Consider the following 144,179-nt stretch of genomic DNA (forward strand, 5'->3'; position numbering starts at 1 on the left):
TGAAGTACCCAGGTGCCTCACCCCTCATATATTTTAGAAGCATTTTAATCCCAAACAAAAGTTTCTACAAGCATTCCTATTGTGCTAACCAGTTCTCTTCCTTGGATCTAGTCCTCTACCCTCTCCTTGGCTGAGTGGGTAATTTAGGTACTGAGCTGGGCGGCCAGGAAGTAGGCACGTTGCGATTTTCGGTAATGACATGTAATGTGTTTACACAATCACTTCCTTCACGAGTAAAGGGTATAATTATGCAGCCATGGAGGGGCAGAGCCAATAAAGCAATCACTCTCATCTCTACCCAAGAACCCTGCCTAGGCTTGCGGGAACTAAATATTTTTGAGGGAGGGAATGGGCTGGTAAGAATTCAGCTCCTGTTCACAGAGAACAAATCTCAGCATCTCAGGGATGCTGGGACTTCTCTTTCCTCCCAGGGGCCACCTCTTTGCCAGAATCCCAATTTCAGTATAGTTTAACTGGACTTCCCTGTGGAAAACACTGACAGCCATGGGGCACTCTGCTGGCTTAGATGGTAGAGGGCTTGACTCTTGATCTCTGGGTCATGAGTCAGAACCCGTGTTGGGTGTAGAGATTACTTAAAAATAAAGCCTTAAAAAATAATAAACCAGTGACAGCCCTGAAGAATTTATGTTTTCTTACATTACAGCGTGGGATAGAAGTGGGCACATTAATCACATTTCCACATGTGATCGATCAGCTTAGGGAAACTCAAACTATGAAAACCAGACACTCAAGCGGGTAAGTCATTTGTCTTTCAGGATCAGGAGTTACCTACCAAACGTCCCTAAAGTTGAAGTTTTAAAAACATTTTTGTTGGGGCACCTGGGTGGCTCAGTCGGTTAAGCGTCTGCCTTTGGCTCAGGTCATGATCCCAGAGTCCTGAAGTTGAGTCCCGCATCAGGCTCCCTGCTCAGCGGGAGTCTGCTTCTTCCTCTCCCCATGCCTGCAGCTCCCCGTTTGTGCTCTCTCTTTCTGTCAAATGAATAATTTTTAAAAAGATTTTATTTATTTATTCATGAGAAACACAGAGAGAGAGAGGCAGAGACACAGGCCTCGGGAGAAGCAGGCTCCTCGCAGGGAGCCCGATGTGGGACTCCATCCTGGGGTCCTGGGATCACAGCCTGAACCGAAGGCAGACTCACCTGTTGAGCCACCCAGGTGTCCCAATAAATGAAATCTTAAAAAATAAAAGAAGGGGAAAAATCCCTTTAAAAATTTTTTAAAAATAGAAACATTTCTGTGCTTTTAAACCATATTTACAATAATTATCAGACTTTATAATTTAATTAATTTTCATGCTCACCATCAGGACTAATACCATGCACTTCTACTTCACAAGTCTTTATCTATATTAAACACTCAGTCATTTACAGGGTACATCTGTGAGTGAATTTTCTTAGGGTGGAGTCTTGTTTTTTATGATTTAAAAAAAATTGTTTTAAAAGATTTATTTATTTATTTGAGAGAGAAAGAGAGCAGGGGGGAGAGGCAGAGGGAGGGACAGAGAAACTCAAGTAGACTGCGCTGAGTTCGGAGCACTTCGTGGGACTCGATCTCATAACCCTGAGATCAGACCTGAGCCGAAACCAAGAGTCAGACACTTAACCAACTATGCCACCTAGGCCCTCACCCCGCAAAAAATATTTTTAAGTAATCTGTACACCCAATGTGGGGCTCAAGCTCACGACCCTGAGATCAAGAGTTGCACACTCTACCGACTGAGCCAGGTGGGCACACCAAGGGTGGAATCTTTAGAGGTCATATATAAATGAGAATGATTTTGATGGCTTTTGCACATGACTTGATACGGGATTAGTGTCTCACACACAGCCTTCCCCTTCAAAATATTATACATTCTGTCTTGTGTATCCTGCTGATACAGGCTAGTTGGGTCCAAGGACCCAGAGGGGGTCCCACAGGACCAGCCAAGAGGGTCCCTGGCCACGTGCAGGATAGAAATCAAACACGAGCCCAGAGGAAGTGCGAACAGAGTTTATTGGAGACGTAGAGAGAGTGCACGTACAGACCCAGTGGCTCAGAGACTCAGAAGGAAGGAGAGTGAGTCTCGTCTTTCCTCGAGAGTTTGGGGTTTTATTGAAGACGATGGTCTGGGGTGCGAGTCCTCTCAGGCATCCAGGAACTGGTCAAACAAGGACAAGGGCTCTAGTGTCCTCCCGTAAGTCACTTGGGCCCTGGAGCCAGGGGTCTTGGCATCAAGGTTCTGGAGTCAGTGGTCTTGGGAACTGTTCGTGACAACCCGCCCAGTCACCCCTCAGATGTTATCGATTGTGCTGGAAGACTCCAGAGAAATCGTTAACTCCTTGACCTTTACAAGGAGGACGTACGTTAAGGCACGTGTAAGGCCTGGGTGCGGGTCCTAGCCAGACCAGAAGCAGGAAAAGGAGCAAAAAGGCAGGGTTTTTGTTTTTTGTTTTTTTTCCCACAGGGTCCCTTCTGTTTTCCTGTCTCCCTGTTGCTCTGTGACACTCAGGAGAAGCCTGATTTCGTACTCTGTAGGCAACCTTTTTTTTTTTTACCAAAAATCTACGTCATTCTTTATCTTTGAAATTAAACCATTAGCTGCTCACCTTCAGATATCGAACAACTTTAGTCCATTTTGCTTTGACTATGATACAGTCTTGCCATCTGGAGATGAAACTTTTTCCTTCGACTTGAGAAAATTGTATTCTTTTCTCCAAATATCCTTTTTTAAAATTTTTTTTAATTTATTTATGATAGTCACAGAGAGAGAGAGAGAGGCAGAGACATAGGCAGAGGGAGAAGCAGGCTCCATGCACCAGGAGCCCGAAGTGGGATTCGATCCCAGGTCTCCAGGATCGCGCCCTGGGCCAAAGGCAGGCGCTAAACCGCTGTGCCACCCAGGGATCCCTCCAAATATCCTTTATCTTCCACTTGTTCTGGAATTTTCTTTCGGACACATCAATAATCCATGTATTGGATCTCTAGTCTCTGTGTCTCATATCTGATTTTCTTAGGCTGCTACTGCACGCGTCTTGGGATAAATGCGATCACCCTTTGAATTTTAAGCTTCCAAGCACAGTTCATCTCCTGGTCAAAGCTGGAGCAGTTAGTACTGAGGTCAGCAGCTCTCTTTCCCTCCTTTTGTGAAGGAGGAAAAATCATTTTCCCTCTCCTGCTGGGATCTTGGCTGAGACGCTCCTATAATAAAAAGACAAACTAACAAGAGAGAAAAAAAACCAGAAGTTCAATAATATGTATACGTTCTGCATACATCCGTGGGAGAGACTCTCAGAAAGGGCCCAGGTCCCCACCTTCCATGTCATCTTCAGCTGAAGACAAAACAAAGACATTGGGGGTAGGGTGCCAGGGATAGGAGGTTACCCGGCAAAGCGCAGAAAGCAAGGTTCAGGCTCCATGCAGATTGGTCGGTGCCTCCTCCATTAGTAGAAGTTACTAGAGATTTGCTCATCCCTTTCTTCCCTGTACAGTGAGGGACAGTCACCCTTACAAATGGAGATTTCCCTTATAGATGTAAATGTTCTTACAAAAGGATAACTTCTGTTCCATTTTCAGAGCTTCTGTGTCTGCTGTTCCTTAAAAACAACCAACTCAAGGCAACCCTTCCACCAAAGAGGCATATTTTGGGATGACAAGTTCTGCTCCCCTTCCCCTGTCAATGTGGGATCTCAAGAAAATGTGCAAGGCAGACGGGTGTGTGTGTGTGTGTGTGTGAGTTTTTGAGGCTGTATTTTATAGAATTGGGCGGGGGTGGGAGTGCCAACCAAACTCCTCTGGCTATGGAACATTTGTTGGCTTCTGATGCCTGCGACCACTAGCGGCCCACCTCCAACCACTTCTGGGCTGGCAGGTGCGTTCTTGCAGGTGCACAGTCCGAAGACTCAACCCACAGTGAGCCGGAAGTCTGGTCTCAGCAGTGGCCAGATGCTGTGCATGTGGTCAAGGTGTGTGCAAGGTGTGTGTCCTCCTCGGCAGGCGGCGGCCGAGGACCCAGTGAGAGGCCTCTGGAGAGGACCTGCCGGCTACAGCAGCCCTACTCGGGGACAGTTTGTAATAGGCGCCCCCCCCCCCAATCCCAGACCCCCAGCCAGGATCACACATTATATTTTACTGTCCTGTCTTTTTTGTCACCTTTAATCTGGAGGAGTTCTGGCCTCCTCTGGTCTTTAGTGGCATTGGCATTGTGGACGAATACAGGGCCGCTGTGCAGCAACGGAGCCGGGGCGCAGGCGTGTGACAGCACCTGGCCAAGGGTCCCACGCAGACCAGATTTGGCCACCGGCCACCGCTGACAAAATCCAAAGGCCGAGAGACGGTGGTGGTGAAATGAGAAAGGAATGTATTTCAATGAGACCAATAGCCGGGAAGAGAGTGGACTAGGGTCTCGGAGACCGTGTCCAGAGTGCCAGACGTACGTCCAGGTTTAGAGAAGGAGAATGTGGGGCACGGGCAGGTGGGTGCCTGCAGGTGGGACCGTGAAGGTCAAGTCCATCATGGTCCTGGGGTCAGTCACAGGCAGGGGCTCGCTGGCTCAGGGCGGCCCTGGTTGCTTGAGAGGGTAGTTTCGGTTCCCATCAGGGCCTGCTTTGCCTGCAATGTCTTCTGCTTGAGCCAAGAGACAAAGTGGGAAGAACCCAACTAGAAAGTCTGAGGTCGAAATGGAGGCAGCTGGGGCACCTGGGTGACTCAGTGGTTGAGCGTCTGTCTGCCTTTGGCTCAGGGCATGATCCTGGGGGTCCTGGGATCGAGTCCCGCATTGGGCTCCCCGCATGGAGCCTGCTTCTCCCTCTGCCTGTGTCTCTACCTCTCTGAGTGTGTCTCTCATGAATAAATAAATAAATAATCTTTAAAAAAATAAAAATTATTTTTTTTTTAAAAGGAGGCAGCTGAAGTTTCAGTAACATGTTGGAGGGTATTTGATGTTTTCTCAAGATTACAATCAGGTGATGAATTTCTGGCAAGAGAATTTCATAAGTGATGCCGTGTCTTTATCAACGTATTTTATCAGTAGACATCATTTTGGTGCTGACTAATCATTGAGTTAAGGCGGTGTCGTCTATGCTTCTCTACTGTAAAGGTCCCTTTTTCTCCTTTGCAATTAATATGAACTATTAAGGGGCACCTGGGTGGCTCAGTCGGTTAAACATCTGCCTTTGGCTCAGGTCGTGATCCCAGTGTCCTGGGATCGAGCCCCATGTCAGCTCCTCCCTCAGCAGAGAATCTGCTTCTCCCTCTTTCTGCCTCTCTCCTTTGCTCTCACTCAAATAAATACAATCTTTTTTTTAAATTTTTTATTTTTTTATAAGATTTCATTTATTTATTCATGAGAGACACACACACACACACACACACAGAGAGAGAGAGAGAGAGAGAGAGAGAGAGAGAGGCAGAGACACCAGCAGAGGGAGAAGCAGGCTTCATGCAGGGAGCCCGACATGGGGCTCGATCCCGGGTCTCCAGGATCACATCCTGGGCTGAAGGCAGGTGCTAAACCACTGAGTCACCCCGGGATCCCCTAAATAAAATCTTTAAAAAATATATATGAACTATTAAATTTTGAGACTGTAATATACAGTGTACGTTTTTAGTTCTTGTTCAACCTGGATACTCCACAGGAACTTGCACTAGCACATTGTCCAGAACCAACCTCTTTGGCTTCACTCTGTGTATGTGGCGTCTCTTTCCAAATTTCCTCTCTCTGCTGTCATGTCATCTTCCACCCAGAGTTTTCGGCTAGAAATCTCAGGCAGCTCTAACTTCTTTTTCTCCTTTGCACCTGAAGGGAAGGAAACATTCTTCTCTACTCTTCAAGGTCTTCCAACTGGACTAAGGATTAAACCGACACGAGACCGATCAACAGGAGAAAAAAAAAAATCCAAGTTTTCTTACATGTGTACAGAGGCCCCATCCCATCATGAAATTGAGACCCAAGAGATTGACAAGGCAGGCAGGTTTTATACTTTTCTAGACAAAGAGACAATTCCTCTGGGAGGAATTGACAGGGCAGAGAAAAGTGAATCTTGGGAGCTTCAATTAGTAAGGAATTCTAAACAATTCAGGCTGGGGTAGTAAATTACTAAAAAGTAACAAGGGTCGTGTAGAGGCCGCGTTTAGGCAACAGGCTTGAGCAATGGGACGTAGAGCAAGGCCAAAGGGCCCACAGGGACCACCCAGCTGGCTACGACGAGGCCTATCAGGCGAGCCACCTCAAAATCTCCGGAAGTCCTGGCTGACCAATGGGTTACTTGCAACTGAACACAGGTACCAAGAAAGGAAAATTCGAAACATTCCCCATCCCTGCTCACCTTCCCCCTTAAATACAGCCCACCCACCGCCTCCTGGCAGACAGCGTCTCTTCTCTTCTGTCCTGCCCGCTGCTCCGTGTAGTGTATTCAATAAACTTCTATTTTTCTTCTGCCCGATTTGGTTGCCCCACCTTTGGGACCCCATCTGATCAAGAGAGACACCACGGGTTGTTGATACAGACTTCCTGGCTCTAAATTTCCCATCTCTGGTGATAAGGATCTCTCTTTACTCCCTACCACAGGGCGGGTACCTTTCGCGTGGGAGACTTAGTTCCTGCTTTCAGGAGGACAGAGGCGGGTCTGCGAGTCCTACTTGTGCAGGCTGCCCCTGAAGTAACTTTTAGTTACAATAATCAAAATGCAAAGTGGCACATTTGGGGGCAGCTTACCCTGGGCCCCTTGTCACCCAAAAGGCCAACAAGTCCTCCTGATTCTGTCTCAGAAACATCTCCCAGATCAAGTGCCACCTCTACCCCAATACTTCAACAGCCTCCTAACTGGCTTCCGTGCTTCCAGAATACCATCTCTATTCTAGGCCATCCTCCGTGCTATTCCAGAATTATTTCCCTACTTGTTGACCTATTACTATCTACTTGTTGACCTCTCTTCATATACAGAAAGTAACTGTTCAGGATATGTACAATATCATCCAAGATTCCATAACTTGACCCCACGCTACCTCCCCAACCCCCTGTTCTGCACTCCCCACTTTTCCCCTGACCACAAGCCAAAATGAACGGCCTCATTCCCCACATGTTTCATGTCGTTCAAAACCTTATGTCTTGGTCCCTGGTATTCTCTCAACTTGGGATGCCTTTCCTTCATTTATCCTTAGACCCTTGCTCATCCTTTCCAGACTTGTATCCGAGAGAATCTTGTCTTTGAAGGTTTTCTCATCCTCTTCCTCACAGGAATTAGCTGCCCTCTGCCCAGACCCATAAGCTCCAGGATTACCAAGACTGCGGCTCACTCAGTGTTGTGCCTCCAAGCACCTAGACTGTTGCTGGGCAGTTTTTCATAAACATTTGCTGAGTGAGTGAAGGCACAGGGCAGCCAACAGCATACCGCAGGTTGACAGAGTGTGACAATGAATGTAAAGCTGGTTATATAACTGCACGAACATTTCATATATTTGTGTCCTAGAAACAATAACTTAATACATCCAGACTCATCGGCACTAGAGTTTCCGTTTCCGCATGTAACAACATATGTTGAGAGAATTTCTAGCAGAGCCCAAGTTGTATCTTAGTCGTAGTGGAAATGTCACTGAAATATTGCATCATGTCTTGGGGGCCTGAGAAAGGTGCAATTCACTTAATTCACTGTGAGTTAGTGTAGTTATTAGAATAAACTTTGTCATTTGTTGCCAAAACATTAACTAGAATAATGCATCTTGATTGAGGGGGTCTTTTTTGTTTGGTTGGTTTTTGTTTTTTTTTTTTTTTTTGGTTTTACCCTCCATGTGCTGGAAAAAGAAAGGACGTTATGACTGATGAACAGAGTTATTATCAGAGATTTCTTTCTAAAAGCACCTTTCAGGCTACATTACTGTGTCAGTGTGGAACGTTCTCCAATAGTAAACAATGAAAATAGATTATCCTTAGTAGGGGGAAGGAGAACACTTTATTTTTAAATGCACAGTATAAATCTTTACTACCTAAGGTCAAACTATGCTATAACATGTACATCCCCAATTTTAGTGGATTAGAGAAACTAGAAATCTATTTCTTTTTCATACAAGGTCCAAAAGTGGTGCTTCTGATGGGTCGGTGACATTCCTCCAAGTGACAATTCTGGTACCTCGTTTTCTTCTATCTTGTGGCTCTGCCATTTTCAACATATGGCCTCCAAGGTCACAGGTAATAGGAAAGAATTCAAAGGATGGTACCTGGAGGAGTGTAATGGGCGGGGCCTGGGATTCATCCCTTTACTACTGAATACATTTCATTGGTTAGGATGTGGTCACATGACCACCCTGCACTTCAAGGGCAGCTGGGAAATGTGGGTGCTCCAGAGGCAGAAGAGAGGGCTTTGTTCAACAGCTAGGCAGTCGATGCCATGAAGGCCCGATTTTCTGTGTCTCCTTTATCAACTACTAGAAGCCTAGTCCGTGAAGAGTTGTGATCACAATCATGAACCAATACTATAAGATTTAATTGTCAAAACAAACACCTTATTAAATTAATATATGGTGCTTACTAAAGCATGAAACTAAAGATGGAAAACAGAATGATTTTTTCTTAGTTCATCCTGAGTTGGATAAAAATAAAATACTTGTGAAACTACTTAACAGCATATAGTTGAACAAAAAAATCAAAATGGCTGCACGAATGCTTCAGTGAAGCTTGATTTTATTTTTTTAAAGATTTTATTTTAACTTAAATTCAATTTGCCAACATATAGCACCCAGTGCTCATCCCATCAAGCGCCCTCCTTAGTGCCTGTCACCCAGTGACCCCATCCCCCTACTCTCCTTCCCTTCTGCAACCCTTTGTTTCTTTCCCAGAGTTAGGAGTCTCTTATGGTTTGTCTTCCTCTAATTTTTCCCCACTCAGTTTCCCTCCTTTTTAAGATTTTATTTATTTATTCATGAGAGACATACAGAAAGAGTCAGAGACACAGGCAGAGGGAGAAGCAGGCTCCATGCAGGGAGCCTGATGTGGGACTCGATCCCGGGACCCCAGGATCACGACCTGAGCCAAAGGCAGATGCTCAACCATTGAGCCACCCAGGTGCCTGTAGTTTGATTTTAGAATAACCTTTTTCCTCACTTCCTCAAACCTCCCCTCCTCCTTTCTTAGCCTTCTGTTTCAGGAACCCAGTACCACCCTGAAAACAACTAAGGAGGCTGGCAACACATGCACAATCCCTGTCTAAACTGGCTAGATCCAAAAAAACAAAACAAAACTGGCTAGATCCTGTGTTCCCCTGTAAAGCAGCCCTCCTCCTCCTCCTGGAAGGCTTGCAGTCTTTGAAGGCCAGAGCCTGCCACAGCCTCCTTCGCCCAGCAAAGTGATAAAGCTATTGTCCCTCTTTATCCCAGACTCTGTCTTTGCATTATATTTTGGTTCTGAAGCACAGAGGTTGGTTTTCTACAACACTTGTTTATTGAGACTTGCAGTTAATTCGGATTTTGCTGTCATTACAACGTGGAAAGCTGTCACTTTAGTTCATGCTGGAAAAATTGGAAGAGTTGGTTTGTACCATGGCTACTAAAATGCTATGGCATAAATACATGTCACCTAGCGTTTGACAAAGGCAGCCTGCCCCAAGAAATTCAGTCAGGTGGAGGCAATTAATGTGATTGTGCCTGAATGACTCAGCTGGGGGTGTGGACTCACAGAACCCAGGAGAGAAGGGCCATGTGCGTGTAGGAGTGAAGCCGTGGGAGCCCTGTGATTAAACCTGAGGAGTAGCTGGCTAGTCCTGGAACAGTCAATCTGAAGACTTTTTGGGTACATGTAGAGCCAGCAGTTTTATGGGGAAAAAAAGGAGAGTAGAGAAGCAGGCATTACACAGTGATAGCCAAATGGAGTGAGCCAAGGGGGGGACAGAACTATTTCTTTTCTGTCTGTGTCATGGGTGGTGTAGAGGCCAAGGGCATGCTGCCCCAAGATGGGCCACTTTAGCATAAAGATTATTTTGAGTTCAAAGCAATCAAAACCCTGCGGTTTCAGGAAAAGCTCTTTACCTGCCTCTCGACTGCCTAAAAAGGGTTTAGATGGAGGACCTGCTCCAGGAAGGCAGCTGTCGCCATAAATACCCTATGATAGGAACTGGGCACGACAGGGATGAAGCTAGCAAACCCGTTTGATCAAAGTCCTTTCTGTCCCATTGTTTCTGAGTGGCCTGGCAAACATTTGCTTATCAAACATTTACTCTTCTCCATCTTCCTGTAAACTGCATTCCTTCTCTTTGAAGTCCCAAATGCCTACTTCCTTCTCCTTAATTCAGGATGACATACATACTTCATTATGTCTGTCTTGGAATTTCATGGCTGTGTGCATTCCCCATAAGCATAAAATTAAATTTGATTTTCTCCTGTTGATCTGTCTCATGTTAATTTGATTCTTAGTCTGGTTAGAAGGACCTAGAAGAGCAGAGGAAATTCTTCCTTCCCGACAGTAGCATATCCGGTGAGTTCCTAAAGCTGCAAACACCTCTTTGTTTATGATGAATGGTCAGGAAATCTCATGGACTGAACCTAAATGAAAGGAAGTGTTTGGCAAGCCATCTTATTTCCTCTTGTAGTGTCATCTCCAGATGCCTTTGTGTGAGGCGAGTTAATAAGGCAGCCTTTCCTAAAAGAGGAAGCACATAATAACAGCCGCCATCACTGAGCACACAGCGCAGAGTGGGTACCCTACTAGGCACGTACACATGTTATTCTGGTTGCAGATGGTGGTTGTTTTTGAAAGGAACTAACTTGCTAATTTTCTTTTTAATTTTTTTCTGATTGTGCTAAATGAGTGAGATATGTCAAACCACACCAAACAATAGCAATTGTGGAATAATAGCCCCCTTCCTTCTCTAAAAGTGAAAGGATGTAATTTGCAAAAGACAGATAGATTCGGAAATACAAAAATTAAACTTATTCAGAGGCGCCTAGGTGACTCAGCTGGTTAAGTGTCTGCCTTCAGCTCAGGTCATGATCCCGGGATCCTGGGATCAAGTCCCACATTGGGCTCCCCACTCAGCAGGGTGTCTGCTTGTCCCTCTTCCTCTCCCCCCCGCCTCTCAAATAAATAAATAAAATCTTTTTAAAAATTAAACTTGTTCATAAGAATATTAAAATAGTTCGATTTGGACTAAGCACTGGAGTTATTTTCTAAAGAATCCATTCATAACTGAAAAATATTTTAAGTTACTGATCAGACTCCATGTATTTATTCATTTTGGATTAGGCACTATGTTTGTAAGAGAGTAAGCACATGGTCATTGCTTATCTGGGGTCTTCAATTTGGGGAGGAAAAAAAAACAGTGGTCCTTAAACACTGAGATCACTTGGGGAGTTTAAAAAAAATACTGATGCCTGGGTCTCGCTTCCAGAGATTGTGAGGTCATGAGCTTAGAGTGTGCGGGCTACGTTGAGATCCTTTGCAGATAGACATGTAAGAAGTGTCTGGAGCATAGGGGAGAGGATTAGTTGGCCTGGGACCATAGGATGTGAAGGCTTTGAGCTTAAGTTTCGAAAGATGAATAGGAGTTTCCCAGGCACACAAATCTGGAAAGTCATCTTGGGAAATGGTACGTGTGAAGGTCCAAAAGAAGGAAGAAAGCATGGCATTTTGAGAGCGTTACCCTCAATGGGTACTGCTGGCATGTTACTTGTAATGGGACAGGTTGGGGGAGATGAGTCAAGAAGATATTAAGTCCAGGCTTTTCAAAGGTTAGGCTTCCCCTCATAGGCAGTGGAGGGGTGTTGAATTTTGAGCAAGATGAGATCTGGAAAAAATGGAAAATCACTTGTCTAAATAATCAAATCCCCAGCCTGCTTTTATACAGGTTTCACTCTCAAATGAAGGAGAGAAAGTCCTGTAAAAACTGTGTCTTGTACAGAAACAGAGGCCAGTAGAGTGGGTTTCTCTCTGTATTACTTAATTCTGCTGGTTTGAAAACGTGCCAGTTATATGGGCACAGATCTCATGAGAGCCCAGAGATTTGTGGGAAGCATGGAGTGTAGGCTACAATAGAGAGGGACGTTGACCCAGGGAGCCTTAAATACAACAGGGAGGGGAATGGTAGTGACATTTCTGATCTGCTCATTGACAAAACTGTTAAAATATCTACCCTCGAGTGATGAACTTCTCCAGGGGACTCTAACAGGTTTCCTAATCCTTGGTCCCAAGGGAAGACCATTTTATTTTTTCAATTAAAAAATTATTTATTTATTTATTTATTTGCGAGAGAGACAGAGAGAGCATGAGCAGGGCAGGGGCAGAGGGAGAAGCAGACTCCCCTCTGAGCGAGGAGCCTGAGGCAGGGGCTCAATCCCAGGACCCTGACATCATGACCTGAGCCCAAGTCAGATGCTCAACCGACTGAGCCACCCAGGCACCCGAGAGAAAAAAAAAAACAAAAACATTTTAAGGTATTTGACGGTCATCCTGTGCCCTTGCTGGCTGGTTAGCGTGAACATGCAGATTTAAAAGTTTTTAGGAGCTGACTGTGATGGTTACCCAAAAAGCTTGCGTGGCATGACCAGGCTCCTGCTTCGAGCCTGGAGGTGAAAGAATAAAGAGAACAAATTCAGGATGGTCCTGCCTCTAGGGAGGGGGCCATGTCCCATCACGGTCACTTTCGTAGAGGCAGACGAATGGAGAGCATATTTAAGGATGGCCTTGCTTCTAAATTGGAGTCCACCATTGTCATGGTCACTCTTGAGCTGAACAGAGAAGAGAATTACACCCACAGCATTTGTTAAATAGGGACAAAGAAAATTATCGTGCAGGGATCCCTGGGTGGCTCAGCGGTTTAGCCCCTGCCTTCTGCCCTGGGGCGGGCGTGATCCTGGAGACGCGGGATCGAGTCCCACGTCGGGCTCCCTGCATGGAGCCTGCTTCTCCCTCTGCCTATGTCTCTGCCTCTCTTTCTGTGTCTCTATGTCTCTCATCAATCAATAAAATCTTTAAAAAAAAGAAAATTATCGTGCAGTGCACCTACTCTCTCTGGCCCCTTTTGAACCCAGCAAATAGATTTGTTTTGTATCACGCAGGCAGTACCTTGAAGTTAGTAAATCAGAAAGCTAAGACTTTTTCTGTCACTTTAACAGCTTTGAAAACAGTGAATATATTACTCTTCTCATTTTTCTTCCTAAGCCTCGACTTTTAAAATTGCAATCAATACAAGAAAAAAAAATCACATTTAAATCAGGGTGGAAAGATTAGAACGGGAGAGGAGATTACACCATAGCCTGACATGAGCTCTGGTTGACCCTCTGCCGCGACCCTCAGTGACAGGACTTGGCCACGCGTGCAGGGCTCCAGCACACCCAATGCTATTCTGTGGAGGCTATTCTTTCTTTCTCCTCCTCCTCTTCTTCTTCTTCTTCTTCTTCTTCTTCTTCTTCTTCTTCTTATTTATTTGAGAGAGAGAGAGAGAGAGAGAGGAGGGAGAGGGAGAGAATGAGCAATGGGGAGGGGCAGAGAGAGAAGCAGGCCCTCTGCTGAGCAGGGAGCCTGGTGGGAGGCTCGATCCCAGCACCCTGGCATCATGACCCAAGCCAAAGGCAGACACTTAGCTGACTGAGCCACCCAGGTGCCCCAACACATATGCTTCTGAATTAAAGCATTACAAACAAGAGCTCCCTGAGTTCTTTTTTTTCAAGATTTTAATTTATTTATTTTTGAGAGAAAGAGGGAGCACACGTGAGCAGGGGGGAGGGGCAGTGGGGAAGAGAAAATCTCAAGCAGACTCTGAGCAGAGCTTGGAGCCTGATGCAGGGCTCCATCTCCAGACCCTGAGATCATGACCCGAGCCAAAACCGAGAGTCGGATGCCTAACCGACTGAGCCACCCGAGAGCTGCCCGAGTTCTACTAGCAATTGTACTTTCAAAGATTTTTTAAAAATTCATTTATTCACGAGAGACCCAGAGAGAGAGGCAGAGACACAGGCAGAGGGAGAAGCAGGTTCCCTGTGGGGAGCCCGATGCGGGACTCGATCCCAGGACCCCAGGATCTCCCCCTGGGCCGAAGGCAGGCGCTCAACCGCTGAGCCACCCAGGCGCCCCTGGGCTACTCTTTCAAAGGCAATACCTGTGGGCTGGAAAACAGTCTCTCTTACATAACAACGAATCCATATTCAACTACACTGCAAATTACTTCTAAATCGTACGGTTGCTATTTACCAAGGTTTTCAAGTATTTGGCAATATGACTTTGACAAAGAGCTCGTGCTGGGTATTTTTCTTTTTTCCCCCTTCCAGCCTCAAAGTAAACTCTTGTTCCTGATCACGAATTTGTTTCAAAGTGTTCAGAGCTGGGAATAATCCAGTTTGTGGTACGTATGTGTGTGTAGAAGAAAATGAACTGGGATCAAGGATAGAATCATCCACATTAATTTTTATTTTATTTTATTTATTTTTTTTTTTCACATTGAATTTTAAATCTCAAGAACGTTCCAGAGAGAATAGAGAAACTCACATGTGCTCTCATGGGTCCGGGGGGTACATAGTCCTTTTGTAGACCAACCACCTTTCTAATGGGTCGGAATTGTCATGAGGTACCTTCCAACTCTCATGTGAGGGACAGATGAAATAAAAAGCCAGGGTCGCTTGGGGGGCTCAGCGTTTGAGAGGCTCCCTTCGGCTCAGGTCCTGGGATCGAGTCCCATGTCGGGCTCCCTGCATGGAGCCTGCTTCTCCCTCTGCCTGTGTCTCTGCCTCTCTCTGTGGGTCTCTCATGGATAAATAAGCAAATCTTTTTTTTTTTTTAAGATTTTTTTTTTTTTTTTTTTTTTATGATAGGCACACAGTGAGGGAGAGAGAGGCAGAGACACAGGCAGAGGGAGAAGCAGGCTCCATGCATCGGGAGCCCGACGTGGGATTCGATCCCGGGTCTCCAGGATCGCGCCCTGGGCCAAAGGCAGGCGCCAAACCGCTGCGCCACCCAGGGATCCCCAAATCTTTAAAAAATAATAATAAATAAATAGCCAAACTGCTGTACCTGAAGGCCATGTCGCCCTATCTTTAGCAAGGAGAGCAGAAATGAAACTTTTCTTTCCACACCTAAGTGACGCCAGGTTTGATGTACCCGCTATCCTTAGCACACTCTGTTCCTTTTGCCGGCCTGCTCCTCTGTGCTTTTAGCTCTGAACCTCCTTCCTGAAAATGTCATTTTTATTTGTCTGCAGAAATAAAACCCTTGTTTTATTGTTTTTCCAGGTTTTAATATCGAACGTATTGGTTAGTTTTGTTACTCAATGAGGAAGCAGTAAGGAGGTCCTGGGGGCTGGGAAAGGTCACAGAGTCTGGAGACCAAGACCTAGTCCCTCGTGGTGGCACGGCAGCCCTGGTTGTGATGGAACAACGACTCTTCTATTGTACTTACGCCACACCTCTGAACACACACACACGCACACGTACACAATACCTTCAGATAAAAGCACACATAAAGTTGCATGCGTACAATAGCAGAAAACAAAAATTGTAGGGACACGTGGGGGGCTCAGCAGTTGAGCATCTGCCTTCAGCCCAGGGTATGGTCCCAGGGTCCTGGGATGAGTCCCACATCGGGCTCCCCACAGGGAACCTGCTTCTCCCTCTGCTTGTGTCTCTGCCTCTCTCTCTGGGTCTCTCGTGAATAAATGAATTTTTAAAAAATCTTTGAAAGTACAATTGCTAGTAGAACTCGGGCAGCTCTCGGGTGGCTCAGTCGGTTAGGCATCCGACTCTTGGTTTTGGCTCGGGTCATGATCTCAGGGTCTGGAGATGGAGCCCTGCATCAGGCTCCAAGCTCTGCTCAGAGTCTGCTTGAGATTTTCTCTTCCCCACTGCCCCTCCCCCCTGCTCACGTGTGCTCCCTCTTTCTCTCAAAAATAAATAAATTAAAATCTTGAAAAAAAAGAACTCAGGGAGCTCTTGTTTGTAATGCTTTAATTCAGAAGCATATGTGTTGGGGCACCTGGGTGGCTCAGTCAGTTAAGTGTCTGCCTTTGGCTCGGGTCATGATGCCAGGGTGCTGGGATCGAGCCTCCCACCAGGCTCCCTGCTCAGCAGAGGGCCTGCTTCTCTCTCTGCCCCTCCCCATTGCTCATTCTCTCCCTCTCCCTCCTCTCTCTCTCTCTCTCTAAAATAAATAAATAAAATAAATTTTTTTAAAAGAAGCATTTATTGGAATATATGCTAAGTGAAATCTATTGAAATATTTTGCTAACTGAATTTTAGTATAAGCAGTTTTCTTTGTAACTCCATGCATTTTGGCATTTTGCTTATGCATTGAAATGCTTACTCTGGACAAGGTCCTGTGGATTTTGTCAGACCACCGTTGGACGTCGTAGTACAGAAAAAAATTCAAACGCTGACTCCAGAGAGGTAAGAACGATAACTTCACATGGTACAGAACTTTCTGATGATCTCACTTGATACAAGTACAAGTACAGGCTTGGAAGATCTAGAAGGGAGATAAGATAGCATGTCTCTTAAATTGTAAACCTCTTTCTGCTAAAAAAAATAATAATAAAAATAAAATAAAATCCCATGATTTTGAGTATTTGCTAAAGTTACTAAGAGCAATCAGAGAGCAAGATTCACGGGGCCCAATACCTTGCTTTTTTTTTTTTTTTTTTCAAAGATGTTATTTATTTATTCATGAGAGACACACAGAGAGAGGCAGAGACACAGGCAGAGGGAGAAGCAGGCTCCCTGCGGGGAGCCCGAGGTGGGACTTGATTCCAGGACCCCAGGATCACAAAGGCAGATGTTCAACCACTGAGCCATCCAGGCGTCCCCCTACATCCTGCTTTTTAAATCGTATCCTATTCACTGAGAGAATAAAACTTGAACAATTTACTTTGTCTGTGTGAGTATGGCCTTTGCCATCTTGAAATAATTTCTTCTGAATTAAGGCATTAAAGGGCAATCAATCAGCTGAACAATGGGAGACTGGCCCCAGAGTGGGCCAGGTCCTGATGTTATTTGTTATATTTTAATATCATACATTGTATGTCATCTCGGGCCTCCTACTGTCCCTGTAATCCTCTCGAGTATCCCTCAGCTACGCTCTGGCGCCCAGTTGGAAGGCCGGAATGTACCATCGCTCCTGGTTACAGGCCCTCTTCCCACGGAACCGCCTCGGACTGCTCTACCCCAACATCTGCTGAAGACAGACTTCCAGTTCTTCACTCCCTTATCACTGAGCATTTTTCCAGCATCAGACATTATTTGTCTCTCAAAGTATTATAATCCTGGCTCTAACCTATTTGATATTTTTTGCAGGAAATATTTAAGTATCTTTTTATTAAAGCATAACATACATAGGGGGAAAGTGTACACTTTAGACGTGGAAACTTGAGTTTTTGCAAAGTGAACATACCTGTGTAAACAGTACCCAGATGGAGAAACTCAGCATCACCCATACCCCAGGAGCTCTCTCGTGACCCCTTCCCGGCCCTATGCCCACCCCCCTAACCCCACCAACAGCAACTACAAGGCTGACTTCTAACAGCCCAGATTAGGTTTTCTCCCCCCTGTTTTTTCATACTCTACAGAAATGAAACCATCAAGTATTGCATTTGTGTCTGGCTTCTTTCTCTCAACACTGTTTGTGAGATTCAGGTTACTGGAAAATTTTAAACTCGAAAGTTTAATTCTTGTTTATCCCTCTTGAAGGTTAGTGTACGGTGTGGGGAAAAGAACAAAAATATTTCTTTTAGAAAAGTTGACTCTCAGGGGACCTAAGAATCCAGCCCTCGTAGTTTGGATAGTACTGTTTTTCACTTGTTCTGTGCTTTCTTTTTCTTAGAAATTGAGCTTTGATTATCATTCTGTTTCCTGTCCAGAGTCAGCGTTGAGTACAATGAAGCTGTGGCCTCGGGTATATTGGACACCTCGCACAGAAATTGTACCTGAATTCTTGAAAGCAATTAGAAGGTAGAGCTTGCTGCCCCGCAAAGCCACCCAGAGCATCGTAGCTGCACATCTAAAGCGAGCCAGGCTCTACTGCGTTATTACGTATTTAAAATCCTTTCTTGACTCCTAACTCTGGGAAACGAACTAGGGGTGGTGGAAGGGGAGGTGGGCGGGGGGTGGGGGTGACTGGGTGGCGGGCACTGAGGGGGGCACTTGATGGGATGAGCACTGGGTGTCATTCTATATGTTGGCAAATTGAACACCAATAAAAAATAAATATAAAAAAATAAAAATAATAAAATCCTTTCTCATAGCTGCCTATCTGTGTTACATGCCTTACAACGTCGATGAGCAGAACCAACACGGGGCAGTGGGAAGAAAGCTGAGCAAAAGTGATAAAAGACTCCTATTCTGTTCCAAACGTGGGCTCATCCAGTTGGGTCACACTGAGTCTTTGAGCAACACTTGCCCTCATCTCTCAGGCTTGAAGGAAAGAATGAGACCACGTGTAAGAAAGGCTTCACAGACTGTACTGGGCCACACGGTTGCGAGCTGCCCCACATCACTGCACCCTCTCATTCCACGCTTGCTGTTCCTATTCACAGGAGATCTGATTCCTTCTTTCTGCTCAGCACTTCTTTTCCATGACCTTCTCCCTGCTCAGTGGCTCATTTTCCTTTCCTACCTGTTCTTCGATGCCTACCTCCAAGTCTGACATGTTCGTGAAGTTTCTCGTGAAGTTTCTGCCATATGTGCCCGTTGCTTTCTCTCTCTTCTTTGGACTCCTTTTATCCTCATGGATAATGTTCCTTCTTTGTTTTCTTTCCTCAAATAGAAAAAAATATATATATACACACACACACACGATATATATATATGCACATATATATACACACACAGATATATAATATTTTGGTGGGTCTGCGAGCTTAAAAAGGACATGGCAGGCATTTCACGCATAGTGTTCATTGCTTGTAAGTATTTAAAAAGAAGGGATAAATTCAAAGGTGCACTGGCAAAAGCCCTGGTTTGTAGCATTTGCTGATTTCCATGGTGTAAATACTTCCATCATGGCCGATGTCAAGCTACCAGCCTGTCATCAATCAACTCACACAACTCCTGAATTTTTAAGAATTAGATCTTATGGGCCAGTGTGAGCTGGCTCCAGCACCCCACTTGACAAAATGCTATAAATAAGAAGTCCCTTCTAAATAAACATCATAACCTTCTTCCTGAGTCATAAGAAAATCTGGTATTCAAGTTTGTCAAAGTCATTCTGGTGCTTCCTAGTCTCCCAAGAGAAGGTTGGAGATGAACATTTTTCAAGAATAGATTAACATGGACAGATGCTACAAGCCAATGCCTAATTTCTCAGAAGCATCTTGCTCTGTCTGTCGAGTGTGGCCAACGCCACAAAGTGATTCATCTGTATCATGTGTGTGACTCGGTGTCACCTTAATTAGAAATGCCACTCTTCTAACCATAGAACTGCGCTTCAATTTTAATTTGAAAAATGAAAATGTTCCCACTGCGGAAAATGTATTTCCAACATGTTGAAGCTTTGAGTAGAAGGCTCTCAATTGGTGAGGTGCAGGATTTTGGTCTTGAAGCTGTAGGAAACTCTTCAGAGCTCCAGGGCGGCAGGGGAAGGAGGCCAGGGCACCAGGGAGACTTCCTAAAGAGAAACATACCAGAAAGCAACCAAAGGCCCTATACATTCCTTGAGTGTTTTGAGAGATTTAGTACTAAAGTCTCAACAAAAAGCTTAAAATCATACAGTAATCGTCTGCTTGGCAGAAAAACACAGTTTCTTAAAAAACCATATGAAGTTCATTTTTAACAATCCATGTCTCTGTAGAGAAAGCAATCTGGTTTAGTGAGGTCAGATTCTTATAAGCATCAAATAAGATTCATCAAGATATGATAAATTTGGACTTTTTACCTAGCCTGAGCCAGATCTTTGGAAATTTACTATCTCTGGGTCACAAGGAAAGAGCGAGGTGAAATGCACACGAGCAGACGTACAAAGGCCATATGAAGGAATAATTGAACTACGCTATGCTAGCTGAGCCCTGATCCTTTGTTTTCTGAGACAGAACTAGGAACTGACCTACATACCAATCATTTATTTTTTTTCTCTTGAATTAAAAATGAGTTCACTGTACAAAAGTGGCTGGTTTCCACGGGGTGGGGGGTGGATCAAGGGAATGATACAAATGGTTTGCATTCAAAGGGCCTCTGTAAACAATGAAAAGCAATTCTCTGGAACTGTAGAACTTAAAATAAATAAAGCATGTGGGCATTTTGGGTGGAAATCATAGGGGTTTGAGATATTGAAGTCCCAGCTCACAGTAGTTCAAAATCTGACCTTATTTAGAAATAGGATCATTGTAGATGTAATTACTGAAGATGATGTCATACTCAAAAATCTTCAACAAAATACCAGCAAACCCAATTTAAGAGCACATCAAAAGGTTTATTCACCATGACCAAGTGGGATCTATTCTGGAATATAAGAGTGGTTCAGCATATGAGAATTAATCAGTATAACATGACACAGTGATAGAATGTGAGACAAAAACCACATGATCATTTCAATTAATGCAGGACAAGCATTTGACAAGATCCAACACCTTTTCATGATAAACAAACAAACACCCAACATACCAGGAGTAGAAGGAAACTACCCCCACATAATGAAAACCACATATGGGGGACTTGGGTGGCTCAGTGGTTGAGCATCTGCCTTCAGCCCAGGGCATGATTCTGGGGTCCTGGGATCAAGTCCCGCATTGGGCTCCCTGCAGGGAGCCTGCTTCTCCCTCTGCCTGTGTCTCTGCCTCTCTCTCTCTCTCTCTCTCTGTGTCTCTCATGAATAAATAAATAAAGTCTCTAAAATAAATAAATACATACATACATACATACAAACCACATATGAAAACCCCAATAGCAAACATCATACTCAGTAGTAAAAGATGAAAAATCTCCTCTAAGATCATGAGCACGATAAGAATGCTCTCTCTTGCCACTTTAGTTCAATGTAGTATTGAAGTCCCAGACAAACCGAATAGATAAGAAAAAAAAAAGAAAAGGGATTCAAATTCAGAAGAAGTAAAATTATCTTTGTTTGCAGGGGACATGAGCTTATATGGGAAAACTCGAAAGAACTCCACAGAAAAGTGTTAGAACTAATAAATGATTTAGCAAAGTTGCAGGAAACAAAGTGAATGTGCTAAAATCAATTGTGGCTCTACGCACTGGCAGTGAACAATCAGAAAAGAAAATTTAAAAAATATTTACAGCAGCATCAAAAAGAATAAAATACTTAGGAAAAAACCTAAGCGAGGAGGTGAAAGACTCACATATGGAAAACTATAAAACACAGTTGAAAGAAATTAAAGACATAAATAAATGGAAAGACATTTGTGTTCATGGATTGAAAAACTTAGTATTGTTGGGATGTCAGTACTATCCAAAGCGATCTACAAATTCATGCAAGCCCTGTCAAAATCCCAGCTGCACTTTTTGCAGCCAACCCCCTCCCAAAAAAGCCAGAAAAAAAAATTTAAAATTCATGTGAAATCTCTAGGGACCCCAAATAGTCAAAACAATGTTGAAAAAGAAGAGTGAAGTTAGAGGTCTCACACTTTGTGATTTCAAAACATATTTTTTAAAAAGATTTTTATCTATTTATTCATGAGAGACAGAGAGAGAGAGACAGAGAGAGAGAGAGAGGCAGAGACATAGGCAGAAGGAGAAGCAGGCTCCATGTTGGGAGCCTGATGTGGGACTTGATCCCGGAACCTCGGGATCACGCCCTGAGCCAAAGGCAGATGCTCAATCACTGAGCCACCCAGGTGTCCTTCAAAACATATTTGAAAGCTATAGAAATCAGGGGCCCCTGGGGGGCTCAGTCAGTTGAATGTCTGCCTTCAGCTCAGGTCCTGGTCCTAGGGTCCTGGGAATTGGGCCCTGCATCAGGCTCCCTGCTCTGTGGGGAGTCGGCTTCTCCCTCTCTGCCTGCTGCTGCTCCCTTTGCTTATGGTCTCTCTCTCAAATAAATAAAATATTTAAAAAATAAAGAAAGAGAAAGAAAGAAATAGTATTCAAAAGAGTGTGGTACTGGCATAAAGACAGACCTTTAGACTAATGGAATAGAACAGAGAGACCCCAAATAAATCGTCAGATATGTGGTTAACTGGTCTTCAACATAGGTGCCAAGACCATTTGATGGGGGAAAGGATGAACCTTTTCAACTAATAGTGCTGGGGAAACTGGATATCCACATGCCAAAGGGTGAAGTTGAACCTTGCTCTTATACCATATATAAAAATGAACCCAAAAGTAGATTAAAGACCTGAACTTAAGACTCAAAACTGTAAAACTCCCAGAAGAAAATGAAGGGGGGCAGGATGAGATATTTCCAAATGTGCTGCTTTGACATAAAGATTATTTTGAGTTAGAAATAATCAAAACCCAGCAGATTCAGGAAAAGTAGTCCTGCCCCACCCCCCCAACTGCCTCCATTTACAGTGGAAATGAGAGCCTGCGAGGGAGGGGAAGTACTATCAGAGGCCCCTTGGGCCAGAAGGAGCTTCATCTGCATCACAAAACCATCTTGTTTCTGCAAACCTCTCCTTTCACCTTCTTGCCAATGGGCTTTCTTCCCTTGGTGTCAGCGGGCCCCTCCTTTTTCCTTGGCTCCTAGGAGCTTCGCGGTGCCTCGGGAGGTCCCTGGAATCTCCTGTCTGGGTGGCTTCCCTGTATCTGTGCTATCCAATTTGATTTTCTCCTGTTAATCTGTCTTATGTCCATTTGATTCTAAGTCCAGCTCTAGCCGAAGGGCCTTGAAGAGCAGAGGACGGTCTTCCTCTCTGACAAAAGCATAAGGGAAGAGCTCCGTGACTTTCTTGGAAATGCACAGAAAACAAAAGCAATAATAGACAGATGGGACTCTATCAAACTTACAAGCCTTTGGGCGGGAGGCAGCTTTAGGATAAAGCTGAGCATCTCTTTCCCAGCTACTGGCTGCCAGCAACTCCTTGAAGTGGATGGTGAGCGCAAGCTTCGTACCTTTTACGAGAAGCCTGTCCTGTAGAAGTTGTCTTTGATGCTCTGGGTGAAGAATGGAAGGGTCACATCAGGGGTGGCAATGGCAGGCAAGGCTTCCCCAGGGAGCAGGGTGTCTTGACCCATGGCCGTGTCCACCTGCGCCCATAGGACGTTCCTGCCCCAGACCAAGGAGGCCTGGAGAAAGGAAGCGCAAATCTGTTCGGGGTTGCACCGTATCCATCTCCGTGTTCTCAACTTGGTCATGGTAAACAAAAAAAGGAACAAGGACATTTCTGGACTCACTGATACTACTGGGCCTCGTCGCCCAGGGCCCAGAAGAACTCGTGGAATCCGCAAACTCTCCGATCTCCCCGGAGAGGATGTCTGCCAGTATGTTGTGAAAAGCCCCTAAACAAAGACAGTAAGGAACCTAGAACCGAAGCGCCCAAGATTCAGCGTCTTGTGACTCCACGTGTCCTCCAAAGCCAATGTCGACGTATCACTCAGAAGAAGCAGCATACTAAGCAAGGAAGAGGCTGCAGAACCTGCTACACTTTTGGCCAAGGGAATGAAGGAGGCCAAAGAAAAACGCCAGGAACAGATTGCCAAGAGACGGATGGAGGTTGTCCTCTGAGAGCTTCTACCCCTAGGTCTGGGTCCAGTCAAAAAGGATTCTCTAAGAGCAGCCAGTCGATAAGGTCAGACATCAACAAACCGACCAACCCGCAAAACAAAGCAAAACAAAACAAAGTTCGCGTATCAGAGAGCATAATCAAGAAAATGAAAAGGCAACCATCTATCTAACAAGGGACAAATAATTAGGACACAGAACCACAACTCGATAAGAATAACAGCAAACAACCTGATTTATAAGTGGCCAAAAGACTTGAACAGACATTCCTCCAAATGGCCAAGAAACCCATGAAAAGATGCTCAACATCATCCATTACAGAAATGCACATCAGTACCACAATGAGAGGCCGCCTCACATCCAGTATGATGGCAAAGAAAAGAAAAACAAGTATTAGTGAGGATGTAATGGAAACCCCTGTGCCCTGTTGACAAGATCGTAAAATGGTGCAACCAGTATGAAAGAGTAGGACAATTCCTCAGAAAAGTAAATCTAGAAGGACTGCATGACCCAGTAATTCCACTTCTGGGTATATATCCGAAAGGATCGCAAGCAGGGTTGCAAAGATTGCCTGTTCTAAGGGAAACAAACTGTTTTGTTTTGATCAGGCCCACGGAGGACCTGAAGCCTCTGGCCAACAGCCCCCTGGAGCTGAGGCTTGCTGATAACCACATGGAAGGGCCGCAAACAGATCCTCCAACCACAGCCAGAGGTCAAGGGACTATAATCCTGGTCAACAGCTCAACTGCAACCTCATGAGGTCCCAAGAACCATCACCCAGCTAAGATGCTCTTGAATTCCTGATCCACAGATGTGGTGAGATAATAAACGTCTGCTGGTTTAAACTATGATTTGGAGGGCCCCTGGGGGCTCAGGGGGTCAAGAGTCTGCCTTCAGCTCAGGTCATGATCCCGGGGTCCTGGGATGGAGCCCCATGTCGGGCTCCCTGCTCAGTGGAGAATCTGCTTCTCCTTCTGCTTCACCCCCTGCTAGTTCTCTCTCTCTCTCTCTCTCCAAGAAATAAATAAAATCTTTAAAATGACAACAACTATGATTTGGGGGAGTTTGTTATGTAACTATACAAAATGAACAGATAACCATAGCGCTAACATTGTGAATGGAATGGAGACATTTAAACATCACTGCAGAGACTCATCCCTGTTTTTCAACTTGGGCTGCTATTGTACATTTATGGGGGGAAAAGAAAGAGTTCATTGTTTAAAGTGCTTTTTAAATGTACATAAGCATGGTTGTTTAATAGTGGTGGGAATGTCATCACCAAATATCGAAACTAGAGCGCACAGAAAATACCATGAGATCCCATCAGACTGTGACCACTGATGTTTGAAGGATCAAAATATTATAAAGTATTTTGGATAACTGAAAAATGTTGGCCTCATACGCCCTAGCAATATTTTCACTTTATATTCAAGATATTCAGATTATATGCTGTATTCCTCGCTAGGATTGCATGCTCCAGATCACAGAACATTGCCTCCCCTCATCATGATTTGAGAACATTCTATTTCACTGCAATTACAATTTTCAGGAGCGGCAGCTGCTGAATAATCATAGGAAAATTGCTTTAGTTCTCTTCCATAAAATCAACATGTTCCCAAACCCAGCATTTGTTGAGATTGTAATCCCCATGGCTCGAAAATGTGTGTGTAGACCCCTGTCTACACAAAGATCAAAATGAAATCTAAATGTATTTTATGAGACTTCCTTTGAATACCTTGGCTGCTTTACAGCATCGGGCAAAGGGCCTATTAGTATTCTCTGAATTATCTATTCAACCACTTTGTTTTTGTTATTTGCCCCAACTTGTCATTTAAAATAGAATATAGAATGTATAGATCCCCCTTAAAATGAAAGGTTAGAATAGATGATAGATAATTTTTAAGGTTCATTTTATAGACTGTAAGTATATCTAAGAATTGACTCCTGGGCCTAAAATGAGGAGTCTTGGGGCTTGTCACCTAGTGTGTGATCTAGAGTGTGTCCCTCCTTCTGGGGAGGGGCCAACTCTCCTACATAGAATGGAACACAGACTGGCCCTGAACAAGATACAGGCCATCCTGCTGAGGATGGAATCGATGATAGGAATGTTCTGGAATCTAGGCTATTTGTTGTAGTTCCTTAGCAGGCAGGTTGATTTTTTTCTGAATAAAGATGAAAGAGTGTCCTTGGGCAGAACCATTGGCATGTGGCCAATCCATGCAGCAGGCACAAGCTGCAACAGGAATGTGTATGTGGTGGGGGTGGGGTGAGGTAGAGGGAATCTGAGAAGGAGGAGCCCCCCTGTGGGGGGCCCCTTTATACAAGCACATAGATCCCAGTGAGGGGACAGTAAACCCTGGATAAGCTGGATGTTTCCAGGCTCCCTTCTATTGATACGTGCCTCGTTTGAGGAATGTGAACCTTAGAAGCTTACAGAGAAAAGCCTTTGTCAAGAAGCAATGAAAAGGAGTGCCCGGCTGGCTCAGTCAGAAGAGCATGCGACTCTTGATCTCGGGGTCACGAGTTCAAGCCCCACATTGGGTGTAGAGATTACAAAAGTAAATAAATAAACCAACTTTAAAAAAAAAAAAAGAAAAGCAATTAAACAAGAAGGAAACACACTAGTTATTTTAACAGAGAGAATTTAATATACTCAGGGAAATAGGTATTAGAGGACTGAGAAGCCGTGGAGGGAAGACTGTAGGGACACTGACATAGTCACTGCTGCTGGAAGCAGCTGTCACTCCTAGGCCCTACGGGAGCAAACAGACATTGGGGCTATCAGAACCCCAAATCTATGAGCAGAGACCTGTAGAGCCAGGGTCTAGAGCTCTGAGGAAGCAGCTGCTAGTTGGCTGGTGTTAGTACCCTCAAGGGGATGGAGAATACTGGAAATTGGAACCAACTATTACTGGAAGCAACAGCTACAGGGCAAGGAAGCATGGCTAGGGTGACACTAACCTGCCCAGCAAGCAAATGGGAAGCAGTCGTGTCCTCCGTCCTTCTCTTCCTCTCGAGCTAGCACCCTTCCCTGGCACGGCCAGACAGGGAGACAGATGGCAAGGGGGCCATGAGGTTTGCAGAGTTCCAGCCCCAGCAGCAGAGGACAGAGTACAGACGGCAGGGCTTGAGCCGAGAGATTGTGGTTTAATAACTAGTCTAAGAGGCAGATAATACACAAAAGAGGGGCTGTGGCCCGGCATGATCTCAGAGCAAAGGACAATGGACTTGAGGCCGCTCAGAGAGAGTGGCAGGAAGTCACGGATCGGACCCTCCTCCTGTGAATAATATTGAAGCCAGGGATTGGACTCAGGGGGCCAGTGGAAGGCACAGGGGCCCAGGGATAGTTGGGCCATTTGGCTCAGGCCTCAAAGGTGGGTTTGGATAGGGCTCCATTTTAGCCATTGTTCAGCGGAGGGGTTTATAGGGGAGCAGAGTGAGTCCCCGTCTATGTGCATAGGCCATCAAGAAAAAGCAGTTCCTGCATTTAGGTGTAGCTCCGAAACTAATCTTGAAATAGGTAGCTTGTGTACATCCAGGGGCGTTGGAAGTAGGTATTAAAATGCACACAATATGATTAACGGTTTCCTGATTTGTCACCAGGGAAACTAGGAAGCTGATGGCCACTTGTTCTGCAGAGTTGAGTGAATGGTGGTGGGTGAGTAGCAGAACCTGTGACACACGCATGCGCTTTGTATCTGTATTGCACTATGCGTTTACATGCCTTGGGAGAGAGTTGGGGAAATAGTACTTTAGAGATTTTTATGTATTTACTTATTATTTGAGAGAGAGAGGGCAAGGGGGTCGGGGGTGAGGGGAGCAGAGGGGGAAGGAGAGAATCTCAGGCAGATTCCCCACTGAACGCAGAGCCCAACGCGGGGCTTGACCTCATCGCCCTGAGATCATGACCTGAACCCAAATCAAGAGTCGGACGCTCAGCCCCCCGAGCCCCCCAGGTGCCCCTGCGAAGTACTACTTTAATACTTCCTTCAAATTCCACCGCTCAGACCCTCCATGGCCATGCTCAGTGCGCCCGAGCGGCCCCTGGTCTCTGTTTGCTCCCCTGTGATCCCTTGCACCATTCTGAGCTTTCCTAGTTTGTGGCCCTCGTGCCCCAACCTGCTCCCCTTACAACGAAGCAAAGTTTCCACTTAGGGAAAGACACTCAGTGCCAGGTTTCTTGTAGAATCAAGATATCAAGACACCTACCTACAGGGGTCTCCCCTCTTTCCCCTTGATTTCATACCACGGAAGGGGCAGGAGGATCCATGTAGAGGAACTGTGTGATTATTTTCCAGCATCACTGATTCTGCTAAAGGAGATTCTAAAGAGAACTACCCACAGCCACAGCTTCAGAAGATACAAGGGGTTTTGATGCCAAGAACAAAAGATGCTTTTATGACCCAAGTTGGATGAGTCGGAAAGCCGCAACCATGGCTCTAAACAAGATCGGAACTGGAGCAAGTTGATGACAACGAAAAAAAAAAAAAAAGGATTGCAAAAGATTCTAAATTGTCTCCTTGATTTCGTTTTACTCGATGACGTCCTCTTGTGAGCTATCAGATCTGCTTCTTAATATTTAAGGGTTCCTGTTTTTATAAAGTACAAATGGAAAACCGTGCGGTCATGGCAAATCTCCCCTGGGAGCTTTGTGTACCTGGTTTCAAGTGCCCAAGAGAACAACAGCCTTTTGAGTTTTGGGGGCGGGGGGCAGTCTCAAAGATTCAAATGAACGGTAATAATGCACACACTAAAAGCACGGGGACGACAGTTCTCGCTTTGATCCCTGGCTGTTTCCAAAGCAGTCCCAACTAGGAATTTCTTGTACGCGTCGCCAGGCTCGCAGCTAGGTCCGTGCCACGCGTCGTCTGCAGACTAACCCAGGGAGTAATTATACAATCTGTCACTTTCGAGTAATAAGGTTGGGCTGTGTTTCATCAGAACGTCCAGCATTTATCACAGCCAGAGGATGTATACACTTGTACTCAAAACCACCTGCCACGCCTGTGAATAAGCCTCTTCCTCAGCTGCCACCTGTTGGGGTTGGGACTTGTAACTGGATTAATCGAGCTTAATCCAGAAAAGGACGATGAGCTGAGTCTAGGGTAGATTTCCCTTGCTACTTTCCCAGCCGGGGTCTTTGCCTACTGTGCACGCGTCCAAGCTCCTGGCAGCATTTGCCTTTCAAGCTTCTTACCATTCATTCTGGCCCCGGATTTCCCACAAAAGCAACCTGTCCAAGAACCTCACGTGGATGGTGGCCAATCATCCTGGGGTCCTGGGACCCAGGGCTGCAACCCCCAGCCCCGGCCGGGCGAACCAGGACAGGTTGGTCAGCCGGCAGCTGGAGGCCTGGCCCCAGTAGGCATCAGGTGACAACCTCAGTGGGTGTCTTTTTTGGCCTAAATTCAGTCTCCCTGTAACAACAAGTAACAAGAGCTTCTAGTAGGTTTTCTGGTGGTGTGGTTAGAAAGCAAGCAATTTTGGGTTTACCCAAATGTAAATTTTATTGTTTAAAACAAGGGTCAGCAAATCCTGTCCCTCACCTGTTTTTCACGTTTTTATTTTTTTAAAGATGTTATTTATTCATTCATGAGAGACACACAGAGGGAGAGAGGCAGACACACAGGCAGAGGGAGAAGCAGGCTCCATGCAGGGAGCCCGATGTGGGACTCGATCCTGGGATCCCAGGATCACGACCTAGGCCGAAGGCAGACGCCCAACCGCTGAGCCACCCAGGCGCCCTGTTTTTCGCATTTTAAGATGACTAAAAAAAGAAAAAACTGCAGGACAGAAATTTTCCTAGCCTGCTCCTCGAAGCTGAAAATATTTTCTATCTGCTCCTTTACAGAAAAATTTGCTGATCGCCCGTCAAAGATACAGTGAGCTATAGAAATACCGTATAGCCCGAACACTAGGCCCATTTTTCTGATATGAGGAGATATATTTCTTACAAACTGCCCCAAATTCCTTTCTAAATTGTATATTATTTTGTCATATAATGCTTTATACATTTACAAAAAATGTAAAATGTTCAACTGTTTAATATTTTTCTAAATTTGCAAGTATCACTCCTAGTTATTTTTCTTTCTGAATTCAATGAAACAGTAGAAATCATATAACCAAGCCCTCTCATTTTGTAGGCGAGTAAACCGAGGCCGGGCAGAATGAAAGGGCTTGACAGAAGCTAGTCAGAGAAAGAGCCAAAATGAAGAACACTGCCCGGATTCTAGAAATCTCTTTTCTTTTTTTAAAGTTTATTTTCGGGGCACCCGGCTGGTTCAGCGGTTGAACACCTACCTTCGGCTCAGGGTGTGATCCCGGGGTCCTAGGATGGAGTCCCGCATCCTGCTTCTCCCTCTGCCTGTGTCTCTGCCCCTCTCTCTGTGTGTCTCTCATGAACGAATAAATAATATCTTTTTTAAAAAAGTTTATTTTTAAGTAATCTGTACAGCCAGCATGGGGCTGGAACCCACAAACCCAAGATCAGGAATCATGTGCTCTACCAACTGAGCCAGCCAGGCATCCCTAACATTCTTTACTTTCTCATTCAGGATGGCAGTGTAAAGATTTTTTAAAATTTTTATTTATTTGACAGAGAGACAGAGAACGAGTAATGGGAAGGGTCAGAGGGGGAGAAAGAGAGAAGCAGACTCCCGGCTGAGCAGGAAGCTCGATGCAGATCCCAGGACCCGCGGAGCATGACCTGAGCCACAGGCAGGCGCCCAGCCCACTGAGCCACCCAGGAGCCCCAGGATGGCAGGTCAAAGATGATCATTACTAGGTTGTTAACATACCAAATGTATTCTCCTGGATGATCCTCACTCTCTGTCCCCACTAGCCTGAGATAGAGGAATGTCCTTCCATCTCCCTGGGGCCATACTTGCCCAGGTCACCTGCTGATCCGGTGGTCTCTGGCAGTGTGTGCTTCAGACCTGGGTTTCCAGCCAGCCTTCCCGCTGCGGAGGCCAGTAGACTGGCCTGATGCGTGTGCACATTTGTATGTGTGTGTGTGTGTGTGTGTGTTGTTTTGTTTTCATGTCGGCCTCAGTTATTCTAATCCAGCCGCCAGTCTGAGTGGAACCTAAGAGACAAGTATGCTTTTAAGGCTCAATTGATTCTAATATGAACCACTGTGTTTTACAGAAAAGAAAACTATTTTTACAAAGGGTGAAATACGGAATCTCTTCACCAGAGCGCATACTCTGATTTTGGAAGTGCCTCAGGCCTGAGCGATTTTCAAACAACAGAATAATTTTAATTAGGAGCTTCTAAGGAAAAAGCCATAGATTCTGCAGACTGTATTATAAGGTGATTGAAAAAAAAAAAAAAGAAAAAAATAAGGTGATTGAAGACGGATTCGGGCAATTCACTTTGGTCTCCATTTTAGGTGCCTCTTTATAAAGTTCGTTATAATCACCCTTCTTTTTTTTTTTTTTTCCTGGCATCTCCAATCTACTTGAGGCTATGAAGAGGGCACTTAACTAACTCGTACCTCAATGTATGTAATAACTAGTGACCAATAGTCCTTAGAGTGTGGGGTCTGGGGTGGTCTGGTCAACATGGAGCTACTTGGATAGAACAATTGGTACCGAAGGAGAACAACACAGTTGGCCCTTGAACCACACAGGTTCGAACAACATGAGTCTATTTACACGTGGATTCTTTTTCTCAGTAAATACAGTACACTACTCTAAAAGTATTTTCTCGTCCTCATGATTTTCTTAATCACATTTTCTTTTTTCTAGCTTACTTTATCGTAGGAATACAGGATACAATAAATCTATACAAAATAAGTGTTAACCGACTGTTTGTGTTAGTCAGGCTTCTGGTCAACAGTAGGCTATTAGTAGTAAAGTTTCAGGGAGTCAAAAATTATATACAGCTTTCTGACTGCACAGGGGGTCAGCACCCCTCACAGCCACATCGTTCAAGGGTCAGCTGTATATGTTTTTATATACATCTATACCTATGTATATATGTGCATATATATGGGTATATATGAGATTACTGATATTCTGATTTCTAAATATTGAGCTGAAAAAATTTTGAGCCAGGAAAACATGATGTTAAATAACATAAACCTACTATGACATGTGATTTTAAATATAGATTTAATTATATATATATATTATATGCATGCATATTTGAACAATGTGTATTTTCCCCTAGTGTGTCAAATTCTAAGAGGTTATAAATATTTCCAAGTGAGGAGGATGAATTCTTTAATCACATTTCATGCCATTTGGAGTATATTTAAGACTCAGCTGAGCGTGAAGTAAAGACATGTTGTTGGCTGTAAGAAAGCAAAATTACTGCACGTAGGAAAATTTTCACCCCTCTGTGCTCAATATACAATTTTCTAAAATTTTACACCCACTGCTTAGATCAAATCTTCCAACGATAGAGCCAAAGACGAGAAATTATCATTTGGGTCCTGTTTCTTTGTAAAAAACAAAACAGAACAAAAAAAAACAAAGGTGGTTCCATATTCTAAATTAATACAGTGAACATGGGAATGTAAGTCCCTCGAGGTGCCCATTTGTCAGTAGCAATTTGACTCGATAGGAATTTGTAAATGATATTCACAAAGAAGGCCATAGAACAGAGCTCAGCCTGGGCACCACTGACATTTCCAACCAAAGAAGTCTTTGTCACTCGGGGCCGTCCTGTGCATTGTTGGATGTTTAGCAGCATCCCTAGCCTTGACCCACTAGATGCCAGGAGCACGCACACCCCTTATTTGTGACAGCCAGAAATGTCTCCAGACACTGCCCAGTGTCCACATGGGGCGGAATCATCCCGGGTTGAGAACCACTGCCAGGGAGTATCGACCACAGAAGGGAAATCGTTTAGCAATGAGAACGTGAAATTACTTTGTCACTAAACCCCTCTCCTCCTTGCAGTATGAAATGGTAAGATGGCAGGCTCCTGACAAGAGTTACGGTGACATAAACAGTGACTCAGTTTCTAGGATGGCATTAGCAACTGGCAACGGACTCTCCTATTTATCATCACATCAGGCTTCCACTAAATCTTTCAAGTCTGAAAAGAAGAGGGCCAGGCCCTTCCAGGCACAATGCAGTCAAAGCTGAAACTGTGTCTTCATTGTAGCTGGAGAGAGGTTCTGATGGGGACATGGCTCTTCCCCGTGAACTGGTCCAGCGACTGTGCGTTGGAGGGGGATGGGCAACCGTGAGTGGAGGTGGAGTGGAGGGAGGGGTGATGGGTAGACATTGGTCACCCCAGAAAATATGTCAACATCTGTCCATCACTGCGGCCCTGGGCCGAGGATCATTTTTTCTGCTTCTGTGAGCACCAATGAGCTGATGCCACCGAGCTGTGTCCTTTGTTGCCAGTGGCATTTCCCACCACTGTGCCACCTCTGATATGCTAATAAGGAAGCCCAGGGTTTTGTGTGGCTGAAAAGGCTTTCAGGCACCTTCGAGGGTCAACAATCCAACAATCTGGTGACTCAGCGGGCTGGGTGAGGGGCTCCCCCTCCCAGGGCCCTTCCTCACACCTTTTCTGTGAATGTGTGTGTGCTTGAGGGAGGGCGATTAACCATCTGGCTGCCAGAGGAAGGAATAGAACATTACAGAGAACGAGGGTGCACCCTGACAACCGCCAAGTGGCACGCGACCGTCTAGTGCACTCTGCGGTGAAGCCAGGAACCCGTGGCCCGGATCCGACAGTGACCCGATGGCACCAGCTCGTAGGGAAACTTCGACGAGAAAAATCCATGCAAGAGCTCTAACCCCGTCATGCCTGGTTCTTCATGTAAATCTACCCCGTGTGACTGCCACGGTTTAAAAATACCTTCCGTAGGCGTGCAGCATCATAAGGTCATAGAATTATGAAACGTCAAGTGGCAGAAGTATTTTCTTTTTTTTCTCTCTTGGCAGAGGTATTTGCTCATCCTAAGTCTTCAGTATTTATTCATTGGATCGAAATCAACAGGTTTAAAAGGAATCTTGCGTGGATTCTTTTTCTAGAATGGTCTCTCCTTTCTAGAATTATTTAATGATTATTGTGTCTTTATTCAGATCAAGTAACCCCAAAGGTTTTTCTTGGGGGGTTTCTTTTGCCTTTTATTTTTTAACAAATTTATTTATTTCAAGTGGGCTCCATGCCCAGGGTGGAGGCTGAACTCATGACCCTGAGATCAGGCCTGAGCTGAGATCAAGAGTCAGATGCTTACCCAACTGAGGCACTCGGGTGCCCCCAAAGGTTCTTTTTTTAATCCAAATAAATTCATACTCATAAACTTTTCCCCACCCCTCACTGAAATTCTAAAAATTCCTGCTAATACCTTTAACGATTGCAAGGAAATACTGTTGTTCTCCTTTAAAGCCTGGATTGCCTGCTGCCAGGGTTTATGTATTTATCAAAGATTTATTGTGTCGGACACTCTAATAGGCCATGGCAACTCAAAGAAGAGTAAGGTATAATTCCTGACCCGAGGAGAAACATAACGACATTAGGGAGATAATATGTAAAGCAATGGGGTCAGTACCTGACGAAGCCGTGTACACGGCACTTCGGATCACAGAAGAGGGGAAGTCAAGGAAAGCTTCCTGGAGGAGGTGAAGCTGCGTGCTGGACAGTGTGTTAGATGCCTAGGGAAAAAGAAAGGAAGTGTAAGCTACAACTCTGGGTTCCGTAAAACAAACAAATTACCCTGTAGAGAGAGTCAAGAATACGCCAGGGAAGAAGCACTGTGTAGCTGTAATGCTAAGCTGATCCTCTCCGTTGTTGCTTTTGTTTTGTTTTACTATTTAAATGTTCTTTCTCTTTCTCTCTCTGTTTTTAAAAGATTTTATTCATTTGAGAGAGAGGCAGAGAGAGAAGGAACAGGTTGGGGGGGCAGAAGGTGAGAGAGAAATAGACTCCCTGCTGAGCAGGGAACCCATGCGGGGACTCGATCCTGGGACCCTGGGATCATGACCTGAGCCGAAGGCAGATGCTTAACTGACTGAGCCACCCGGGCGCCCCTTAACTGTTCTTTCTCTTGAGATATTTCCGTTTCACTGACAGAAGAGATGAAATCCTCATAGGAGAACATGAAATTTCCCCTTGTTTTCTTTCTTATTCTTGGTGACTATCAGCCCATCAGAAATAAGATTTAAGTGAATTTATGTTTTACCCCAGCAAAGAGCCCGGAGTTACCAGATCTGCTCAGTCTGCTCAGAAGATAAAAGGCAGATATTCTTATCCCAAAGAGGCGCCATCAGATTCATAGAAGTGTGGGTTGTTGGACTTCTGTGGTGTTAAATGTGTCTATCATGCCGCCTTCATTCATTAGCTAGTTGATTATTTCTCTTGAGATGTGGCTGCCTACACAGTGCAACCTTCAGTGATGTGAAGAGGACTGGAGTCACTCCTTGACCTTCAGGAGCTCTGTCTGAGGCATAGGGGACACGTATGCACGTGACCTTGGACTGAATCTGAAGATCATGCATGAGTTTTCCAGGTGAAAAAAAATTAGAGAAATAGCGTTCATAGCAAAGGAAACAGCATAGGGACAGCTCTGGAGGCGGAGGAGCTCGGTGGGCTCTCCTATCAAGTGGTGAGCTGTACCCAGGAGACTGAGGGGCAGAGAGGGTTCTGGAAGAGAGGGCTGGGGTCCTTTGGTGAACGATCCTAAATGCCAAGCTAATCTGGTTGGCAGAGACACATAAGCATGAGAATGTCACCAGAAGCACTACGGCTACGCGGTACTGTCCCGTAGGACCCCCTGCAATGACGAAAATGTTCTATTTCTGCACTGAAATATTGTAGCCACTGGCCGTGCCTGCCTATGGAGCAACTGAAATGTGGCTTGTGTGACTGAGAAACTGAATTTTAATTCGGATGTCATTTACATTGATTTAAGCTGAACTCTAACAAGCCACACGTGGCTGGTGGCTAGTGACAGCAGAGTTAGAGTCCCTAGGGCTGGAAAGTTACCCCAGGAGCAGCAGGGAAGGGAGGGGAGATGGCTGCCCATGGGAACAAAGGACCCGATTGGAGAGGGAACAGCTTGTCTTCTCTTTCTTGCAGAGCTGGGTCTTTAATGTGATATAAACAATTTTGACTGTGGATTTGTGTATACGACATATAGACCCTAAATTATTACAGGGCCAATTTCGTCTGGGTGTCTGTAATGGAGAGGAAAGGTGTTTCAGGGTAGAGTTCTGGAATGCACCACTGATCCCACCTCTAGGCTGAGGATGGGACAGTGAGCAGTTCTTTCATTCCTTAGATTTTTTTTTTTTTTTTTTTTAGAAAGGTGAGCAAGGCAGACACTCCACCTTCAAATTTTTTTTATTTTTTTAATTCATGATAGTCACAGAGAGAGAGAGAGAGAGAGAGAGAGAGAGAGGCAGAGACACAGGCAGAGGGAGAAGCAGGCTCCATGCAGGGAGCCCGACGTGGGACTCGATCCCGGGTCTCCAGGATCGCGCCCTGGGCCAAAGGCAGGCGCCAAACCGCTGCGCCACCCAGGGATCCCCATTCCTTAGATTTTTATTTCAGAGAGCTGAACTTCCATCCCACCCACCCCCTCCAACGTCTCTGCACACAGTGGCCAAGACGGTGGTACCCCATGGGGGGTGGGGGGGTGGGGCAGCGAGTTTGTCCCTCAGGGTACATTTGACATTTGGCAATACCTGGAGACATCTTGGTCATCATGATGGTCATGATGGGGGGAGGGGATGTTAGGGGCCTGCAGCGCACAGGACACCCTCCCCCACAGCTCAGAATGAGCTGGCCCAAAGTACCCCAGCCCTGTGGTGGAGAAATCCTGGTCTAGGACAGGACTTCTGAACCCTCAATGCCCATTAGAGTCCCTTGGGAAACTTCAGAGCTATCCCAATGCCCTGGGCCTTCCCCAGGCCCAACTGAATCTGAAACTCTGAGGGTGGGGCCCAGCCCAGGCACTGGGGCTTTTAGAAAACTTTCCAGGCGATTCTAACATGCAGCCGGAATTGGGAACTCCTTCAACATCCCAAAGCCCTACATATGTGATTCCTAAAAGCATCCGTTTTGCGTGTCTCATGGAATGTTCTGCATCCCCACCTCCCCACCCCACCCCCCAGACCGCCTCAATGTTACTTTGCCTGTTTATCACTGTGGGGCTCCTGAGAGCTGTCGCACAAAGATAGGCTCGGGTTTTGCCTATCAAGTGAAAGAGGATTCGAGGGGCTTCTCTGGTAAACCACGCCATGGCCTGCTTCCTGCCCGGCAGGGGAAACCCAGAGTTAAAAATGGCTAACAGGAAAGCTAGTAGAGGGAGATCATTAGCAACTATGAGTTCTTTGGTGGCTGTAGTCCTACTCCGTGGGATTACTCAGTCGCGGGAAGGGCCAGCCTTCTATCACGTCTGTTTAGCTTAATAAAGTGGAAAAGAACAGTTGTTTTCGCTTCTTTTTTGAAGGTGGAAGAAACACACGTTTTGAAGTTGCCCTTGTTAATCTGTTGAAATGTCATTGGAAAAGATGTTTCAACAGAAGAGAAAAAATTTCATGGTTTTTGCGAGAGATCAAAACACTTTCCCTACATCATCCTTTAATTGTTAAGAGACGCCAAAGGGAACTTTCTTACCCTTGTTTCGCTTAAAGCTAACAGCTCGGGGGAACATCAGAGGCCTTTGTTCTCTGCAAATTCTCTGGGCAGCCTGTATAGCCCAGTGGCTCCAGGACTGGCATCTTGGGAGACGCAGCCCTGCTGCGCATGCGGCTCTGGTTTTCAGATTTTTTTTTTTTTAAGATTTTACTTATTTATTCATGAGAGACACACACACAGAGAGAGAGAGGCAGAGACATAGGCAGAGGGAGAAGCAGGCTCCGTGCAGGGACCCCCCATGGGGGACTCGATCCCGGGACCCCGGGATCATGACCTGAACCAAAGACAGACGCTGGACCGCTGAGTCACCCAGGTACCCCTGGTTTTCAGGTGTTTCATGCTTTACTAGGAGTTTCATTTGTTCGATGCCATATAAACTCTAAGCATCCCAGTTACGCTTGCTTACCTGGCGGAAGCACACTAGGCTCTCAGTTCCCTGTCTTTGGCCACATCTGTCCGGCTAGTAGCTGGTCCCACTCGGAGCAGCTGAAGGAAGCTGGAGAACCAACATGTTCATGAATGCGGAGCGCTGTCAACATAAAACCTTCCAGCTCGAGTTGGGGCACTGTCCCTCACTCTCATCTTCAACACTAGGCTACCACTCAACACTAGGCTACGCAAATGACATTTGGGACTGGACATTCTTTGGCATCAGTGGGCTGTCAGCGAATGTCCAGCAGCATCCCTGGTCTCCACCCCCTAGATGCCGGTAATGCCCCCTAATGATGACAACCAAAACTGCCTCCAAACCTTGCCCCCGGGTGGGGGTGCAAAACCGCCCCCAGTTTGGAATCTCTGTTGTGGACTTCCCAGCTTCTAGTTAATAATTCCAACAGGGAACCTCGGCAGGGCTTTGAGTGTCCAGCTGGCAAGGGAGGAGGTGAGTGATAGATCTGACTGCTGCTCTAGGGGGAGTGGGAGGAAAGGGGATAAGAAGAGATTCTGGACCAGATAAGTCGAGGCACTAGTCCAGGCGAGGGAGGGTGATTGCCTAGAATGAGAGATGTTAAAAGGGAGATAGAAGACCCAAATGGAGTCACTTGTGCTAAGCGCACATCACCAAACTGAGATTTATCACTTCACTTACTTACAGTTTCAGCCTGTCGCAGGAGTGGAGTCTTAAACCAGTCAGTCTGGAATGAGCTTGTCAGCACTAGTGAAGTAATTGGCCTGAGGGACCCCTGCCGTTCCCAAAGGCAGGCAGCTGCCTGTAAACGATTCCTTCTTCCCTGGTAACTTCCTTGTCCCGTCCCCTTCCACCTACAAAAGTCCTTCATAGCATACAGTTCTCAGGAGCTCCATCCTATTTGCTTGAAGGGGTGCTGCTTATTCAATGAGTCATGAATATTGTTGATTAAAATCAGCAACACCTTTAAAATTTACTCCGCTGAATTTCATTTTTTGACAGAGAGACGATGGACTGGAGAAACGTTCTGAGAGAAGCCGTAGGCCCAGTCGATGGACTGGAAAGGGTGTGTGTGAAAAAGATCACCCCAAATGGCTCTCAGTTTGCTGGACCTCGGTGCCACACACTGGGAAGCAAGCTACGGGATGAGAAACTGCTAGAACACACGGGGAGCCAGGGATGGGGTGGGCCAAGAGTCCTGCTTTGAACATGCTAGTTTTGAGATCCCACTAGACAGTCTGGGAGAGGCAGTGAGAAGGCGATTGGGCGTCAGGGTCTTAGAACTTGGGAGGGAGGAGTTGGGGAGACAGATTTGGCCAAGCAACGTCAAGGATCTGTAGGAATATGACACGCATGAAAACATAGGAGACTTGGGCAGCCCGGGTGGCTCAGCGGTTTAGCGCCACCTTCGGCCCAGGGCCTGATCCTGGAGACCCGGGATCGAGTCCCACGTCGGGCTCCCTGCATGGAGCCTGCTTCTCCCTCTGCCTGTGTCTCTGCCTCTCTCTCTCTGTGTCTCTCATGAATAAATAAAGAAAATCTTAAAAAAAAAAAAAAAAAAAGAAAAAGAAAACATAGGAGACTTAGAATAGTTACATCTTCCTTTGTCTAAGGCCGTAGTTGTCTTTGCGTATATCAGCCCAGTGACCCCCAGGAAGGTTGTTGCTCTGTCGTATTACAATTCTATAGGAACCTTCACACACAGAGGGTCCGGGCTTCCCTAACCCTCTCCGGGGTCCACCTGGGCTGGAATGCCACAGCTGATGGGGCTTCACACCCACCCTTGCTACTGTACCCAGTTCTGCAAGTTTTCACTCCAGCAACACCCGTGCCTGTTCGTTAGCTGTGTCCCCATAGGAGCACGACAAAAATAGTCATTCCCCATCACCAAGGGCTCGCCCCGTCAGATAGGGACTCGTCCTCTCACTTCTAGGATGATAAAATGGAAGCACAGAGAAGTGAGAGCATTGATTCTCCCTTGGAGCGCAAATAGGCTGGAGGAGGGCACCTCTCTATTTTAGATTTACGCCACCGTCTTGTGATTTTACAGGAGACGCAGAAGAGACCCACTTTTCCCTAAACAGCCAAATCCCACCCCCACCCCCTTTCAAGAGATAAGACGGTAGCTCTAGCTTGAGTTTCTCTTTCTGGAGGGATCTCCCACCAGAACTCACTGTTCTAGTGCAGCTTTCAGCATCCCATGTGTGTGCTTCTATTTAAAAGTTGTCTGTCTGCAAATGCTCGAGGGAACAGACAATCTGGTTTCTCCTTCACTTTTGGTTGGTCTGTGCTGGAAATAAATGCCCGTGTTTTATGTGACGAGTGGGGACGGGACCCTCCAGGAAGGAGGCCTGGGACCACGACTGGCTGGGGATGAGGTAGCTCCCAGCCCTCACACACCAGCACATCTGGCCAGATGCTTAAGGGCCAAAGCACAGAACTTCGGGACCAGTGAGTTTATAAACATACACTCAATGAACAGCGGCCTGGACAACCCTGGGGTCCCCTCCTTCCCCAGTCACTGTGCTTAGCCTCCCACCATCCAGCTGGCAGGGCCCATCCATCCTGTTCTGATTGCTCTGACCTTGTGCTCTATGATTGTTACAGCTGCTGAACATCACCCATGGGTCAAGGTCACACTTAGGAATCAAATGACCTGGGTTTTGCTGGCTCCACCAGTGACACACCTCGTCCTGAGGGCTTAGTTTCCTCAGCTGCAAAACACGAAGTTTCAAGAACCAGTAAACTGCTTTGTGCCGTGATCAATAAATAGTACTATTGCTTTTAAGTTTTAAGCCCAGGTACAAAGAATCGGCTCTCACATTCCCGACTCTCTCCTTCCATCAGCTAAGGCTCTTTCTTATCCGTTGGGCCCACGGAATTGTCCAGAAAATCCAGTACAGCTTAGTCACTTAGAGGGCTGGGAGGCTGAGGCTTCTCCTTTGTGGGGGTTGTGATTGAAAGGGATGTTTCACTTCTTCTGACGCATCACATTTTAGAAATACGTTTTTAAGCATGCTTCACGTTTGCCCTGAAAGCAATATCACCATTTTATTCCATGACTCCTTGGTGCTCCTCAGAGCCTGGATCTGCTTCTCCGGGTACCCCCCGACCCCCACTGTGCAACGCGGGCCTCACCTACTATTCACAGCGTCACCCTCGTTTTCTGTTCCTCCTGCCTCCCCTTGTTGGGCAGGTTAGATACACTGGGGTCTTTTTGTCTTGTGGCCACAAAGGGTGAACTTCCTGTTTCCACGCCACCCGTAGATTCTCTTATCTCTCAGTGGCCTTAAACTCTGTGTGCCACAATGAGTTGCTGTCCTCCTACCTCAGGGCCTTCTCTCTACCCATCAGGAGCTGGAGTTCAAGTTTCATTGTTTTGTCCTCATAGCTGTGTGTTGCCACATTAGATGATACAATAATAGGCCACCGAGAGAAGTGCAGGATGACCTCAGTTGTACGAGTTAGTCATCTATTGCTGTGTAACAAATCACCCTAAAATGTAACAACTTAAAAAAATACAAGTAACGATCTTATACTTTCTGCAGGTCAAGAATTGAGGAGCGGCTTAGCTGGGTCTCTCACGAAGGCTGCAGTTAAGGTGCTGGCCGGGAGCTACAGTCATCTCAAGGCTCAAGTGCTTGTGGGCAGGATTCAGTTCCGTACATACTGTGGGACTGAAGGCCTCAGTTCCTTGCTGGGTTTGGATCAGAGGTCTCTCTTTGTCCTTTGTCTTGTAGGTGTCTCCATAGGCCAGCTTGCAACATGGCACCTGGCTCCATCAGAGAGAGCAAGAAGAGCCAGAGAAAAAGCAAAGCTGGAGTGACAAGCTTTAGAACTTAATCTTGGAAGCCATATCCTATCACCTGCACCATATTCTATTTGCCAACAGCAAGTCACCAGGTCCAGGCCTCACGCAAGGGGAGGGGACTACACAAAGTGTGACTACCAGGAAGTAGGGATCGTGGTGGCCATTTTGGGAGCTGCCAAGCACAGTGTAACGGTGCAACATGACATGAAATTAAGAAGTTCACGTGAATTTAAGCAGAAACGTATATGGAAATCATTGTCCTTAGCCAGTTTATTCCCAAACATCAATACCACACAGAAAAATCAGACATTTCTAGGCTAGAACTGTATATAAATGGTAACAAGTCCACCAAAATGCTTCAATGACCACTATTTTCTGGGATAAAAAAGTTTGCATAGTGCCTTTATAAGACTCAACTGAAGGGGCACTTGGGTGGCTCAGTGGTTGAGCGTCTGCCTTTGGCTCAGGTCGTGATCCCAGGGCCCTGGGATCGAGTCCTGAATCAGGCTCCCTTCGTGGACCCTGCTTCTCCCTCTGCCTGTGTCTCTGCCTCTCTCTCCGTGTGTCTCTCATGAATAAATAAATAAAATCTTTTTTAAAAAAACTCAACTGAAAAAAACTTGAGTGCAAAAGGGCATTATTTCGGTAAAATATGTCCCACATTGGGCAAAGGCATTTTAAGGCTAGGAAGGATTTCACGGTATGAAAAAACAAAGACAAGTTTCATTTCTTCTGACTTTATGTGTCAAACATTGTTTTAAGCACAACTCAATTTCCTTTGACCTATTAAATCAGTGAATGCATACCCCCTTCTACCATATGTGTTCTTTATATGGAGCAAGAAAATTTATGGTCCCAGACTCCCTCCATTGAAGAATCAAATTGTCTAACCCCTGCCTATGCCGTGGCTCTTTATGACGGAGCCATCGCATAGCCACACTGCCTTACTAGGTGTATCACTCCCTTCATTCCCATTCTGAGTTGTAATAATTGGCCTGGTTTTCTTCCCCCCAGACATTTTTCTACTAAAACGGAGGCCATTTAATGCCTCTTACTGAGTCAGCCTCACTGTAGAGCGGTGGTTCTCAACAGGAGTGATTTTGTCCCCAGGAGGCGTGTGGCAACATTTGGAGACATTTTTGATCATCACAACTTGGCAGGGGATGGGGGTGTTACGGGCATCTAGTGTGTCAAGGCTAGGGATGATGTTAAACTTTCTACAAAGTCACAGGACAGCCCCCACACCAAAGGGTTATCCAGTCCCAAACCTCACTGATGCCAAGGTTGAAACTTCAGGGAGAATTGAGCATCTTTTGTTTGGTAGGGAAGTTACTCCAACGTCAAGTTAACCTGGGTTCTGACCTTGCTGTGACCTTACCCTAATTAGAATGCTGGGGTTCCTGTGTGCACCTCTCTACCTTGGTATCCCAGGTGTCTTGCTCCTGGGTAGTGTCTGCCTGCCCGAGCCCTGCCAGAGATACAACTCAGAACCCAAGCTCTGGATCTCAAGCCGGGATCCTGCCTCTGATTCATAGGCACTGGGAGCCCAGGCTTATGTCCTTTCTGATCTTTCTGGCCAACCTCCTGCTCCTCGCAGACTGGCTACTGCATGTACCTAACCCTTCTCTGGCACTCACTGCTAGTCCATCTGCCCACCTTTCCCACCCTTTGCCCCCATGCTCCTGCTATTTACTCCAATTTCTGAAGCTATCTGTCTGTGGTCTCCCAAATGTTCATGGTCCAGCTCTCTCAACTTCCCCTCATATAACTAGGCGTGGTCTGGTCCAAACTTCTGGTCTTTCCCAATGCAGAAGTTTATTTTCTAATATCTTGCTTGCCTAGTCTAGTCCTTCCTTTTTTTTTTTTTTAGTCTAGTCTTTCCTATTGCCTGATGACCTCTTCTTCTGACCCATGAGACAGAGCCAGCTACACGTTGACTTATGCCAGAATAGGCACTAAAAACATAGAAAACAAATTCATTAAATGGATGATAACTGATTTTGTGCAGGTTAAACAGCAACCAGGAGAGCCTCTTGGCTGAATTTTTTAATTTTCCAAAGTTTTTCTTTTTTTAAGGATTTATTTATTTATTCATGCGAGACACAGAGAGAGGCAGAGACATAGGGAGGGGGAGCAGCAGGCTCCTCGCAGGGAGCCCGATGTGGGACTCCATCCCGGATCCCAGGATCACACCCTGAGCCAAAGGCAGACGCTCAACCGCTGAGCCACCCAGGTGTCCCTCCCAAGTGTTTTTGATTGGTTTTTAAAATTGTTTGTTGTTATTGTTTGCTTTTTGTTTATTTGTTTCTTGAATTATAGTGCAGGGTATCCCAATATGCCACCTCCAAACGTACAACTTTGGCGTGAGATTATTTTGAGCTGAAGAAAATTGGGAAACAGCAGATACCCCCCAAAAAAAGCTCCCTGCCTTCCCTCCATTGGCCTCAAAGCAGAACATAAAATTCCATTTGCAGAGGTATCTCTCTGTCTGGTACCAGGAAGAAGGGGGACAAATCTTAGACTCCTAACCACTAGGAACAACCCTAGACTCTTATCAGCCCTGAGATGAGAAGATAAATAGCCATTATCTTCCATTAGTTTCCCCCCATGTATTTACTTTGCCATGGCTTGTCACTCCTAAAAGCCTAAGCCTGTTTTTCTTTTTGTCTTGTCACTTCTCTGCAAATCTATTGCTCTTATTAAGATGCCGTAACAACTCAAGTTCTAACCAGTACTTTGAGGTAGCACTGAATTTCTTCCACATATATGCACTCTGCTCATGTTAATAAACTCAGTTTTTCTCTTGTTAATCTGTCTTGTGTCCGTTTAATTTCCAGGGACCCAAGCGAAAAACTGAAAAAGTAGGGGAAAAGTTTTTTCTCCCTTACCGTAGACACCATTGAAAAGTTGGCCCTGGTGTGTCTAGAAGGGCTTCTCAAGAGCCTATTTTGAAGCTTGTGGGCTTAGGCAAAAGAAAAGAGGGGGTCATCAAAAGCCAAGAAAGAAGAGTAGGAGAAATAATGACTAAATGCAATGTAGTGTCCTGGATGGGATCCTGGAACAGAAAGAGGACGTTACGGAAACACTGGTGAAATTCAAATAATGTCTGGGGCTTGGTTAAATTATAATGCACCAATTTCAGTTTCTTCATTTTTATAAATATGCCACAGTCTTGAAAGATACTAACCATGGGGAAACTGTAAGGGGTTAAAAAAATAAACACAAAGAGGATATTTGGGGGATTTTTATGCTGTGAAAAAACTCTCCAAAAAAAGCATAAGGACATGGGTTTTGTTTTGTTTTTAAAAGGATGGGATTCCAAGGCCGCTTCTGTTTCCTCCCCTGTCCAGACACTATCCCTTAGGTCAAGACTGTGAGGTAATGGTTTTCCAGGCGAATCATATGGTTGGTCCCCCACATTCCTTTTTTTTTTTTTTTTAAGATTTTATTTGTTTATTCATGAGAGACACATAGAGAGAGAGAGAGGCAGAGACACAGGCAGAGGGAGAAGCAGGCTCCATGCAGGGAGCCCGACGTGGGACTCCATCCAGGGACTCCAGGATCACGCTAAACCACTGAGCCACCCAGGGATCCCCATGGTCCCCACATTCTTCCTAGTTCAGAATGGTTTGAAACAGATGTTTCCATACAACCATTTGAGGACAGAATCCATTTCCGTGCTGAGAGACTCATGCCCGCCCTTGTGTGTATTTGTTAATTTCTTTCAAATACATCACTTCCTATCGCAGCAATAGTCTTCCAGTTTCAAACATATGAAGTCCTGGCCTCAGAGGCCCCACGGAAGTGTGCACTGTTATTAGAAAGGGTTGGCCTGGGGATCCCTAGGTGGCTCAGGGGTTTAGCGTCTGCCTTGGGCCCAGGGTGTGATCCTGGAGTCCTGGGATCGAGTCCCACGTCGGGCTCCCTGCATGGAGCCTGCTTCTCCCTCTGCCTGTGTCTCTGCCTCTCTCTCTATCTCTCTGTGTCTCTCATGAATAAATAAATAAATAAATAAATAAATAAATAAATAAAATCTTAAAAAAAAAAAAAAAAAACAAAGAAAAGAAAGGGTTGGCCAGAGCCCTAGATGAAGAAAAATATGCATTTGATTTCCTGGCATTTTCAGTAAGAGTGAATTCACATAAGCAAGTGCCCCCTGTCCTCGAACATGACTTTTCCATTTATTCTGGATGGCCCCTGTTGGAAAGTTTACCACTGCCGGGTCAAGTACAGATGCATCTGGCAAACCCATTATAGAGGAACTATAATGAGCCCCCTCCCCCGTGTGACCTCTGAATCGTCGAACAATGTGTTCAACATGGTATCTCCTAGTTGTAACATTTTTCTGCAGCTAGGGAGAAACCAAGCATATTTTTCAGAGAGTAAATCATCCAGCAAGTAAATAATTACTGAAGGTTTTCCCTAAGGTATTTTCTAAAGTAATGTAAGTGTAGTTAAGGGTGTTTTGAACATGTTGTCTCTCTGCAGAATAATAAGGAGAATATTTAAGAATCTTTTGCCGTTTTATGCAGCATGGGTTTGCTCCCTTCCAGAAAGACAGTGATGAGGTTTTTAAGATGGAGGATCTGATTTTCATCCAAGATCATGCCTGTTTTAAAAGCATTTGTTTTTTACCAATATTCAAATAATATTCAAGAAAATGAAACTGATCCATATAGCCAGTGTTTCCCTTGTAAGATAAAAAGACCAACCTTCTATAAGTAGATTAATAAAAATAAATAAATAAGCCTTGGTTCAGAATGAAATCACTGACGATGCAATTATTAGTGAGGATAATTGAAATGATAAGGAAAAATGATAATAAATATGCTCATTTCCTCCCATTATAGATCATGCTGTTCTTATGCTGTAAAAAACATTCTGATTCCTTAATCTGCTCATCTTGGCCGGGCAGCCAGCACGCAGAATCCATGGGGCTGGACATGGAAGGGTTAACTTGCATTTATTGTTCCGAGATGGCTGCACGCTCCAGGACCTTATGGGATATAGCCTTTGTGGAATCAGTAAGTCACAAGGCTGAGGTCTGTGATTTCCCTATAGAGTTCCAGAACTCTCTCCTCGGTGCTGTCTCAGCATCTGGCATCACAAGCCACAGAGACCAAGAGAATGGGAGCTGTCTCCATAAGATCGCCCACAATAAGTAGTTATTGGCATTTTCAATTAGATGGTATCTATACTATAATCCTGAGTTTCTCAGCCTTAGCCCTGTTGACATTTGGGGTCAGAGAATTCTTTGCTGTGAGGGCTGTCCGGCGCATTGTAGGATATTTAGCAGCATCCCTGGCCTCTGTCTGCTAGATAGCATTAGGCTGTGGCAACCAAACTGTCTCCAGACATCACTGAATGTCCCCTGTGAGTCACAACAACCCACCCCCTCCCCCACCCCCACCTTTGAGAACCACTGTCATAGTCAACGAGGAAGAAATAGCTGACCCAGAGCAGCTCAGGGAAGAGGCCAAAAAGACAAAATACAAAGAATGGGAAAAAAATAAAAAATAAAAAAAATACAAAGAATGGTGCTTCGGGTTTAAAGTCTTTAAAAAGTCCATCTATTACTGTCTACTTTGTGGCCTTTGGTACATTTACAATGTTATGCAAGCATCACCTCTATCTAATTCCAGAGCATTTTCATCACCACAGGAACCCTGTACCCGTGAAGCAGCCATTCCCTTTGCTCCCTCCTCAGTCCCAGACAACCACCATCTACTTGCTGTCTACGGATGTATTTATTCTGCACAAGTCACATCAATGGAATCATATGACCCGTGGCCTTTTGTATCTGGCTTCTCTCACTTAATATAACCTTTTCAAGGTTCATCCATGTCGTAGCACGCAGCAGGACCTCATTTCCTTTTACTGCCAAATACTTTCATTGTATGACTGGACCACAATTTGTTTATCCATTCATCCACTGATGGACGTTTGGGATGTTTCCATCTTTTGGCTATTGTGAATAGTGCTGCTATGAACATGCGTGTAGAAGTTTTTGTTTAAACACCTGCTTTCAGTTCTTTGGAACCCATACCCAGGGGTGGAATTGCTGGGTTACATGGTAATTCTATGAAGAGTAGCCCATTTTTAATCTGGAAAACTAAAGTGGTTGGTGTTTTCAATGATTATTTTTAAAATCCACCGGTGACAACTTAACACCAGTGATGGCTTTGAAAGTCCCTAGAATAAGCCTTGTTAACCTTGGGTTTCAAATGGTCTTGGGCAATCTCTGGATGGGTTTCAAAAGACCTGAAAATCTCTAGAAATGTGGTATCAATTTTGTGCATGTACAAATGTGAACCTTGCTAGGGAGAAGGTTAATAGTTGTCAGTACAATCTGAGAGGGGTCCATGACCCCTCTCACCAAACCTGGAGCCCTCTGTATCAGAATTATCATTCAGTTGCTTGAAGAAAAAATAGCAAAGCTAAATATATTACAATGTTATTTGTCGATTATATTATACCTCAATGAAGCTGAAAAAATAAGAGACCATCTGGAAATCCTACTTTTAAGACTGGGAGTGGTGTAATTCTTGGCAAACATCAACATTTCTGAGCTTCCCCATCTGAAAAATGGCTCCCTGCATTCATCTGCCTGACCCCCGACATCATCCATTGATTCTCAACATTGCTGCACAGGTGATCTTTTCATATGCCTATTTGATTAAGCCACCCTTTCTAGAAACACGTCAATGGCATCTCTTTGTTCTCTACATAAAAGCCAACATGTTAGTGGAGACTATGAAATATTCTCATCTATACCTTCCATTCTGGCATTATCTCCCATCAGCCTCCCTCCTTTTCAGAACTGCTTCCCATTTCTGCAACATGCCAAGTTCCCTCCTGCCTCAGGACCTTTGCATATGCTAGTCCTGCTGCCTGGAACACTCTCTCACCACTCATCACCACCTCCTCCACCTGCTCATACCTATTGACCCTTGAGGTTTTAAGGCAAACATTATGTCCTTAGGAACATTGTGTCTTAACCTCCCACCTGCATTTTAAGCCAACGGGCCCAACTGTGGTTCTCGTGGCACTTAAGACAACTGTACATTTACAATTACCTGATGATGGGATTACAGCTTATCTCACCCAGAACAGAAATTCCATAAGGGCAAAGACTTTTTTGCTCACCATTGTATTGCCAGCACATTACAATGTATATACACATGTAATTCCTGAATAAAAGAATGCTAAATTCATCTGTAATGCTAAATATGTAAAATTCTGATATCAAATTTACCTAAAAGAAAAAAAATTCCCTGAAGGAGATTAAAAAATATTGAGAGCCTTTATAAGTGGATCTCAAAGTGTGGTCCCCAGATACCTGGGGGTCCCCAAGACCCTTCCAAGGGTTCTGTGAAGTCAAAACTATTCTCATAATGCCTCCAAGATGTTATTTGCCTTTCTCACCTTGTTGATATTTGATTTGCACTAGTGCTATAAAGCAGTGGGCAGGGGCTCCTCGGGGGCTTAGTCGGTTAAGCATCTGCCTTCAGCTCGGGTCATGATCCAGGGGTCCTGGGATAGAGCCCCACATTGGGATCCCTGCTCAGTGGGGAGTCTGCTTCTCTCTCTCTCCTCTGCCTGCTGTTCCAACTGCTTGTGCTCTCGCTCTCTCTCTCTCTCTCTCTGTGTCAAATAAATAAAATCTTAAAAAACAAAACAAACAAAAAAAAACCAACCAAAAGCAGGGAGCAGTACAGCCACTGGCACCTGAATGTGAATCGAGGCATTGGCACCACACTGTACTAGTGGGGATTGTGCTTTTCACCACCATGCACTCGCAGAAAATACAAATGCCAGTAAAATTATTACTTTTACTACCTTTCAACCCTTGGGTACACATCTTCTTAAATTCTGTGTGACCAAGTGAGAAGTACGTCTAAATCCTTTCTGCCGCCTACCAATGTTCATATACTGTCTCAAGGAAAAGCACTCCAGTGACTGAAGTGCTAATATTTGAGTTGCCAGATAAACTAGCTGCTGTTTTCATGTGACACCATTTTAACTTGAAAGGCTAACTGACAACCAGGGACTTTACAGAGTTGAGGATTAGACAGACATTTTCTCAAAAATGAACAAAACGGGCTTGTCAGTTTAAGGAAAACAATTGACAGTATTTGCTGCCAATAATAACATTTGAGTTTGAGCTTGCGTTTTCAAGTGACAGTTACAATTTTAGGAAACTTGAATATGCCCCCATGGGCTTGACAGCTTCACATCACTTAAAGACTCCTCTGAGGAGATCAGTGGTACTAAAGAGTGTGCTTTCATTCTATACTGTATAGGGAAGAGCTGCATAACTCAATGAAATAATATTTCCCTCATGATCAATGCATGATGTTACAAAATCATGCATGGGTAAAATATTCATTCAAAATGTAAGGTAAACCAGTGAATTTTAATGTAACAGAGTACAAAAACATCATTATTATGGTTTCAAATCTCATAATGCATATTTTCCTCAGAAACTACCACTTTTCACAATTTGGTGTAGTACCAAAGGAGAACGTCCACAACTACCTGAAAAAGCTGTTAATATACTTCTCCTATTTCCAAAGACATATCTGTGGGAGGCTGGATTTTCTCTATATTTTCCAGACAAAACAATGTTCCAGAATCTATTGACTATAGAAGCAAAAATGAGACTTCAGCTGCTTCTATTAAGGCAGACATTAAAGAGATTGCAAAAGTGTGTAACAATGCCATTTTCCCAATGAACTTTTTATTTAAGAAAATAGCTATTTCCATGAAAATGTGTTATGTTAACATATATTGGGTTTGTTACTGTGATTTTTAAATAAATTAATACATAAGTATTCAGAAATTTTTCTCTGCCTTTATCTCTAACTTGGTGACACCAATTGCTAAAATCCATACAAAGACAAGCTCTCTGGAGTCTTCAGTGATTCTTAAGATTAAATGGCTCCCAAGACCAAAATGTTGGAGAACTACTGACTTACATTACAAATAAGATTTCCATTTTAAAATTTTGAAATTGCGGATAGTGCTGTAACATGTGGCTATTATTCAAAATATGTAAGGAACTCATACCACTCAATAGCAAAAACCAAGGAATCCAACTTAAAAAAATGAAGAGAGGACCTAATAGACATATTTCAAAGAAGACATCCAGATGGCCAACAGATACATGAAAAGATGCTCAACATCACTCCTTGTCAGGGAAATACAAATCAATACCACAAGGAGATATCACTTCTAACCTGTTAGAATAGTTAGTATCAAAAAGACAAGAGATGACACGTGTTGGAAAGGAAATGGAGAAAAGGGAACCCTTGTGTACTGTTGGTGGGAGCAACACTTGGTGCAGCCACTGTGGAAAACAGGTGGTTTCTCACAAAATTAAAGATAGAACTACCATATGATCCACCAATTCCACTTCTGGGTACATATTCAAAGGAAATGAAATCAGGATCTCAAAGAGATATCTGAACTTCTATATTCATTGCAGTATTATTCACAATAGCCAAGATACAGAAACAACTTAGATGTCCCTGGATAGATGAATGGATAAAGAAGATGTTTCCATATGGATATTATATATATATATACTATATATATATAATAATAATAGATCTTAAGTGTTCTCATCACAACAACAAAAAGTAATTATGTGAGGTTATGGAGGTGTTAATTAATATTATTGTGGTAAAGGCAGCCTCGGTGGCACAGCGGTTTGGTGCCGCCTGCAGCCTAGGGTGTGATCCCGGGGATCCAGGATCGAATCCCACATCAGGCTTCCTGCATGGAGCCTGCTTCTCCCTCTGCCTGTGTCTCTGCCTCTTTCTCTCTGTGTCTATGAATAAATAAATAAAATCTTTAAAAAATATTATTGTGGTAATTATATATTATATATTTATATGTATTGTATAAATATACATTATATGTTATTATAATAATATAATATATAATATATTATATTATTGTGGTAATTATATATATATAATATCCATATGGAAACATCTTCTTTATCCATTATATATCCATTATATCCATTATATATAATATCTATATGGATATATAATACACATATATACACACAATGGAATATTATTCAGCCATGAGAAAGGAGGAAATCCTGCCACTTGTGACAACATGGATGGACCTCAAGGTCATTATGTTAAGTGAAATATGTCAGAGAAAAACAAATACTGTATGACCTCACTTACATGCAGAATCTAAAAAAGCCAAACTCGGAAACAGAGTCGATTGGTGGTTGCCAGGGGCTAGGGAGTGCAGAAAATAGAGAGATGTTGGTCAAGGGGTACAAATTCACATTTATAAGATGAATAACTTCTGGGAATCTAATGTATGGCATGGTGACTACAGTTAACAATATGGCACTATATACTTGGAAGTTGCTAAGAGAGTAGAACTTAAGTGTTCTCATCATAACAACAAAAAGTAATTATGTGAGGTGATGGAGGTGTTAATTAATGTTATTGTGGTAATCATCTCACAATATATACGTGTATTAACTCATCACGTTGTACACCTTTTTTTTTTTTTTTTTTTTTACGTTGTACACCTTGACGTTAGACAGCGCTATACGTCAGTTGTATCTCCATAAAGCTGAAAAGAATACAATTATAAAGCAACCAGACTGTAGAGTCTGTAGAGATATAAAAGCAGGTATGTCTCCATTATTTTAACAAAAACTCTATTAAGTAAAAAAAAAAAATCTCTATAAATTATAGATCAAAAAAGCTAAGAGCAGTCACTCATTCAGATATACGCACCTGTTTAGGAAAACAGGAGTAATATCCAATTACCAATTTCCATGTCCAAGTGCCTACTTCCGAGTGCATATAACATAAAAGTGAGGAAAAAGTCAAGAGGGTAAATGTTAATAGAAGGACAACTCTGATTCAGTTGAACTATTTAGTTATTAATAATCACTGATCAAAAAATAAAACACGCCTGCAATCTTGAAAAAGAAGTCATCTGGGGCACCTGGTTGGCTCAGTCAGTGGAGTATGTGACCCTTGATCTGTGGGGTGGTGGGTTCAAGGCCCACATCTGGTGTAGCGATTACTTAAAAATGAAATCTTAAAAAGAGAAAAAGGAAATATCCTTTTTTTTTTTTAAGTAGGCTCCATGCCCAACGTGGGGCTCCAACTCACCACCCCAAGATCAAGAATCACATGTTCCACGGACTGAGCCAGCCAGGTGTACTAAAACTGGATCACGGATGTACTACTCTTTGTTATATTATTCTCTGTATTTTCTATGCTTGAAATTTGCATGATAATAGAAGAAGCACGCCACATTGGTAAACTGAGGATATAGAGTGAGATTCAAAGTGGGAACAGGAGGGTAAAGACCCTGAAACAATACAATTTCAATAACATTTATTCTTTACCCACATACTTTTATCATTTTTCCCAAACCCATAATGCCATGGATTATATCCTGGAGCAGGGCCTCTCCTCCCTGCCAGTTCTTGTCCCTTTTCTACATTTACTTAGGGAAAGACATCAGAGACCTGGAGACGCCCAACTGCCACCAGCCTGCGTGGGGTCTCCTCCAAGGGATTCACCACAGAGTTCCCGCTAGTCTATAGCTTCCTCACTCTCCACACCCCCAACCCCCACAACCCTAGGGATTATTTTTACATGAGGACTGACTGCAAAAGGAAGCCTGCTCAGTTCAGGGCAAAGGTCTGGTTTCCTGGCGGTGCCAGCAGAAAGGCAATTGTCCCGGAACAGGCATCTTCTAGTTCAGATACATGTTTCTTCTTACTTCCACCCACCCGTCTCTACGGACATGGTCTAAAGACTTTCCTACGTTGTGGTTGGTGAAGATGATGACGGAGCTGATGAAAATGCAAATTTAACACATTTAGCTCTTAACCCTGTCACCATCCCATATATTTACCCTGGGAGTTTGTCTCATGACCCAATGTTTTGCTATAGGTAAAATTCACATACAACAAAACACACAGATCTTCAGTGTACCGTTCCGTGAGTTTTGACAAATCCATGCCACGCCACCTAATGCAAACCCCGGTGAAAATGGTCATTACTTTCACCCCAGAAAATTCCCCCTTGCTCCTTCCTTCTTAGCCAAAAATCACTATCCTCTCCAGCTTAGAGGCAGTCACTGTTTGCTTTTCCCATCACCTGAATCTTGAGGTGTGTTTGGGGATTGGAGAGGGAGGAGGCGAATTTCTGAGATCCCTCATTCATTAAATGAGTTGAGGTGTGGATTCATCCAAAGAGGCTCTCCCCAGTCTTGAACTGGAGGCCAAATTCTCACAAGTGGGCTTTTGATTAGGGCCTAGCTGAAATCCATTTTCCCCAATGTTGCTTCTGTTTTCGTGGACATAACCCTGGTGCTATATTCAGGAGATGTCAGTGCTGAAGGGCCAGGGAGGAGAAAATATAGCTAGGTAAAGAAATCAAGACTCAGGGGCGCCTGGGTGGCTCCATTGGTTAAGCATCTGCCTTCAGCTCAGGTCACGATCCAAGGGTCCTGGGATCGGACTCCCTGCTCATTGGGGAGTCTGCTTCTCACTCTCCCTCTGCCCTTCCCCCCTGCTTGTGCTCTCTCTCCATCAAATAAATAAATAAAATCTCAAAAAAAAAAAAAAAAAAGAAATCAAGACTCAAAGTTTAAAATCTAGCTCTTACTTGGAACTCATCATTTTTACGTCTATGCTTTAGATGAAGAGGCTTCAGACTAGGGATCTAAATTTTAAGCATATCCCCAACCTGGACTGGCTATGACTTTAGATAAATTACTTCCCATCTCTGAACTTCTTCCAGCTATAAAGTGAGTATCGCACTGCATTGATCTCCACTCTAATGGACAGTGTAAATCTTGCAGCCACAGCATTTGGGGCCATGGCTTGTTTATGTGCACCCAGGCTTCTTCAGCTTCAAGGAAAGAACAAAGTAGTCCTGCTCTGTGATGTCTAATATAATGAAAGCGAACTCTTTCAGTCACAGCATAAGAGCTGTCGAAGAGAAAGTTTGATGACAAAATTAGCCACAAACTTGTGGAGGAGTGACAGTTTCCAGAATTTTATTCATTATCGAATCAATTTGGTTATTTTCTATTTCCTGCCAGATTATTTTTCAGATGTCGCTATTCATAAGTATGCAAAAAAGCCACGCCGCCTTTCCAACTCTGCTAAAGTCACTTCTGTATTGTTGTGTTCATCAGAATGTTCAGGAAGGATTCGTTTGGTTCGTACAATAAAAGAGCTCCAAATGGTAATGATTCCCAAACAGTACTTGGTTCGCAAAGAATCCCACACCAGAACATTGAGGGGGCTGCCTTCTGTGGTGGGAACTCAGCTGCACCATGTGTTCTAGCAGAACCCGGTTTCTCCCTGCGAGCCAGTCATTCTCCTTGGCAGCCCAGAGTCTCCTTTCTCTCCCTGTGGGGCTCCTTACACCCGGGGTGGCTTTTGCTTCTATCCCTTCCCACCAGGATTCGAGCAGCACCTCAGTGTGGAGACCCAAAGCAAACAATTACAAAGTCAAATAAGCAAACCCTCAGGTATAGAAAGCCCTTCTCTCCTGTCGGGCTGTACCTACTTCTGGGTGCGCCCCGGCTTAGGAGGCAAGTAGGCTGTGAATGCACGTTCTGGGCACTGGGTGCCCCCCCAGTAGGCTGCAAACCCGTGGGCAGGGGTCACGGTGAGCGCTCCGGCCTGAGATGGGGAATCAAGTCCTTGGGGTGCATGTGGCATTTGAGAGAGTGGAAACACCGGGGGAGGTTTAGGGGTTCCAGCTTCCGATTCCAGATCTGGGGCTAGAAACCCCAGTCTCTGAGCTTCAGTACCGTCTGCTGGAACTGTGAAGTGAGGACCCACGTACTTGTAGAACTTCTCTCAGACTTTCACCCTCATAATTCTGCCCTGAGGGCCTGAGGACGCTGCAGATTCCGATGGCTCAGGTCTGGGGTGGGGCCGGAGCCTGCAGGTCTCCCGAACTCCCAGGGGATGCTGCTGCTGCTGCTGGTCTGGGGACCCCAGGTTGAGGAGCATATTCCGTGGCCAGGCCTGGGAATGAGGTGCTTGGCGTTTAAAAATGTCTTCAAGCTGTCACCGTGAAGTTAGCATCACTCCGTGTAATATGAAAAGAAACTCGGGGGGCGCCTGGGGGGCTCAGCTGTTGAGCTTCTGCCTTCGGCTCAGGTCATGATCCCAGGGTCCTGGGATCGTGTCTCTCATGAATAAATAAATAAACTCTTAAAAAAGAAGAAAAGAGGGATCCGTGGGTGGCGCAGCGGTTTGGCGCCTGCCTTTGGCCCAGGGTGCGATCCTGGAGACCCGGGATCGAGTCCCACGTCGGGCTCCCGGTGCATGGAGCCTGCTTCTCCCTCTGCCTATGTCTCTGCCTCTCTCTCTCTCTGTGACTATCATAAATAAATAAAAATTAAAAAAAAAAGAAGAAAAGAAAGAAGAAAGAAAGAAGAAAGAAAAGAAAGAAAGAAAGAAAGAAAGAAAGAAAGAAAGAAAGAAAGAAAGAAAGAAAAGAAAGAGGAAAGAAAGAAAGAAAGAAAGAAAGAAACAAACAAACAAACTCGGGCTTGGAGAGGGCTTGGAGAGGGCTTGGAGAGGGCTTGGAGAGGGCTTGGAGAGGTCAGAGAGTGTGGGGCATACAGGAAATCTGGTTCCCCAACCAGGGAGGGAAGGGAGCTACAGCAGAGCTGGTCAGCAGCACCTGGGAATGTGCTGGAAACACAAGTAGGTCCCGTCTCAGACCTACTTGATCAGAAAGGCCGGTGGTGCTCCCTGCAATCTGCGGTGCAACAGGTCACCCTTTACTTTTTTTTTTTTTTTAAGATTTATTTATTTATTTATTCATGATAGACATAGAGAGAGAGAGGCAGAGACACCAGAGGAGGGAGAAGCAGGCTCCATGCCAGAGTCCCACGCGGGACTCGATCCTGGGACTCTAGGATCTCGCCCTGGGCCAAAGGCAGGCGCCAAACCACTGAGCCACCCAGGGATCCCCACCCTTTGCTTTTCGGAGTCTGCCCAACGTCCGACTTCGAGGACCACTGAACCAGAGCACTGCTTCTCAGGCCTGATGGGGCGCACGCACCTCCCGGGGCTCCTGTTACGCCGCGGCCTCGATTCCGCAAGCCCAGGGCCCGGCCTGAAGTCGCGCGGTTGCCACAGGCCCCGGGGCCGCCGGTGCTGCTGGGCCAAGGGCCACACTGGGGCCCGCTGGGAACTGGATGCTCTCTCCCTCCAGCGGGAAGGCTTCGTTGAGTTGCCTGCGGGCTTTGTTCTTCACAGGCAGATGGAGGCGCAGGAAGGAGCAGAGAGTGCATTCCTGGGCTCAAGGACCTGCAGAACTGGCTCAAACCAGAAAGCTTTGCATTCCATCTCAAGCTTCTGGGATAAGCACCAGTACAGTAAAGCACCAAAAGACAAGATGGGCAGTTGCTTCGAAGAGAAAATTCTGGTGTTGGGCTCAGCACTGCCCTCAGAGAATGGAGAAATTCCTCCTGCAAAGACCAGGGTTCAGGGCCCCTGGGTGGCTCAGCGGTTGAGCATCTGCCTTGGGCCCAGGGTGTGATCCAGGGGTCCCGGGATGGAGTCCCGCATCCCCTGCAGGGAGCCTGCTTCTCCCTCTGCCGGTGTCTCTGCCTCTCTCTCTGTGTCTCTCATGAATATATAAATAAAAATCTTTAAAAAAATTAAAAAAAGACCTTTCTCCATCACAAGGATAAGGATGCCTTGTTTTAGCTACCCTGGCTGAGCCTCTAATCTTTTTCTAGCCAACACTGGATTTTCCTTCTGAACTCACTTGGTCTGTAAACATCATTTCCTTTGCAACCCCAAGCCCCAAATTTCACAGAACCATGCTATGTCAAATAAGAAAAACCTGCCTTACTATGACCTCGCTGTCTTAAACATTAATCACTGCTTCCCTAGAATTTTTCCTTTGTGCTTTTGGCTGCCCAATGGCTTGTGTCTCTTGAAAATACTGAGAGGTCACAGAGAAGGGAAGAAATCCTTCATTTAAAAAAAAAATTATTTATTTGAGAGAGGAGAGAGAGAGAGAGAAGCATTTGCAGAGGGAGAGGCAGAGGGAGAAGCAGACTCCTCGCTGGGCAGGGAGCCCAATGCAGGACTCGATCCCAGGACCCCAGGATCATGACCTGAGCCAAAGTCAGACGGTCAACCTACTGAGCCACCCGGGCACCCCAATCCCTCATTTTATATTTGGATAGATTTTCTGTGCAAAAACACAGCAGATGCAGTGTGCTCCCCTGCTGGGACGGCGGCAGCTGAAAGCAGTTAGTTGGGCAACACTCCCAACAGCTGGGGTGTCGATGCTCTGTTCCCGAGAAGGGGTCCAGAGAAGTCACCCATACTGCTCATTCCTATGTCGTTGTTTGGCCTTCTCTAGAACACACCATGAGGCTAGGATGTATACGTCTTTGGTTTGGGACGCATACCTAGCACAGTATCTGGCATGGGGAAGGGCCACACATCTTCGTTGAGTACAGTTTTCCAATTTTGAAAAACATTCCATAAGTTCTACTTGACTTCCCTGTGTATTTTCCCTTAGCCGCCAAAACGTATTAGGTTTCATTTCTACGGTGTCGTGTACTTTGAAGCATTTGAAGCTTGTCTGTTATCTCAAGACGTATTTCTAAAGCCATCCCAATCACCTTGATTGATTTTTAGCACCTGTTGTGCGTTTAGAACAGACCTTCTGGGGATCCCTGGGTGGCGTAGCGGTTTGGCGCCTGCCTTTGGCCCAGGGCGCGATCCTGGAGACCCGGGATCGAATCCCATGTCGGGCTCCCGGTGCATGGAGCCTGCTTCTCCCTCTGCCTGTGTCTCTGCCTCTCTCTCTCTCTCTGTGACTATCATAAATAAATTAAAAAAAAAAATTAAAAAAAAAAAAAAAGAACAGACCTTCTGGCTATGATGAAAGTGTTCTAGTATACACTGTCCGGCGTATGCCTTGATGGGCTGTGACTTGGCATCACGGTTGGGTGCCCTGGTACCAAAGGCACAGTCCTTGGTTTAATAGACCGAGGAGGAATGCAGAGCTTGCCTAATCAGGAGCCTGGCCCCTCATGAGGAACGTCAGATGCTAGCTGTATAGGCCGACGGGCCATTTGCCCTGACCACACCGCTTATCCATTCCAGAAGCTCACCAGGTCAGCAGTTTCCTCGACGGTGGCCTGACTGGGAACTGCATGGCCTCGTCCCCTCCTCTAAGGCCTCTGGTTGGGGCATTTCCTTTAAGAGGCCCCTGAGCAGCTGGAGTCTGCCCATGGTACTGGAATGGAAGCAAAATACATCAGCTGACATTCTGTCCTCCGTCCTATCTCGCTTTCTGGCTCAAGGGCATTTTGATTCATTCAGCCTTTACTTTTATTTCCATTTCCAAAGTTTACAAATTCGAGCTTAGGGCTGTTCGGCTATTAGAAGAAAAATCTTTCCTTCCTCTCCAGCTGTCTTCTAAAACGCGATTGTCCAGTGGATGGCAATGGCTTTTCCATCAAAAATAAAAATAAAAATAAAAATAAATATAAAAATAAAAATCACAAGGCAAGGATGTTGCAACCAGCAAGTTATCTCTCATATTGGAAAAGTAGATTTAAAACTCCAGATCTGGGAAGCCCGGGTGGCTCAGTGGTTTAGCGCCTGCCTTTGGCCCAGGGCCTGATCCTGGAGACCCGGGATCGAGTCCCGCATCGGGCTCCCTGCATGGAGCCTGCTTCTCCCTCTGCCTGTGTCTCTGCCTCTCTCTCTATGTCTCTCATGAATAAATGAATAAAATCTTAAAAAAAAAAAAGAGGGTAAGAATTTAAAATAAAATAAAACTCCAGATCTTTGATCTCTTTACAAATTCTTAGCAATATGCTCTAGTCTTGGCAATGAGTATTATAATAGTATTATTATTGAAAACAGCTGTTAAGTTTGCATCTAAGAAATGTTTGCAAAAAACTCAGATCAGGTCAGCAACGTACTCGACAACAGGGTTTTCCTGTGTCCTACTTTCATGTGTTATAATATTTTCGGTTATATAATCTTTTCCCTAGAGAAGGAGGAATAATGTGAATTAAATGTGTCGGATAAATAGATGTGGGTCTTTCTCTTGATAGGAATGCTTAATGCAAAATTCTTTCTAGGAGGCATCCTTGGTAGTTCCTGAATTAGGTTATTGAAAGTTTTCTTTTCTTCTTTTTTTTTTTGGTGAAAGTTTTCTTTTTTAAAACAGTTTTAGTGCTCTGTATTTAACTCTAATCTACAGCCTTCTCCGCATTATTTGAATGCCAGCAATTCTGATGATAAGGGCGTGTCTCATGGAGGCAGCAATAAGAAGGAGCTAGTGGCGGCTCTAAGAGAGGAGCAACCAGTCTTCATTCAGGAAGGCTCCGGCTTTACCATATGAATTAAAAAGAGCAGCACGAACTGCAACATTGATCTGTTGCTGATGGAATAGAAGCAAAAACTCCTCATTTGAAATCTCCCCACATTGTCTCTCTCTGCAGCTTGGAATCCGCAGACTAATTCTGCTTCTATCAGCGAACAGGGATGTAGATTAGCTTCACCGAAGATCACCAAGGGCAATCCCTCCCCCCCACCCCTTCCTTTGAGACAGTGTCTAATTGTTTGAATGTATTCGATCCGTTTGATGGGGGAATTGCCATTACAGTCATAGAAGCTAGTTCCAAATCTCAAGAGTGGAAGAGTATGGATTTATGATTTTTAAAGCTCCAATAAATGTTTCGTGTTGGAGTGCTACATGAAACCATGAAAAAAGAACTTGGGAAAAATATGAAAAATGTATGCTTTGTGCTTCTAGTACATTTCAATACCAGATTTCAGTGTGATATACAGTGGTGGTTGCCATAACAACAGAGCAATCCAGGAGCCGCGATTACGCATATAAGGAAATGGCAGCCAAGGATCCTGCTCTCTGGTCAGAGCCACTGTCTTGTTCATCGCCATCTAGTTCTTTCACCTTGTACATCAATTATCTACATTCGGGCTCTTAAAATTGCTGATCGTCTACCTAAACTTTAGGTTCTGAGCTTTTTCTCTTGAAAAATAGTCCCCGAATATTAGAGCAGAGGAGCGTAAAGTGGGTACGTGTCAGATCCCCTTGTCTCAACAGCTTAAGAAATCGATATAACTGATGACAGGGAGTTGAAGCTACAATATAATTAAGGCAAGGAGGAACCCCTGCAATTTTGGATTAAATAATGGGATGGTGGATATGTACTTACCTAAATGATGAAAGGATTGCTTTGGAATAAAATATCACACGCATGGGCCAGCATAAGAAATATTCCCCTTCCTTCCTTTTTTCTTTTTTTTTTTTTTAAGATTTTATTTATTTATTCATGAGAGACACAGAGAGAGAGGCAGAGACACAGGCAGAGGGAGAAGCAGGCTCCATGCAGGGAGCCCGAGGTGGGACTCGATCCCAAGACTCCAGGATCACGCTCTGGGCCCAAGGCAGGCGCTAAACCGCTGGGCCACCCAGGCGTGCCCCCTTCCTTCCAACAAAATGACTGATGGCACTTCGTATGTTGGCACACCAGAGTGAAAACTTTGCTTATTTATTATTCTAAATGATTAGTAATGAGAAGATCCATTCACATCCAGCTCATGAGAGGCACTGAGTCAAATCTAAACCATGGCACCATCATTTCCCTGAGAGGTTTTAAAACCAACAGTTTTGAGAAAGACAGTGGAGAGCTTTTCCTAGTCAAGTTACTAACTTTCCAAAACTAGCAGTGACAATGCTGCTTTCCACCCTCATGCAATGATGAGACATTTTTGGCATCATGCAGGGGCTCTAACTTGAAGTCTGGAAAAAAAAAAAAAAAGCTGGTGGTGAAAATCCACCTCTCTAATAATAATAACAAGCACTTACGAGTGACAACTCATGCTAGGTACTTTAATGTCATTTCTCAACCTCACAGCAATGCAAAGTAAATATTATTCTCTGTTTCATAAATCAAGGACAAGTGATATTAAGTAACTTCCTCAACATCACAAACCTTTGGCTCCTTTTCTTTCACTCCATGTTTGTGGAATTCAAAGATAAGAGGCCCAAAAGCAGATTCCGGGTTTGTTTTCCTCACCACGATGAACCCACCGTGTAGTTCAGACTCTACTTATGGTAGACACCACATGGTGTGGATATCAAATCCTTCAGGAGAGTTTCCAGCAGCAAAGTTCTGTGGTAAGCTGTGTTGTTTATCCTTTGCTGCCAACAAATTACTCCAAAACAGTGGCTCAAAGCAATCTGCACTTACCACCTCACAGTTTCTGTGGGATGGGAATTTGGGAGCAGCTTACCTGGGGGATTCTGACTCAGGGTGTCTTGAGATTTTGTAGTTAGGACATCAGCAAGGCTGCGGTCATCTGAAGGCTGACGAAGGCCGATGGATCTGCTTCCAAGATGGTGTGCTCACATGGCTGTGGGCAGGAGGCCCCTGTCCCTTGCAGCGTGGGCCTCCCCGTAGGGCTCTTTGAGTGTTCTCACAACATGGCAGCTGGCTTCCCTGAGAATGAGCCATCAAAGAAACAGCAAGGAGAGGCCACACTTCGAGCTCGCAGCCTTGGAAGTCCCGTACCATCACTTTAGTCACATTCTGTTTGTTAGAAGTGAGTCACTAAGTACAGCCCACACTCAAGGGGAGAGGAATTAGACTTAACCTCTTAAGGAAGCAATACCAGAGAATTTGTAGACATATTTTCAAGCTACCCCATAAGCAGACTTTGGATTTCAGAAGATACAGAAGGTCTGGAAATCCAAAAACATAAAAGCACAATCTAATTTCATCTATCTAATGGAGCTAAAAATATGCCCACAGCCAACCTGTCTCCACTAAATGTAATGAGTAATGTCAGTGAAGTTTGCATTCGTCAAAGATCTTGAGTCCCGGACAAAATGCAATATGTCTGAATAGGATTGAGGTGACTTTTCAAATAATATTGTATCTCTAAAATATAATTATATAGTGTAGCATTTATCTAAAAGGGTCAGGCTCACAGTCAGTATCATTATTCATGAAGACTCCAGAAAAAGGCAAATAACTAAAACAGACACATAATATAAAGATAACCTATTAATATTTATAGATATCTCGCCAGCACTTACCATGTGTCCGGATGAATTGTATTATTACCTAAAGTGTCACCTCCTTGCATTCTTAAGCTTAACAGCACCCCCAACCTCTGCCGTATATTTTCCCAATTATGGAAAGTGCCTCATTTAACCTTTGAAATACTCCAAAGCCAGATGTAAGAGGAAAGGAACTGGATATTTGAAAAACTGAAGAATCAAGCTAATAGTATTGGTCCATAATGAGAAGATGAAAGGCACAGAGCTAAAAAATTACCCCAAAACACAAAACAAAGAATAATGGCTGGGATCAGATGCTTATATAATGGCTCAAACCCTAGATCTCTCTGTTTTTATTTATCTTATCTTATTTTTAAAGATTTTATTTCTTTACGTTTGTTTGTTATTTTAAAGAGAGAGAGCGCATGTGAACACCCACCTGGGGGGAAGGCTCACAGTCTTCACAGAGGGAGAGGAAGAGGAGGAGGAAGAGGGAAAGCGGCAAATCCTCCTAATCCCAGATGAGTACTAGCAAGCTGTAGCTGATCCAAAGACCAGTGCATGAAAAAATAGATATTTGTTGTTGCAAGCTCCCGAGAATTGGGGGGTTATTTGTTATGCAGTAATAACTAATGTACATGCTTGGTTACCGCAAAGGTCCTTAACCTGGGGTTCATGAAGATCTAGAGTCAGCAATGGATTTCACTTTCCCTGGGCAATCTCCACGAATATTAATTTTTACCCTCAAGCTTTTTATAAAAATTGAGCAATTTTTAGACCTCGGTAACTAGTATTCATTGTGGTATTTGTGAGCAAAATGAATCAAATCGAAAAAGTTAATTTTGCATGGCTGAAGGTGATAATAAAATGAATTGCTTATAATGATCATGAAATATGTACAAGTGGGAGAGGAAATGTTAATCCAGTTGTACAAAAATTTAAAATCAACAGCAGGTGACTTGGGAAGAAAACAAGAAGGAAAAAATTTGCCTTAAGGCATACCTTTTGCCTTGAGCCTACCTGGCTCCTCCTTACTCCTAGATTGAGGATTTCTGACGAAGGCCGGTAGACAAGGGGTTAAGGGTGGAGCTAAAACCAGTCCTAGCTGCTGTTGAAGTAGCACAGAAAAAAAGACAGTGAGAAAGGAAGCAAACAGAAGATGAGGAAGAGAGAAAGGAAACAGGTTTTTATCAGGCCTTGGAGCTCAACCATTAACACTAGAATTTTATCCTTTGGCTAGTATAGAAGTTGATTTTAATCAGGTTTACTTATCCTAATTTTCAAAGCATTTTTCATATTTTTATCATTCTCTGAGTCTTTAATAGTATTTCAAGATGGATCTGATGTGAAACCCCACTGTTTGCGCAGCAGTAACTAAAAACATTCTGACTCCATAGAATTGAAATTATTTTTAGAATGCTGAAAATTCCCCTGGTGCAACAGAGATAATGATAATCATAATATTTGCAAAAGGAAGTGTTTGGTTGGGTTGTATGTAAGAGACACACACACACACACACACACACACACACACACGCTGGACCAGAAAAAATTCACTAAGATCCAGGAGGACACAGATTTATCTGCACGCCCCCTCCGCCCCGCCCCCATAAATCTACACAAAGAGTCTTTCTTCTTGCAATGGATCTTCTAATGTCAGTAGAGTCTTCATTAAGATTTTTCGGGCTACTGATGAAAGATACAGAAATGATTAATAAATCTAGATTCATTTTATAAAGCTTTGTAGATGAGATTTAGAAAGAAAATGTGAATCTTATTCAAACAGGCAAGGATTGTTCGTCAGAAGAATAAAGCCTTTTCAACAACTTGCTGGTGGCTTGTTTTACACTTTATTCAAAGTTTTATTTTCATAATAGGCAGAAACTTTTATCATTGTGGTAGTGTAGAAATAATTTTATTTCCTTTAAAATCTCCTATATTCCTGGCAAAGTGTTAGCATTATTGAAATCATCACATACAAATTTCTTTCTCAACCTGAAAGTACAACTCTTGCTTCATATGGGGAAAAATAACTACTAAAAATTGTTTCTGTGTGTAATAGATCGCTTTAAACATTTTTAAAAAAGAATCTACTTCTTTTTTTATTTGAGAGAGAGAGAGAGAGAGAGAGGGACAGGGAGCATGAACAGGGAGGAGGGGCAGAGGGAGACGGAGAGCCAGACTCCTCACTGAGCAGGAAGCCCAACGTGGGGCTGGATCCCAGGACCCCGGCATTGTGGCCTGAGCCAAAGGCAGATGCTTAGCCAACTGAGCCACCCAGGCGCCCCTGTAATAGATTGCTTTGAACTATGGTTCTAACATAGCTATTTCCTTTGGAAATGTTGGAACAATGAGAGAAAGAGATATGGCGAATATGAGCGTGTATTAAAATATATGCACAACCATGCAACACCATAGGTGGATTCAACAAAAGAGGATGGAGAAGGTTCTAGTAGAATGCATTATCCAGTTACCTACTCCTGTTCCTTGAAGTGGATTGCCCAGGAAACTAATGAAGCTTAAAGGCTCCACAGCACACCTGGGCCCCTTTCAAGGCAACGTTTCCACATGCTCATACGTTTTGATAAAATTTGCAAAAGTAATGTATTTCACCCATAATTCGTTAAGTCTCTTTCCACTAGGACACCCCGTCTTTGTATTGGGTGGCACTGGAGATGGCCATGGCATTTTTGAAATCTGACTCAGAAAAAAAAAATCTGACTAGGAGAGAGTGGGTTTAGTGGGAAATATTTGTAATTATACCTAAGTTATTATTAGTCATCCTGATGTAGGAATGGCTTTCAGGAATACTTCCATCTTCTCCCGGGATGACTCATCTGGAACCATGACATTTAGGCCCAGAAGCAAAGAATATTAATGTGTGCGATCAATCATGCCTAGAAGCACCAGAAGTATGGGGTAGTGGAGGAGAAAGCAAGTTTGAAATACAGAAAGCCAGAAGCTGGTCTGTGGAAAAACTTCCAATCAGGAGGTGAGTCAAATTAGAAGATTTAGTTCTCAGTAACTTCAAGTCAAAATGGAAGTTCTCTCTCATTAGGAGCAGACCGTGATAGTTCAGTGTAGACAATTTTAATCTCATTGGGATCCCTGGGTGGCTCAGCGGTTTAGCGCCTGCCTCTGGCCCCGGGTGTGATCTTGGAGTCCCGGGATCAAGTCCCACACGGGGCTCCCCGCATGGAGCCTGCTTCTCCCTCTGCCTATGTCTCTGCCTCTCTCTCTGTGTGTCTCTCATGAATAAATTTTTTAAAAAATATTTAAAAAATAATAATCTCATGATACAGTGAAATTATATGTGTGTATGAAACATGTCAGATGATATTTATTTTCAAATATATGAAATATATTTTCACTACATATAATATGCATTTCATATATATCATCTCACTCTATGAGTAAAAAAACTATATATGAAATCAATAGATGTATCATGTATATGATACATATTTGAAATCAGTAGAAATTACGAGGATACAGAGAAAAGAATGACAATTAAAGGATCCTTTTAGATCATAATGAAAAAATCAATCATATATGAAGAGCAAGAAAGAAATTGTAAACAGGAGCAATGAATAGGCACTTGGGTTGTTTGCTAATTTAGTTCATTAAAAAAGTGAATCATATAAACACAGATGAAGAAAATTAAATTTCTTGCCAATTTGATAAGGAATACTGATATTGACAATAATTATCACAAAAATAGTATAGCACTAAACAAGGCCGTCAGTGACATATTGTTTGAGGAGAGTCACCAGTTCAAAGAACATTTAAGATTAGTTGCTGTGTGGGATCCCTGGGTGGCTCAGCGGTTTGGCGCCTGCCTTTGGCCCAGGGTGCGATCCTGGAGTCCCGGGATCGAGTCCCGCGTCAGGCTCCTGGCATGGAGCCTGCTTCTCCCTCCTCCTGTATCTCTGCCTCTCTTTCTCTCTATGTCTATCATAAATAAATAAATAAATCTTAAAAAAAAAAAAAAAAAAAAGATTAGTTGCTGTGTAAGGAAACTTGAAATGCCCTGAAATCTGAGAGCTCATACATGCAAGAAACCTGATAGGCTTTCCAAGCCTGGCAATGGATTCTAAAAGTTTACGTGACATTTTTGACAAAGAACGTCATTTTGACTTGAAAATGAATTGGTAAGCTGGAAATCAATTTCTATGCTATCAATAATTTTTAAAAAATCAATCATGCTAGATAGAGGAAAGCCTTTGAATTCCTGTGCCAGAAAACATTTATAAAAGCATTATCGGAGCACCCGGGTGACTTGGTTGGTTAAGTGTCAGGTCATGATCTCAGGGTCCTGGGATTGAGCCCCACATCGGGCTCCACGGTCAGCAGGGAGTCTGCTTCTCCCCATCGCTCTGCCCCTGGTCCTCTCTCTCTCAAATAAATAAATAAATAAATAAATAAATAAATAAAATCTTTTTTTAAAAAAGCCTTGTCATCTAAAAAGTCGATCAAAGAAAATGCAGCTGAAAAATGTAGGAAAAAAATATTATAGGGGTGTGCCAGGGAGTTAATGAAGATATGTGACTCTTCCAGATTTTGTGATGCTTTTGGTATTTGCAAGCTTTTTCATATTTGTAATGTGTTGCAATCTTTTTTCTCATTCTAAATATGTATTTCAATTTTTTTACTTAATTTTGAATTTATAATGTAGTGTTCTTTTTTTCTAAAAAAGGGCCCTCAAAATCGTGTCTTAGGCACAAAATCTGGTTCCACTCCTACCTGCCCAGCAGGCACAAGTAGGCACGAGTGTATATATGTGCATGCACGTGAACACACAAGTGCACGTGTGCTACTCTCACCATTGCTACTTCAGCACATTTTTGGCAACAAGTCTGGCTACCCACTGCAGACACCAGACTTCTGGGATCCCCTCTGATCCCAACGGCGTTCTAGTGCACTGAGCCCTCCATACAGGACAGGAGAGAACCCAAGGAGCCATTGCCACCCTGGAAAGACCACTGTGAGCCAAGTTGGATTTGACCCAAAGGATCTCTAGGGAAGCCTCCTTGTTTTCAATCATGGGCACCTCAGGAGTTCTGAACTGTTTCTGGAGTGTCTAGGGAAGTTAAGTTTGTTCAGCTCCCAAGAGCACCCAAGGGGCTGCAGAATTCTCCATGGATTCTCTAACAACCTCCCCCTCCCAGCATCTTCTGGGTTTTTGAAGACAGCCCCAGTGCGGAGACTCCTCCGAATAACTGCAGGTCCCTGACTCTAGAGAGTGAGTAACTGCTCAGCACCTGGGGAACAGCATTTCCACGGGCAATTAGGGGATCAGGTTAGTGGTTGCTTTGCAACAAGCTGGTGCAACTCCCAGGTCATCCAAGGGCTGGCTTCTAAGATGCTTGTATGTATGAAATGCAACTCGAAGTAGTGAAGCAGCTCTGCGAACACTTGGTATTTGGTCATGCACCATGCAGGACCCTAGGAAGGGGAGACGGTGATCAGGCCCTGAGACATCCACCCCAGTGGCCCTGGTGACTGAGCCAAGTTGAAGGCACGTGATAGGCACACCACCAATGGAGGCCTGAGCGCATTCTGCAGGGACGTGTGATTCAGCTCTCAGCTCTCTCTCCCCGTCTACACAGGCCACACACATCTTGCCCCGCTTATAAGTGTTTCCCCTGAAACCCAATCAGACGTGGATAAGTTACAGTTTGGCTGAAGATTTGGGGTGACGAGGAGCTACCCGAACTACGACCCACTGAATTCCTCTGAAAACACGCTGTGGGGATGTTTTCCTTCAAAAATCTCCTTCCAAAAAAAAAAAAAAAAACCTCCACCTTCTTCTGAGCTCAGCCCCAAGCAGCCTGGGTCCCTCTGCTCCCTCTCTACTATGCGCTGCGAGTTTTAGCCAGACACTCAGGCCTGAGGATCCTCTTCCGGCCCGTGAGCTTCATAAAGCTTCTTTTCAACTTCTCAATTAAAGCGGTCTCTCCCCACATAGAAATTCTGGTACCAGCTGCTAAGACGATAACTGTTTCTCCATATGGCTTCCTAGATAAAATAGGAAAGAACGCTGCTCTTTTCCCACAGATGTGATGATTGATAGCGGTCTGTCTGGGCAACATATATCATCACAGTTCTCTGAATGGGATCTTTACTTTCATAAATCAACCTAAGACTTCACTTTTGTATTTTTCTCTATACAGGCCCATAAAGGGAATTTGAAATATTCATAAAATTTGAAAGAAAAATGAATCAACATCATTTCACCACTCGCATTACGCACCGTTCGCATTTTTACGAATTTTCTCCCAGATTTTCCGTCTGTGGAACGAAAGGTTTTGTCTCTTTGTTTTTCAAGCCTAATTCTAACCACTCTGTGTATACATGTCTATGCAGTGCTTTTTTATTTATTTATTTTTAAGATTTTATTTATTTGTTTGAGAGAGAGAGAGAGCAAGAGAAAGCACTAGTGGGGGTGGGGAGGTTGGGAGGAGAAGGAGACGCAGACTCCCCACTGAGCAGGGAGCCTGATGCGAGGCTCGATGCAGGACTCGATCCCAGGACCTCGGGACCATAACCTGAGCCGAAGGCAGACGCTTAACCGACTGAGCCACCCAGGGCCCCTATGCGGTGCTTTCTAAACGTAGATCCTACAAATTTTCCTTGCTCCCACATAGACCGCCTACATATTTAAATGCTTGCATGACAGGCCCTAGAGTACATAGTCCCTACCGACTTACGGTATTAGTTTTCTGTTGCTGCTGCGACAAATCAACACAAACAGAACAGCTTACGACAACACGGATTTATTCTCTGACAACTCAGGAGGTCAGCAGTCCGACATGGCTCTCCCGGAGCTGAAGGCCAGGTATTGCAAGGCTGTGGTCCTTCTGGAGGTTCCAGAAAGATTTCCTTGCCCTCTGCAACTTCCAAAAGCCACCTGAGCTCCTCAGCTTCTGGGCCTTCCTCCATCTTCCAAGCAAGCAACATTGCCTCCCACCATGCCTGTCTTCCACTTCTGCTTTTAAGGACACCCATGATTGTAGTGGGCCCCTCAATAATCTCCCTGATTAGCAATCTTAATTCCACCTGGGACCTTAGTCCAGCCAACCGCCACCCCCCTCTGCCATGTAAGGTGACACATTCACAGGTCCCAGGAACTAGGACGTAGATCTCTCTCTCTCTCTCTCTCTCTTTTTTTTTTTTAAATTTTTTTTAGGACGTAGATCTCTTAGGGTGGCCATTATTCTTCCCACCATACTTACCTATTTCTTATTATTAGACTTTCAGGTTGTTTCTCATGTTTTACTGTGATATATCACACTGAAGCAAATGTCATTGTTCAGTTTACTTTTTCCTTATTTGGTAAGCCAGTCTTTTCTAGCTACAAACCTTTTGTCTTTTTTTTTTTTTTTAAAGATTTTATTTATTTATTTATTTATTTATTTATTTATTTATTTATTTACTTACTTATTTATTTTTTATTCAAGAGAGACACACAGAGAGAGGCAGAGACACAGGCAGAGGGAGAAGCAGGCTCCTCGCAGGGAGCCCGATGCGGGACTCAATCCCAAGACCCCAGTATCATGCCCCGAGCCAAAGACAGATGCCCAACCGCTGAGCCACCCGGGCACCCCCAAATCTTTCCTCTTAAGAGGAAGAATTATAGAGGGTAAGGATACTTCGAGGAGGTATACTGGGTGCTGCTGGCCTGGAAGCAGGATGTAGTACTTGGCACAAATAATACTGAGTTTCTAGTCCACACTCCACCAGCATTAACTAAGTCATTTTAGTTACCTAATCTATCTGAAAATTTTCGCTACCTGCAAAATGGGAAATAACACTTATCCAGGCATTATTTTTCCTATAAGGATGGTATTTATTTATTCATGAGAGATACAGAGAGAAGCAGAGACACAGGCATGAGGGAGAAGCAGGTTCCCTGCAGGGAACCCAGAGTGAGACTCGATCCTGGGACCCCAGGGTCACACCCTGAGCCGAAGGCAGACACCCAACTGCTTAGCCACCCAGGCACCCCCTATCCAGGCATCATTACGGGGTCAGATGAGACGACGTAAACTCTGGAGCCACTGTGTTACTAGTGGTCACAATGGAGATGATTGTGATTAGGATAATCAGTGTAACACTGGAAAGGGGATCAGATAGCGCACCCCTCTCATAATTTCTAATATTCCTAGTGATGATACAGTTGACACCTCAAGTCATTTATCTTCTCAGGATGGTGAAAGAAAAGTCAGAAAAGTAATTTGGTTAAGAATCACATTGAGAGGCGCCCGGGTGGCTCAGTGGTTGAGCGCCTGCCTTCGGCCCAGAGCGTGATCCTGAAGTCCCGGGATCGAGTCCCACGTCGGGCTCGCCGCGGAAAGCCTGCTTCTCCCTCTGCCTGTGTCTCTGCCTCTCTCTCGGTGTCTCTCATGAATAAATAAATAAAATCTTTTTTTTTTTTTTTTAAAGGAATCACAGTGAGAGGAATGCCTGGGTGGCTCAGAGGTTCAGTGTCTGCTTTCAGCTCAGGGCATGATCTGGGAGTCCTGGGATCGAGTCCTGCATTGGGCTCCCTGCTCCTCGGGGAGTCTGCTTCTCTCCATGCCTCTTTCTCTGCATGTATCATGAATAAATAAATGGAAAAAATTTTTTTAAAAAGAATCACATTGGGGGCAGCCCCGGTGGCGCAGCGGTTTAGCGCCGCCTGCAGCCCGGGGTGTGATCCTGGAGACCCGGGATCGAGTCCCATGTCGGGCTCCCTGCATGGAGCCTGCTTCTCCCTCTGCCTGTGTCTCTGCCTCTCTCTCTCTCTCTCTCTGTCTCTCTCATAAATAAATAAATAAAAATCTTAAAAAAAAAAAAAAAGAATCACATTGAGAAAGAACACTTTTTTGAAATTATAATTATTTCTTCACAGGATGCTTTGCCTCCTCCCTTACTCCTGCAGCCCCCCAGCCTCCATGCACTCTGCCATGGCACCAGGCAGGCTTTTACTGCATGGCCTTCCTGCTTCCTACTACATTTTCCAGAAATATGCTGCCCCACACATCCACTTGTCTCCCCTCTTCCCCTTCAGCTCTTTGCTCAAACATCTCTGCAAACATCACCTCTGTGGACTGTCCTCGATAAAATCACACTATCGCTGTGACCACCAGTGCTCCCTACCCCCTTCCCTTCTTTCCTCTTTCCCTGTATCACCACTGGAATAGAAATTTTACACAAGCAGGGATTTCAGCCCTATTTTCTGCATTGTGCCCAGTGCCTAGTGTCTAGCATATATTATGGACTCAATAATTTTGTTAAACGATCAAACAGATTTTAATGCAGCCCAAGCATTCTATTCATTGGGTGGTGAAAAAAATCGACCCAAAGACTCTTTTTAGTAGTAATTTTCCCTGTTCAGACATACCCTTCACATATAATTTGGACAGCAACAGGCCCTGGGTGAAAAGCGAACAAGAGAGAGGGTATATATATTGAAAGAGCAAATGTCTAAGATGGCTGTTGCCTTTACCCTGATTCTTCTTCTTCTTCTTCTTCTTCTTCTTCTTCTTCTTCTTCTTCTTCTTCTTCTTCTTCTTCTTCTTTTAAAGATTCTTATTTATTTACTTTAGAGCAGGAGCAAGAGAGAGAGAGAGAGCATGAATGGAGGCAGGGGCAGAGGGAGAAGGAAAAGCAGATTCCTTGCTGAGCAGGGAGCCCGACTTGGGGCTCGATCCCAGGCCCCTAAGATCAGGACCTGAGCCGAAGGCAGATGCTTGGCCGACTGAGCCACCCAGGTGCCTCGCCTTTACTCTGCTTCTAAAAAGTGAGATATATGGGATAAATATATATATTTTTTTAATTTTTTAATTTTATTTTTTTATGATAGTCACACAGAGAGAGAGAGGCAGAGACACAGGCAGAGGGAGAAGCAGGCTCCATGCACCGGGAGCCCGATGTGGGACTTGATCCCAGGACTCCAGGATTGCGCCCTGGGCCAAAGGCAGGCGCTAAACCGCTGCACCACCCAGGGATCCCTATTTTTTTTTTTTTAAGTGAGGTATAAACAGTCATGTTGTATAGTTTACAGCGACTGGATTTGGAGTCAGAGCCAGGGATAAATGAAAGAAGACATAAATGAAATCTTCCGCATAAAGATGAATCCAGGTGGATGCGCCACTCGGGCCTGCAAGGTTGTCCTTGTGGCCTTCGGCTCAGAGCTGTCATCACCATGAAGCCCACCTCGATTTAATTTTGAAAAGCAGAAATCAAGAGAAGTTGGTAGTCGCTCCGCTGGTTCAGAGGAAGTGGATGGAGACGGAGACTTGATACAACTTGGGGAAGCTTGTGTCAGGGACTGATGCCACACTGAGTGCAGTAACTGTATGCGTCTTCATGAACTTCCCATGACGGACCCTCAGTTGTCCCTCACACCAAGCCATAGGGACCCAGCACCGCCCCACTCTGCTCGGACACGCAGTGGTCTTACCCTGGCGTACTTGTAGCTCTTGTCCAACTCTGCTCCCCTGCTCGGGACAAGATCAGAGCTGCTAGCACCCAGCTTCCTGGCGGCTCGCTCCGCTTCCCCTTCCTGCCGGTGCCTCTACTCCAGCCCCATGTTATTGCTCTCAAAGCAAGTTTTCCAAACATCGAGACAGATAAAGATCTGAGGACCATAACTCTTGTATGCTCCTTAAGGACAATTTCTTTCTTGTCTTGGATCCCGTAGCCCTAACAATGAAACTGTGCCAAGAATCTCTTTCAAAAGTAAAGCCAAGATCTATCCCTGAGTGACTAGCAGCAGATAAACGGCTTTCAGCTTAATCCTAACAAGAATGAGCAAATGGACACCGATACTTGGCTTAGCGTTTCATTAACATAATCCCTTTCCTGCGCGGTGATATTCTTCTGTGACTTGTGTGTGTGTGTGTGTGTGTGTGTGTGACTGCGGGGATGGGGGGGGATATATTTATTCTTCTGGGACATCAGACTTTTAGTGTTGGGGGTATTTAAGGACTTTTGGAAAATCGTGTGAATGTCCAAGCGAAAGAAATCATATGTCATGCTTAGCTTTGTTGTGAGCACCCGTGCCCTGGATGGTTTTTCGCTCACAAGGATCATCTCCTTCAACCCAAATGGAAGCCAACTGCCAGGGGAATGTGGTGGGGGGCACTTTCAGCTCAGGCCTATTTCAGGCACCTCGATCTCACATACCAACTCACTACTGGCATTAGGGTGAGAGTAGGCACAAAGGGTCAACTCAAGGTTGATGGCAGCTCAGGACACCTGATTTGGGCCTGGGTTAATTACTGGTGGGGAGAAGTTGGCCAGTTCCAAAACAGTCCTCAAATTAAATGTGACTCTATATGTTGGGCAGCTTGCGTGGAGCCCAGTATATGGAACTGGGTGGGAATCCGGCTCACAACTGTCCAGTTTAAAGATTCTAGATGTGAGGGTGTCTGGGTGGCTCCATGGGTTAAGTGTCTACCTTCGGCTCAGACCATGATCTCAGGGTCCTGGGATAGAGCCCCTCATCCGGTTCTCTGCTGAGCGGGGAGTCTGCTTCTTTCTTTCCCTCTGCCCTTCCCCCAGCTCATGCTCTCTTTCTCTCTTGCTCACTCTCTTAAATAAATAAGTAAAAAAAAATTTTTTTAAGAATATATATAAAAAATAAAGATTCTAGATGTGAGACTCCTTCGGCAGATCCAAACCAAGGCAGGTGAGACCAGGGATCATGTATGGGACTGCCAATTATTATTTCCCTTTGAGGATGGAATGTAGAAGACTCACAACTCCAGATATTTGGAACATGGGTTTAATTCCTCTCTAAATGACGCAATTTGCTTGAAGGGAGGATGAGTGGAAGTGAATGATTCCAAGAAACGCCAAACGCCAAGAATTCTCCATAGATTACTGATGAATTCTTGGAAACTCTAGAAAATTTATTTTATGTTGACAACTAAGGAGAGAACGCTTCTTAATTCAAGGCCTACACCTCTCCTTGGGTTCCTGGTAAGTGGGCCAAGCTGTATGGTGTAAAAAGGATGGTTGAGGTAGTAAAGGGTTCACAGGAAGTAAAAATCATCCACATAGATTCTGAGAGGAGAAACTGAGTTGGGCATGTTTCCAGGGAGTATGGGCTACAGAGAGATGGAGAAATCCCGAAAGCTATGAAGAATAAGATACAATGAATAAGAAACATAAAATAGGTGAAGAATTACTCTTCCCTTCTCCACTTAGCGTCACTTCTATTGGCCCCTCATTAAGAAGCAGCAAATCTCAGTTATCAGCATTTTCTGGAAGATGAACATTTTTTCCCTTGAAATTCTTTTATGTTATCCAAAAGTCCCCAGGAAAGAAAAATGATATGCTTTCATGGGCTTCATATTCAAGAATTCAGAAAGCCCGCTAAAAATATTTCCAGATTTCAGAGCTTCCACTAACATTCCAGATTTATCTCTGACATCCAAGGCCAAAACTTTTTTTTTGTATATTTTTTTTATTGGAGTCCAATTTGCCAACATAGAGCATAACACCCAGTGCTCATCCCGTCAAGTGCCCCCCTCAGTGCCCGTCCCCCCGTCCCCCCGCCCACCTCCCTTTCCACTACCCCTTGTTTGTTTCCCAGAGTTAGGTGTCTCTCATGCAAGGCCAAAACGTTTACGTATAGAAAAAGTTACAGGAGTTGCCCAGCAATTGACAATTTTTAAGAGATCACATTTACTCCGCTTCTTTTATTATAAGGACATGGGATGAATTTACTGCAAGGCTGTGTGCGGGATGGTGCTGGAAAGTCAACACTGTCTGGAGAACAAAGCTCAGGGGTGTCCCCCGATCTGCAAAGGGACAAGCCCCCCCCCCCCATGGTGGACGTTGCCAGTAAAAAGAATCCTTGTTGGTCCACACTGGCTGGTCCAATCCTGGAGCCTTGCGTATCTTGTCGGCACAAATACCATTTGCAGCAATTAGCATGGGTGCTGCGGACTGGGGATCCCCCAGCTGGCCCTATTGGCACCCCAAACTCGGGCTTTCCTGCAACTGTCCAAACTCATCCAGTCTCATTCCTGGCCTTAAGGACCCTGATACGATGGAAGGTTTGGGAGCTTTTCGTTTCTTTCCACCGTCCCTGCCTTATGGCCTGGCTGTCATTTGGGGGAACTGGAAGTGGCAGGACTGGGGCCCTTTCTCAAAATGAATTTCAAATTGTGGCCCAAAACCCACAGAGGACCTTAACAAAACTCATTTTTAAAACAGAAATAAAAAAAAAAAAAAATTCTAGCAAATTCTTATAGCATCTGCCCCAAGGAAGCAAGGGCTTAGATCCCTATGTCCCACGTCTTGCTCGAGATGTCCACTCTGGGTCAGTTGTTTGCCATGTGACCTCGGATGTCGGACAGATTCAAGGAAAGTTCGAAGCTGCAGTTTGTCGGGGTTTTCGGTATTGCCAGGGTGCGAGCCATGCTTTGCCCGGCCCTGTCCATCTCCAAGAAGGGACCACAAGACCCCTCCAGAGACTATGGGTGTCTGTCTCTAGACCGTCAGGTTAAGGGGGGCAGGAGTTCGGGCTTCTCCTGCAGGCCTTCAGGGGTGGCGGTGCCCGCATGTGGTGGGGACCCGCGAAAGCAACGGCTACTTTCTGCAGAATTTCCATTTGAACTCATGCTCTTACTCCCTGCCTTCCGGGGAGCAGCAGCACCAGGATCACCCAGGAGCTGGCTTCGCCCCACCTCTAGAGCCTGCAATCCTGGGGGGCGCTGGGCCAGCCGGGTCTTCTCAAGCCCTTCCAGGCCATGTGCTTGAGAACCGGCAGCCTGAGGGAAGCAGCTCTGCAACCGCCTCTCTGTGGCTCCTGCAGGACCCGGGCCTCACCCCCGCAGGTGAGGAGCGCGCCCCGAGCGGGCTTCGGGCTGCAGCGCCCACTTCCCGGCCGCGCACCTCGGACCTTCTCGGCCGCTTCGCACTTGCCCCTGTGGCTCCTTAAGCCTCCCATCACCCACCTTAATTTTCCCTCCTCCATGGGACCCCCGCGTGGCTCAGCGGCTGAGTGGCTGCCTTCGGCCCAGGGCGTCATCCTGGAGTCCTGGGATCGAGTCCTGCCCCGGGCTCCCTGCGTGGAGCCTGCTGCTCCCTCTGCCTGGGTCTCTGCCTCTCTCTATATATATCTCTCATGAATAAATAAATAAAATCTTAAAAAGAAAAAAATTCCCCCCTCCCACTTCTGTAGAGAGGTTCTCCCTTCATTTTCTTTCTTCTTTCTTTCTTTCTTTTCTTTCTTTCTTTCTTTCTTTCTTTCTTTCTTTCTTTTTCTTTCTTTCTTTCTTCTTTCCTTCTTTTCTAGATTTTATTAATTTATTCATGAGAGAGGCAGAGACCCAGGCAGAGGGAGAAGCAGGCTCCCCGCGGGAGGGGGGTCAATGGGGGACTCGATCCCAGGACCCAGGGATCACGCCCTGGGCGGAAGGTCCAGGCTCAACCGCTGAGCCACCCAGCCGTCCTGCTCACTTTCTTTATGATATAAACCGCACCCCGATGTTGACTTTTGGGGGGAGCGAGGCACTCCCCCGCACTCCCTCTCCACAAGAGGGGGCGCAAGCCAGCAGGGCCCACGGCCGCGGAGCTGGTGCTGGCTCCCAGCCGGTGTAGGGGGCCCCATCCCTGAGTGACAGGGTGCTCCGGCGTTTGGCCTTGGGGTTTCGAGAACAAAGACAAGAGGAGAGCTCGGGAACTGCTCACTGCCCTGGCTTCCCCGTCACGGAGGGCTGGAGAGAAGGTTCTGACAGGTAAGGCGTTGACCGGAGAATGAGCTTTCACCTGTAATAACCGTCCTGCGTCTTGCCTTGGGAAGCCAGCCCGCCCGGAGGCAGGTGAACCAGGTCACTGTTCTGCTGAACTTTTTTTTTTTAAGATCTTATTTATTTATTCATGAAAGACACACAGGGAGAGGCAGAGACACAGGCGGAGGGAGAAGCAGGCTCCCTGCGGGGGACTCGATCCCAGGACCCCAGGATCACGCCCTGGGCCAAAGGCAGATGCTCAACCCGGGAGCCACCCTGGCATCCTTCTGCTAAACTTTTCAGTGCAAAAGCAGCTCTCCCGTCGGAGAACAGACTTGCAGACCTTTGCAGAAGCTGTGACCCGGGGGATCCCTGGGTGGCTCAGTGGTTTGGTGCCTGCCTTTGGCCTGGGGGGTGATCCTGGAGTCCTGGGATCGAGTCCCGCATCGGGCCCCCCGCAGGGAGTCTGCCTCTCCCTCCGCCTGTGTCTCTGCCTCTCCCTGTGTGTCTATCATGAATAAATAAATAAAATCTTAAAAAAAAAAAAAAAAGAAGAAGAAGAAGCTGTGACCCGTCAGCGAGTCCCCGGCAGCCCCTCCCCGCCCCGCCAGGCCCCGCAGGTGCGCACCAGGCCGCGCCGCCCGAATCCTACCCTCCTGCCTCTGCACCCGGCAGGACTGCAGCCTTGTCCCCCGACGGCGGCGACATCAGGCCATCCCCTCCTTCCCCCCGAGGCCGGGTCCTCCGCAGCCTGAGCCCCCGGTGCCCCCCAGCGCCGCCTGGTCCCCGCACCCTTGCGGCCTTGCCGCCCTGGCTCCTGTAGCGCTGTCGCCCGGCCCTGCGGGGCCCTTTCCACCTGCACCTGCCGCGGCCCCGGGCGCTCCCTCCCACGACCACAGGCCGCGTGCCCCCCTCCCGTTGCTTCCAGGGGTGCTTAAACCTCGACCCCTCAGAGAACCTTTCCCATTTTGTCCGAATTGGCGGTTCATGAGCCCTTCTCTCCCAACAGGTGATGCGTCTTTGCGACCTATTTCTTCTTCTTCTTCAGGACAACATCGATCGGAGCCTCCAAGCCCCTGACGACAGCAGGTGCCCAGTGACTACTTACTGGCTCCCTTAGCCAGTGGTTCAAATGGTCTCGGCCGCGAGTTTGGAACCGGATGGAAAAGAGCGGCAATCCCAGTCCAGGGGAGGCCAAGGAGTGTGGGGGAGCCCAGGAGTGTGGGGGAGCCGTCACAGGTGCGAAGAGCCCATGGCACCCAGCGCTGCGACCCGCAGAGGCAGAGAAATTCGGAGGGAAGGGGCTGCTGCGGCCCCGTGGGAACGAACGGAGCCACAAATGCAAGCCACCTATGACAATTTCCATTCCTAGTGGCCACATTAAAAAAAAAAAAAAAAAAAAGGTTAAAAGAAGATGGTGAGGTTAGTTTTAATAATGCCCTTTTTCTTTAAGCCAATATATGCAAAATATTGTCATTTCGACCTAGGATCTGTAGAAATTAGTGACGAATTTGGTATTCTTTGGTTTACTTATTTCTTTTGTATGAAGTCTTTGGAATCTGGTATGAATTTTATGCTTCCTGCCCATCTCTGGCCACATTCCAAGTGCTCAGGAGCTACAGGGTGGCCTGGCTGCCCCTCCCGAGAGCAGCGAGTAGTGCGGAAGGAGGCCAGCCCTGCCTCTAGGCCTCAGGGCAGGGAGAGGAAGCCAGGTCCCCCCGACAGGCCAGGCCCAGAGGCTTGTGAGGAGAGCAAGCCAGACGACAAGACTGCCACCGACCAGCCAGGAGCTCGGTCCCCTGTCCTCACCCTCCACCCCACCCCAGGAGCAGCAGCTTGTCCAGAGGGAGGGGGAAGGGCACATAGGTGGTGACCAGGGAGCGGTGTCTCCCCAACCGAAGGGGTAGGGCCGAGGTTCCCGGGGTTCAAGACAAACACAACAAAGCAAGCTATTCTAATGAACTGACCCACTGGAAGCTGATTTATTTGCTACCACTGACTTTCATTACCTGTATGATGGGGTCCGAACTTCCAGGTATTGCAGATAAAGGAACAGACCAGCAAGTTGTGGGGGGCCATTCATCTTAGCTTCATGACAGGGCAAAAGGGAAAAACAGACAAGTTCCTCCTCTTCAATAAACACAGCCCCCACAAATCCAATCCGAAGCAGTAAGTGAAGGTCTTCCTGTGGTACAACTGGTAATTATTTGAGTATCAGAAGCAACACAAAAGCCAAAGGTCCTCAGACCCCAAACCTGAACCTGTTATACGGACAGACGGAGCAAGAGCATTCAACTCTTTGAATACAGAATTTTCTGGAAGATGCAGGGGAAAAGCCTGAGCTAATACCTCCAAACGGAAGCAGCGATTTTTCAGGGAGATGTTCTCGATCTATCGCAAAATAAACAGCATTAAGGTCATTTAAGTAAAACACTGTAAGCTTAGGGTCTTCATATTCCTGTTTCTTTCTTGACCTGCAGCAATACTATGTGGGAGGACGGGGAGAGTCAGAGACAGCCGGGAGCAAACACACCAGCCTGTCACCAGCTCAGAAGGCAGTGAATGTCCAGTGAACACACCTGGGATCTGGGGACTGACCGTGGGGGTAAGGGGCCCCCCCGATCAAAAACCCTTTCTAGGTCCAAGGATAGACAGGTACTGCTTGGCCCTGTAGTGTAACTATAATAATAAAACCCTTGACCTGCTCAATTCCTTGGCTTTCTAGATTTACTCGGGCCAGACAAATTCTTAGACAAAGGCAAAATGAAATACATACAAGTTGACCATTTACGTTGCTTTTATTATTTAAGAAAATTCAACCGGCAGCTGCAAGGGCACTGTCCTAGGCCCTGGCTAATCCTCTTGCATTGCTGCTGAGGACTACAAAACCACTTCGCTAAAGAGTTTCCAAAGCATGAAATGGGGGCGCCTGGGTGGCTCAGTTGGTTAAGCATCTGCCTCCGCTCAGGTCATGATCGCAGGGTCTTGGGATGGAGCGGGCTTTGGGCTCCCTGCCCAGCGGGGAGTCTGCTTCTCCTTCCTCTGCTCCTCCCCACTACCACCACCTCGACTTCTCTCCCTCCCACATACATAAATAAAATCTTAAAACCTTACTATTTCAAACCAGAACAAAATGGAAAAACCTGAAGTTCTGAGATCTCAGTGATGGAGATGAACACTATGAGTCCACACCTCCCCAGCAGCCATTTCCTTGACAGCCAACCCTCCAGAGGCAGGGCGAACAGCACCAGCAAACCAACAGCAGGGTGGAGAGGCACAAATGTGCCTTAGGATAGCTTCAAAAAGTGAAATGCCTCTTATTTTAGAAAAAATCCACTTAAATGTACGCCAGGGGCTTGCAAACACACAGCTTATAACCAGGAACTTCGTGAAAAAAGCCAGAAGACGAATGGCCCAACGGACCTCGTGGGACTATTGGCTACTTTTGCCATAAAAACATGAAAAGACCCTTCCCTTTTTTTGAGGAGGGAGGACCCAAAAAGGGCTCCTTTGTATAAAATGGCCAATGCCAGAGCTATAAGCAGGACCCCAGCTGTTTCAAAGAGTTTATTGCCAACAAATTTCCCCAGGGAGTGTGCTCCCCATCCTGGAGGCTGGGGTTGTCCTGGCTCTGCTATCAGAACTGGGGGTCTGGGCTGTCCCAGGTTGCTGTGAGGTCGCTGCCACTCCAACAGGTGTCTCGGGGGCTGCCACTTGGACTCGGGCGGGTCTGCTTTGTTACTCCCTTATCAGTCTGCACAAACCAGTTACCTGTCCTCCTTGGCGCTGGTGGCTGGTGGGCCGGTGGCGTGCACACCCACTGCACGCGGGGCTCTTTCGTGGTGTGCCAGGGACGCTTTACCAGGCATGGAGGGGAGGCCACAAATGTTATTTACGTTTGCAGATCCCTCTTTTAATTACTGTTGTGGAAAAGCTGTTCCGGGGCTCTGGTTCCCGGAGGGACCTTAATAGCATAGGTAGAAAAAAAAAAAAAAAACGAAAGAAGCCTGCAAGGGGGCTCTATGAAAGGGTTAGAGCAGCTGCACCAAAGGACCTAGATGCTCTTCATCCCCCACAGCTGCCACGAGTGGCTCCGACGCTGGCTTTTCTGGACTCCTTGCAAAGTATAATTTCCAAAAAGTTAAAAACAAGGCTCCCGTCAAAGACTTTCGGCAATTCCTTAATTTGGGGATCAATGAGACAGGAAAGGTGTCGCACGGAGCATGGGAGGAGCTGCCCCGGGAAAGAAGGCTGCACATTGACACTGCTCCGTGGCCTGCAGGGTAATAAGACCATGGCCTTTGGGGTGATCTTTTCCACCAGTCAGAAAGGATTTGCATGTTTTCCAGACTAAATATACTCATTAACACAGAACTTTGCATACTCTGGGGTTCCTATTTAACAAATAGTAAATAGCAAGTAAAACCAAGACACCTTCTGTAGCCAGTTAGGTCGTCCTGGGCTGGGCTCCTTAAACAGAGCACTGCTACGACAGTGAGAGGAGAACCTGAACGTTCGCGGCCTTTCTTCCTGAGATTTGGATCACTTTTCTTTTTCTTAAGATTTTATTTACTTATGAGAGAGAGGGAGAGGGCAGGAGAGAGAGAGAGGGCACAAGTGAGGGAAAGGAGCAGAGGGAGAGGGAGAAGCAGGCTCCCTGCTGAGCACAGAGCCCTATGGGGCTGGATCCCAGGACCCTGAGATCATGACCAGAGCCTAAGGCAGATCCTTAACCGATTAAGCCACCCAGGCGCCCCTGGATTATTTTTCTTAACACTTTACATATTGTTCGTCTCCCGCTTCATGTTGATGTATAATCAAGATGGTAGGAAGAAAATGCTGGCAAGTTGGACCTTGAGATGTGAGAGTTTTTCATACGCTCCAGAAATGTGAAGAATTTAGATGTATTTGGGGGGGGGTGGTGAGGATAGGTGGCTTTGGGGAGGAGTATGAGGCAAAACCAAACAAAAAAATTAAATGGTTTAAAAAAAAATACTGGCCATAACTATAGGCTTAATGTGCAGTATCTGAAACCAGTACACTGGTTTGGAAGCAGTTTATGACCTGTGTTTTTGACCTTTTTTTAAAGATTTTATTTATTTTTTCGTGAGAGACACACACAGAGAGAGAGAGAGAGAGAGAGAGAGAGGCAGTTTTTGACTTTAAATAACACAGGTTGTTAATGAAGGATGCTCACACTTTTTTCATGGAGAAGAGCCACTTAGATTATCCCATGGAAATTATACAATGCTGAAAATGTTAATTTTCCCTGGGCCAGGGATCAATTGGCAGGAAATAGAACAATAGAAACCCAAGTGAAAGGCTGAGGTTTGGAGCCTGGCCCTGGGCCGGGGTGGGGAGGTTGGGGGGTGCTGCCGGGAAGGAAGGGGGAGGGGATTATGTCTGAGGTTCTGACCTCCTGGGGAAAAAAATGTGATCTGAAACAGGGCTGCAGCTGTAGGAAGGGTTCAGGAAGTAGAGGAGCCCCACCCCCCCTACACTCCCCCCTGGTGGTGTGGGGACAGCCAGCTTGAAATGCAGCAAGCTTAGGGAGAAGAGAGCTGTCTGGAGCTCCAGGCCAGCCTGCATACCAAGCTGTGGTTGAAAACTTAGTAGGAGGGCACCTGGGTGGCTCAGCGGTTGAGCATCTGCCTTCGGCTCAGGACATGACCCCTGGGTCCTGGGATCGAGTCCTGCATCGGGCTCCCTGCAGGGAGCCTGCTTCTCCCTCTGCCGTGGGATACTCCTGGCTTGGTCATACTCCTCTTGGCCTCTCAACTTGTAACTCCCCAAAAATTCCCAGACTTGTCCGCACATTACTATCACAATCACAATCGTTCAAATTGCAATCTTCGAGCTTGGGCCCCCAGTTTTTGAAAACTCCCCAGGTGATTCCGATGTGCTGAATGAGTTTGAGAATGAGTGCTCTAACCCTTGCTACTTGAAGTGTGGTCTCCCAACCATAGCAATATCTGCGTTGTCCACGAGCTTATCCCAATCGCAGGTTCCCAGGCCAAACCTTCCTTGTATTGAATCAGAATCTGCATTTTAACTAAGCTCTGGGTCTTTAACATGAATTTAAACTTTCAGAAGCACTGCTTCCAAACAGACTCCGTGTGGCCTCTCTGTGAGGAGAAACGCTAGGACTATTTCCTATATTTTAGTCCAAAGAAGAGATACCTTCTCCCTCCCCTCACCTCTTTATTTAGCAGTAAACATCGCTAGAGGTGGAAGGAAATGCAGGCCTTCCTTTGGAGAAAGCAAGCAATGTGTCACCAGGGCTAGTTTTTTTGTCATTAAAATGCACAGCATGCTAAGGGACAGCCTGGCGCCTATCAAAATTCCCAGCAACTCAAGGAAAAATAGATTAAAGCGAAAGCCTCCAAAAAACCACTTTTGCCTTTTCCCAGGAAAAGCTTTTGGGTTGAAGAGTCAAAGAATATTCCATCAAGTTACCTAAACCTTTGAAGTTTGCCTGAATAAACCAGTGTCCATAAAAAGACCTCTGATTTCTTCATGTTTTAAACGTATTTTATAGGAGAAAGGCTTTAGGGTGGGATTAAGTAATAAGAAATGTTTGTATTTGTCTTCCTGTGTGTAGAAGAGCTAACATCCAGATAGTCTGGATGTTTTGTTTTGTTTTTAGATTATTTATTTATTCATGAGAGACACAGAGAGAGAGGCAGAGACACAAGCAGAGGGAGAAGCAGGCTCCCTGAGGGGACCCCAATGTGAGACTCGATCCTGGGACCCCCGGATCATGACCTGAGCCAAAGGCAGATGCTCAACCCCTGAGCCACCCAGGTGCCCCCAGATAGTCTTATTTTGGATGTGATGACGTAAGGTTAAAATTTATTGACAAAGATCTTAAACTGAATCAGAGAAGGCATGTTTATTTCTCCAGACACACACACACACACACACACACACACACACACACACATCCACAGAGGCTGAGACTCTAAAGTCCATTTCTGATAAAGATGTTATTTGTGAGGATATGGAGTAACGGAATGACACTAAATGCTAACTTGAATCCACAGGAAGAAGTGAAGAGACCTAAAAATGGTAAATAAGAAGATTAACATAGCAAATTCTATAAATATATACTTTCTCTCCTTTCTTGGCTCAGCTTCTTTAAAAGACATACCATCATATAAAGGAATAATTATAACAATGTATTGTTTGGTTTCTAACATATATAGACACAATATATATCAGTAATGGTACAAATAGGGGTAAAGAATGGAGTTATATAGGAATAAAGTTTGCACATCTTACTGGGATTAAATTAATATGTCTGCAGTGGATTATGATAAGTTGAGATGTATTTTGTAAGCCTTAGAGCAACCTCTAAGAAAAAAAAAGAGAGAGGAAAGAAAAAAACAGCAAAATATGATTAAAAGAATTAAAGTTAGGGACGCCCGGGTGCCTCAGCGGTTAAGCATCTGCCTTCAGCTCAGGACGTGATCCCAGGATCCGAGATCGAGTCCCGCATTGGGCTCCTTGCAGGAGGCCTGCTTCTCCCTCTGCCTGTGTCTCTGCCTCTCTCTCTGTGTCTCCCATGAATGGAGAAATTGAATATTAAAAAAAAAGAATTAAAGTTATACACTAGAAAATATCCACTGACTACAACAGAATGTAATAAGGGTGGAAGACAGGAACAAAAAATATAGGAGACATTTGGAAAACAAAACAAAATGGCAGACATAAATTCAATCATCTTGATAATAACTATGATGGCTTAGACACTGCAATCAAAAGGCAGTTATTGTCAGATTAGATAAAGAAAATGAGATCTAACTCTATGCTGTCTACAATAGACAATTTTTTAAAAGATTTTATTTGTTTATTCATGAGAAACACAGAGGGAGAGAGAGAGAGGCAGAGGGAGAAGCAGGCTCCATGCAGGGAGCCCGACGTGGGACCCGATCCCGGGTCTCCAGGATCACGCCCTGGGCCCAAGGCGGTGCTAAACCTCTGAGTCACCCTGGCTGCCCAAGAGACACATTCTAGATTCAAAATGTGATGGTATGTTAATGTGTAAGGAAGGGGGTGAGCGTAGGGGGTGGGCGAGTACACATTTCATCTCCTGTGTGTTAGGCACTGAGGTACAGTGACTTTTTGCATTAACTATGGATCTTTTGTTATGAAAGATTCTAGGCCTCTCCTATCACAACTTCCCCTCCTCCAACGAGCATCCTGGAAGATTCAAATACTTAGCTCTTCTAATCGGTTCAAAGAAGAGAGAAAAAAAGATGAGGCTAAAAACCATCAGATTGTAATTTTCGAAAAGCTAAAAACAAAGCCTACATACCTATAGTGAATAAGCATGTTTCGGCCAGCAGGATGGTGCAGCCCGCCCAAAAGAGAATACCAAAGACTGAAGTATTGATAGTCTGAAAAAAAGAACGCCACGACAAGATCTCCAAGTTAGAGACAGCATGGCTCAGTGGCTAATATCGGACGGAGTACTAGAACCGTGATACTTCTCTGTTAGGAATCATTCACATCTCTACTTGACAAAAATCTTCTTCAGTTCCCCAATTTTCCAGAAGTTTGTCATTTAATTTGATAACCGCTTGGGTCTAATCAAGTAAAAAACAAGTCAAACAAAGTTTTGCCTACATTAGCTGCCCCTTAGGTGGGCCTGTAGGTTCCAGCAGGCACTGAAAGGGCACACTGTAATCTTCCTGTGTTCTATATTTTGGAAATCGGTTCTTAACAAAAGTAGATGCAATTGTGAAACCCAGTTTAACATAACAGGGGTCACGTGGCTAAGATTCACTGCTGGTTTCTCTCCAGGGGCTCTACTGAGCACTTTATATCCTTTATTTCATTTCCTTTTCCTTGCAATGCTAAGGGCTGAGTGGATAATGGATGATTATCTCCATTTTTTGGATGAGAAAATTAAGGCTCAGATAAGCTAAGTAGGTTCCCCAAGATCATGTATCCGGCAAATGGTGCAGACGGATTTTGAACTTTGTGGTTGCTTACTCTGAAAGCTCTTGCATCTCACAAAGAGGGTTTCTAAAATGCCTCTGTATCCACAACAGTGTCTGAAATATTATATATGTTCAATATGTGTTTCTGGCTTAATTTAACATCCGACCAATACAAGCAAAAAAAACAAAAAACAAAAAACAAAAACAACAACAACAACAACAAAAAAAAAACAAGAAAAGAAAGAGAAAAAGAAAAAGGAGAAGTAATAAATACTGTTGGAAGGTCTTTCCCTTTGTGCTTCTGTACAATTTCTCCCTCCCAGAAGGGGGTTCTTCTCCTGACCCAGACTCCTCTTCACCTGCCTTGGGTGCGCATGCATGAAGTCACACGACGGCTGCATCACTCCAAGATATTGTGCAAGTTAGAGCAAGTATGGACACTAATCTGTCCTCTCTATGGCAGAGTCCTGGCAGTGGAAATCTACTGGCCCTCGTCACAGGGGTTAATTCCACCTCTATTCCACCTAGACAGCTAAAAGGACTTCACGGACAACTATCATTCCCTAGATCAATTGAGGAAGTCGAGGGAGCATGAACTGAAAAATTTACTTTTTCCAGATGGAAGACCAGATAGGCTAAGCAAGCCCAAGGTCACAGAGCAAGTCCTTGGAAGAATGCAGAAAAGATGGCCAGCTTTTTCAATGGAAACTTAGAGTGGTAACTATGGGACGATTCCTCTCGGAAATGTTTTCTTCCGTTTCAGTGTCTCCTTTCTTGAGGAAAAATGATGCCTAAACGACAGCCGATTATAGACGAGGGAGGGAAAATACTTCAGAAAAAAAGAACATCTCAAACATGTCTGGCAGTGACAATTTTCTTGATTTTTAACAGTGAAATGATTTTTGTATTTCCACATAAGTGACCACATTCAGCAGTAATTGCCAAACACCTGGCATGTGTCAGATACTCTTGGCTAAAAAACAAAAAATGAAGCTGTGGGAACCCAGAGCCCATCTCTGATTACCTGCTACAGTAGAGCTGAAGTTAGCCATCAAAATGATTCTGTCCAGATGTCCTTTTCCAAAAACGATGCACTCACAGGTCGCTTTCTGCTTCGTAGCTTGACTGTGTGCAGGTGTTCTGCACGCCCTGAATTGCCACTGTTGTCAGATTCGATCGCATCTTCGGGAGCACCTTAGTAATGAGCCAAATGAACAATCTGATAGTTCCAGTTCAGGGCGCACTTCGCAGGAACACCTGGGTATGTGGCCATGGAGAGGCGGGGCGACGGCCAGTGAAGTCCCGGCCCTACCTCCAGAGAATCTCAGGGCTTGTCTGCACTTGGATAAGGTGCATCTGATACACAGGCTCGAGCAAGGGGAAGGGAGGATCAAGGGTCGAGAGGCTCAAGGGGGGAGAGACACAGCAGCAACAGAAACTTCTAGATCGGGGCGCCTGGTGGCTCAGTGGTTTAGCATCTGCCTTAGGCTCAGGGTGTGATCCCGGGGTCCTGGGATCGAGTCCCACATCGGGCTCCCCGCAGGGAGCCTGCTTCTCCCTCTGCCTGTGTCTCTGCCTCTCTCTCTGTGTCTCTCATGAATAAAGAAATAAATCTTTTTTTTTTAAAGAAGCTTCTAGATCAATCAGAGCTGTTGACTTAGTGAGCCAGGGAATTAATCTCTGTCACAGTTACTCAGCTCTGCTGATGTCTGGTAAAAGCAGCCACAGATAACACATTCATAAATGGATGTGTCTGTGCCCCAATAAAACTTTATTTACAAAAACAAAACAAAACAAAACAAAAAAAACGATGGCTGGCTAGATTTTGACTGTGAGCTAGAATGCCTACTGCTGAATTAGAGGAATAGGCACCCGAACGGGACTTCATCTTGAGCCTGGACTTCAGAACGATGAATGTCAGGATCTGACCCGGGAGCCTCTTGCCTTCTAATCACGGAAAATGGGTGCTTTCAAAATCTTTTCTTGGGGCACCTGGTGGCTCAGTGGTTTAGCGCTGCCTTCAGCCCAGAGACTGATCCTGGAGGCCCGGGATCAAGTCCCACGTCAGGCTCCCCGCATGGGGCCTGCTTCTCCCTCTGCCTATGTCTCTGCCTCCCTCTCTCTGTATCTCTCATGAATAAATAAAATCTTTAAAAATTAAAAAAATAATAATAATAAAAAAATCTTTTCTTACAGTGAGGAAGACTTGCACAAAGCCAGAATTCAAACGAGTACATTTTAAAGATCTCTTTGGCTTTCTTCAATAATTCCTGAAATCGGCAGCACCTTTCCAGCAGACAGAAAGGAACTCCAAACAGCTGTACAAAATGGAAGGCTCTTATAGGCAGAAAGGGGCAGGGAAAGGAAGTTTCAAGCAAAAAGTGGATGGTCTCAGGCAAGGTCACCTTTCCATGGGGGATGGAAGGGGTCTGCTGGGCGGATTCCTCACCAGGGCTAACAGGTAATAATTCCAGGTGGGTTAATAGTACATTTCTGGGAGAGGCCGAGACTGCAGGTAGGTTAAGTATTAAGTCTTGATTTGCCATTGTGGGGCTTAGCACAAGTAACCCCATTTGGGGCCCATTGTTAAAAAACCCCGAGTAGGCCATTTTTTGACATTTAGGTGGAGGCAGCCCCGGCCCCCGGGCCTGGGCTCTCTGTGTGCAGCAGAAATCGCATTGTGTAGATGCCACCAAATTTGCTGCCATGGGCCTCCAGAGGGGCAGCCGCTAGCCTGCCAGAGCCAGACCAAGGCAGCCAAGGAAGGCGGTGCCAGTGTGTGAGGAGCACAGCCCAGGGGTGAGGTGGCAGCGGGCAGCAAGTGCTGAGGGCCTGCAGGCACTGGGTGCCCCCCAACCCCCGCACCTGGGCCTGCTCCGTCTGGGGGTGGCCACTCTGAGCATCTCTGAATTGCCCTGGAGGTCGTTCTTCCTTCCGCTGTCTGGGATGCAGCTCCTAGCTTCTGGAGAGATGGCGACTCACACTAACCTCCTTATCTAGGTCACTTGGGCACATCGTTAGCATTCTCATTTTTTGCAATCTGGATCAGCTGAAGATTGTCCAAATCTTTAAGCTCTGCTTCTTTTTCGCTTCACAATTCTAAGTCATTTCTCTCTTCCCCAAGCTGTCCTGTAAGCAGTGCCAGTAAGAGCCAAGCCACACCTTCAACACTTGGCTTATAGGTAGCTTCAGTCCACTTTCATCGTTTGCAAGGTCTCCCTTCCACAAAATACTAGAACACGAACACATTCAGCCAAGTTCTCAGCTGCTTTATGACAAGATCACCTTCGTACGGTGTCCAATAACACGTTCCTCATTTCTGTCCAAAACCCCATCAGGCTTTCCCATTAGTATTTCTCCTCCTCCTCCTCCCCTTCTTCCTCCTCCTCCTCCTCCTCCTCCTCCTTCTTCTTCTTCTTCTTCTTCTTCAAGATTTTATGTTTATTTATTTATTTTTTTGTTTATTTGAAAGACAGAGAGAGCAAGCACAAGCAGGAGGGAGCCCAAGCAATGCAGGGCTCGATCCCAGGACCCTGGGCTCATGACCTGAGCCAAAGGCAGACACTTAACCTACTGAGCCACCCAGGTGCCCCTCCCATTCATATTCCTGCTGCCATCCTGTTCTGGGTTCCGGGTTCTCCAAGTCTGAAGCTTTCTGTATACACTGCTTGTCTTTCTTTTCTGAGTGCTCAGCATTGCCCCGAACAGCTCATTCCTGGCCACCCAGGCTCTCTGTCTCTCTAGCAGGCACCACTACACTCTGCTGGCCTCCACCCATCAGCCAGTTCCAAAGCCACTTCCACATTTTACAGTATTTATTACAGCAGCACCCCCAATTCTTGGGATCAGTTTCTATCTTAGTTCAGGCCACTATAAAAGAACATCATAGACTGAATGGCTTATAAGCCACAGACATGTATTATTCATAGTTCTAGAGGCTGCACATCTACGATTAAGGCATCAGTAGATTTGATGTCTGGAGAAGAGGGCCCGCTTCCGGGATCACAGACAGCTGTCTTCTCGCCATGTCCTCACATGGCAGAAGGCATGAGGGAGCTCTCTGGGGTCTCTGTCCCAAGGCCATTAATCCCAATCATGAGGGCTCCACCCTTATGACCTAATCACTTCTCAAAGACCTCACTTCCAAATACTCTCATGTTGAGGATTAGGTTTCAACATGTGAATTTTAGGAGGGCACCAACATTCAGTCCATAACAACATGATTATGGGTCATTTGGATATTCTTTTTTTGTATGTTGTTTCTTCAAGTCTTTTGCCCATTGTTCTATAGTGTTGTTTGTCCTTTTCTGATCGATATAAGGAGGGGTTTTTTGGTCTGAATTCTAGTTGTGTTGCTATGGAACTTGTTACATAAAACTTATCAGCTTAGGGATGCCCGGGTGGCTCAGCAATTGAGCGCTTGCCTTCAGCCCAGGATGTGATCCTAGAGACCTGGGATCGGGTCCCACATCGGGCTCCCTGCATGGAGCCTGCTTCTCCCTCTGCCTGTGTCTCTGCTTCTCTCCCTCTCGATGTCTCTCATGAATAAATAAATAAAATCTTAAAAAAAAAAAACTTATCAGCTTAAAACAAGAAATATTTATTATCACATATTTTCTGTGGGTTAGGAATTTGTGAAAGTTGACAGGGCTGGTTCTGGCTCAAGTTCTCTCAGGAGGTTGTAGTCTGATGTCAGCTGGAGCTGGAGTCATCTGAGGGCTTAACTGGGACCTGAGGATCCACCTTGAAGATGCTGCACTCACTTGGCTTGTAAGTTGGTGCTGGCTGTTGGAATGGCGCTTCGGGTCCTTTCCCGAATGGTTCTCTTCATAAAGGGCTGCTGAGTATCCTCATGACATGGTGGTTGGCTTCTCTAAGAGTGAGCATGTTAGGAGAGCGAAGCAAGCTAGGAGAGCTAGGAGAGCAAAGCAGTAGGCACAATCTCCTTTATGTGCTAACCCGAAAAGTCACATACCTTCACCGCCATCATATAGCATTGGTCACCCAGACCAGCCCTGATCCAGTGTGGGAGGGAAATCACTAGAGCATGAATAGCAGGAGGGGACAGTCACTGGGGGCCATCTTGGAAGTTGGTTACCACACCAGTCCTTCGTCATATCAAGTCATTTTTGGAGAAGGAAAAAAGGAAAGAAGAAGGGATCCTTTGGAATGTGCCTTCAATCATGCTAAAATGCCTTCCCTTCTCACCTAACTGACCATTTAACCATTCTCCAAGACTCACTTGAAGTCCCCCGTGCATCAGTCTCTCCGTGGCTACATGTTCATGTGCTTAGACCTGTGGGGCGACACGAGACACTATCTGCCAACTGATAAAGTTTTCAGGATCCCCACAGGTTGCTGGTCTCTTGCAATATTCTGTTCCACTAAGTCATGCCTTAAAGCCCGCCTTGGTGCTTTTTTAATTAAGATTTTAATCCTCTCTTGCAGCAAGCATTTTGGGGAAGGTGTAATGTTACAATGTGCTATGACTCATTTATCCCTTAGTTATTAAAGGGTCACCCAAGAGATGGTTTTCAGGTTAGGGACAGGCACAAATCAGGTGAGCTAAAGAAATGAGGAATTTCTCAGCTAGATAAGGGGAACCCTGCAACAGCTGGAACTCTGGAGGGTCAAGAGAGGTGCCTCAGGAGGATAACTTAGGACAGCCGATGCTCTCAGAGTCATGCCAACACAGGGGCTACACCTGAGAGTGAGTGCCTCTTAAATTTTGAACCTTGAGTGCCTTACCAGCCTCATCCTAGTCCAGACCCTGACTGGAAGCTCCAGGTGGCACACAGTGCTATGTCCATTTTACCTGGGCCCAGCCCATGTACACACAATGATGGCAACCAATCCCCACGGTGACAACTTTGGGTTAAATGACATGCTATTGCTACTTTGGGGGGTAGCAATTTCATGTGGTTCGACTTATTTGCTAATTGTCAGGCACTTTGCTCACATAATAATAATAAAATAATAATAATAATAATAATTAGTAGGAGGGGGACAGACAGAGGGGTGGGGAAGGGTAGAAGGAGAGGGAGACAGAGAATCTTTTTTTTTTTTTTAATTTATTTATTCATGAGAGATAGAGAGGCAGAGACATAGGCAGAGGGAGAAACAGGCTCCCGGGCCTGATGTGGGACTTGATCCCAGAACCCTGGGATCACGCCCTGAGCCAGAGGCAAACACTCAACTGCTAAGCCACCCAGGCATCCTGAGACAGAGAATCTTAAGCAGGCTCCATACCTAGTGTGGAGCCCAATGCGGGGCTTGATCCCACAACCCTGAGATCATGTCCTGAGCTAAAATCAAGAGTCAGACACTTAACCAACTGAGCCACCCAGGCGCCCCACACATAATTATTAATCCTCTGCAAAATAAGCATCCACCCCCATTTTACAGTTGAGGAAAGTCAGGCTTATCAAAGCTACAAAACTTGCCCAAGCTCAAACAACTGGTAAGAGGTAGTGCCAGAATTCCAAAGTAAGTTGGCCTAAGTCCCACGCCTAAGCTCATGCCCTGTCACCATGCTGGATATTTCTTTCTTTCTTCTTTCTTTCTTTCTTTCTTTCTTTCTTTCTTTCTTTCTTTCTTTCTTTCTTTCTTTCTTCTTTCTTTCTTTCTTTCTTTCTTTCTTTCTTTCTTCTTTCCTTCTTTTTTTTTTTCAAAGATTTTATTTATTTATTCATGAGAGACAGAGAGAGAGAAAGAAGCAGAGACACAGGCAGAGGGAGAAGCAGGCTCTGTGGAGGGAGCCTGACGCAGGACTTGAACCCTGGTCTCCAGGATCACACCCCGGGCTGAAGGTGGCGCTAAACTGCTGAGCCACCAGGGCTGCCCCAATGCTGGATATTTCTACAGGAAGATAGAAATTGGCAGCTATGGGTGTGGTGTAACTTGAGGCCATCTGAGCAGAGGTTCACTCTGTTATGTTAGCGGTGATCTGTAAAGACCCACGTTATGCAAGCATATTAGTGCCATCTCTTAGGTGAAACACAGACTTATAAGTGCTTGCATAAATGGCATGCGCAGAGGGAGCTAAGAACAAGTCCTCATGGATGACTAATTGCCATTGAGAGAGATTTTTATAGGTGGGGGAAGGTGGATCTAGGTCTACGGAGAACTGCAAAATCTCTCACTAGAAAATTCTGTTTCAAGGCCAGTGAGGCAGTCTAGTCTGTGTCCATTTTCTGGGGAAAAGGAAGGATGGTTTTTATTTTATTTATGTTTTAGATGAGGAAGTGATTTTCTTGATAAACATGGCCATTGTGAAATTCTGTTTTGTGTTTCAAGAGTCACTACAAGTTGAATAATATCCTTCACTTTTGAGACTGAACCGTATGGGGGCGCCTGGGTGACTCAGTCCGTTAAGCATCTGCCTTCAGCTCAGGTGGAGCCCTGCTTGGGGCTCCTTGCTCAGTGGGGAGTCTGCTTCTCCCTCTCCCCCTGACAGCACCCCACCCCGCTCAGCTCATGCTCTCACTCACTTTCTCTCTCTCAAATGAATTAAATAAAAAACCTAAAATTTTAAAAAAGTGAACCAGATGAAAGTGTAGGTCAAAACTGCCAAAGGTTGGCAATTTCGTAGGGCACAACCTAATACATCATCAAGAGCGGGTTTGGTAATCTTTTCTCACCAATAGCCAGATAGTAAATATTTTAGGCTTTGTCGGCCATAAGGTCTCTGTTCCCCTACTCTACCCTGCCACAGTAGCATGAAAGTAGACATAGAAAATATGAATGGACATGGCTGTCTTCTAATAAAACTTTATTTATAAACGCAGATGGTGGGCTGGCTTTGACGTGCAGGCCATAGTTTCCCAAACCCTTTTGTAGAGGCAGCATTCAAGTGTAATTTAGTAACTTTCTTTGTTCTTTACTATTTTGAATTTTTTGTTCCATGGTTTTGTTGTTGTTCATTGCTTTTGTTTTTGTTTTTGTTTTGTTTTTTTTTTTACAATTCTTTTAACGCTAAAATGGTAAACATAAAATTAAAGAAAAAAAAAAAAAAGCCTAGATGGTGTCAAATGTCTTTGAACAGAAGAGAAATGGTTTGGCCATAGCTCACACATTTTAAGAGGGCAGCTGTTTTCATTCTGTCTTGATAGATGGAAGAGCCATCCGGTCTCATAATAAGTTCCAAGTTTCAATTTGGTATTTCAGAAATAGAACTTGTTGCTGGAACATCTCTATCTTTAAGCATTTGGAGGGGATGCTAAATAAATATCACGGGCCAAATATGTCACGTGTCCAATGCTGTTATTAGGTAATACATGAGAACCTCTGATTTATGTATCTAATATTTAATTGTGTGCGTGCAAATAAGAACATTGTGCATGAGGAATGAATGCTGAAACAATAAATAAATGAATGCATGATATGGCTTTTCCTGAATGTACTAGAGAGTGCTGGCGTGTGTATATTGATTCACACTGGCGTGATCACTGTCACAGGCTTGGATTTCAAGTCTGGTTTCCCTCTTGAACCTTGGGGAAAGAGTTTGGCCCATCTCCTCACTCCTCCCTCATCTATAAAGAGCTTGGTCTAGATCAGAGGGTTGCAAATTCAGACGCCTCCAGGGGCCAGGCTGGAATTATAAGGAGGTAAGCACAATAGAAAACAACAGATGTTAAATTGATTGTACTATGATCTACTGTCTTTTGCAGCCTTTTTTTTTTTTTTTTTAAGACTGTGTTTTGAGAGCAGTTTTAGGTTCACAGCAAAACTGAGAGGAAGGTACAAAGATTTTCCATATCCCCTACCCCCACACATGCACAGCCTCCTCCATTAGCAACATCCCCCACCATGTTGGTGAACCTGCTTTGACACGTCATCCTCACCCAGAGTCCATAGTTCACCCTACAGCATTCTGGTTCACTCGTGATGCTGTACATTCTATGGGTTTGGACAAATGTATAATAGACATGTCTCCATCATTATGGTATCACACAGAATAGTTTCACTGCCTTAAAAACTCTTCTACATCCCATTTATTCATCCTTTCCTCCCCCCAACCCCTGGCAACCACTGATTTTTTTACTGTCTCCATAGTTTTGCTCTTTCCAGAATATCATATAGCTGGAATCATACAGCATGCAGCGTCTTCAGATTGGCTTCTTTCACATAATAATATGCATTTAAGGTTCCTCCTCATTTTTTTCATGGCTTGGGAACTCATTTCTTTTTAAAGCTGAATAATGTTCTATTGTCTGGACATACCACAGTTTATGTATCCATTCCCTACGGAACTCGATTCCAAGTTTTGGCAATCATGAATAAAGCTGCTATAAACATCTGTGTGCAAGTTTTTATGTGAACATAAATTTTCAACTCCTTTGGGTGGATTCCAAGGCATGTAATTGCTGGATCATATTGTAAGAGGATGCTTAACTTTGTAAGAAACCGTCAAACTGTTTTTCCAAAGTGGCTGTGCCATCTTGCATTCCCACCAGCAATGAATGAGAGAGTTCCTGTTACTTCACGTCCTTGCCCATATACGGCGTTGTCAGTGTTCTAGAATTTGGCCATTCTGATAGGTGTGTAGAGCTTTCTCACTATTGTTTCAATTTGCATTTCCCTGATGACATAGGATGTGGAGCATCTTTTGATTTGTGCCGCCTTTTAGAGAACAGTTGAAGATTTACAAAACTACTAGCCAAGTTCATCTCTTGTCTGTGGGTTGATCCCATGGACTGAAGTAGGGTTTCTTTACCTCGGTGCTATTGATATATTTATGCCAGATAATTTTCTCTCGGGCAGCTGTCCTGTGCATTATAAGATGTTTAGCGGCATCCCTGGCTTCTACCCACCAGATGCCAGTAGCTCCCACTTCGTCTCCCCAAACAATAGCGATAAAAAAAAAAGTATCTGCAGGTATCTACAAGGGCCAAGTGCCAGATACGTTGCCCATTGTCTCCCAGGAAGCAAAATTGCCCCCCAGGTGGGAACAACCGAGGTTTCGAGCTTACTATGGAAACATGGTTTTGAGCCATGGACTATTTCAGTGCTATTCAAAGTATGGTCCTCGGACCCACAGTATCAGCATTAGCGGGGAGCTTGTTAGAAATGCAAGTTCATGGGCCCTACTCCATACCTACGGACTCCGACTCTGCAGGGATGGGCTTAGGAATCAGTGTTTCAGCAAGCCGGCAGGGTGAATGAGGCCCACTAAAGTCCTAGCAGCGCTGGAGCAGATTCCTAGGGGACCATTTCAAGCTTCTGCCCCCCTGAATGGAGGTGATGATTAATGGGAGCAATCAGGGCTCTGACTGGTAGGGTAGACAGCAAAGGGCTGGAGGAAGATAAACGGAGGCGTACTTGGTTTTTCCTCCATCAGAGGAGGAGGAGGGGAGAAGAGGCCTAGATTTTAATGGTGTTTAATGAATGACCCTTAAGGATTTATTTATTTATGTATTTTAAAGATTTTATTTATTTATTCATGATAGACACACACAGAGAGGCAGAGATGCAGGCAGAGGGAGAAGCAGGCTCCACGCAGGGAGCCTGATGTGGGACTCAATCCCAGGTCTCCAGGATCAAGGCCTGGGCTGAAGGCAGGCCCTAAACCGCTAAGCCCCCCAGGCGCAGCCCCCCACCCCGCCCCGCCCTGTGATCTTTCAAGCAAGAGCTGGTTAAATTGGCTTGAAGAAAATGACTCTCACGGATAGAGAGAAAGCAGAGGTAAAAATGGGGAAAGCTGATGGGTTTTGAGCTGCTTCCAGTAGCTCCTATATCCTCCTGGTGGTTTGCGTGTGTGCTAATAAATGCCTCCTCTTTTTGCCTTAGGTTATTTGAGTCAGCTTTCTCTCACTTCCAAGCACGAAGTCCTGACTAATACACAGCTCAGCAGAAGCAATCTGGCAAATATGATTGCCTAGCACCTACTGAGGGCTGTGATCTGGATTTAGGAATGTAAAATACCTTGTAGAATCCTCCTAGTTCATTAACATTTCATTTGCTTAACAGACTCTCACAAATATCCAGCACAGGGACGGGAGGCTAAAGGAGAGACTTTTGAATATTAGTGTTTCAATTTACCTACGGTTTGATTATGACAAAATTTTCCCCTTTATGCCTGCCTGCGTACTGACTTACCAAAAAACAATTAAAAAAAAAAAAAACAATTTCCATGTTGCTTAGACCCTTTTTGTTTAAAGAAGTGAACCCCATCCAGTAACCTGGAGCGTGTGTGTGAGTGTATGTTGTAGGGATCCAGGGCTGGTTGCCCCCAAATGGGCCATTTGGCATAAAGATGATTTTGAATTCGAAGTAATCAGAGCCCAGCAGACACAGGAGAAGCTCTCTGCCTCCCCCTCGACTGCCTACAATTACATCGGAAAGGAGAGCCTGTACCGGGAAGAGAGCCATTAACGGAGGCTCCCTTTTACCTAAGAACCCTATCTGCATAACAGGGAACCTTGTTTTTCCAGACTTCCCCTCTCACCTTCCTGCTCATGAGCTTTCTCCCCTCTCGTCCTCGGCCCCGCTCCCTCTCCTGAGCTCAGGATGTCAGTCAAGCCCCTGGGGGCCTCACTGTCTTTGGAATGTCCATGTCTCTGTGGATTCTCTGTAGGTCCACCTATTAAAATTGATTTTCTCCTGTTCATCCGTCTCATGTCAATTTGATTCTAAGTCCAGCTAGAAGGACCCGTGGGGCAGAGAAACGTCTTCCTCCCCGACAGTGTGTGTGTGTGTAGTAAATATTGATTGAAGGAAATTGAAGGACTGAGGAATCCAGAAGGGAAAAGGGAGAAAATTAAGCCGATCCATAATCTTACTCATCGAAGATAAGCATGGTTAACATTTTCTGTTTCTTCATTTTTTTTGCCCCTCCACAGAGAAGTTCCAAAGTCCTAGACTGGAAATCAACAGACACACAAGGATGGAGCTTTCGGGCATGTAGAGTTGTGCTTGGCTCTTTACAAGTAACTCACTATGCCTGTTCTATGACTTCTAGAAGCTTACAGTGTAAGCCAGGGGTGGGCAAACTTTTCCTGTAAAGAGCCAGGTCGTAAATATCTTAGGCTTTGAGGGTCAGATCATCCTGTCCCAACCACTCAACTCTAGCTACCGTGGTGGTGGTGGAAAAGCAGCCACAGACCATATGTAAAGAAGTGGGCGAGGCTGTGAGCCAGTAAAACTTTATTCACAAAACAGGTCTGCAGGTGGCCAGCCCCAAATCTAAACAAATCCAGCAGGTCAGCCTTTTAAAGGCCAACCGATTAAAGAGTCTCCTACATTACTCCGCCATCATTTCACTCGGCAAAGAGTGACTTGGATAATAGTATCATTAATCCATAGAGACACCATGATCGGAAAAGAGGAACAAGTGTGATTTGGAATAAAATCTACATCTCAAATGTTCTCACGTCCATGGGAACATAGAGATGTGCTAGGAAAATGATTCCAGGATGAGAAGCCAAGTTGAATTATCTTAGTGCTCGGATTCCTGGCTGCAAGTAGAACTTGACATACACACCTGCTACCAAGGCCAGCGGAAGCTGGGTTGGTCCTGGTCTATGATGCAAAGCCTCGCTTGCCTAACATACACTTCTTTCTGTGAAAGCTAAGGAAGTACAGCATCCCTGTGGCCCCAGTGCGGCTGACAGGCCCTGAAGCGAACTTGCTTCCACTGAGCGGGCCCCAGTTTTCCCTGGGCCTAGGGAGGTGGGGGCCAACGGGAACCGCTGTGCACTGGCTCGGTTTTGCAACTCCCTGGATGTTTGGACTTCCCTCCGAAATGAGTCAGGAGAGGAGTGCTCAGAGCCACCTCTGTGCTCACTGCTGGAGGAGAACTGCTGGCTTCCCAGCAAGCCCCGAGGCAGGGCCAGGTTGTCGCTGCCCTTCTCTCAAAGGGAAGAGATGATTCCCACATGACCTGACTTGTTGGTGAGCCTTCCTTTCCCCTGACAGGGCTGACTCATGGGATGTGTTGTAGCCAAGAAGGCCTCACAAGCGAGCTCAAAAAGAGAAGGTGGTGATAATTACTCCCCGGGGGCTGCAGAAACTTGCCTGAGAATTTAGTCTGGGGAGCCAGAGGGCATGCTCTAGGAGTGGAAGCTGGAGGGAGGCTCAAAGCTGAGGCTTCTGGGAAGGACACCCAGGAGAAGCTCTAGAATGAGAGCCAGATGTAGAGAAACTAGAACGGAGGTTGGAGCTTACTCACACATGGGAGGCTGCGAGAAAGCAAGCCTCGACTGGAGCTCAGGAGCTCGGGCTCTGAGGTTAGAGAACGAGTAGGATAAATCCTGTCTATGAGTTTGGCCCATGAAGCCTCACCCAGCAGAGGCCGGGCAAGGGTGAGGCAAGCAACCTGCTTCTCAAAACTTCTGTACGCGTAAGAACCACTTGTGGAGACCCAAATGGTACAGAGCGCTTCCTGTATCTCCCTGTGGGACCTCAGATCCAGTTGAAGCTAGAGTGGGGCTTGGGAACTGGCAGTTTTAAAAGCCTTCCAGGTGATTCTGATGCACTGGTCCTTGAACCATGCTTTCAGAAAGATTGGACATTAAAGATAAAACGACGTCTTCCCTGTTGTCATGCCTATAACTGCCCTGGCAGCGGCTAGGCCACCACCCTGGGCCTTTCCATTTGTTTGGCATTTTTAATCTCAAAAGCACTTTTGCACTATGATTTGCTGTAATTTTCCTCCCACAGTGTTCTGAGGTAGGAGGTTTATAATCACCTCACTGGCAAAGAAACAGGCCCGTAGAACTTCCTGTGTGGTAATAAGGGGCCAGGCTCACCGTACTGAGATAAACACCCAGATGTTCGGAGCACACGGTCAGTGCTTTGCTCCATTAAATCACATGCTTGTGCAAAAAAATAGAAAGAAGAAAGAAAGAAAGAAAGAAAGAAAGAAAGAAAGAAAGAAAGAAAGAGAGAAAAGAAAAGAAAGAAAATTTATAGAATCTAGAAATCCCATCCCAGGGTCCTGGGTCTTTGAGAACAGAATGCCCCGGGGCTAGATCAGATTTGTCTCTGTCTTACGAATAGAATGCGTGTAATATGAAGGGACGGTTGCACAGTCCCAGGCACAGATGAACTCTTTGAAGGTAGGGCCAGCAAGGTTTGAGGAGCTAGTAAAAGGGAAAGCAGGGCATTACCCAAAAGACCAAGGTTCGCCCGGTTGCCAGTCCAGCTCACAGTCTACGGTCAGAAAAACCAGAGCTGGTAAGATTTTACACCAACAGAGAAGATCCAAGAAGGACGTGGAGTCAGTCAAGAGGAGCTTCAAGCAACCTGATGAGATGCGGTTTTCTTGCCACTCTCCATCACCGAGAGGCATTAGGGGCGGCAGAGGAGGAAGCTACCTCATCTTTTGGGTAGACTGAGCGTAGAATCAGCCATCTCCAATGGGCCTCTGTTTGCCTTCAGAATTAAGGAAGGGACTGGTCTCAGTGTCTAAGTAGAACCGTCCTTGTGGTTAGCATCCAGGGACAGGGCAGTAGTCCTGGCAAATAAGCTTCCCCCAGCCCCACATCTTAGAGATCCTTCAGTCTAACGCCTTGATACTCAAAGTGTGGTCCATGGATCAGCAGCAGCAGCATCACCCGGGAGCTTGTGAGAAATACAGAGTCTCGGGCCCCACCCCAGCTCCGCTGGATCAGAATCTGCATTTAACAAGCCCCTCCAGGTGAGCTGCATGCATTTTAAACTTGAGACTGTAAAGCAGATACTCGGGTCCCTATGGGGGGGGGGGTTCAAAATAATGCATGGGGCTGAAGATCAGCCCCTAACATCAAGAGCAAGAAATCGATTTCCATGAATTCTGTTTTCCTGGTCATCCCAGCTTATTTGCTTTACTAGAAAGCAAAGATGTACCAACAGACTTAGGGGGGAAAACAACGAAGAACTATTGAATTCTAATAAATATTCTTTATTAATTTGTGTCCCCACTCTCTTCCAAAGCAATTTAAAATAGCTTTAAGAATGGGAGTATCGTAGCAGATTTTTTTTTTTTCTAAAACACAGCCACAGCAATAGCTCTTACCCCTTCCAGAATCTTGCCATTCATTCTCCTGTTAAAAGATGGAATCTATTTCCTTTCTTTTGGGGAAGGACTTTCCTTTCTTTTGGCCATGACTACGTGATGGCCCTTAGGAAAGAAAGTCGCAGGGGTGACGCTGCAAATAGGTCATCAAAGGAAAGACGGCTCCTGCCCCGCTCATCCTCATCTTGGGATCCTCGCCCTTGGTGGCCAAGTGGAGAGGTGACATGCGGGTGTTCCGGCCCTGGGCTCAGCTGCCGTGTCTTCCCATCTAGCAGCCGGCATGAACTTTCACACATGTGAGTGAGCCAAGCCTCGATGACCCCAGCCCCCAGCCTTGGAGCTGCCCGAGCTGATGCCAGGTGGAGCAAGACACCGGCTGTCCGGTCCAGCCCCGTCCAAAAGTACCTATCTGTGAGCAAAATAAATGCGAATGCTGTCTCAAGCCACGACGTCTGGGGATGATTTGGTACCCAGCACTAGACCAGGAACACCGCTGCGGACCCATACCTCCGTTGTGAAAGGAAAGTAAGACCGGAAAAATAATAAGCCAAAGAATAAAAAGTTTGGAGGGAACCGAAGCTTCATGAGCTTCTGAAATATGACTGTTTTATTGTTTCTGCCAAAGCTCCCTGGCAAAAAGGAGCATCGTTGAAAGCAGAGCGGCTCACCCTTGAATGTGCAGACACATCACCTGGGAGTCTTGTTAAAATGCAGATTCTGAATCAGATTCTGATTCAGCGGGTCTGGGGTGGAGCCCGGGCTGCTCTATTTCTTTCTTTCTTTCTTTTTTTTTTTTTTTTAAGATTTTATTTATTTATTCATGATAGAGAGAGAGAAAGGCAGAGACACAGGCAGAGGGAGAAGCAGGCTCCATGCAGGGAGCCCGACGTGGGCCTCGATCCTGGGTCTCCAGGATCACACCCTGGGCCAAGGGCAGGTGCTGAACCGCTGAGCCCCCCGGGCTGCCCTCTAATTCTCACAAACTTCCAGGCGATGTCCGAACTGCTGCTCCCGGGACCATACCTAGAAAAGAAAGTCTGTAAGGCAGCTTTGACAACTTTTCTGCAAAGCCTTCAAGATGAGTTTCATCAGGCCGTTTCCTAGAAGGGTCCTTTGCTGTCGGGTAAAAGCAGAAGGCCGAAGGCAATTCACTGAGTGACCTGTTCGGGGTCTGAGCAATGAAGGTCAAGTACAAAGCTTGCCCACAGATTGGATCGGCCCAAGGGTAGATTTGATCCGGTCCTCAGAATGTTTCAGGATGGACTTCATTTCTTCTAAGCAATCCTCCAACAACACTATTTCTTGTCACTGCGTTTCTCGTAAGGTTCGTGGACAAGACTGCTCCAGGTTAAGATCTCTGATGTGAGTATTTTTTTGCTGCCGAATGCCAGATGATCCATACGGTTCAACCATCAAAAAGAGGGTGGAGTTTAGGTCATTTGGGGAAACTGACAAAATGCCAACTCAAGACAGGTGTTTGGATGGATGTCCTCACAGCTGTCACGCGGGGAAGGCGAATTAAGAGCGTGTCTGTGGAAAGGATCAATATCTCCCTCAGCAAAGAGTTCTAGACTATTCTAACCTATAGATAAATGGGTGGCCAAAACTTCCAATATGCGCCACTCAGCACTCAATGGAACCCCCCAAAATGAGTGTGATCTGCTTTGTTAGAAGACATTTTATACTGAACTTGACCTTCAAGGTTATAAAAATATAGGTTTTGCATGAGCAAGCAGTAGAATTGAGCCCTTCGCCTACCTCCAGCCAGGGAAGCAAAGGCTGCAAATGACCAAAAGCAGCTACACGCAAGGGAATGCTTTTCTTCACACATTTCTCTAAAAGTGCTCGGGTTATAACAACCGTCGATTATAGACAGAAATTCCTAAAGCCTGCCTGTTCCTCTTGGAGAATACGGAGAAACCCCAGGCTTCTAATCGAAAGGAGAAAATAGGCAATGAGTGAAACTGGGTTATCCAGTGAATGAGGTTGAATGCATAATTTGGGGAGAAAAGAGAATTTCAGTTTCTAAAAACAGGATAGACGAAGGTCTGGGCCCGACCACATGGAATACACCCAGGACGTAGACTGGGTACAGCAGTCCCTGATGGAATTTCATGTGAAGGTAATTCTAAATCCACAGCTATCCACCCCCCCTCCAAAAAAAAAAATCAATCAATCAATCAATCCACAGCTGGCTTCCACACAATTAAAAAACTGGCAAGGATAGGGGAGAAATCAGTTGGCGGTGAAGGGGGCAGGATGAGATGCCCCAAAATGTGCCAGTTTGGCATAAAGATTATTTCCAGTTTCAAGTAGTCAAAACCCAGCAGATGCAGGGAGAAGGCCTCCCCCGAGACTGCCTACACTTACACTGGAAGGAGAGCCTGGACTGGGAAGAGACCTATTAACAGGCTCTCCCCTTTACCTAAGAGACTCCTCTGCATAATAGGGCAACTTGTTTTGCCACACATCTCTCACCTTCCTGCTAATGAGCCTTCTCCCCTTTCTGTCCTCGGGCCCCGCCCCCTCTCCTGAGTCCACGGGGGCTTCCTGTTGTCTCATTGTCTTTGGAATTTCCATGTCTGCGTGGATTCCTCCTACCTACGTGAGCTATTAAATTTGATTTTCTTCTGTTCATCTGCCTCATGTCAATATGATTCTAAGTCGACCCAGAAGGATCACAGGGCAGAGGAAGGTGGTAGAGAAAGTAGTGGAGGAGGTAGGAAACCATCGGAAGGAAGAACACCGCCGTCCTTTTTGCACAGATAGAATGAGTTTCTTAGCATTAAAAAGATTTTTATCTGTCATCATTTTAAACTCGGTGCTTGAGAAAACCTCAAAAGCTCTTTAGCATAATGAAATGATGGTGTTTGTTAGCCAAAATGAGAAAGTGCTCCCGTGTAAGCAATTCAAGAAAGACACAGTTTATAAGCTTAAGCTAAGGATCAAAGTAGTCGCTAAAGGAATGGGCAGCTTCACCAGCCAGTGAGATACCCATTTCTGGAAGAGGGGAAGGCTGGATGGACATCTACTGGAGAGAAGATTCCTGCTTTGGGTAGGAATACGAGCTGCATGACTTATAGGGTACCGTTGGAGTCTAAGTTTTCAGAGCCTCTGACATTTGGCATCTGTTTATAACCCCAGAGGAGCGTTTTTATACTGAGGCAAATATATTAGACGGAGCTCTCCATAGTCAAGATGCTTCGAGCAGAAAAGGCCCAACTATCATTTTGCCCACCTTCTCATTTGACAGTCAAGACCAGGTCTGGTTTGATTCATGATGCCCTAGTCCTATATTATAGTGGTGGCAAAACTGAGACTGCAGGCTTAAATTTTGGTATTGCCAGTGCACACGTGTGTTCAGTTTTAGGCATTAGATATACCTGATTCACAATATATTTTCCACATCATAGCTACTCCTTGTAATTCTAAACTTTATTGATGAACTTCGGTTAAGTGTGGTTCCACTGCAACCCTACCACTAGACACTTCACTTTGTTTTCAAGATTTTTTTTATTTATTTATTTATTTATTTATTTATTTATTTATTTATTTATTTATTTAAGAGCGAGAGCTGGGGGAGGGGCAGAGGGAGAGGGAGAGAGAATCCCAAGCAGACTCTCTGTTGAGCACAAAGCCCATATTTGGGGCTAGATCTCATGACCCTGAGATCACGACCTGAGCCGAAATCAAGAGTCGGACACTTAACCAACTGTGCCACCAAGGGACCCAAAGACACTTAATTTTAGTTAGGAAAAAATTCACCGATACACAAAAGTAGAGAGAACTGAGCATTTTTTTAGTACATGTGCTGCCAAAGCGAGCACGAGAATGGAGCTTTTATGTACCTTTCACTCAAGTTCAACAATTATAAAGTTTTTCCTCACTTCCTTTGTATTTCTCCCTTCCCTCTTTGCTGAGTATTCTAACCAAATCCCAAATATTATATCATATCACCTCTAAATATTTTCATATGCATCTCGAAAAAATACAGATGTTTTAAGATTTTATTTATTTATTTATTTATTTATTTATTTATTTGGCAGAGATGGAAGAGAGAGACAGCACAAGGAGGGGGACTGGCAGACAGGGGGAGAGGGAGAAGCAGGTTCCCTGCTGAGCAAGGAGCCTGATGCGGGGCTCGATCCCACCACCTGGGCTTCATGACCTGAGCCAAAGGCAGACGCTTAACCTACTGAGCCACCCAGGTGCCCCTCAGGTATTTTCTTATACATAACCACAGCACCATTCATGCTGAACAAAATTAATACCCCATACCTAGTTTACCATCAAAAATTTCCCAATTGTCTAAAAAACCTCAATCCTGCTCTTTCTCTGACCAAAACATAAAAACCAAACAAATAAAAGAAGGCAATTCTAAAACTCTAGAAATAAGTGTGAAAGAAAGGAGATGCAACGATATGTATGAATAATATTTGTGTAGCCATAAAAATATGAATAATGACTATGGATTGATAAAACAATTATCCTATAATTATGTTAGGAGGATGGGAGAAGAACAGGGAATTTTCTTATTGGAAAATGACCAGATAATACCTACAGCTAAATAATTAAACAGCAAAATCATCAGGGTTCTGTTTTTGCTTCATTACCTCGTTTTGTTGGCAACGCAGAATTAAATATGGGATCCCTGGGTGGCGCAGCGGTTTGGTGCCTGCCTTTGGCCCAGGGCGCGATCCTGGAGACCCGGGATCGAATCCCACGTCGGGCTCCCGGTGCATGGAGCCTGCTTCTCCCTCTGCCTGTGTCTCTGCCTCTCTCTCTCACTGTGTGCCTATCATAAATAAATAAAAAAATTAAAAAAAAAAAAGAATTAAATAGCAGAGGAAGCAACTGAGAGACTTAAAAATGTCTGGACGACCGGGGTGGGGGGGCTCAGTCTGCTAAGCACCCACCTCTTCATTTTGGCTCAGGTCATGAGATAGAGCTCAGCATCGGGCTCTGCGCTCAGCAGGGAGTCTGCTTGAGATTCTCTCTCTCCCTCTCCCTCTGCCCCTCCTCCCCACTCACGTGTGCATGTGCTCTGTCTCAAATAAATAAATAAATCTGAAAGAAAGAAAGAAAGAAAGAAAGAAAAAGAAAGAAAGAAAGAAAGAAAGAGGCTGCCTCTGACAGACCATGTAGGGGATCCCTGGGTGGCGCAGCGGTTTAGTGCCTGCCTTTGGCTCAGGGCGCGATCCTGGAGACCCGGGATCGAATCCCACGTCGGGCTCCCGGTGCATGGAGCCTGCTTCTCCCTCTGCCTGTGTCTCTGCTTCTCTCTCTCTCTCTCAGTGTGACTATCATAAATAAATAAAAATTAAAAAAAAAAGTGACAGACCATTGTAAGATGAGGACAGAGAAGTGATGTTTTTAATTAACTATCTGCTGTAACTTTGTGCTACTTTGATAAAACCAGAAAAGAAAATATCTGTATCTGCCACTGATTTGTCCCCTCAGAGCTCTGCTAGAAGACGACTCTTCTCTCAATAAATTCAAATATGAGGGATCCCTGGGTGGCGCAGCGGTTTAGCGCCTGTCTTTGGCCCAGGGCGCGATCCTGGAGACCCGGGATCGAATCCCACGTCGGGCTCCCGGTGCATGGAGCCTGCTTCTCCCTCTGCCTGTGTCTCTGCCTCTCTCTCTCTCTCTGTGACTATCATAAATAAAAAAAAAAAAAATTAAAAAAAAAAAAAAATAAAAAATAAATTCAAATATGAGGGGCACCTGGGGGGCTCAGTGGTTGAGCATCTGCCTTCGGCTCAGGTCGTGATCCCGGAATCCTGGGATCGAGTCCTGCATCGGGCTCCCCACGGGGAGCCTGCTTCTTCCTCTGCCTGTGTCTCTGCCTCTCTCACTCTGTGTCTCTCATGAGTAAATAAATAAAATCATAAAAAAAAAAATCAAACATGAAGTACCAGCCCTCAGCCTCAGCATGGACTGTCACCCTGTGGTCCTCGGCACCTCACCATCCTAGAACCTAGCTTCATCATCACCTCAGGGACTGTCTTGACATCCCTCCTGGGCAGAGTCAGTAGTTTCTAACTCCATAACCTCCTCTTTCTTGGTTTATTACCTCATTTTGGTGCAGTTTCTCCCCCAGGAGCTTTCAAAGAAAGAAAGAGGTGGTGAAATTGCAAACACTCTCAGGTCTGAATATTTTTCTTATCCTCTCACTTGACTGCCCGATGGTAAGGCCCATGACCACAGACTTCCATGCAGCATTTTGTTTGTTTGTTTGTTTTTTAAATTTTTTTAATTTATTTATGATAGTCACACAGAGAGAGAGAGAGAGAGAGAGAGAGAGAGGCAGGACACAGGCAGAGGGAGAAGCAGGGTCCATGCAGGGAGCCCGACATGGGACTCGATCCCGGGTCTCCAGGATCACACCCCAGGCTGAAGGGGGTGCCAAACCGCTGAGCCACCCGGGCTGCCCTCCCTGTCTTCTTATATGACCTAGTTTATAACTTTGTGTGGAAATGTTTAGAATCTTCTTTCATCCTGATGGTCTAAAATTTCATAGCGATTTGCAGTGGTTTGGGTCTGTTTTCTTTTGTTATGCTGCTCACTTAAGGGAGACTTCAATCTGGAGATTCACGTTCCTCAGTTCTGGGAGAAATAGCGTAATACTTTCTTTTTTATTTATTTATTTATTTTTTTTTATTTTTATTTTTTTTAGCGTAATACTTTCTTGAAGATTTCTTCCTTTATATTTTCTGTGTCCTTTGTTTCTAGGATTGCCACCGTTTAACGCTGGATCTCCTGGACTGCTCGTTTGAGTTTCTTGCCTGTTCCACTGCATTCCATTTCTTTATGTTTTCATTCTATTTCCTGGAAGACCTCCTTGATTTTATTTGCCAGAATTTCTATCATTATTTTTAATTTCTTCTTCTTCTTCTTCTTTTTCTTCTTCTTCTTCTTCTTCTTTCTTCTTCTTCTTCTTCCAGATTTTATTCATTTATTCATGAGAGACACAGAGAGAGAGGCAGAGACATAGATAGGCAGAGGGAGAAGCAGATTTCATATACATGAGCAGAGAGCTTGATGCGGGACTTGATCCCAGGACCTCGAGGATCACACCCTGAGCCAAACACTGAGCCACCCAGGTGTCTCCTTCTCTTTTATTTTTTCTTTTAATTTCTAAGCATTTGATGAATGTTCCTTTTTTATACTGTGCTGTTCTTGCTTCATGACTGCAATACCTTCCTCTATACCTTTGAGAATATTAGTTATAGATTTGCTATTATTGATATTTTCTTCTTCCTGCATTGTCTCTGTTTCTTCCAAGTTCCTTTTTTGCCTTGGTCTCTGTCTTTCGTGTTCCAGGCTTCCCTCAAATAGCTGCTGACCTTTGACTGCCTGCTCATATTTAAGAACAAAGCAGATTAGAGCATCCACTTATGAGTAAGCTTTTCTGTTGTTTGCAGACTTGAATCAAGCATGTTCTCTTTGACTCATTCAGTTGTGGAATGCCCAGCTGTCAGTTTCTTTAGGTATTTTCAGCAATTCTTGAGAAGAACTCTTTCATTTCTTGCCTGGGGGATACGACACCACTTGCAGAGCTCTGGGCTCCAAGTACAGGAAGGGAACTGAGCATGGCATGGTTAACTGCACAGATGTTTAACTTCTTCCTTTAAAAAAGAAAAATACACACACACACACATATGAGAGGATATATATATGTAAATATCAGCATTTCTTTTTTTTTAAGATTTTATTTATTTATTCATGAGAGACACACAGAGAGAGAGGCAGAGACACAGACAGAGGAAGAAGCAGGTTCCATGCAGGGAGCCCGATGTGGGACTCGATCCTGAGACCCCAGGACCATGCCCTGAGCCAAAGGCAGAGGCTCAACCGCTGAGCCACCCAGGAGCCCCATCAGCATCCTTTTCTTAGCTGTGCTTGATATCTCAAGTTCAAAGTTCCCCTGGTTCTTACCCACAGTACTCTGCCATAATGGAGAGGGAATTTGGATTCTCACTTCTTCCTCACTTCAGTCCCATTACATCTTCAACTGTGGAGGTAGCTGGTAGCTCAGACCCTGAGCGTGTGTGGGGTTGTACACAGCAAGCATGCTCTTTGGGGCCTTGCAGCACTACCAGCTTAGGTTCCAGTGTTTGGGTGTTTTAGGTCAGTTTCCACTCATGTAACCATTGTTCACCTTCTAAAATGTGTTTTTCTGTCATCTCTCCTCTCACTGGTCTTATGTTTTTATCTTTATTTTTTTATTTTTAAAAAATATTTTAGTTTTAAAAAATTATTTATTTATTTATTTATTTATTTATTTATTTATTTGAGAGAGAGAGAGAGCAAAAGGCGGGGGCAGAGGGAGAAGCAGTTTCCCTGAGTAGGGAGCCCGATGTAGGGCTTGATCCCGGGACCCCAGGATCATGACCTCAGCCAAAGGCAGACACTTAATCCACTGAGCCACCCAGGTACCTCTGTTTTTACCTTTAAAAATAGTCTTTCAAAAAAAAAATAGTCTTTTAATTTCCATTTTAGTAGGATTTTATTAGGAATAGAAGTAGATGTGAGTGTTCAATTTACTGCATTTAACCAGAAAGCCTGTATATCTGCTGAGGTTTCATTTTAATGGTTATATATATTTTTTAAATTTTTTAAATTTATTATTTATGATAGACATAGAGAGAGAGGCAGAGACACAGGAGGAGGGAGAAGCAGGCTCCATGCCAGGAGCCTGATGCGGGACTCGATCCCGGGACTCCAGGATCACGCCCTGGGCCAAAGGCAGGCGCTAAACCACTGAGCCACCCAGGGATCCCCAATGGTTATATTTTTATTTCCTAATTTTCATTAGGTGTGTGTGTGCATGTGCACGTGCTTGTGAATATCTGTTAATTATAATTGTCTCCACACCTGTTAATAGCTGTTTACTTTTTGGTAGGATAATGACATAGTTTATTCACATTCCACTTCATGCACTTTCTACTGTTTTAATATTTCGTTTTGTATTGTTCAATAAGCATGTATTAATTTATAATCTAAAAAAATTTATTTTGAACAAAATAATGCATCAGTGACATTTATTCCCTGTGGTTATCCAGCAAAAACAAATACAGCTAGAAAGAGGGGTGCCCAGCTAGCACAGTCAATAGAGCATGTGACTCTTGATCTTGGGGTTGTAAATTCGAACTCCACCTTGGGTGTAGAGATTACTTAAGAATAAAATCTTTAGGGGCACCTGAGTGGCTCAGTCAGTTAAGCATCTGCCTTCAGCTCTCTGCTCAGTGAGGTGTCTGCTTCCTCCCCTCCCTCTGCCTACTGCTCCCCCTGCTTGTGCTCTCTCTCTGTCAAATACATAAATAAAATCTTTTTTTAAAAAAAGAATAAAATCTTTAAAAAAACAGACAAAAATACATAGCTTGGAGAAATGAAATGGAATTTTGATAAAGGTCAGCATTGGGACTTTAAAACATCATGAAACAAAAAGGCACTTGCTTTTGTTAGCATTTTATTCATTTTACTGAATTAGATTCTGAAAAAAATACTAATTCATTAATGATTCATTGACATTTGATTAAGTGCTAGACACCAAGCTAGGCCCTAGCATTATGCAGCCATAAGAAACCCACTCCAGTAGAGAGAGACATACAGATCAATGATTGCATTAGAGATTTATGAGTGCCATAGTGCAGACACAAAGCTTTGCTGTCACAGAGACACAAAATATTAGTTCTCTTGGGGCAGGAGTGGCTAGAGGATAGGTTAAGAAAGTCTTCAGAGAATGACATTTGAACTGAATCTTTTTACCAAGTTCCCCTTGCCTTCCAGTGTTCTCTGCTAATGACTTGGAAACAGTACATTTGGGTTTTGTTTGTTTGTTTGTTTGTTTGTTTTTCTGGATTTTTCTCTTACCCGGTTTCATTTAGAAGAATGGCAATATATTAATTTTTAAAGCCCACTTTCAAACAGAGCAATGAGAGGTAGTTTAGGGAAAGATTTACTTCCCCACTCTGACTGGAAAATCTATTATTCACCCACAAGGAGCTCAAATGATAACAATAGGAAAGAGGAGGGACAGTTGAGATTAAATAAAACACTTTCATTTTGCGTGTTAGGCAACTGGACTCAGGTAGGAAACAGAAAGATATTACACTGTTCATGGCTTTTGGGAAGAGACCCAGTTTGATTTGCTAGTTGAGCCATAACAATATTAGAAATGGATGTAAATTCTTCTAAGGGTTAGCATTGCTAGAATTTATGGGTAAATTTAACTTTCTGAGGAGGGGATGCATTCACATGGTAGAAAAATGAGAATGTATAATTGTTATGTGGTAGAAAGGTCCCCAGCCTTCCTGTGAGCCATATCCAGCTCCTATGCCCACTGCCACCCCAGGTAAATACTGGGTTTTGTTTGGTATGTGTTTTTTTCCCTCAGAATTTCACCTAAACAAATATGAATGTTAATCTTAATTTCCCACTTTTCTTTCTTTAGAATTTTATTTATTTCACACAGAGAGAGAGCACACGCAGGGGGAGCAGGAAAAGGAGAAACATGGCTCCCATGGAGCAGGGAGCCTGATTCGAGACCCAATCCCAAGAGCCCAGGATCACAACCTGACCCGAAGACAGATGCTCAACCACTGAGCCACCTAGGGACCCTATTTCCCCCTTTTCATACAAGACTTGTTTCTGACGAACACTAAGTTTGAGCCAACAACATTAATAGCACCTCGAATTTACCAGCAGATTTTTGGTTAAACATTAAAGACCAAACACCCAACATTTCTTTCTGATACTCCCACAAACCTATTAAAATAATAGTAAAAGATGAAAAGAGTAAAACTGCGCGAAGATACAGAGACCAGGAAAAATGAAACCAGTCCACGTGAGATGCTGTGATAGATTTTACTATTTGTTCACACTTATTTGTTCCCTGCCTGTATTTGCACTGCTTTCCTATAGATGGAAATACTTCACCCCCATGTCCTTTGGGCACAGCCATTTGACTTGCTTTGGCCACTGCAATGTGAGCAAATAATGCAGAAGACATGCCTGAACAGAAGCCTTAGTGTACTCCTGTGGTTCAGTTCTTTTCATTCTGTTTCTATCCTTCCCTAGAAGCACAAAATTCCCCAGATGGTATCTGCACTTAAGCCTGAGTCCTAGATTTTAAAAATACATGAAGCCAAGCCCAGCAGAGCCCTCATGTACCAGCAATAGCCTTCATGTAACTTAGATAAATAAATAAATAAATAAATAAATAAATAAATAAATAAATAAAAAGTGTTGATGTAAGCCATTGAGATCTGGGGGGCAGGGGGTGGTGCGGCGATAGTAAAAGTGCATTCATGCAGATACCAGCATTTTTTGCAAGTTGGATAACAAATTGTGTAGTGATGATAGAAGAAAGCAAATGTCTTGCAGATCTATAGATACAAATACCTATAGACGATTATTTATAAATCTTAAATCTATAGATACTAATACCTAGAGATCCACTGACATCAAATCTAACTCAACAGAAAATCACTGCACACCCACAGCGAAAGTGAACTGTCATCGAGCCCCATCTCTGCTCACACAGCTTCTCATTTTATTTTTCACACTTTAGCCCTATATCTGAACACAACCAAGGAAAGCCTGCAATATGAAAGACAGAAACCAACACACACACAAGTACAGAAACTTGTAGGAGACAAAGATAAATCAGGAAGAAGAAAAAGTTTAACCAAATTAAAATTAATTTTCTCAGAATCATAAAACAGTAAACATGAAATAAGACGATACGCGAAACAAGACTAGGATGACCTGTTAGAAGGAACCGAAAAATGTTCCTACAGCCCAAATGAAAAAACTCAGTAAAAGGTTCAGGTGATAAAGGTGATCTCCCAGGCATATTTCCTACTGAACAGTCTCATGGAAAACCACTGACATTATCTGGCGCCCCATAAGCTGTACAACTAAGTGGTCCAAAGGAGACTAAAACCCAAACAAACAGAGAATGTGAGAGCAAGATTAAGCAAAATCTGTCTGGCAGGACCACTCTCTGATAAAATAGAAGTTCCAGAAACAGAGAACAGGGAAAGCAGAGGAGGGAAAATCATAAAATAACATGTGAATATATTCTAAAAAAGAAGAGTGTCCAGATTAAAACTGAGAGCAAAGTAAAAAAATAAATACAGCGAGGATAATAAGCAACATGAGTGACATCCAGGCATTGTGAAATTCCCTATTTTCCATCGGAGTCTTTATTTATTTATTTATTTTTAAGTAGAAAAGATTCCTGGTGGAAAGAGTGGATATGGGCAGATAACATAGAAAAGATTGAGAATTGGATTGACCTTGTTCTCCATAGGGACACATGATGCTACAAGTCAAAGAAGCAGTGTCTTAAAATGTGAAATAGAAGCTCTCTACCCAGCCAAAGCTTCAATCAAATGAGTAGTTAAAATAATATTTTCACACAGGAAAATACTCAAAACTTCACCTCCCATATCTTTCTCAGAAAAACACTGGTGGATACGTTTCACCAAAACAAGGGAATACACAAACAAACAGAAATGATGAAGGAAGGGAGGGAGGAAGGAAGGAAGAAAAAAAATATGACATGCTGGTTATATTTTGCTGTGTAATAAACCACCCAAATATGTAGTGGCATAAAAAAGGACACGGCAAGGATGGCTCTTTTCTCTTCCATGATGTCTGAGGTCTCAGTTGGGACGACTCGGATGTCTGGAAGTCGATTGGCTGGGGGCTGGAAGGGCAGGAGCTAGAGGATCTACTTGCAGTCCGGTCCCTTCATCCACACATCTGGCACCTAGGCTGAGATGGCTGAGGACAGGCTCAGCTGGGACTGTCTGCTGGAGCATCTACGCATGTTCTTCCATCAGTGGTTTCGGTGCTTGGACTTCTACACGGTAGCTCAAGTCCCTTACGGGGTTCCCAGTGAACAGGGGCAGAGCTCCAAGGCTTCTTATGATCTAGCCCCAGAACTCATGGAGCATTACTTTCTGCCATTCTCTGGTGTTTGAAGCTGTCAGAAGCTCACCCAGATACAAGGCAGAGGGGAGGGCAGGGGGCGGAGGGGACACAGCACCTTTGGTGAGAAGAGTGCCAAAGAGTCTGCAATCCTGTTTTAAAGTCACTACAAAAAATAATAAATAAATAAATAAATAAATAAATAAATAAATAAATAAATAAAGCCACTACATGTGGGATCAGAGAATCAGGGGATCCAACACAGAAGACTAGGAAGAAACAACCCTAGGAAACCAGTCATACACCAAGTCTAGAAAGCAACTCATTCAGATCGAAGGAGAAAGACAAAAGAGTCTAGGAAAGATGTCACCAAGGAGGGGAGAAATAAACGAGAAACAAATAAATAAATCTGATATATTGCATTTTTGACCATACATATATTGGGACGTATGAGAAGAATTAGCAATAAGTACATAAACACTAAGCAAGTGAAAAATGACATGATTTTCATCTCTAGGGGGAAAATAAATAGTTATGGTACACTACTTGAATAATATATATATATATATAATATCATATTCTTACAGTATTATCACAGATTGACATAGAAACTATGATATCATGTCACTATTAGGATATAATGAGGGAGGCTGATTTTTAGACATCTTATTCTGACTTCCTATTATGATAGACAAGAATTAAGCATTTGGTGAAAGGTGGACACAAGAGAAGAAAGAGCCAGAAGAGTTGAATATGGTCGCTTGTGGGGATAAGACTGAGGACCTGGAAGGGCTGGGCAAGGAACTCTTGTTGGTCTCATAAGTTTTATAATACTATTTGATTTTTAAATGTGTCCCCATGACTTTTTATTCTGTTCATCCTCAGCTATTCCATTGAAATGAAAATCCAAAGAAATATAGATACACCTGATTGACATATACGGGGAAAAACCAACCAACCAACCAACCATCTTTGGTTGATTAGCGGATGCAATTCAAGATGGTCCTTCACAACCAACTTCCCACGTACCTTGTACTGAAGCCATTTCAAATTCTAGACTTTCCCCAAACACATCTTGCTTCTTCATGGTTTGGGGCCTTGCTATATGTTCTCCCCTCTACCAGGAATTCACTCATTCCCCTGGTGGCAAGTCTACGCATCCACTGTTGAGCCCAATGCTTCCACTGACTCCCCTACAGAGCCGTGGAACCCGTCATTTACTTCCCTCTCTATCCTCGTATACCATAGAATGATACTTTTATTACAGACAATTTCACCTTATTTGTGTAAATACCTTCCTTTCCTAGAAGAGGTCTTCCAGCAGCGGATTCCTAGCAGCTGTGTGTTGTAAAGAACCCCGTATGCTGTTTCCTTTGAACTCGGGGTCCCCTGTTCTTCTCTATTTACCTTCCCTGGGAATAGTTTATAGCATCTTTAACCTTGTCGCATTCTGCATTCTTATCCAAGTATTTGCGGCTCATTAAAAACTCAGGCAATCTAAATTACTTTGCAGCAAACAAATAAAAACAGTCCATACTATCCCAAGTCAGAGGGGAATTTGTATCGGGTTAAAAGGATAACTAGTCCTCAAACTGACAAATTCTTGTGTCCACCAACAAAGAATTCCTTGCTCACTCTCAATTTGCTGCTCCCTATCTCGAGTCACTTATTCTTTGCTAGAAGAAAGCCTCATCTCCCGATTCAGAGCAAGTCACCGGGGCGCCTGGGTGGCCCAGTGGTTGAGCGTCTGCCTTCGGCCCAGGGCGTGATCCCGGAGTCCCAGGATCGAGTCCCGCATCGGGCTCCCTACATGGGGCCTGCTTCTCCCTCTGCCTGTGTCTCTGCCTCTCTCTCTGTGTCTCTCATGAATAAAATAAAAGTAAAATAAAATCTCAACAAAAAAAAATACAGCTAGATTTCTTGTGACCTCATTAACTGATCATTCCACAGAAGATTCCTGCAGGGAGATGCAATGGGGGTCACTGACACAGAGGGCAGCAAACCCCAAGCTACACAGCGAGGAATTTTTGGAGACAAAAGATTTCTTATACCCACCCAAGACACAGATGAACATATTTTAACTTTTGAATGGCCTGGCTATTATATCACAGTGCGAAGCACGCCAAAAATATTTGCCCCCTCACTGCCATCTGTTGTCCCCTAAACCCTGGAGTTTTGTGGAAATTCGGCTGTGAATGGCTGACTTGCTAGATCTTCAAATGGATTGTAAGCATACCAGTGGCTTTTTCCTCTCATTCTTGGTGGCTGAGAGAGTGGGGTAGGTGCAGAACGAACGAAAACTCTGGAAAGTCTCCATGGTCAACAGAAAGGCTGGGTAAGGAGGGGAAACATCAGAGCATTTCAGAGGGCAGACTTCCTCCAGGAGCAGGAAGTCCAAGGGTTCAGAAGTTCACTGCAGAGGGACATGGGCCTGGGCTTGGCTGGAAACACTGTCACTGTCGTCAGGGATGGCTTCTTCTTAATGAGAAACAGCTGCCCTCGAGGACTTCAGGGAAGTTTCTGCTCCAGTGGGAGCCAGAAGGCACCACGATGCACAAACCAGCTTTTGGGGAGGCTCAACACCAGCTTTTTTGGCCTTGGAGCTGGAGGAAGGAGACCTGTCCCTTCCAGAGAGCCCCTGGGGGGATCAGGCCTGTCTGTCCCCACCTCCCCAGGCTGGTGGTTGACTGCTCCACTGTGCTGTCGCTGGTGCCCCTTGTTCTATTTTGTCACTCGCCCTAAGTAAAAGTGAAGCCCTCTGTAATTAGGAGGACGATGATGTCATGCAGAAAAAGGCCCGAGTGCCAGGCTTTGCGCAAAGCCCCAGGCTGCAGCTGCAACCTACACTGTAATTTTAAATTTCAGCCCAAATGACAGGATGCCATGCTGCAGTAACAAAGGGGCTGGGGACGACACGGAGTAGCCAGCAGGCAAAGCTCGGGGTGTTACAACTCCCCCTTCCCTGCGGAGAGCAATTTGATTCAACTCTGGGAGCGGGGATGTTTCTGAGGGGGAATTGCATAAACATTCCAGACAAAACCACCAGGAAAAGCTTTTGTGCATGACTCTGAGCTGATGAAAAGCAGCTCATTGTCTCTGAATAGAAGGTGGGTAGAAATGCACTGAATTCTAGCATTTAATTTGGTTTCCGGCCTAGAGTCGTTGAAAGTTGATTTTTTTTTTTTTCACCCTATGGTTTAATAGGCCCGGTCTTCTACTTCCTGACATATGGGGTCTCGAGGATCAGAGAACTCGCCTTCTGTAGGCAATAAGGTCCTGACTCCCGGCCCTGTTTTCCACCTGCTTCTGCACGTCCCCCCTCTTCCCTGGAGAATCACCCCCAAGGATGCACCTTCCAACCCAGGTTCCTTGACACCTGGTACCCATCATCCCCAGACTTCCTCCTCCCTCCCTGTTTCCAGTCTTCTCAAGGAAATGGGGCCACTACTACCCAGCTATTTGCCCTAAAGACCTTGAAGTAATGTTAGACGTTTCCTCTCCTCTTCTCCTTTCAATGGATTCGCCAAATTCTGTTGAAATTATTGCTTGAATTGGCCCCATTTTCTCTAAGCTCGCTCTCTCTCTCATATTTTTTTTAAAAAGATTTTATTTATTTGTTTGTTTGTTTGAAAGAGAGACAGAGCACAAGTGGAGGGGAGGGGCAGAGGGAGAAGCAGACTCCCTGTGAGCAGGGAACCCGATGTGGGGCTGGATCCCAGGGCCCCAAGATCATGACCTGAGCAGAAGCCAGACACTTAACCGACTGAGCCACCCGGGTGCCCCTCTAAGCTCCCTCTCCAGATCCTTCTCCTCTGTCCCTTATACTACTGTCATAGTCACGTGCTTGCTGCTCATCTAACCCCCTCTGCCCCCCACCTCCAGAACTCCAGTGCATTTTCCACCAGACGGACCAAGTCGGCCTTCTATAATATGACATCAGTTGCACAATCCATCATATACTCAAAAAGTAAACTAAGGCTAACGAGTTGCCTTACAAATCACATTTCCCACCAATGTTACAGGAAGTAGCGCAACGGAGGCAGAGCAGAAGAGAGTGTAAATCTTGGTTTCGATGCCTGCCCTTAACACTTCATAGCGCTGGGTGCTGGGAAGTGCCTTAACCCATCTGTAGCCACGATTTCCTCCTGTGTAACAACAGCAGCAAATATATGGACTGAGAGGATTAAATGAGCTAGAAAGGAAACCATCTAGAACTGTGCTTTTCAAGAAGTAAGCATTTGATGAATGCATGATTCTATTATTCTGACTGTTATTTACCTTAAAACCTCTTATCATAGACACTCCCATTCATCACGCCATAGTTGAGCCAAGAGGAGAATTAGATGATCTTCTGCAAGAAATTATGTGGCTCGTGACACTTTCCGGAACCTGGTATATAAATCTTAAAACCCTACTCCGAAGAGGGTGGGTAACACTTTCAATCCTGTGTGAATAAGACCAGATTTTGTCATTCATTAAGTAAATTTTTTTTTTAAGATTTTATTTATTTGAGAGACAGCACAAACGAGAGAGCATAAGCGGGCGGAGCCGCAGAAGCGGGACTCGGGGATGGTGACCTGAGACACAAACAGATGCTTAACTGACTGAGCCACCCGGGCGCCCCTGAATAACTGTTTATTGTCTCTCTATAATGTGTCAGACACTGTGCCAGATTTTATTCAACTTTAATTCCTTTATTAAAACAGAAAACTTCCTAGCACATAGTGGAGATAAAAACACATGTTTAGAAATGGTAAAATATCGGGATGCCTGGGTGGCTCAGTGGTTGGGCATCTGCCTTTGGCTCAGGGAGTGATTCCGGGGTTCTGGGATCGAGTCCTGCATCGGGGTCCCCATGGGGAGCCTGCTTCTCCCTCTGCCTGTGTCTCGGCCTCTCTCTCTGTGTCTCTCATGAATAAGTAAATAAAATCTTTATTATTTATTTATTTATTTAATAACATATTTTTTAAAAATAAATAAAATCTTTCTTTTTTTTTTTTTTTATGATAGGCACGCAGTGAGAGAGAGAGAGAGAGGCAGAGACACAGGCAGAGGGAGAAGCAGGCTCCATGCACCGGGAGCCCGACGTGGGATTCGATCCCGGGTCTCCAGGATCGCGCCCTGGGCCAAAGGCAGGCGCCAAACCGCTGCACCACCCAGGGATCCCAAATAAAATCTTTCAAAAAAAAGAAAATATCTATTGTTTCAGTCTCTGAAACCAAACAAAATTAAACACAAATGTCACAAAATCTACAGAAGTTAAAAAAATTATAGTCCATGCTTTTCAAAGATTCCTACAATCCCACCTAAGTGTTTCCAAAACCCTAGCACGAATTTTCCAGAACATGCCGGACAACATGTATTTTTCCTGGTGTAAGTAGCCTTTCTTTGATCTGGGCTTAAAAATGGACTAGATTCCAATGTCACAAAAACCTTCATTCTCCTGTTTTCACATTCTTTTAGAATCAAAGCGTATTATTTCCCAATGTCTTTGAAAAAAAATATTTTTTTAAGATTTTATTTGTTTATGAGAGACAGAGAGAGAGGCAGAGGGAGAAGCAGGCTCCCTGCGGGGAACCCGATGAGGGACTCGATCCCAGGACCCCGGGGTCACGCCCTGGGCCAAACCCAGGTGCCACCCCCCCATGTCTTGGGCAGCTGGGATAAATAGCGTATATTTTAGCCGTAAGGTACTGTGGGGCTAAAAAATACTAAGGAAGTACTGGAGAAGAATTGTGTTATGAAATCAGTAGATAAAAGATAAAACAGCAAACAGAGGGATCTTAATAGCTAAATGATTAACATATCGAAACAGCTATTTTCTGAGGGCCCAGAGATAAGGTTTGGATTTGGGCCAAGAGCCCTCTGCGATTCAAACGAGGTTTGTCAAATGGTTTCGGAATCGGATTCTTGGGTCTGGCCCTGATGTTAACCCGGAGGTGCTGAACGGAGGTCGTAATTTCAATGACATTTTCACCAGGGAAACTGAACCGGTACAACGAAAACCAAATGACAGACCAAGTGACAGGGGCAAGGGCTCGGCCTGGGTGAACCTAACGACAAACGACGCAGCAGGTTAGTCATCGGTTTATCTCCAGCAAGTCGGAGGGGCCGGAAGGATCAGAGAAAAGTTTCAGTGTACGGGCTTCTGTCTTAGATGTGCTCTGGACTTCATCTGATGGGATTTCTCGAAGCCTCCATGCGGAGGAAGGTCGGGGAAGAAGCCCAAGCGAAAGCAGAACTGCTGGGAAGCGGGGGTGGAAGTGTCAAGGGGTCTGTGTTTGTCACTGTCAATGAAGCCTCTTAACAAATCACAGCTATTTTAAGAGTTGCTGTTGCTGTTGTTTACTGATTATAAGAAAGTACGAGACTATAAAATACAGAGGAGCAAAACTTGGAAAATGGAAATTGCCACCCACAGATAGGCCACAACAAACATTTTAACCTATTCTCTTCCTTCCTGCTCTCCTTCCTTCTCACCCGGCCACCCTTCCATTCATCTGTCACCCACAAAGCTTTCTCTCCAGCTGCTTCTCTATCCTTATGGAGTTACAGATACCGTGGTCTGTTATACAAAGTTTGCATTGTCACTGAGTTTCGCGTGTGTTGACTTTTTTTTTTTTTAAAGATTTTATTTACAGGATCCCTGGGTGGCTCAGCGGTTCAGTGCCTGCCTTTGGCCCAGGGCATGATCCTGGATTCCCAGGATTGAGTCCCATGTCGGGCTCCCTGCCTGCTTCTCCCTCTGCCTGTGTCTCTGCGTCTCTCTCTATGTCTATCATGAATAAATAAATAAAATCTTTAAAAAATAATAATAAAATAAAGCCCATACTCTTTAAAAAAAAAAAGAAAAAGATTGTATTTATTTGAAAGAAAGAGAAAGAGAGGGAGAAGCAGGCTCCCCACTGAGCAGGGAGCCCAATATGGGGCTCAATCTCAAGACCCCGGGATCATGACCAGAGCCAAAGGCAGATGCTTAACCGACTGAGCCACCCAGGCGCCCTTTGCGTGCTTTGAACTCTTCTATAGCTAGCAACCTTTAATCCAGGGGGCCTTCTGGCTTCTCTAGTGTAGGGTGGAAGAAATTGTATGCTTCCCTCCAAGGTTCTTCCAGCTGGTTTAGGAATGAAGTTGAAAAAAAGCAAACCAGGGCAGCCCGGGTGGCTCAGCAGTGTAGCGCCACCTTCAGCCCAGGGCCTGATCCTGGAGACCGGGGATGGAGTCCCACGTCGGGCTCCCTGCATGGAGCCTGCTTCTCCCTCTGCCTGTGTCTCTGCCTCTCTCTCTCTCTCTCATGAATAAATAAATAAAATCTTTAAGAAAGAAAAGAAGAAAGAAAAGAAAAGAAAAGAAAAGAAAAGAAAAGAAAAGAAAAGAAAAGAAAGAAAAGAGAAAAGAAAAGAAAGAAAAGAAAAGAAAAGAAAAGAAAAAAAGAAAAGAAAAGAAAAGAAAGAAAAGAAAAGAAAAAATAAAAGAAAAGAAAAGAAAGAAGAGAAAAGTAAAGAAAGAAAAGAAAAAAGAAGAAAAGAAAGAAAAGAAAAAAGGCAAACCAGCAGGAGAATAAACCAAAGTTTCTTTATGTGCCTACGGAGGCCTAACAATGAAATTGAAACCTAAAGAAGTGACCAAGGCAGGCGGTTTTTATACTTTTTAGACAAAGAAACCATAAATCTGTGAGGAATCGACGGGATAAAAACCAAAAGGGAACAAAACAAAACTTTAACTCTGCCAGCTTTAATTAGTAAGGAATTCCAAACAGAATTTGGGCTAGGATAGTAAATTAGTAAGAAGTAATAAGCATTGTTTATGTAGCCTTGTCAGCTGTAACTTCCTTATCTCTGGTGATAAGGAAATCACTTTACCTCCTGGTACGGGAGGACAACTTTCACATGGGGGATTTATTTTCTGCTTTCAGGAGGACAGAGGAGAGTCTGAGTGTACTTCTTGTGCAGGCTGTCTCTTAAGTCACTTTTATCTAAGATAATCACTGTAGCCAAGGGGTGGTCCATTTGGGGCAGTACGCCCTTGGCCCCTACACCAGGCAGGGCGATTCGTGGGAATGCACGGCCTTTTCTTCTCTGTAAAAAAAAATTCCTTGCGATCAAGAAGTTGTTGTTTCTCCCAGTTTAACTAAAACAAAAGCACAAAATCACGCAGAACTAGAGGGGTTTTTACTAAAGATTTCTTTTCAATGTCTGCCTGCAAAATTATGGTCCGCAGCATCTCCCTTGCTTATTCCCTCATGTCTCTTTAGATGGGGGCCTCTGGTGGCTCCTGGGGTCTCAGAGACCTTGCTTCTTAGGGAAGGATTAGAAGCGTATCTGTCAAAGTCTTGAAGGACAGATAATTTATGATCAGTAACTATAAGTAATGGTGGCTAACATCTTCATAGGTGTTATAATTTCATTTACGAAGTTTTTTGTATTCATGAACTCAGCTGGGATTGGTAGAAAGACGGTTTGGGTTGCAAGTCAAGGTGCCTTGAATTCTGTTCCAAGTTTTGCCTCAACTATTAAGCACTTATAAAAAGTGCTTAAATTCCTTGGGCCTTAGTTTCTCTCTATAGATAAAGACTTATTTATTTTAGAGAAGGGGGGACAGAGGGAGAGGGAGAGAGAGAGAGAAACATAAGCAGACATTGCACTGAGCACAGAGCCTGATACCGGGCTCGATCTCACGATCCGAAATCACGACCTGAGCCGAAACCAAGAGTTGGATGCTTAACTGACTGAACCACCCATGCGCCCGAGTTTCTCTATATATAAAAGGGAGGGAGTCGATGCTCAGTGGACCAGAGGCTTGCTGAGATCATTCTCAGTTCAGCAGTTACAATGGATCATGAAGGTTTTGATGACCCCATACTGGGTAGACATTGAGACAATTTCATCAACTACGGGTCACCAGTCAACTTGCCATGGGCACACACTCGGAAGGGAACAGAGTATATACTAATTTGGGTAGTTGGGGGTTGGAGGGAGACTCAGGGTCTTACTTCCCCAAGCAAAGCTGTAAATTCTGCTAATATTGTTCCTCTGTACCTCTCTTGGTCCCTTGGGTGAGATAAGCTAAGTGAGCAGGGGTATGTGTGTGCAGATAGAGGATAATTTATTACATACGTACTTCATGGGGCAACTGGCACCAGTTGGTACTTCCTGAAGAGCCCCAGAAACAAATGTAAGATGGAGCAATGATTGGAGAGAGCAGATGTTCTGCTGGATCTGGGCCCACCAGGGCCTCCTACAAGAGCTGTGGTGTTTGCTCCCAAAGAGCAGAGTCCATGAACACAATGTGTTTCCTGCTTTCAAGGGCACAGGTTAGGACCCGTGGTTCTGGGCCTGGGCATCCAGCCACCGCTGTTCCCCTGCCATGTACTCAGGGGTGGGAGGGAGAGGCAACTCCTGGGAATGGCTTCCTGTTCCCGCACTCCTTGTGCTGAGCCCAGGGAAAGGAGGAAGCCATCTCACCCGCAACTCTAATGGAGGCGCTTTGCTCTGGACTTCACTGTTACTGACGCAGCCAGTCTGCAGCAATTACTTAGGCAAACACTGGAGACTCCAATGCTTCTGTGCCTCTCATTTAAAAGTGACGTAGGGGGCACCTGGGTGGCTTAGTCTGTTAAGTGGCCAACTCTTGGTTTCGGCTCAGGTCATGATCACGGGGTCATGAGATAGAGCCCTGCGTTGGGCTCTGCACTCAGCCAGGGTCTGCTTCTCTCCCCCTCCTTCTGCCCCTGCCCCCATGTGCGCTCTCCCTCTCTCTCTCAAATAAACAAATAAATCTTTAAAACTAATAAATATATAAATGTGACTTGGAATTTATTCCCTATTTCCACATGAGTTACCAGAACAGAATATTGGAGTGACTTACCCAAGGCCACTTGGCAAGCTGGTGGGTTCAACCCCTACGTGGCTAGCACTCACAATGGCCTGGTTGGCGCACCAGTGCAAGGATCTCCCCCTCCAACCCCCTCTGCCACCATATTCTTACACAACTCCCTGTTTACTTATTTGCAGTGGCTGAAATTTCCAGAGTCGAGAGTTCTTAGAGTGTCTTAAAAGTTCCCCTATCGAGATCCAAATCTTAGGGCAGGAATAGCACTTTGAGCTCTTATCAAACATTTACCTTAGTGGAATATACTTCCTCATACCCCTTTCTGAGAGAATCAGCTAGAAATCAGCTGGAACAAGACAGGAATGAGACACCTCGCGGTGCTGGGGGAGAAGGAAGGAAAAGACTGGAGGTGGGGACTTGCTAAAGACAAACTTCTCCTTGTTGCCGGCTGGTCGGGTCCAGCTGAACGCCTACCCCAGCTGGTAACTTTATTCATTGATCTTCCTCTTGGGAGTGTGTTTAAAATACCAAGCAATAAAATAGTCTGGGAGTTGACATGTTCAATTAAGTTGAGGTCTACTTAAACTTATTTACCTATTCTCTTCATGGATTCTCCTACCTCTCTCTGTTCCCTAAATAGAAGTAGCCCCAAGAACTGGCCCAGGCTCACTTTTCTTTCTACTGCTTCTCAATTTGGGTCACTCTCACTCTTCTAGCTGTGGGTGTCACCGTTAGGAGGCCACACCTCCCAAATTTCTCTTTAACCCAAAGGTCAGCAAACTTTTTCTGCAGAAGGCCAGATAATAAATATTTTAGGCTTCGGAGGACATACAGTCTCTGTTGCAACTGCTCCACTCTGTCTCTGCAGCATGAAAGCAGCCAGAAACAACATGCAAATGAATAAGCATGTCTGTGTTCCAATAAAGCTGTATTTGTGAACACCGAAATTTGAATTGCAGACAATTTTTCACTTCTTACAAAATACTATTTTTCTTTTTCTCAACCATTTAAAAATGTAAAAACTGGGACTCGGGTGGCTCAGTGGTTGAGCGTCTGCCTTTGGCTCAGGTCATGATCCCAGGGTCTTGGGATCGAGTCCTGCATCGAGCTCCCCACAGGGAGCCTGCTTCTCCCTCTGCCTGTGTCTCTGCCTCTCCCTCTCTGTGTGTCTCTCGTGAATAAATAAATAAAATCTTTTTTTAAAATGTAAAAACTACTCTTCACGCACCTTTACAAAAGCAGACTGAGATCCAGATTAGGTCTGCAGGCCGGGGTTTGTAGATCCCTGCTCCAACCAATGCCTCTCTCCAAGTACCATCATTCCTCCTGCTGTCCAAAACAGCCCCAAACTCGACATTTACCATATGAAAACCACCCTGTCCTTTATCCCCCAATATTGCTGCTCCTCCTAACTTCCTCATCTGTCTTAGGACATCAGAATTTTCCCAGGGACCCAGGCTGGCACTCTCACCTTAGCTCCCATTGGTCATCCCTCATGCAAAACCAGCATCCCAATCTGATTGCTGACCCCCATGCAATGCTTCTGGCATCTGTCCCTCTCTCCTGCACAAGACAGTCCCTCAAACAGTGCTGCTGGGAATGGAAAATGGTGCAGCCACTTTGGAAAAACAATCTGGTAGTTCTTCAAAAGGTTAGACATAGAGTTACCATATGACCCAGCAATTCCACTCCCAGGTATATACCCAAGAGAAATGAAAAAGTATGTCCTCACAACCACTTGTACACTTACGTTCATGGCAGCATTACTCACAGTAGCCAAAAAGTAGAAACACCCCGAATGGCCATCAGCCCTTGAGCAGACAAACACAAAAGGTCACATGTTGTATGATTCCATTTATATGAAGTGTTCAGAATAGGCAAATCTACAGAGCTAGAAAGTAGATGAGTTGATGCCTAGGGCTGGGGTGGGATGGAACGAATGGGGGAAATGAGGAGTGACTGGTAATGGCTACAGGCTTTCTTTTACGACTGAAGAAAATGTACTAAAATTGATTGTGGTGATTGTTGCACAACCCTGTTAATATACTAAAGACCTAAAAGTGTACACTGAATTATACACTTTTAAGTGGGGGAAATGTATGGAATGTGAATTACATCTCAGTAAAATTGTTTAAAAAAGATGGGACGCCTGGGTGGCTCAGCGATTGAGCGTCTGCCTTCAGCTCAAGGTGTGATCCCGGGGTCCCAGGATCGAGTCCCACGTCGGGCTCCCTGCATGGAGCCTGCTTCTCCTTCTGCCCGTGTCTCTGCCTCTGTGTGTGTGTGTGTCTCTCATGAACAAATAAATAAATAAATAAATAAATATATTTATTTATTTATTTATCTACATTTAAAATAAATAAATAAATAAATAAATAAATAAATAAATAAATAAATAACTTATGGCCAAATCAGATCATTATAATTGGATTGTCAAAAAAAATAAAAAAGATTATCTTTATTTTATAGCCACATCATTATCAGTTCCACTCGGTTGATAGTATATACTACCTTAAGATTTTTCTCTGCCTATATTTTAATTTCCCAACTACACTTTAAACTCTCATATTTTTGCATACGGATGTCTGTGTTGGTTGATTTAACTCAGAAGATGATTCTGAGTAATTAAAATATGGTAATTTAAATCAAACCAGAGCTGGAGATGATAGGTGATAGAGTGTGTGTCAAACACAACTCACAAGCTAGCATATTGATGTGAAATGATGAATCAGGGGAAAAAAATTTGGAGTTTTACTTGTGAATTGATATGTTGTGCTTTTACCATTGTGCATCCCTTCGATATTGATAAACTAGGCACGGGCTGCCTCTCTGATCTATTGCAAAGTGCCTGGAAAGTCAGAAACTTGGTTATGCTTATGTTGAAATCTCTACATTCATAAAGCCATAGAATGATGGAAGCATATACATTTTTAAAATCTATAATATATGACTACTATGAGCCCACCGTGTGCATTTAGCATTGGGCCCCAAGGTTATTTAAGCAAATTCAGTAAATAATAAATGACCATGCTAGCGCGGCCATCAGGTTTCTACATACTAAACATATGGTACTCTATTTTTTTTTATGGTAGTCTATTTTTTTTTAAGATTTTATTTATTTATCTATTCATGAGAGACACAGAGAGAAGGAGAGGCAGACACACAGGCAGAGGGAGAAGCAGGCTCCATGCAGGTAGCCGGATGTGGGACTCAATTCCTGGACTCCAGGATCACACCCTGGGCCTAAGGCAGACAGACGCTCAACCACTGCCACCAGGCATCCTAACATATGCTACTCTAAATTCCATTTGCTATCAATCTGTTTTTTTCTAAAGGTTTATATTTGGCACATGGTTTCTTGAAAGAAATCAACTAAGGAAATATTAAAGTGTGTATCATAGGTCTATATTCAAAATAGATTGCCTAGGGCAACAAGAAATTAAGTCCATGGACATGAGTAGTATCCTATTCATGGTTAGCATTCTCTGCATCCGTGATCCATTTTGTAAATTATATCCAAGTAAATGCTCCCAACATAAGAGTGAAGTTATCTTAATAGTACTCTAGGGACCCCAAAGAATTTCTACCCTAGAATGTTATTCAGCCTGAGGATTCAGTGATATATTAAATGATTATGAATTTGGATATCAGGAAGGTATCATTTCAGAGGAGGTCAGGAATCATTTGCCTCTCAAGTGTCTCAATTTAAATGACCTCAGCAAGTGAAAATGTAAAGTCAAAGCTATAGGCAAAGCAGGGCCCCTGGAAGGCCAAATTTCCACAGATTGCTTTACAGCCTTATTTTCAAGATTACTCAACTCCTCGAGGGCCACCCAGGGCCTGGGCCGGCTGGCCAAAGTCAGAGTTCCCATCCAGAGGTGTAGGGCCATCGCTGTAGCTATTAAAAAGCATTATCCACTTGTTTGGAATGTCTTCTCTGTGTACTCCCCTGGGGAACCTGAAATGGTAGTGACCAAGTATCCAAGAATTGGAATCCTAACTAATCACACTGGTTTCGCCTCAGAGACTGTATTTCCTATGGCCACTGTAACAAATTACCACAAACTCAGTGACTTAAAAGAGCACAAATTTGTTATCCTATGGTTCTATAGATCAGAAGTCTGGCATGGATCCCACTGGACCAAGATCAAGGTGTCAGCAAGGCTGTTCCTTCTGGAGGCTCTAGGGGAGAATCCATTTCCCTGCCTTCTCTGGTTTCTAGAAGCCACTGTCATTCCTCGATTGGTGGCCCTTTCTTCCTTCTTCAAAGCATTACATCTTCTAATCTCTCCTATCTTCCTCATATAAGGACCCTTGTGATCACACTGGGCCCACAAGGTTTATCCAGAATAATCTCTGCACCTTAAGATCCTAAACAATCTACAAAATCCCTTTTGTCCTCTACAGTAATATATTCACAGGTTTCAGAGATTAAGATCTGGACAGCTTTGGGGGCCATTTTTCTACCAATAACACAACAAAGAAGAGCCTCCTTGAAATAGTAGCATCATTACCGTCATCACTGCCTTTAGACACCTGTGACAGTCTGGGCATGGACAGTGCACACCCTGCGTTCATCACTTCATGTTGTCCTTTAACCACCCTGGATTTTGGCATTGGTAAACCCATTTTACACATGGTAACACTGGGAGGCCTCATGACTTACTGAGCCCAAGCTTTGAGTGGAGTCACCTCTTTGGGCAAAGGCCATGATTTTAAACACGATCAGGGAATTGTGTCTGGCTTCTCACAATCACTACAGCCATTTCCATCTGGGGTTGTGGAAATACTTTGTCCTCATCTTTCCACCTTCTGTCTAGCTTCCTGGTGAAAGCTCTGGTGCAGGCCCCAGGTCTGGTTGGCAACCTCATACCCGACCAGGACCTCCATGGGTAAGGTGGGGACACAGCATCTGGCCCAGCTGTCTACCTCATCGGGGGTAGGGTCAGTCCCTTGACACTTTTTTTTGTGCCCACTGTGAACTAGACATAGGACCAGGCCCTGGCAGTTTACCAGTTGTGTCTCAGACTATTCTGTATATCACTGATACTACAGCCACAGCACTTACAATTTTAGTATTACAACTTGTAATATATACAAGTTGTATATACTTCATGATTTAGAACAAGTCGTTATCCTTGACCCTAATGCAAGTGTGTTTATAATACTCAAGACATAGATACATGTCTAAGATCTAGTCACTGTGTCTTTCCCTACTCAAGCCAGTATTCTTCGACTTTTACTTGTTTCACTAATTTTAAATAATTATAAATGAAGGTTCTTCATGATTTCCAAGAGGGAAACTGAGGCACCGATGGTTATTTGGTCCTGAGACAGGAAGAAAAATGGCCCGGGGGGATCCCAGCCTAAAGCAGCTACTTGTAGAGACTGTGAGCCTGCCCTCAGAAATGTAGATTGGATAAACTGTGTCTGCAAAGGTTGGCTTATGCCATGGCTGTGACAGGCCATTTAAATTTACCTGCCTTTTTTATTCGGATCACGGCTACAAATCCTCAGAATACTCCAGAAAAGCCTAATTCATCACTCTTCCCACCTGGGTACATAAGGTTGCTGGTGTTTTTTTTTAAAAATGGAAGAGCCTGGGGATACCTCTATGTTAAGGGGGTAGAGTCAGGAGAGAGGAAGCAATTAAAGATAGAGGAGAAACAGCCACAAACTTGGCACAACTCAACCACCAGGAAGATGGGTAAACAAAAAGAGGTGCATCCATACACCATGATATAACTCAGTAAGGGAAAGGCACGACTGCGGCGCGTAACAATATGGACACACCACACGGTCGCGATGCTGAGTGAAGGACGCCAGGCAACAATGAGTGTGTACTGCATGACTCTACTCACATGGAATTCTAGAAAATGCAAACTAATTGGGAGTGATGGAAAGTAGATCACTTGTTGCCTAAGATAGAATGAACGACAAAGAGGCACAAGGACACTCTTGGGAGGAGGAATATTCTGTATCTTGATTGTGGCAGTGGCTTCAGGGTGCCCAAACCGAACAAAGTGTACACTTTAAATGGGTGCTCCTTATCGTATGTGGGTTATACTTCAATAGAGATGATTTACAAAGAGATGTGGGGGAGGCTCCTTGGGTGCCGGGGGACTGGAAGAGGAACTCCCCGTACAGGTCCATTCAGAGAGGGGGAGGGAAGGGCAGAGAGAGGAGGGCGGTTAGCCACCATTTGTCCGGATGCCTTCTCAAATCTCTCTGCATCACTGTCCCCAGCAAAGAGTCTCTTCTGAAATCCACAGTCACGTCAACCACCATGAGGTCAACTCGCATCTGAGACTGGAGACCCCCCCGCTGTCACATCTTACCCCACAACGTGTGCTATCGGGGGTGGGTGGGAGGAAGTATCTGCAAGGCCTAACCTCCTTCTTCCTCCAGATTCAGCCCCCCTTCAGCTTGGTATTCCTGTCACATAGAGCCCCTGAGAGTCAGCAGTGAAATGGCTGCTGTGCTCTGTGTGGCTTTTCCTTTGATTTCTTCCTGTGCCGCCTTAATCACCGGCAGCTCCAGAAGCCCTAAGACGGTGGGAGTGAAGGCTTAGTCAGAAAGCTTCAGACTGGGAGGAGAGCCTGAGAGATAGGGATCTGCAAACGCCTCTGTGGTTATCAACTCTTTCATTAACCACTTATTGGAGTAGAACTCACAGTATTTTGCAATAACGAAGAACCATAGCAACCAGACTACAAAGAGAAGCACGGGCTTCTGGAATCGACTCCAAGTCTCTGAAGACATATTAGCAGTTCCCAGCTTCCATGTCTGTGTGTGTTTGTTTCCTTTCAGTAGCTACTGGAGATACACTGTGTTGTCTTTACACACGGCCGCACTAGGGAGATGGTGATTTACCACAGCTGGGTTTGCAGGCCTCGGTCTGGATTCTTCAGCTAATGGCAATATTAGATTGAAATGGTTTTCCTCAGTCATTAAAAGTGTCATCCTCAGAACATGTTTTCGTGACTGCTGTCTAATATCTGGTGCCTTTTTTCTATTAACAATAATCTTTTTATCTTTCTGAAAAAAAAAAAAAAACAGGAAGTTGTGATTAAGTGGAGAAACCCAAAACCCTTTCCCTTGACACAGTGTTAATTAATTGTCACTGAAGGTCCTTCACCAAGGATGAGTTTCGCATCCAAGCTGAGAGCTGGGCAGGGTCCCCACCCTTCAGTTACATTTTCTTTTGTAAAAGCCCAAAAGGCCATTGGGCTTTTACAAAAGCATAATGACGTGAGAGCCTAAAAGAGGACCAAAAAAATGTGACCTTGCCTGGGAAGGCAAATATGGTGCTAAGGCATCCATTTGGGGCTCACCTCTCTGGTGAAATAGGAGCCCACTGTCTTCTACCACCCACCAAAATACGTAACTGCTCTACATTGAAAAGTGAACAGGCTGTCTCAAGAATTGGAAATAGATAGACAAATACCTGTACAGAAAGCTCATGCAGCACTGTTCCCAATAGCTAAAAGGTAGAAGCAACCCAAATGTCGATGAATGGATGAATGAATAAACAAAATGTGGTCTATCCCCACAATCGAAGGCTGTTCAGCCATAAGAGGGAATGAAGTGCTGACACATGCTAGAACATGGATGGACCTCAAGACGTTAAGCTAGCTGAATGAAAGAAACCTGTCACAACAGGTTACGTATTGGATGATTCCATTTATATGAAACTTAGACAAATCCATAGAGACAGAAAGGAGGCTGATGGTTGCCACAGGCTGGGAGTAAAGGAAAATTGGGAGTACCCGCCTAATGGGCATGGGGTTTTCTTTTGGGGTGATGAAAAAGTTCTGGACCTAGACAGCGGTGATGGTTGTACAACAATGCACACCATCCTCTTACAGGTCCATTCAGAGAGGGGGAGGGAAGGGCAGAGAGAGGAGGGCAGTTAGCCACCATTTGTCCGGATGCCTTCTCAAATCTCTCTGCATCACTGCCCCCAGCAAAGAGTCTCTTCTGAAATCCACAGTCACATCAACCACCATGAGGTCAACTGGCATCTGAGACTGGAGACCCCCACTGTCACATCTTACCCCACAACGTGTGCTATCGGGGGGAAAATATTTGGAAGGACTCATCTTCTCCTTCTTCCTCCAAATTCAGCCCACCGTCAGCTTGGTATTCCTGTCACATAGAGCTCCTGAGAGTCACTAAGTGCCATGAAACCATATGCTTTAAAGTGGTTAATTTTATGTTACGTGAATTTTACCTCAAAAGATTTCCAAGTCAAGATGGATTGTACCTTGTCACATTAAAACCCTCTTAAATACAGGTAACACACTCAACGATAAAATATTAACGAAGTTAAAAAGTTACTATAAAAAAGCAGGCTGGTAGGCAAGTATATTCAATTCATTCTATTAATATTAAGCAAGTTTTCTGTGTCTCATCTAGAAGCAAAAAGCCAGGTGATAAACCATCCCATGCTGTAGTGAGGACGGAACGAGGGTGGTGGGAGTAGGGTAGTTGGGGCAGCTGCTTTGCCCCCACTCGACGGGCCACCATCGTGGAAGAGGACAGATACTGACAGCATGCCTGGACTCTAGACCCTTTGTCCAGCTCTAGGTCTCGTGATGCTTGCGAACAGTGGGCCTGGCCTCTTACAGTGAGTGGGATTTGGGAGAAGGACATTGGGATTCGCTTAAACTGGAATAAGCAGCAATCAGCAGCCTACAATGGGAACCATGACCCAGCTCATCTTTGATAAAACGTATTGACCACTCCCTCACTGCCTTTATTTAGCATCCAAGGAAGCGAGGGAAAAGGATGTGATAGGGAAAGAAAAGTGGCTTTTGCACAGACACACTTGGGAAAGACCTGAGAAAATGTCACAGAACATTCCAGACAGTGTCAGTACTGGTCCTGCATTCTTTTTATTCTTCCCAGAATTAAGACTAAATAATAGAGAGCTTTTTCAAAGAAAAATATTGTAACAATCCAACATACTGGCGTCTGAGCATAAAATGTTCTGAGATGCCATTGCATGGAGTACCTGCTAGAACGATTGCTCACTGAATATTTAGTTGGTGGAATGGAGAGAAGGAGCCGTTCTGTTCCATCCGGTTAGTACTTCCCAGTCCAGATATCTTACGGCACACATGCAGACCTCCAGAGCTGATCTTAGAGCAACTCCTGCTAGTTACTCAGACCCTTGACCTCGAGTTGCCTGTTTGACCTTAAATCATCTGCTGGAATAAAAACAACAGGCAAGAAGGTCCTATTGCTTCAGAAAGCAAACAAACAAACAAACCAGGATGTATTCCCTGGCAGGCACACGTAACATGGGTGTAACGTGGCGTGCAATGAAAAATCCTCCCAAGAGTTTACTTGGGCCAACCCACAAGCCCCCTGCTTGCCCCCAACCTTGCAATAGGACCAGACCTCTTTAATTCTCTTCTGCACAGATGTGAGGGGTGTGCTCATGCAGCAAGTGACCCGGGTATGGGGGGAATTCTCCGGGTAACTGCCGTTGTTTTAGAAAACTTCCTTTCGACAGGAGTGCAAATTCTTTGAGGTCCTGCTGTTATGTACGTCAGCTCCTCACAACACTTAGGACAATGCTGAACACAGTGCATTCACAATTCTCTCTCTCTCTCTCTCTCTCTCTCTCTTTTTTTTTTTTTTTTTTTTTGGACTCACAAGAAGTACACAACAGAATCCCCGGACAGTAGAATTGGTTGGCTCACTGCTCAGAAAATGCGGCCCTGAATATGCATGTGCTTTAACAGTCCTGGGGCCGTCATATTCTAGATCTCCCGTCATTGCTGGACTTTTCTTGAGATGCTGCTTCTCTCTTTCCTCCATCCATTTTCCTTCTAGGGCCGGAGAGCGCGGCCTTCCCAGGCCTTACTCATGAGCAGTGGCCCCAGGGGCAGCGGCAGGAGGGCTGAGCAGGAATCAGATGGTAGCGGGGTGACCCCAGACACACAGTTCAGCTCCACCAGCCTCCAGTTTCTTTATCTGAGAAATGTGCATAAACGATATCCAGCTTAGCCAGGTCTTATCTCCCCAGCTCGCCTGTTAGCGACATAAAAACAGGCACAGGGTTTTCTTTCTCTTTAAAGGTCTCCTCCCTGTCACCTGTTGAGCACCCCGACAAGCTGAGTAAATACTGGCTGAACCGGAGTTTGGAGGCAGAAAGAGACCAAGGAAGAAAGGACCCCAGGGCTCAGGAGGAATGTAAAGCTCCTTATTATTATTATTATTATTATTATTATTATTATTATTTGCCCGTTTTTGCCCCCTGTTCTGCGTTTTCTTGGCCTAAGGACAGAGGATGGCAGCACTGCTCGTGAATGTCCGCAGAGAGAGTGATGCTTGTGCACCTTCGTGGGGAGCTCAGAGATTTGGGGAACCGTGTACCCCACAGCCTAGGTAGCCCAGCTTTGAGTGCACTAAGGAGCCCTTGCTGCCGGGCGCTAACAAGTCCTCAGAAAACTGATGTCATGTGCTGACATGTCCACATGATTGTCGTGTTCGTCGCAGGCCTCTGCAAGGTCATTGTGGGGACTTGACACGACGCCACGGCCTAGATCATTCTGGCTTCCCCTTCAACAGGCCCCACGTGAAGGCTACTAGGGGAAGCACCCCCAACCGAAACAGTAGGCACAGCGGTAGCCCAGTGGGTTCCAGTAGCAGCATTATGACGCTCAGGGACGTGGCCCTTGGGGACTTCGTCCAACCTGTAGAAAGATAGCCTGGTATTGAGGGGAACAAACCATTTTATGAACAAAGCAAAAAAAAAAAAAAAAAACAAAAAAAAAAAAAAACCAGGATATTTGTTCGTTTACACCATTGGAAGAATCGACAAGGCTCTTGACTTAGTTGGATCAGCAAAACTCACTTTTAAGCTCTGAGTCGCTGGGGAAGAGCTGTGTTTCATCGAGAGACAGAGAGACAGAGACAGAGAGAGACAGAGAGAGAGAGAGAAGAGAGTTCATTTGCAAATCATTTCTTGGGGCTACTTTGCATGAAAAGTAGAAAGTGATAGAACCCCTGTAGCAGGAGAAGCGCCTAAGCCATCGTTAAAGAGTAACATTTTGTGCAAAAATGAATATTGAACCGGTCTTGGTACAGGAATCCCAGAGCACCCTGGTGACCGAAATTTCAACTAACTCTTTGTGTTGAGAAATCGCTCTGGAACAAAACTATAGAGGGTCCCGGACTCATGGTGCCACCTAAGATTTTCACTGTTTTTTTTTGTTTTGTTTTGTTTTTTTTAAGATTTTCACTGTTTTGAGAGCACAACAGTGATCTGCATCCAGTAGAAATGGTACTTGGAATTTTGAGTCTGGATCTTTTCCCAGGCTGGTGACCATATGGTGGGCTCCTCTCTGGTGATGCTGGGCAGGCCAGCAAGCCACAGCTCCCAGTCAGCCACACGATCAATCACAAGAGTGAACAACTGATATGCTGGCGACCATTGTGTCCCCATCTGACTAAGCTGTTTTTTCACCTTCAGTACAGTGTTTCATGAATTGCACGAGATAGTCAACACTTTATTAACAAATAGGCTTCACATTAGACGATTTTGCCCAGCTGTAAGCTCATGTTAAGTGTTCCGAGCATGCTTACGGTAGGCTAGGCTAAGCTACGATGTTCACTAGGTTGGTTGTAGTAAGTGCATTTTGGACTTCTGATATTTCCAGCTTAGGTTGGGTTTATTGGGATGTGACCCCATTGAAAGTTGAGGAAGATTTGTATAGTGATACATGGAAGGAAGATAAGAGTGTATAATGTCTTCATTGGATTTTCTAGAAGCAGAACTTGACTTGGATTCAGGTGCATGGGAATTCTTTGAGGTAGTGCTTGCAGGAGAAAAGAAGCATGGGAGACACGGTAGAGAAGGGAAAGGAGGCAAGCAAGGATTCGATCTCAGCTTAGCTCCAGCCTGATCCCGTGGAGAGCTCTGGAGCATGAAGAGCACCATAGAGTTGCACCCTGAAGCAAGAGAACCCACCTTTGGGATCCCTGTTGCTGAGGGCTGCAGTGGGGGGAGGGAGGACTGAGCATGACCTCCCACACAAGGTAACTCCCTTTGGCCAGGGGCAATTCTCTGAAGAGGGGGACAGCTGTGAACATCCTGCCGCTGGAGGAGGACGATGCCTCAGCCCAATAAAGGGCATCCGAGCGGGGCACCACCAGTATCTATTCCGGTTGCTACCCAAAGCCACATACTAGCACGCTAGTGGGAACAGTCAAGACAAAAACCCATCCATCTCTCAGCCGTGCCACTGGCTCATTATGTCCACTTTTTGTAATGGCAACACCTACCATTATGCATCCTGATAAAACATCTTCAGAGCTGTCCCCTCGTTTCGTGCTCACTATAATCCTCAGAGACAGACAAGGGCAGAGATCTGCGTGCCCTACACATGGAAGATGAGAGAATGATCTGGCCAAGGTCACACATCTGGCAATAACATAGCTGAGGCTAGAGCCTTGTTCCATGGGACGCCACCACCTCTACGGGTCAGAAGACGCATCTAAGAATTGCAAGCCACCATCTAGCCCTTTACGCTTGATGACCACTGAGCATAGCTCCTTGTCATTGATTGGGCTTTCTCCTATGTCCCTTTGATGCTTGGCAGCTGTAAACGTCAAACAAGGACCGCCATCTGATGGGGGACTTGCTCAAGGAATTTTGAAGTTCCTTGTCATGCATCACCAGCCTCCAGTGAGGGGTTTCGGGTTTCTATTTCTAACATCTCATACCAACTCTTAGTAAGAAGAGAAAAAGAACCTATTTTTATAAAATGACTCATGTCTCTGGAAACATTTACAATGCTTGGAATGTTTTGTTTTAATAATTTCCTGATCTGTATGCAGTAAGGCCTTTTCATGTAATAGCTAATATGAGATCCTTCATCATCGTGAAGTTTAAATTTGGCTTTATACTTCCCTTGCATTTAATCATAGTTGATCCTCTCAGGAGCTAAATCTGTGATAGCTTCCCCCACTGTTTGCTTATTTATGGGGAGCCCTCTTGGCTTTTCATCTTACTTTCCCCTCCACTTCCTTAAGCCTCAGAACCTTGCTCTGAATCCACTGGTTTCCTGCACTGGTGTCTGGGCATCCAGAGCCTGCTCCAAATTTTCCCCTTGGAATGTTTTTATCTTTGATGAGGTCACCTGCACAGGAGCATCGTGGAGTCGTACAGACAAAAGGCACTGGTTCCAGACCACAGTCCCACGGGGTGCTGACCCTGTGATTTCGTAGCAAAAAAAATGTGGGTGGTTAGAGTTGTGTGTATCCTTTGACCTAGCAGTTGCACTTCTTATGTCTGTTCTAGAGAAATAACTTGTAGATAGGCCCAGAGGCCGGATTATAAGGATGCTTACCACTGCGATTTTTATAAAAACAACAACTGTCCAGAGACTTCTTAGAAATGGTAATATAAAATATATTATATCCACATGATAAAATAAGATGCATCTCGAGGCACCCAGCTGGCTCAGTCAGTAGGGTGTGGGACTCTTGATCTCGGGGTTATAAATTCACGCCCCACATTGTGTGCAGAGATTAGTTTTAAAAAATCTTTTTTAAAAAAAGATGCATCTTCTGCTTGAATATGTATCAGAATCCCCCAGAGGGCTCGTTAAATCAAACACAAATTGCTGTGCATTACCCCCAAAGTTTCTGATTAAGTAAATCTAGGATGAGGTCTAGGAATTTGCATTTCTATCCAATTTTAAGGTGATGCTGATAATGCTGGTCCATGGACCACACTTTGGGAACCATTGCTATACAAGAATATGAAATGACATAGTCTCTATATATTAATCTGAAAAGGCAATTTATATGCAAAAGCTACTTTAACCCTTTATTTGTAAAGTAACACCAATACTTAAAAACTTGAATGTGCCACTTCCATTATCTTGATGTATCACAATTTATCCATTCACCTACTGAAGGACGTCTAGAGGCTTCCGAGTTTTGGTCGTTGTGAATGAAGCTGCTGTAAACATCCATGTGCAAGGTTTTGTGTGGACAGAAGTTTTCAGTTCTTTTGGGGAAATACTGAGGAGTGTAACTGGGGATCATATGGTAAGAGTGTTTAGGTTTGTGAGAAACTGTTAGGTTGTCTTCCAAAGGGGCTGTGCCATTTTACATTCCCACCAGCAAAAAAAAAAAAAAAAAAAGAAGAAGAAAAAGAAAAGAGAGAGAATTCTTGTTGCTCCACATCCTCCCCCACATTTGGTTGTGTTGGTGTCTGAGACTTTGGCATTCTAGTAAGTGTGTAGTGGTGTCTCTTTGCTGTGTTTTTTTATTTTTTTATTTTTTATTAAAGATTTTATTTATTTATTTGACAGAGAGAGAGTGAGAGAGCAAAAGTACTGGGAGTGGCAGGAAGAGGGAGAGAGAGCAGAGAGCTCCATGCAGGGCTCGATCCCAGGATCCCAGGACCCCAGGACCCTGAGATCATGACCTGAGCCGAAGGCCGACACTTCACCAACTGAAGCACCCAGGTGCCCGATCCCTTTGCTGTTTCAATTTGCATTTCCTTTGCAACATGCGGTGTGGAGCATCTTTTCATACGCTCATTGGCCACCTGTATGTCTTCTTTGGTTCAGCCAGAACTTTTAACATTCCGTTCCCTGAGTATCTAAACATCTCTATATACTTTGAGTGACATTTTGCACCTGAAAATTGGCCATGTTTACTCCACAGCTTAGCGATTGGCTTGGTTTGAAAAAGGAGTTTCATAGCTACAATGCATCATACACTTTCCCATCAGGGAAACTCTTTCAGGTATCATGACTAAACGGGCACTCATTAGATGACCAGATGGGTACCTGAAGGCCGGGCCCAAAGCAGGCTGTATTATTTAAATATAGCTCTTAATATAATAAGGGTTTTTTTTTTTTTTTACACTAAATTGTAAACACCACTGATCACCGAGGCAAATGAGTCATTGACCACCTGTAGCTTATCTCATCCTGGGTAAGCAAAACGTGGTATGTCCTTACGGTGGAATATTATCAGCCATAAAAAACAAAGATACATGTTACTGTGTGGATGAACTTTGAAAATGTTATGCTAAAGGAAAAGAATATATGAAGAATATATATAAAGACACAAAGAATCTTTTTTTTATTATTAAAGATTTTGTTTATTTATTTGAGAGAGAGAGAGTGAGCACAAATAGGCAGAGCAGCAGGCAGAGGGAGAGGAGAGGGAGCAGGGAGCCCGATGTAGGGCTCGATCCCTGGACCCTGGGATCTGAATGAAACTTCCAGAACAGGCAAGTCCGTGGAGACTGGAAGCAGAGCCGTCCTTGTCAGGGGCTGGGGGGAGGAGGAGATTGGAGAGCGATTGCTAATGAATATGGGGTTTCTTTCTGGGGTGATGAAAATGCTCTGGAATTAGAATGCAGTGATGGTGTGCAACTTTGTGATCATTCTAAAACCACTGACTTGTACACTTTAAAAAAGTAACTTGAGTGTAAGTGATGAATCGCTAAACTCTACTCCCAAAACCAATATTACACTATATGTTAACTGACTAGAATTTATATTAAAAATTGAAAAAAAAAGGGGATCCCTGGGTGGCTCAGCGGTTTAGCGCCGCCTTCGGCCCAGGGCATGATCATGGAGACCCGGGATCGAGTCCCACGTCGGGCTCCCTGCATGGAGCCTGCTTCTCCCTCTGCCTGTGTCTCTGCCTCTCTCTCTCTGTCTATCATGAATAAATAAATAAAATCTTAAAAGAAAATTTGAAAAAAAAAGTAACTTCTGTGGTATGTAAATTGTATCTTAATTTTTTTTTAAAAAAAGGATTCTTAAGGTAGCTATCTTTTCTTTTTTTTGGTAGCTATCTTTTTAATGACTTGCTTAGAGGACCCGCAGGGTCGACTCTGTCTTTCATCAAATTGCAGGATGTCGGCTCCTTTTCTGCCATAGTTTTCGGTTATTTATTTTTTTAAGATTTTATTTATTTATTCATGAGAGACACAGAGAGAGAGGCAGAGACACAGGCAGAGGGAGAAGCAGGCCCCATGCAGGGAGCCCGACGTGGGACTCGATCCCGGGACTCCAGGATCACGTGCTGGGCCAAAGGCAGACACTCAACCACTGAGCCACCCGGGGGTCCCCATAGTTTTCACTTAGAGATGAACAGTCTCTTAAGTGGAAACATAGAATTTATACCTCCTTTGGTTTTTATTGACCTCTGTCTCATGAGTTGTGTTTCTTTCCTTTCACGGTGACATTTGGTGGGCATTTTTACAACTTGCTTCTGGAACTTCAAGAAACGCCAGGAAACGTAAAGCCTAAATACCTATTAAAAAATGGTCTCCTAAAAATTTTTTTAAAAATTTTTTAAAAAATAAAAAATGGTCTCCTTCTAAAATATAAGAATTACTTCCCCCCCTCCTTGGAGTTTTATGAGTTTTGAAAGGTTCGATCCAGAATCTTCCCCTTCCACCTGCTTTCTTTCTCTTTATAGGGGCCCAGAGATTGGAATAAGGGCAGTAAAACACGCCCGCTGCTTGCAGCACCTCCCAGGTACAAGGGCAGGTTGTGTCAACACTGCATTATCGAGAGATAAAGCCAGAGGTTTGACCAAGAGGGAGTCCAGGAAGGCAGTGCCCAGTAAGGCCAGGCTCTGCCCAGATAACCCATTTCCTGGGGGCCTCTCCCATTGGGGCACAACCACAGCTCCGGCAGCCCTTTCTCCATGAGCAGAATATCTCTGGGGTGAAAGCTGACACGGGAGCCCTGCGCTCCCCTGCGCCGTGTGGGTTTTAGATAACGTGTCTCCAGGATCTCAAAGACTCGTGTACATTGGATCATAGCAAGAGGTTTGCCTCATGTGCCTTCACTGATGGAACAAGGACTATTAGCTTCCGGGTTCTTGGGCTGAGGGGGGGCCACTGTTCTTTCTTCTTGGGCTGTCCAGGCACAGCCAGTTGGGAGGCAGCCTAGCAGTTTCTCACAAAACCAAACACTCTAACCACACAATCCTTGGTATTTCCCCAAAAGAACTGAGAACTTCTGTCCATACAAAGCCCTGCACATGGATGTTGATTGCAGCTTCCTTCACAATGACTGAAACTTGGAAGCTTCTAGATGTCCTTCAGGAGGTGAATGGATAAATTGTGATACATCTACACAATGGAATATCATTCAGCACTAAAAAGAAATGAGTCATCAAGCCATAAAAAGCCATGGAGGCAACTTAAATGCCTATTACTCAGTGAAAGAAGCCAGCCTGAAAAGGCTACAGACTTTAAGGTTCCTAACCATATGACATTCTGGAAAAGCAAAGATACGCGGACAGTAGAAAGATCAGTAGTTGCCAGGGGTTGGGAAGAGGGAAGGACGAACAAGTGGAGCACAGAGGACTTCTTAGGACAATGAAACTACTCTGTATGATATTATAGTTGTGGATCCAGGTCATTATACATTTGTCCAAACCCATAGAATGTTCCACACTGAGTAAACTGTAATGTAAACTATGGACTCTGGTTGATGATGGTCTGTCGGTGTAGGCTCATCGGTTGTAATAAATGTCCCCTCTGGTGGGGGACATTCCTAGTTGGGGAAGCTGGGCACGTGGTAGGGGAAGTGGGGACATAGGAAATCTCTGTATCTTCCTCTCAATTTTGCTGTGAACCCAAACCTGCTCAAAAAATAAAGTTGATTTTTTTTTAAGATTTCATTTACTTGTTCGAGATAGATCATGAGCAGAGAGAGGGGCAAAGGGAGAGGGAGAATAGCAGATACCTCGCTGAGCAGGGAGCCCGGACGCAGGGTTTGATCCCAGGACCCTGAGATCATGACCTGAGCTAAAGGCACTTAACCAACTGCACCACTCAGGTGCACCCCCCCCCCCAAATAAAGTTAATCTAAAAATATATTCTAGTAGAGTCCTTGGCACTAAGAATGTGCTTGTAAATACTTGTTGCTAACCTGGCCATTGACCCCCTGGCTGGTCTTTTCCCAGAAGGACTTTTAACCCTGAAATGCTGTGTCTACTCACCTGTCTGAGACTCAGTTTCTTCATCTGAGAGTGGGCCTAGGTCATCTCTAAGGCCCCTTTTATGTTGCCAGTCTGTGAACTGGGGGGTGGGTGGGTGTGTGTCTGACAAAAGTCAGTGTGTAAGTTTGGCTTCAAAAATGTGACCCATACCTATCTATCTCCATGTCAGGGGATATGTCAGACCTAGTAACTATATTTTTCAACCCAAAACGCAGGAGTTATTATGCAATGAAAGATTATTTATTTATTTATTTATTTATTTATTTAATGTTTGAGGGGCTGCCTCGCTTCCCTATCACTATGTATGTTCGCTATAGAAAGATGGAAATGTTTAGAAATACATAAAAAAGTGAAATCGCTCATGGGGCCTTCTCATGTGGATAATGACAAAGATGTCTTGGTGGCTTTCCTTTCAGTCTTTCTGAAATCAATTGTTTCCAAGTCTATCTTCTTCCCTAGACTTACTTTATCTTCCCAAAGCCCAGAACTTAGCCAGTATTCATTAATTTTTGATTTAATGAATCAATTGGGTTTGCATGGCAAAATATCTTCAATTCCAAGGTACTTCTATAATTTGTTGGAATAACAAGGTCAAGTGATTAAAAATAGTTGCTTCATGTCAAGAACCAACCTTAGTTTGGGGTAATAATCATGTACTTAATTTTGAAGAGTTGGCCATTGAAGATAATTTTTAAAGATTTTTTGGGGGCGAGGGAGGGCAGAGGGGGGTTGTAAAAGCCATTGCATTTACATAAGAAAAGCCAGGCCCCAGACTTCAGAAGGTCTAGGCTTTCATAAAGAAGGTGGCATTGGGGGGGGAATCCCTGGGTGGCTCAGCAGGTTTAGCACCTGCCTTTGGCCCAGGGCGTGATCCTGGGGACCCTGGATCAAGTCCCACATCAGGCTCCCTGCATGGAGCCTGCTTCTCCCTCTGCCTGTGTCTCAGCCTCTTTCTCTCTCTCTCTGTCTCTCATGAATAAATAAATAAAATCTTTAAAAAAAAAAAAGGTGGCATTGGTTGAATAATCGAACTTCAAACTCCTGCAGACACAGCTTTTTTAGACTTTAACTTTTTTTTTTAAATGATTTAATATATTTTAATAGCAAACTTACAGGAACAGCACAGAAGACAGACAACATTTAAAACATGTGCTTGCATGTAGGACAACCCAGTTAGAAAAGTATAGTGAATGGATGGAATCTACTGTATGATAAAAATGCCACAAACACCATTTAGTTGCCGTCAATACGAAATGTACTTGTTAAAAAATCCAAATGCTGGAATTATCCAGAAGAATTTAACAGGCTTATTTATAATTGTTACAAAGCTTAACTGCTGAAACGTGTTCACCAAAGCGTTTTGACTTGCATTAATGCTTTATGTCTCCACATTTATATGAAAAATTCACACACACATATGCAAAACATAAACTTAAATTTTTTAAAAATAAATAGAAACAAAAATTCACACACACATGAAAACGGAAAAACTGCCAGTATCTGATTTCTGTCCCTATTTTTCCACTTCCAATCATATACTCAGGTCTTTTTGATCCCGGGGGGGGGGGAAAAAACCTATTAACATTCAGAACTACCAATAACAGGAAGAAGAGAATTTTTTTTTTTTTTTAGGAATGAGATGTTTTCCATCATAGTGGATTCTATTTTTTTTTCTTTGTAAGATTTTATTTTTAAGTAATCCATATACCCAAGACGGAGCTCGAGCCTACAACCCTGAGTTCACAAGTGACAACGATCTACGGACTGAGCCAGCCAGGAGCCCCTATCATAGCGGATTCTTGAGCATGTTCCCCACCTATGTGGTGTGCTAGCTGGATGTCTTTCGGCACGACTATTACACGTTTTGGATAGCACACAGGTTGGTGTTTTCAAAAAGGCCCACCAGATAGGCCTCACTTGCCTCCTGCAAAGCACCACTAGCTGGAAGCGCAGATGTGTCTTGCAGTCCTGAGCCATTTCTCAAACCCAACACTGGAAAGGAAGTTTGCGAATCAGAAGTTCAGTGTACTTCTCTCTCTATTTTTGTTTTTAAAGACAGGGGGAAGAGCAGAGGCAGGGGGAGAAGGAGAGAGAGCGGAGCCTGACCTGGGGCTCGATTGCACAACCTTGAGATCATGACCTGAGCTGAAACCTAGAGTCGGAGGCTTAGCCAACTTAGCCACCCAGGCGCCCTGGGACTTTAACTTTTTAAAGCAGTTTTATTATA

General features: G+C 44.8%; 2 long non-coding RNA genes across 3 annotated transcripts; one reads left to right on the plus strand and one right to left on the minus strand.

Moving 5' to 3' along the window:
- Nucleotides 1–1,994: 1,994 nt before the first annotated feature.
- On the minus strand, nt 1,995–62,037 carry LOC144307832 (uncharacterized). 2 transcript variants are annotated; one of them, XR_013374530.1, is made up of 6 exons: nt 61,730–62,037; nt 34,089–34,191; nt 18,593–18,715; nt 16,271–16,432; nt 5,666–5,794; nt 1,995–3,198 (listed from the first exon to the last, which is right to left on the minus strand). It is a non-coding gene; the product is annotated as an uncharacterized LOC144307832 (long non-coding RNA). The 2 variants fall into 2 exon arrangements; XR_013374531.1 differs by lacking the exons at nt 1,995–3,198; nt 5,666–5,794 and having other exon boundaries at nt 16,132–16,432; nt 18,593–18,710.
- A 3,373-nt stretch (nt 62,038–65,410) lies between these two features.
- Nucleotides 65,411–78,643, plus strand: LOC144308135 (uncharacterized). Its single transcript, XR_013374758.1, has 2 exons — nt 65,411–65,490; nt 78,240–78,643. It is a non-coding gene; the product is annotated as an uncharacterized LOC144308135 (long non-coding RNA).
- Nucleotides 78,644–144,179: the final 65,536 nt, after the last annotated feature.

Source organism: Canis aureus, chromosome X, assembly GCF_053574225.1.
Source record: "Canis aureus isolate CA01 chromosome X, VMU_Caureus_v.1.0, whole genome shotgun sequence".
Classification (NCBI taxonomy): Eukaryota; Metazoa; Chordata; class Mammalia; order Carnivora; family Canidae; genus Canis; species Canis aureus.